Here is a 144179-nt window from a genome sequence, read left to right on the forward strand (position 1 = left end):
GACAGACAGTAGACTGGGTGCGTGGAGCTGGCACAGGATATACTGGGCCGTGGAGATGCACCGGAGGTCTGGAGCGCAGAGCTGGCACAAACCATCCTGGCTGGATGCTTACCCTAGCCCGGCAACTGTGGGGCGCTGGCACAGGACGCACTGGGCTGTGGATGCATACCGGGGACACAGTACGTGTAACCGCAAAGCATGGTGCCTGAAGGGTCACATGCTCCTCAAAGCGACTGTCTTGCTCCCCTCCGGACTTTTTCGTCCCTCTCCACTGGCAACCACTCCTCGCTCAAACGGTCCAAGAATTCCTCCTCGGTCTCGGACTCACGCCTCAGCACCGACGCCCACGTCATCTACCTCCCCCCCAAAATATTTTGCGGCTGCCTCTCAGGTTTCCGTCGTGTCCTCTCCTCCTGACCACGCTGCTTGGTCCTTTGGTGGTGGGAAGTTCTGTCACGGCCATTGAAAGAACTGGACCAAGGTGTAGAGTGGCGAGCGTACATATTATTTTTAATAGAAAAGACACTGAACAAAACAATAAACACTACAAAACAAACAGTGAAGCTATGTGCCATAAACAAACTTCCCACAAAGACAGGTGGAAAAATGGCTACCTAAGTATGGTTCTCAATCATAGACAACGATAGACAGCTGTCCGTGATTGAGAACCCTACCCTGCCAAAACATAGAAATACAAATAATAGAATATAGAATACCCACCCCAACTCACACCCTGACCAAACCAAAATAGAGACATAAACAGGATCTCTAAGGTCAGGGCGTGACACACTTCGTGAAGAGCAATTATTCATAATTTCCCTGTTCTTGAAGATCCATCCACAAGATGTAGGAGTTTCTTGCACTTTCAGATTAGTTTAGAGTTTGGGCTGGAAGGTGGGCAAGTAAAGGGGTGATCTTGTGGGCTTCACACCTTCATAGGGTATTCATTTTTAACCTTAATCATATCACAATCAACTTGAACCTGTTGAATGTAAACAAATATAAAATGTTTTGTATAAATATTTTCTAAGTAAGCACATCCCATTAAATATGCACACATTTGCATATCGTGCAAATGTGTTTTTCTGGACACTGGATAAAGTAAGCCTAAATATTTTAGTTTCATTATGCTAAGACACTCCAGGACTAGACTTGAACAGAGTAGATCTCTGATAAATACTTTTGTCATCTTTCTATCTGTAAAATACTAAAGAAATGCACGGAAAATGGATTTGTGGTGCATTTTTCTAGAATAAACATATCAACAATTCCCTCTGGGAAAGTCTGGAAAATATACTGTATCTAAGGATAAGCACACAGAATTCGGTGAATGAGTTGGCATGCTGTAAGAGTCTGACTGTCACGCCCTGGCCATAGAGAGGCTTATATTCTCTATTTTGGTTAGGCCAGGGTGTGACTAGGGTGGGCATTCTATGTTCCTTTTTCTATGTTTTTGTATTTGTTTGTTTTTGGCCGGGTATGGTTCTCAATCAGGGACTATCGTTGTCTCTGATTGAGAACCATACTTAGGTAGCTCTTGCCCACATGGGTTTTGTGGGTAGTTTTTTTCTGTTTGTATCTGCACCAGACAGAACTGTTTCGGTTTCGTTCGTTCACTTTGTTTTGTTTTTTTGTATTTTCAGTGTTCTATTCCTATTAAACAATATGAACACGTACCACGCTGCACCTTGGTCCTCACCTTCTTCCACCAACAGACATTACACTGACTTTCGGGAAATGGCAGTTAAAGACGAACACTGAATTTAGATGCCTAACACCTATTTAGACCCAATCACCATACATTAAAATAAGTTACTAGATATAGTCCAGTTTGTAAAATTCTCTATGAAATGGATTCTGAAATGAATGATGTCTATTTTAAAGTGGTTCATATTCAATTAAATGTTCATGACGGTAGTATGATACACTAAAGAAAATATACATTTTCATGTTTGCAAATCTCAAAATTGATACAGTGCCTTCAGAAAGTATTCATACCCCTTAACTTATTCCACATATTTTTGTGTTACAGCCTGATTTCAAAATGAATGAAATAGTTTGTTTTTCTCACACATCGAAACACAATATTCTAATTTAGTGTCACACCCTGATCTGTATCATCTGCTGTTTCTCACTGTTTATTATCTATGCCTAGTCAATTCATCCCTACCTACGTGTATAAATTAACCTGTTCCCCGTCACAATGACTTGGTACCTGTACCCCCTGTATGTATGTATGTATGTATGTATGTATTCACTGCTCAAAAAAATAAAGGGAACACTTAAACAACACAATGTAACGCCAAGTCAATCACACTTCTGTGAAATCAAACTGTCCACTTAGGAAGCAACACTGATTGACAATACATTTCACATGCTGTTGTGCTAATGGAATTGACAACAGGTGGAAATTATAGGCAATTAGCAAGACACCCCCAATAAAGGAGTGGTTCTGCAGGTGGGGACCACAGACCACTTCTCAGTTCCTATGCTTCTTGGCTGATGTTTTGGTCACTTTTGAATGCTGGCGGTGCTTTCACTCTAGTGGTAGCATGAGACGGAGTCTACAACCCAAGCTCAGGTAGTGCAGCTCATTCAGGATGGCACATCAATGCGAGATGTGGCAAGAAGGTTTGCTGTGTCTGTCAGCGTAGTGTCCAGAGCATGGAGGCTCTACCAGGAGACAGGCCAGTACATCAGGAGACGTGGAGGAGGCCGTAGGAGGGCAACAACCCAGCAGCAGGACCGCTACCTCCGCCTTTGTGCAAGGAGGAGCAGGAGGAGCACTGCCAGAGCCCTGCAAAATGACCTCCAGCAGGCCACAAATGTGCATGTGTCTGCTCAAATGGTCAGAAACAGACTCCATGAGGGTGGTATGAGGGCCCGACATCCACAGGTGGGGGTTGTGCTTACAGCCCAACACCGTGCAGGACGTTTTGGCATTTGCCAGAGAACACCAAGATTGGCAAATTCGCCACTGGCGCCCTGTGCTCTTCACAGATGAAAGCAGGTTCACACTGAGCACATGTGACAGACGTGTCAGTCTGGAGACGCCGTGGAGAACGTTCTGCTGCCTGCAACATCCTCCAGCATGACCGGTTTGGCGGTGGGTCAGTCATGGTGTGGGCTGGCATTTCTTTGGGGGGCCGCACAGCCCTCCATGTGCTCGCCAGAGGTAGCCTGACTGCCATTAGGTACCGAGATGAGATCCTCAGACCCCTTGTGAGACCATATGCTGGTGCGGGTGGCCCTGGGTTCCTCCTAATGCAAGACAATGCTAGACCTCATGTGGCTGGAGTGTGTCAGCAGTTCCTGCAAGAGGAAGGCATTGACACTATTTACTGGCCCGCCCGTTCCCCAGACCTGAATCCAATTGAGCACACCTGGGACATCATGTCTCGCTCCATCCACCAACGCCACATTGCACCACAGTCTGTCCAGGAGTTGGCGGTTGCTTTAATCCAGGTCTGGGAGGAGATCCCTCAGGAGACCAACCGCCACCTCATCAGGAGCATGCCCAGGCGTTGTAGGGAGGTCAAACAAGCACGTGGAGGCCACACACACTACTGAGGTTCATTTTGACTTGTTTTAAGGACATTACATCAAAGTTGGATCAGCCTGTAGTGTGGTTTTCCACTTTAATTTTGAGTGTGACTCCAAATCCAGACCTCCACGGGTTGATAAATTTGATATCCATTGATAATTTTTGTGATTTTGTTGTCAGCACATTCAACTATGTAAAGAAAAAAGTATTTAATAAGATTATTTCATTCATTCAGATCTTGGATGTGTTATTTTAGTGTTCCCTTTTATTTGTTTGAGCAGTATATATATATATTTGACTTTAGTTTATTTAGTAAATCTTCTTAACTCTATTTCTTGAACTGCATTGTTTGTTAATGGCTTGTACCTAAGCATTTGACAGTATGTTCTACACCTGTTGTATTCGGCGCATGTGATAAATGACATTTGATTTGATGCTGGAAGGGATATTCAGTGTCTGCTTAATTATTTGTTACCCATCTACCAATAGATGCCGTTATTTGAGAGACATTGGAAAACCTCCCTGGTCTTTGTGGTTGAATCTGTGTTTGAAATTCACTGCTCGACTGTTGGGTACAGAGATAAAGTAGTCATTCAAAAATCCTGTTAAACACTATTACTGCACACAGAGAGTCCATGCAACTTATGTGACTGGTTAAGCACATTTTTACTCCTGAACTTTTTTTGGGCTTGTCATAACAAAGGGGTTGAATACGTCAAGATATTTTAGCTTTTCATTTTTTATTAATTTGTTTTGTGTAGGCCAGTGATACAAAATCTAAATTTAGTACAATTTTAAATTCAGGGTGTACCACAGCAAAATGTGGAAAGCGTCAAGTGGTGTGAATACATTCTGAAGGCACTGTACGTACATTGAACAGTTTCAAAGATTTTACTGAGTTACATTTCATATAAGGAAATCAGTCCATTTAAATGGTCTTCGAAAGCCAAGTCAACAAACAGATTACCGACCATTTAGAATCCCACCGCACCTTCTCCGCTATGCAATCTGGTTTCAGAGCTGGTCTTGGGTGCACATCAGCCACGCTCAAGGTCCTAAACGATATCTTAGCCGACATCGATAAGAAACAATACTGTGCAGCCGTATTCATTGACCTGGCTGAGGATGTGGTGATCGACTCTGTCAATCACCACATCCTCATCGGCAGACTCGATAGCCTTGGTTTCTCAAATGATTGCCTCGCCTGCTTCACCAACTACTTCTCTGATAGAGTTCAGTGTGTCAAATCGGAGGGCCTGTTGTCTAGGCCTCTGGCAGTGCCACAGAGTTCAATTCTTGGGCCAACTCTCTTCTCTGTATACATCAATGATATCGCTCTTGCTGCTGGTGAGTCTCTGATCCACCTCTATGCAGACGACACCATTCTGTATACTTCTGGCCCTTCCTTGGACAGTGTTAACAACCCTCCAGACGAGCTTCAATGCCAAACAACTCTCCTTCCATGGCCTCCAACTGCTCTTAAATACAAGTAAAACCAAATGCATGCTCTTCCACCGATCGCTGCCTGCACCTGCCCACCCGTCCAGCATCACTACTCTGGACGGTTCTGACTTAGAATATGTGGACAGCTACAAATACCTAGGTGTCTGGTTAGACTAAATACTCCTTCCAGACTCACATCAAACATCTCCAATCCAAAGTTAAATCTAGAATTGGCTTCCTATTTCGCAACAAAGCATCCTTCACTCATACTGCCAAACATACCCTCGTAAAACTGACCATCCTACCGATCCTCGACTTCGGCGATGTCATTTACAAAGTAGCCTCCAATACCCTACTCAATAAATTGGATGCAGTCTATCACAGTGCCATCCGTTTTGTCACCAAAGCCCCATATACTTCCTCACCACTGCGACCTGTACGCGCTCGTTGGCTGGCCCTCGCTTCATACTCGTCGCCAAACCCACTGGCTCCAGGTCATCTACAAGACCCTGCTAGGTAAATTCCCCCCTTATCTCAACGCGCTGGTCACCATAGCAGCACCCACCTGTAGCACGCGCTCCAGCAGGTATATCTCTCTGGTCACCCCCAAAACCAATTCTTCCTTTGGCCGCCACTCCTTCCAGTTCTCTGCTGCCAATGACTGGAACGAACTACAAAAACCACTGAAACTGGAAACACTTATCTCCCTCATTAGCTTTAAGCATCAGCTATCAGAGCAGCTCACAGATTACTGCACCTGTACATAGCCCATCTGGGGCAGCAGGGTAGCCTAGTGGTTAGAGCGTTGCAAGTTCAAACCCCCAAGCTGAAAAGGTACAAATCTGTCATTCTGCCCCTGAACAGGCAGTTATAAGAATTTGTTCTTAAGTGACTTGCCTAGTTAAATAAAGGTAAAATAAATAAATATAATTTAGCCCAAACAACTACCTCTTCCCCCACTGTATTTATTTTGCTCCTTTGCACCTCATTATTTCTATTTCTACTTCGCACATTCTTCCACTGCAAATCTACCATTCCAGTGTTTTTCTTGCTATATTGTATTTACTTCACCACCATGGCCTTTTCTTTGCTTTTACCTCCCTTATCTCACCTCATTTGCTCACATCGTATATTGACTATGTTTTATTGTACTCCATGTGTAAATCTGTGTTGTTGTATGTGTAGAACTGCTTTGCTTTATCTTGGCCAGGTCGCAATTGTGAATGAGAACTTGTTCTCAACTTGCGTACCTAGTTAAATAAAGGTGTAATAAAATAAATAAATAAATTTAGGCCCTAATCTACGGATTTCACATGACTGGGCAAAGGCCCACCCACTTGGGAGCCAGGCCGATTCATTCAGAATGAGTTTTTCCACACAACAGAAATGCCCCCTCAGATGATCCCGCAGGTGAAGAAGTCGAATATGGAGATCCTGGGATGGCGTGGTTACACATGGTCTGCAATTGTTAGGCCGGTTGGACATACTGCCATTTTCTCTAAAACGATATTGGAGACGGCTTATAGTAGAGAAATTAACATTGCACTCTCTGGCAACAGCTCTGGTGAACATTCCTGCAGTAAGCATGGCACTTGCACGCTTCCACAAAACTTGAGACACCTGTGGTGTTGTGTGATAAAACGGCACATTTTAGAGTGGCCTTTTATTGTCCCCAGCAAAATGTAATGATCATGCTGCTTAATCAGCTTCTTGATATGCCACACCTGTCAGGTGGATGGATTATCTTGGCAAAGGAGAAATGCTCACTAACAAGGATGTGAACAAAGTTATGCTAAACATTTTAGAGAAATAAGCTTTATTTTGTGTATGGAACATTTGTGGGATCTTTTATTTCAGCTCATGGAACCAACACTTCACATGTTGCGTTTTCATTTTTTGTTCAGTTATAGATGCACAAATTTAATTTCAGCCTGTGATGTCTGACCTTAACAGGCAGGTTCTTCATTTGGCTTCTCAGAATATTGTAACTCTCACTGCTTTTTTTGATACAATACACTAAACATCGGCCTTCTCACCGTTGACAATTTCTCAACAATTGGTTCATTTCACAAAGAACCTCATTCTTCAACTCCGGAGTTACAGCATCTAACATCCTTGAACACTTAATAGACTTTTTCCATTAGAAATAAAATGAAACAATCTCTTAAAATGGGACACGAGAGAGGCTGATAGTGTTTCAGAGGTTTGCCAAGGTCCTTAACAAGGAGGTTTAACTGTGTGGAAATCACATGGCCCATTTTTATGCCAACCAATCCACTCTACCTTCAAGGCCCAGTTTAACTGAGAAGGAATCCAGGAAATAACTTGTTTTGAAAAAGCTTTGGGGGATGTTGTGTGAGCAGTGAATTTGGTGACAATGTGATAAAGGTTTAACTTGACGATAGCCATGAACCTTTTCACACTTGAGTTCCAAATATCTCTAACGGTCACCCCAGTGTGAGTTTTTTTATGTGCGTGATGTCAGAATGCTCTCACTGTTCCAAAATGTGATTGTTACGCAACAGGGCAGTTCACTCACACTGCCCTCAAACCATGGCACGCTGCCTACTAATTATCTACAGTACAGGCTATGTTTAAACTTTTCAAATTCATTTTATTTATTTTTTTACAATTTGAATTGAGATGTTGTTCCGCCTCCTTATTAATTCACAGAAGTATGCCATTTCACTGTTGCGGACAATTTATGTTTGATGCCTTACGAAGCAGGACAAACTTCTCTCTTCGATGAGAGCCCAAGCACAAACTTTTTCTTCTCTGGCACATTTTCCGGCGGGCTCCCACATTGCCTTCACTACTGATAATAACTTTGTACGTTCCTATTGATGTAAGTGCCTTTTTACAGTATCATGTTGTCATTTCTAGTGTAGCACACCATATGTATGTATGTACTGTATGTATGTGTGCATGTATGTACAGACCACTTGACTTTTTCCACATTGTCACGCCCTGACCTGAGTATTCTTAGTTTTCTTTATACATTTTGGTTAGGTCAGGGTGTGACGAGGTTGGTATGTGTGTTTTGTCTCTTCTAGGGTTTTTGTACTGTCTAGGGGTTTTATAGATTTATGAGGTTGTTTCCATCTAGGTGTTTATGTAGGTCTTTGGTTGCCTAGATTGGTTCTCAATTAGAGGCAGGTGTTTATCGTTGCCTCTGATTGGGAACCATATCTAGGCAGCCATCTTCTTTGGGTATTTTGTGGGTTATGGTCTATGTTATGTTGTTTGTTAGCACAGTGTTTATATAGCGGTCACGTTCGTCTTAATCGTTTTGTTGTTTTTAAGTGTTCTTCGTACAATAAAGACGAATGTATTCTAACCACGCTGAGCTTTGGTCTACTCCATACGACGATCGTGACACACATTTTGTTAGGTCACAGCCATATTCTAAAATGTATTAAATAAATAAAATCCTTAGCAATCTGTACACCATAACCCATAATGACCATAATGATATCTTTTTTGAAATGTTTGAAAATGTATTAAAAATATAAAACAGATACTTATTTACGTAAGTATTCAGACCCTTTGATATGAGAGTCGACATTGAGCTCAGGTGCATCGATAATCCGTGAGATGTTTCTACAACTTGGAGTCCACCTGCCATAAATTCCATTGATTGGAAAGACACACACCTGTCTATATAAGGTCCCACAGTTGTCCCACAGGATGTTTTTCAACGACAGGGACTGGGAGACTAGTCAGGATCAAGGCAAATATGAACAGAGTAAAGTACATAGAGATCCTTGATGAAAACCTGCTCAGGTGCGCTCAGGACCTCAGAATGGTGTGAAGGACAACAACCCTAAGCACACAGCTAAGACAACACAGGAATGGCTTCGGGACAAGTCTCTTAATGTCCTTGAGTGGCCCAGCCAGAGCCCGAACTTCAACAGGATCAAACATATCTGGAGAGACCTGAAAATAGCTGTGCAGCAACCTGACAGAGCTTGAGAGGATCTGCTGGGAAGAATTGGAGAAACTCCCCAAATACAGGTGAGCCAAGCTTGTTGTGTCATACCCAAGAAGACTTGAGGCTGTAATCGCTTCCAAAGGTGCTTCAACAAAGTACTGAGTAAAAGGTCTGAATACTTACACTACAGTTCAAAAGTTTGGGATCACCAAGAAATGTCCTTGTTTTTGAAAGAAAAGCAATTTTTTGTCCATTAAAATAACATCAAATTGGTCAGAAATACAGTGTAGACATTTTGAATGTTGTAAATGGCTTTTGAGCTAGTAATCGAACCCACAAATGCTGATGCTCCAGATACTCAACTAGTCTAAAGAAGGACAGTTTTATTGCTTCTTTAATCAGTACAACAGTTTTCAGCTGTGCTAACATAATTGCAAAAGGGTTTTCTAATGATCGGTTAGCCTTTTATAGACTTGGATTAGGTAACACAACATGCCATTGGAACACAGGAGGGATGGTTGCTGATAATGGGCCTCTGTACGCCTATGTAGATATTCCTTAAAAATCAGCTGTTTCCAACATTAACAAAAATGTGGAAAAAGTCAAGGGTTCTGAATACATTCCGCAGGCACTGTATGTATGGAGCATAATGTATTTGGGGCGGCAGGGTAGCCTGGTGGTTAGAGTGTTGGACTAGTAACCGAGAGGTTCATATCCCCGAGCTGACAAGGTACAAATCTGTCATTATGCCCCTGAACAGGCAGTTAACCCACTGTTCCTAGGCCGTCATTGAAAATAAGAATTTGTTCTTAACTGCCTTGCCTAGTTAAATAAAGGTAAAATAAAAAATAAATAAATGTACTGTTTTATTCACATTTCCAGTACTGGTGACAAATCATGCATTCCAATTCTTGCATAGATTGTAATGGACAGATGTGTGTAAAATACTTTTGTGAAAGTTGTACTGATTTATAATGAGCTAATGATAAGCTAATTGCCGACTATACTTGGTGCCATGTTTGTTGACATCATACAATGCATTCTGGTTGTTACGTAAATGTCTGTTAGACCAAAGATGTTATAACAAAATGAGCTGAAAGGATGGTTCACCTCATTGGTGAGGTCACCCGTGATGTGAGAAATTGTAGAAAGTAATTGCTATTACCTAATTCATATGGTTTCTGCCAGCCGAGAGTTAGATAAAAATGACCACTCTTTCCTCAGTTAGCGCTACAACTAATGTAGCCTACATTTTCCAGTTTGGATGAATATTGTGTTATGCTGTAGCTACTTCTGTGAATGACTGAACATTGCATCCAAACAAAAACTGCTCACATTGTGGACATAACGTTGTAAAAACTGTTTGTGTAAAATGAGAACTGTGTGGCCAGCTCAAACACTGACTCTTGCATCAATAGTAAATGGATGTTCTAAAGTGTTCTAATCACACTGGTTCGAGCGTACGCTGCAGGGACCACCATAGAATGAGCACACCTGCGTGTTCGTACGGTACCAGTCAAAAGTTTGGAAACACCTCTCATTCAAGGGTTTTTCTTTATTTTTTATATTTTCCACATTTTAGAATAATAGTGAAGACATCACGACTATGAAATAACACACATGGAATGATGTAGTAAGCAAAAAAGTGTTAAACAAAACAATATATTTTATATTTGATTTTTCAAAGTAGCCACCCTTTGCCTTGATGGCATTCTCTCAACCTGCTTCACCTGAAATGCTTTTCCAAAGTTCTTGAAGGAGTTTTTGGCTGCTTTCCCTTCACTCTGTTGTCCAACTCACACCAAACCATCTCAGTTGATGTTGGGTGATTGTGGAAGCCAGGTCATCTGAGGCAGCACTCCATCACTTTCCTTCCTTGTCAAATAACCCTTACACAGCCTGGATGTGTGTTTTGGGTCATTGTCCTGTTGAAAACAAATTATAGTCCCACTAAGCGCAAACCAGATGGGATGGAGTATCGCTGCAGAATGCTGTGGTAGCCATGCTGGTTAAGTGTGCTTTGAATTTTAAATAAATCACAGTGTCTCCAGCAAAGCACCCCCACACCATCACACCTCCTCCTCCATGATTCACAGTGGGAACTACACATGCAGAGATCATCCGTTCACCTACTCTGTCTCACAAAGACTCAGTGGTTGGAACCAAAAATCTCAATTTTGGACTCATCAGACCTAAGGACAGATTTCCACCGGTCCATTGCCCATGTTTCTTGGCCTAAGCAAGTCTCTTCTTCTTATTGGTGTCTTTTACTTGTGGTTTCTTTGCAGCAATTTGACCATGAAGTCCTGATTCACGCAGTCTCCTTTGAACAGTTGATGTTGAGACCGGTCTCTTACTTGAAGTCTGAAGCATTTATTTGGGCTGCAATTTCTGAGGCTTGTAACTCAAATGAACTTATGCTCTGCAGCATAGGTAACTCTGGGTCTTCCTTTCCTATGGTGGACCTCATGAGAGAGTTTCATCATAGTGCTTGATGATTTTTGCGACTGCTCTTGAAACTTTACATTTTATTTTCCGTATTGACTGACCTTCATGTTTTAATTAAACTAATGATAGACTGTCATTTCTCTTTGCTTATTTGAGCTGTTCCTGCAATAATATGGACTTGGTCTTTTAAGCAAATAGGGCCACCTTCTGTATTCCACCCCTACCTTGTCACAACACAACTGATTGTCTCCAACGCATTAAGAAGGAAAGAAATTAACAAGGCACACCTGTTAATTGAAATGCATTCCAGGTGACTCTCTCATGAAGCTGGTTGAGAGAATGCCAAGAGTGTGCAAATCTGTCATCAGGGCAAAGGGTGGCTACTTTAAAGATTCTCAAATATACAATATATTTTGATTTGTTTAACACTTTTTGGTAACTATATTTGACCATATGTGTTATTTCATAGATTTGATGTCTTCACTATTACTCATAGAATGTAGAAAATAGTAAAAAATAAATAAAAACCCTTGAATGAGTAGGTGTGTCCAAACTTTTGACTGGTAATATGTGTCAAGGGGTTTTAAGGAACCATTTGTTTTCCCAATCTGTATAAAGAATAACTTATAGTACAACATAAATATCTAGCTCACGCAGTCAGCACCAATGTTGAGTAGAGCCAGTCTATTACTTTCACCACAGTTGAAGTCGGATGTTTACATACATCTTAGCCAAATACATTTAAACTCAGTTTTTCACAATTCCTGACATTAAATCCTATAAATATTCACTGTCTTACATCAGTTAGGATCACCACTTTATTTTAAGAATATGAAATGTCAGAATAATAGTCATGATTTATTTCAGCTTTTATTTCTTTCATATTCCCAGTGGTTCAGCAGTTTACATACACTCAATTAGTATTTGGTAGCATTGCCCTTAAATAGTTTTACTTGGGTCAAACGTTTTTGGCCCATTCCTAATGACAGAGCTGGTGTAACTGAGTCAGGTTTGTAGGCCTCCTTGCTCGCACACACTTTTTCAGTTCTCTTTCGCACCAAAGTATGTTCATCTCTAGGAGATAGAACGCGTCTCCTTCTTTAGCTGTGTGATGGCTGAGTGGTCCCAAGGTGTTTGTACAGATGAATGTGGTACCTTCAGGCGTTTGGAAATTGCTCCTAAGGATGAACCAGACTTGTGGAGGTCTACAATTATTTTCAGAGGTATTGGCTGATTTCTTTTGATTTACCCATGATGTCAAGCAAAGAGGCACTGAGTTTGAAGGTAGGTCTTGAAATACATCCACAGGTACACCTCCAATTTACTCAAATTATGTCATTTGGCCTATCAGAAGCTTCTTAAGACATTACATAATTTTCTGCAATTTTCAAAGCTGTTTAAAGGCACAGTCATCTTAGTGTATGTAAACTGGAATTGTGATACAGTGAATTATAAGTGAAATAATCTGTCTGGAAGCAATTGTTGGAAAAATGACTTGTGTCATGCACAAAGTAGATATCTTAACAGACTGGTCAAAACTATAGTTTGTTAACATGACATTTGGTGAGTGTTTAAAAAACGAGTTTTAATGACTCCAACCTAAGTGTATGTAAACTTCCGACTTCGAGTGTAACATCACTTTCAAGAATGGGAATTTACCGTTTCACAGACAGACGTCTCCAGTTAGCTGATGAGTGCAGATTTCCTCTATGACCATTGGCCACACATTTGCAGAAGTGAACATTACAAAAGTACTGTTATCAAGCCACAAAATGAATTCCTCAAGAAATCCATTAGACATGGCCTTTTACCATCACTTCTGTCTCTCATTCCGTCGACTAGAAACCAGTACTGTCTGGTTTAGGGCATATAAAGGGGAGACATTTTCAAACTCACTTTAACTCCCAGAGTGACTGATATTAACATTTCATTTCTTCTGGGCAACCCCCTCTCTCTGCACCTCGATGTTCCCCTGTATTAATGACAGTGAAATCATTCGATCTCTTGCCATGAGGAAATAGTGATGATTACTCCATTTTGTGATGTATGTAATAACAGCAAAAATGATGATTTAGCACAATGGCAGACAGTCATTACTCTCATGGCACACATCACCCAGCAAGCCTTAAGGAGGACTTTAGGATAGCTATAAACAGCCACGAAAGGCAGGCTTTAGCACTTTCAATAAGATATCCAACTCACGCAAAGCATTCTGTTGGTTAAATGCCTGACCTGGATCAGATTCACTGCACCAGATGGTGAAAACCACCACAAGAGATTCTGTGCAAATTGCAGTGTTTAAATTCATGTCGGCTTTGAGGGTCAGGGGGAAAAACATAAAAAGAAGTCAGTGGAATTGAGTTGGCAGAATTTATAGCCTACTAGGTGGGGGAGAGAGGCTAACCCTGATGCTGAATGTGTCTATATGGAGAAGGCTGTAGAACTGGTGGGGTAATATATATAAAGGGCTGGATGCTATGGGATGATTCAAACCTAATTTATTTTTTTACCTCTGGGATCCCTTTCTCCCTCTAAAGTAATCTGGATTGATTGCCATTGTGCTACAACCATCAGGTAACACATGTTATTGGCTTTGCGGTGCCATGAAGCAGAGATAGGCAAGGCGGGGATAGGGTGTGGGTGTACAGTACTAGGTTTGTATAGGGGGAATACAAGAGGAGAGAAGCAGGTGTAACAGATGCTAAATCATCAGCCACAAACAGGCCTGTTAGTCTCTAGGGAATTAATCCACTTTTTTATTTTATTAGAAAAATTTCACACACCATAAAAATTACATGTACAAAACTATAAGATTTGGAATTGCGTTATGTACAGATACAAAAGATAAAGCCAACTAAAAAGTGACGGAGAACACAGAAGAAGGTGAGTCCCCAGCTCTAAGCTTTTTGTCTGAGTCTGCCTGTTTTGATTCCGTTCTCACTGGGTTCGGCTCAAAGGTGAGAAGAAAAAAAAAACGCAACACAGGGTGATGAAGACCATGGTGGCGAAGAGGTGGTGGTGATGCACAGACATGCGGTTCAGTTTGCTTAGTCCCTGTTAGTTCTTCCTCCTTTATATCCTTCTGTCCTCGGAGTCCAGATGGGGTAAACTCGGCCCATACCTGCAGAGAGAAGAGAGAGACAGCGAAATCAGTGAGGAATATGTACTATTTTGCCCTTTCATTAGTTTACGATTGACCACACATACAAGTCCACTTAATCCAGGTTGATCATTGAAAGGGCTTCATGAAGATCAGCCAACATTGTAGCCCCTGAAGTATGGTGATGACACTGTTTCTCCTTGACCAGTGTTCGAGTCATTGAATCCCTGCCATACTAAGGCTTTATTTAATGAAACCGAGAACATTCAAACATTTCCATGATGACAATAGACCAAAGAACATCAGTTGAATAACCTGTGTGTCTAATACAAACACAGGAAGCTTCACAAACACTGGCAGCCATACGACCACCGTGCTTGGACAATGCCCTCTGTTTGGATCCGTGTTGTGCTCTACTGCTGTTTGATACAAATGTAAATGACTGGCAGCTTCCCTAACAGCACTGGCCAAACCGTGGCGGGCCTGCCTACGTGGCCATGAAACGAAACAGGATTATAAAACAACAACCCAGTGCCATTGAAGTGAACAGATGCTTTTCCAGAATAGTGCAAGATTACATTTGGGACTCCTCGGCCTTAGACTCATCCTCAATGTCTCACGCACTGTCCACAGAAGAGTGATAGGAGCTAAGCCGGTCAGCTCAGACAAGCCCAGCCCTCACGGTAGTCTGACTAAGCCTCCCGCGGGTTGGGAATATCATGGCTCTGGATGCATGGCAGGTGGTGAGCTGAACACAAGCCTGGCAGACATTTTAAAATATAATACTTCGGCTTACATCTACATATGGAACTAGGCACTTTAAAAAATGGTGCTGGATATAGGCTCTCTGGTGGACACGTATGGCACCTGGATATAGCTGACTAGCTGGCACTGCAGGTGGTTTGTATTGGAGAGGAGAAGAGGCGGAAGAGGTGCAAGAGCAATAGCTACAATGATGGATGCCATTTTGGAAATGCTGATCCCTTGTGTCAGGCTAACATGTTTGACGCTGAAAGCCCTGGAGTGGACTGAGGCCTATAAAGTGAAGGAGTTGAGAGGGTATGTTTTTTTGCTTCTCAGTTGGCTGAATGTACTAGCATGATGTTTATGTCAAAAAAACACAACTGCATGAAAGTGTTTTCAGGCACTTTACGCTGACTTCACAAGGCAGAAATAGATTGTCCATTCAAAACATAGGGGCCATTACTCCTTCATCGCAAAGTGTACTGTAACACATGACTTGAACAAACTACATTCTACATTCACGTTCAGGACTAGTCTATAGCGGGTTTTATCCTGTGAAAAATGTATGGCTTTAAGTGTGATGTAATCCGCTCCAGGACCTTAGTGACCATGGGCGTTCTCTGCCTCTCCCTCCCAGCGTGGGAGCATTGATAAATTCAGCTAGCGTCTACACAAAGCAAAACCTGCCTATCTGTACTACTCTCTTGTTGGCACAGCAGGAGAGTCTCTCTTAAAGCACAACCACATAGTATGAAGCGCTTGGATTCAGCAAAAGTGCAGAAATATATTCCAGTAATTCCTTAACCACTTTTTAAGTCGACGTATCAAACTGAGCACAGGAGACCTATTTGTACCTTGAATTATAGCATCATACCGTAGCTTACTTGCTCCAAATCATTCATGGTGTTGCATGACACACTATCTCCAGAAACGCTATTGACAGCGATTGTATTTGAAATAGCTTCATATACAGCTATTTACAAACAAAGCATGGTTCATTGTGCTGAGCATGCACTATTGAGCTACAAATATGATCTTCTTCACCATCCAGGAGAAAGGATATTGGACCAGCATTGCTGTCCCGGGGTCATGGCATGGCGGCTCTCCTGTCCTGAGAACGTGTATTCCACGGAGGGGTCAGTGCGATACACATTGTCCGACTCTTATTTTGCAACCCTGATTATGATTCCCATCATCACACTTTGTTTCTCATCAGCACGTATTGATTATGCAATTAAATGTGGCCTGAGCAGCAGAAATCAATTGGGACCGGCTGAACTCTGGAGTGAATACCGCCCCCGGGGCAATCGCCCAATCATCGTCTGATATGAATCACCTCAGTGTGTCTGCCACACAAATCTCTCACCGAACGGCATCCACTGCGATTCTCTGCCGGCCAACCCATAAACTGTTCAGGGGGAGACCGTAATTTATTCTCCATACCAACTTTCATCATCTCACCTTTTTACATGGGATGTTGTTATTGCTGTTTCACATTGTCTGCGTAGAGGGCGAGTGATAACATCAACAGTATTTTGCCCTTGGTTTTTAGGTATGCCTTAGTCATCAGAACCGGCAAAGTCTGTTTAATAAAACCATAACTCTGGTATTGTGAATCTCAGTAGCCTCCTCTACATTTGCCCTGCTCAGAAGAACATGATAAAGTGACAAAATGAAAACAAATAGAGCCTACAACCTAATGTCCCCTGACGCCTCACTTCTGCCCCATGATATCTGAGTCGAACATCATTCTGTCTCCCAACAAACAACTTGTTTGCATAATGTCTGCATAGTGATGCCATGGTTGAGCTTTCAGACAGTTCAGCACAGACCATTTAGCCCGCTGTTCTTGACTTCCATTAGTGGGGAGACCTCTGTGATCTCACTCAAAACAACCTGTTTATTGATGCCAGGGACCTGTGATCATCAGGCGCCATGCCGCTGCTGATACATTGGGTAACATGCTCATCGCTGCGTCATCAGCATGGAGCAATGACTTGCCACATAGCTATACTCTAATTGCCAGAGAAACGAGGCTGGAAACTTGACAAAACATAATGCTAAGTGTGGGAGGATTGGAAGATGGGCGCCATCAAGCCATACAACATGTCATTGATTTCTCCAAGGCCTATTTTAGCAAAATGGTTGATAGCAATCTAGTTGTGATGTCAATCCGTGAGGAATTTTGATTGTTGTGATCATTTTTTGTTGTTGTCTCCAGAGCAATAAGGATCATAGAACACGTAGCTAGAAAATACAACTTTAAGGAGAGGCAGAAAAACCCCTAACTCAATTCTGTTCTCGCTCAATACAAACGCGAAGAGACAAGAATGGAATTGCCACTCGGTATACAAACATATTTTTCTGGCCGCAGACGGGCTGTGTGACAAAAAGAAACAGAATCAATGCCTTTGCCATTGTTTGGAATTAGTGCTGAGTTTAAATTGAGCTGCAGTGCGTCCCGAGGCCCAGTGCCTCACACACAAAGAAGGCAGAAACTACGGCCTCGATCAAAGCAAACACACAGCAATGGCAATAAAGAAAGCTGCAAAATTAGCAAAATAAATTCCTCTGCTGACATTTGCCGGCCTCTTGGTACAGCAGTAATTAATTACATTTGGCAGTGGTTGTGATATGTAGCGCATCATCTGCTTTTTGTTTGTGTGGTCTTTGTTTTGTAGGATGGTGTTCTCACAAAAAGCAAACACACAGGTATGCGCACACACACACACACACACGCGCACACACGTATGTTGGAAAACACACACAGCCCGCACACGTATCCTACAGATTGTCTCCACATCTCCCTTGCAAACACTCCCTTGCAAACACTAACTATGAAATTACACCAGCAGCACGGTTACGATCCTTTTACAGTGGTTCTGTTTTCCAATCCTCATGTTATTTTGTGAGACAGAATATTTACAATACCAGGCTCTTTGAACACACATCCATCTTCGGCCTCATCTCTTTCAAGTCTAACCTTAAACCAGTCCAATTTCTCAAACTCCTGCTTGATGGTGAGATATGGATTGATCAATAGTGATTTCATGGCCCAGGCCTTGGCGCTGACGGCCGGCTGAGCCTTTCCATTTGTCCCTGTCCACTCGGGGAACGGTGAGGGCTAAGAACAATGGGGTCCCCTGATATCACTACACCTCAACCCTCTCCACATTAATATCCAACAAAGAATAGAAAACAAAAGCACCTGTCCACCCGCCACTCGACATTTTATTAATCAGACAGGCACAACATTAGTTTGCTGATAAAATATAGTACGGGTGAGTTTACTCTCAACTATCAAAGGCTAAAGCCATCAGAGTGAGAGTATGATGAAACTATTTGTTAGGACATACAGCGATGCTCCAGAACTGTCCTGCTCATTTTCCCTCCCTTCTCGACACGCTTCTATGCTCTCAGATGTTAGCAGGTAAAAGAAAGACTTCACAGGGGAATTGATGGCAAGGTTAACATCTGTGGCAAGAACTAGCTGCTATTATCAATTATGCATACCTCCCTTGCTTTGTTTCAGAAAGCCGATATGTAATAGCAGAGGCCCTTTCACTGCAACATCCCTCCTCTCCATCACACGATAGGGCCAGATCACTGTGTAATCACCTTGTTGTACAAATTGTAGAAGTGCCATCACATAGACACAGGCCTGTCTGAACACATGGTGAGCGAGGGTAAGAAATCAACTTCAAATGAGTTGTGGGATCAAACGTTAATGGGATTCATCTGTGTTTGGCTGTACAATGGTATACTATGACCACTGTAGTGATCTAAGACAACATAGACCTAAGCTATGACAAGATGACTGGATAAATCTCTAGAAAGCACTGTCCTATCTTTGATGTGAGAATAATTAAGTATGACCTCGTAAGGCGTCCCGGAAATGACCAACCACATGCATGTCCTTCAAGAAACATATTTATTAACTTAAGTAAACAAAATGTTTCAAGTCAGCACAGCCAAACACAAAAAGCACAACATTTACCCTAATGAACACAGCCATAGCCGCGCTCAGCATGGAACTCTACTGGTTTGTTTACTAAACATGCTACGGAAAAGCCGGGCTTGTGGCTGTCTAGATCGCTGCTGTTAGTTGTTGTTTTCAATCTTACCTGCAACCTGCCCTTCTGGAACTGCGAGGAGCAACAGCATAACCTACGTTGCTACCATGACAAAGACCAAAGCTGGCAGGAGTGCTGTTGAGGACAGCGGTGTCTTTCTATCACAGGTGAAGGATCTTTTAACCTCTTGAAGCTAGGGGGCACTATTTTTATGTTTGGAAAAATAACGTTCCCAAAGTAAACGGCCTATTTCTCAGGATCAGATGTTAGAATATGCATATAATTGACAGATCAGGATAGAAAACACTCTAAAGTTTCCAAAATTGTAAAAATATTGTCTGAGTATAACAGAACTGATATTGCAGGTGAAAACATGAGGAAAATCCAATCAGGAAGTGCCTCTTTTTTTTTGGGGGGGGGGGGGGGCAGAAAGGCTAAAAACGTTAATTGAATCAGATGGCTTATTCATCACAAAACCATTTGATGTTGCCAATTATTTGAATGATTACTTTATTGTCAAAGTGGGCAAATTTAGACAGGAAATGCCAACAACTATCAGTGAGCCGTTGTACTAATAATGAAAGAAAATAATTACAAGTTTGAATTTTGTAACGTTATTGTGGGTTGTTGAGAAAAAATATGGTCATGGCCAAAAGTTTTGAGAATTACACAAACAGTTTGCTGCTTCAGTGTCTTTACATATTTTTGTCAGATGTTACTATGGAATACTGAAGTATAATTACAAACATTTCATACGTGTCAAAGGCTTTTCTTGACAATTACATGAAGTTGATGCAACGAGTCAATATTTGCAGTGTTGACCCTTATTTTTTTCAAGACCTCTGCAATCCGCCCTGGCATGCTGTCAATTAACTTATGGGCCACATCCTGACTGATGGCAGCCCATTCTTGCATAATCAATGCTTGGAATTTGTCAGCATTTGTGGGTTTTTGTTTGTCCACCCGCCTCTTGAGCATTGACGTTCTCAATGGGATTAAGGTCTGGGGAGTTTCCTGGCCATGGGCCCAAAATATCAATGTTTTGTTCCCCGAGTTCCCTTATGGCAAGGTGCTCCATCATGCTGGAAAAGGCATTGTTCATCCCCAAACTGTTCCTGGATGGTTGGGAGAAGTTGCTCTCGGAGGATGTGTTGGTACCATTCTTTATTCATGGCTGTGTTCTTAGGCAAAATTGTGAGTGAGCCCACTCCCTTGGCTGAGAAGCAACCCCACACATGAATGGTCTCAGGGTGCTTTACTGGTTGCATGACACAGGACTGATGGTAGCGCTCACCATGTCTTCTCCGGACAAGCTTTTTTCCGGATGCCCGAAACATTCGGAAAGGGGATTCATCAGAGAAAATGGCTTTACCCCAGTCCTCAGCAGTCCAATCCCTGTACCTTTTGCAGAATATCAGTCTGTCCCTGATGTTTTTCCTGGAGAGAAGTGGCTTCTTTGCTGCCCTTGACACCAGGCCATCCTCCAAAAGTCTTCGCCTCACTGTACGTGCAGATGCACTCACACCTGCCTGCTGCTATTCCTGAGCAAGCTCTGTACTGGTGGTGCCCCGATCCCGCAGCTGAATCAACTTTAGGAGACGGTACTGGCGCTTGATGGGCTTTCTTGGGTGCCCTGAAGCCTTCTTCACAACAATTGAACCGCTCTCCTTGAAGTTCTTGATGGTCCGATAAATGGTTGATTTAGGTGCAATCTTACTGGCAGCAATATCCTTGCCTGTGAAGCCCTTTTTGTGCAAAGCAATGATGACGGCACGTGTTTCCTTGCAGGTAACCATGGCTGACAGAGGAAGAACAATGATTCCAACGCCACCCTCCTTTTGAAGCGTCCAGTCTGTTATTCGAACTCAATCAGCATGACAGAGTGATCTTCAGCCTTGTCCTCGTCAACACTCACACCTGTGTTAACGAGAGAATCACTGACATGATGTCAGCTGGTCCTTTTGTGGCAGGGCTGAAATGCAGTGGAAATGTTTTTTGGGGATTCAGTTCATGTGCATGGCAAAGAGGGAATTTGCAATTAATTGCAATTCATCTGATCACTCTTCATAACATTCTGGAGCATATGCAAATTGCCATCATACAAACTGAGGCAGCAGACTTTGTTAAAATGAATATTTTGGCCATGACTGTATAGTACCAGTCAAAAGTTACCAGTTCCAAGTCGAAGTGCAGGGGTAAATGCAATTGAGGTAGATATGTATATACAGTTCCAGTCAAAATGTTGGACACACCTACTCATTCAAGGGTTTTTCCTTATTTTGACTATTTTCTACATTGAAGAATAATAGTGAAGACATCAAAACTATGAAATAACACATTAAATCATGTAGTAACCAAATAAGTGTTAAACAAATCAAAATATATTTGAGATTCTTCAAAGTAGCCACCCTTTGCCTTGATGACAGCTTTGCATTCTCTCCACCAGCTTCATGAGGTCGTCTCCTGGAATGCTTTTCCAACATTCTTGAAGGAGTTCACACATATGCTGAAAAACCCTTGAATGAGTAGGTGTGTCCAAACATGCCACCAGGGGCATTTTCACAAGCCCCAGGTTCAGAACAAATTCAAGGAAACGTACAGCATTATACAGAGCCATGAGTGCATAGAACTCTTTTACATCTTATATAGCGCAAGTGAACGGCAAACCTGGTTTCAAAAAACAAATGAAGCAACACCTCATGGCACTACGCCTCTTCCCCATGTAACCTACTTGTTGTATGTATGTACTGACATGTATGTGTAACTGATAGATGCACACGCACACGTACGTCAATTGTAAAGTATTTTGTCTGTTTAGTTATGTGTCGGACCCCAGTAAAACTAGCTGTCGCCAATGGCCAGCCTAATAAATGAATACATTTTTAAAAAGAGTTGAAAGAGAAAGTAGGATTAGCTCCAGACAGATGTAGTGATGCGTCTAGGATCCTCTCCCACTGTGTTCCTCCATCAGTGTGTTCAGGACCTAATTGCGCTGATCGCTTACAAAATTTGACTCCTTAATTGCCTGTCTACCCATAATTATCTCCCGTCCGTTTAGCCAGGTTCTTAGTTAAGCCAGAGGAACCAGTGGAAGGGGCAGGGAGGAGACGGGGGGAGATGGGAGGCAAACATGAGATGTCTCTGGGAGAAAGATTGGGTTGGAGTGGTTTTCCTCCTCCAGAATAACCACTTTATACTCAAACATACTCACTTTATACTCCTGTCTGTAACCACAAGTTAATCAGACTGGAACTGTCTGGATCTTCTAACATGGTTGGCTAAATACAACACAGAACACACTCTCACACACAACCCTAAATTAGCTTTCTGATTTGAGTTTCATTTTTCATCACTCTCCTTCATCTCAGAGCTACGGTGACTTACAAAAGTATTCATCCCCCTTGGCGTTTTTCCTATTTTGTTGCGTTACAACCTGTAATTTAAATGGATTTTTATTTGGATTTCACGTAATGGACATACACAAAATTAAAAAAATTACTTGTTTCAAAAAATTATAAAAAAAAAAAAGAATGGAAAAGTGGTGGTGCATATGTATTCACCCCCTTTGCTATGAAGCCCCTAAACAAGATCTGGTGCAACCAATTACCTTCAGGAGTCACATAATTAGTTTAAAAAAAGTCCACCTGTGTGCAATCTAAGTGTCACATGGTCTGTCACATGATCTCAAAGGCCCTGTTCTGAAAGGCCCTAGAGTCTGCAACACCACTAAGCTAGGGGCACCACCAAGCAAGCGGCACCATGAAGACCAAGGAGCTCTCCAAACAGTTGTGGAGAAGTACAGATCAGGGTTAGGTTATTAAAAAAATATCCAAAACTTTGAACATTCCACAGAGCACCATTAAATCCATTATCAAACAATGGAAAGAATATGGCACGACAACAAACCTGCCAAGAGAGGTCCACCCACCAAAACCCAGGGACCAGGCAAGAAGGGCATTAATCAGAGAGGCAACAAAGAGACCAAAGATAACCCTGAAGGAGCTGCAAAGCTCCACAGAAGAGATTTGAGTATCTGTCCAGAGGACCACTTTAAGCCATACACTCCACAGAGCTGGGCTTTACGGGAGAGTGGCCAGAAAAAAAGCAAACATATTTGGTGTTCACCAAAAGGCATGTGGGAAACTACCCCAAAATATGGAAGAAGGTACTCTGGTCAGATGAGACTAAAATTGTGCTTTTTGGCCATCAAGGAAAATGCTATGTCTGGCGCAAACCCACAACACCTCCCATCACCCCGAGAACACCATCCCCACAGTGAAGCATGGTGAGGGCAGCATCATGCTATGGGGATGTTGTTCATCGGCAGGCACTGGGAAACTGGTCAGAATTGAAGGAATGATGGATGTCACTAAATACACTAATATTCTTGAGGGAAACCTGTTTCAGTCTTCCAGAGATTTGAGACTGGGATGGAGGTTCACCTTCCAGCAGGACAATGGCCCTAAGTATACTGCTAAAGCAACACTTGAGTGGTTTAAGGGGAATATATTTAAACGTCTTGGAAGGGCCTAGTCAAAGCCCAGAACTCAATCCAATTGAGAATCTATGGTATGACTTAAAGATTGCTGTACACCAGCGGAACCCATCCAACTTGAAGGAGCTGGAGCAGTTCTGCCTTGAAGAAGGGGCAAAATCCCAGTGGCTAGATGGGGGGGGGGGGGGGGGTGAATAGTTATGCAAGTTATCATTTTTTTGTCTTATTTCTTGTTTGTTTCACATTAAAATATATTATGCATTTTCAAAGTGGTAGGCATGTTGTGTAATCAAATGATACAAACCTCCAAGAAAATCAATTTTAATTTCAGGTTGTAAGGCAACAAAATAGGAAAAATGCCAAAGGGGGTGAATACTTTCGCAAGCCACTGTATCGGTGGCTGGCTTGATTGAAATATATGGTCAACTTGGTTAAATCATGAGTAAGTCCTGGGGGGGTTTTCTGACCTATTGACCCGACCAGGGAGTGTTTCTTGGTCAACCCACATAGAGTACATGATCCTGTGTACACTCACCTTAGGCTGGGTCCCCATCCTGAGGCTGAAGACAGTCAGGTCAAGTAAGGTACAGTATGAGCAGGTCCAGGAATAGATCCAGGTACATGAACAGGTCCAGGTATTGGCAAGTCCTGGTCCAGGAACAGTAGTAGTGCTGTGGTAATGACAGCGGATACACAGACAGTCAGCCACAAAGGGATACAAGGCAATACGTTTCAAAAGCCACCGGCGAGGCCTTTGGCCCGTCTAGTTCCACTCCAATAGATTATGATGGTGAATTGAGTCCTTATTAAATCCATCTAGGTGTGTTTTCATGGAAGGGTCCATGGATACAGTGTGAACTCCGGGGTCGCAAGGAGGAAGTCCGACAGAAGTCCTAAAAATGTTCCTGATTTATCATCTAATCTCCTTGTTTCCTGGAACCCTGGAATATTCTGAAAAACATAAACATGAGCAATGGTTACTGATCGAGTTGAATGCACGACATTAATCACAACTGATCATGAAAACATGTGCAATTGTTTGAATGGTAATTTGACTTTATAATGATGATTTTAACTGGTTGGTGGATCAGATTGTGTGTTTGTTTGTAATTGCCACTGTGCTATGATCGGTTTTGTATTGCTGCTGCAGTGTATTGGTGTAGGATGAAAATGTAAGTAATTGTAATTCATGTTTTTGCATTATGTTGTTTGGATGTCTGCTGCTATCAAAGTGCAGCACTGAGTGCTAAGGGTGTGTCCTCTGCAATTAGTCTCGCTGAATATGGCATATGTGTGGGAACAGACTCCTGAGGGAGGTCTCTGGCAGTAACGTGGCTAGTAATATGTTAGCTCTGACTAAGTGATATTTTCTCTCTCACACAGCCATCTCTCTGTCTCAGTTTGTATCTATTCATCTGTCTTACACTAAAGACCCCCCCCCCTCTCTTATCTTCTTCTCTCAAGTAGATTAATGGAGAGGAACAGGGAAAGAAGGAACAGGGAAAGAAGGGCACCATTACTCTTGGAGGTTGATGGCTGCTTCTCACCGAGAAGCAGAAGGAGTCATCAAATTTTAAAGTCGCTCCAGTCTCTGTGAGCCCTCTTGTCGTCGTCGGCAGCCGCGGGCGCCGGCGTGTCTGGTGGAAGAGACAAATAGAGGTGAGAGATGAGGCGGGTAGAGTTAGTGACAGCCAGGCTGGACACGGCGCAGTGCATCCCTCAGCCTTCGTCTCAGGGACACAGCACTCGGGAGCCTGCGGACATGGCCGTGGGAATGTGATTCATGGCCCGGTGTCATCTGTACCAAATTGGCACCGTTTTGTCCCACACGGGAGCTACACAGGTTTTTGGCACAGATCTGATATGGGATCCGGGCAAAGTGACTCCGATCTCATGGTAGCCTTGCACTTACTGGTTGTGTGTCGCATATGATTCTACTGGTGAATGTAAATGTATAGAGTGATTGTTCACTGCAGCACCATTAGGGAATCCATTATCTGCATTGCAGTGCAAAGTGTGCATTACACAGCAATGACTGTGACAACGTGGTTGGCTGCAAATGGTTTTGGTAGGTTCAAGGGCAGCCAAACTCAACCGTTTTCATTGACAAATGATCCTCAGTCTAGATTGATCACTTTGGTTCATTATGTCCCTTAATTTCAACCAAAATGTATTTTGCAGCTGCACTGAGTGATTGACGCTATTGAAAGAGAGGGCCTGTCTCCCCCTGACCCTGATTTAATTCACCATATTGATTTAGTGATTTACAAGGCCAAGGCTCTGGAAATCCATGGTCACTCATTCAGAAAGTGCAATTATCCGATTGGAACAATGTATCCAAGTTTCTCACTCTGGATAGGCTGTTGAAAATATACTTGTCTGTGGCCCATTGTGTCAGTAGAATAGCACTGTTCTTGGCAATTACATGTCTCCGAATTGGCGTTTCATGTGCTGCAATGAGGTGTGCTGGGTTGGGCTAGGCAATGGACTCCTTTTCAGTGGCAGAGCTCTAGCTGCCGATACCTACTCTAGGTCACAGAAGGAATAAAAATGAATACCACATTGAAAACGTAAAAAAAAAAGGTCATTCACTACCATTCTCTCTCATTAACCCCATTCGCAACCATTTGTATCTGTCTCTATTGCTCAAGTACTTACTTCCCCCCGCATTCACATTGGTGGCCTCTTTGGGTGTGAGCGAAGCTCTCCTCTTCATCTCAATGGCAGTCCTGGAGTGACGCCTCTTACTAGGCGACAGCAGGTCCTCAGCAGTCATGTCTGAGATCTGCACCGCATTCTCACAGTCAACCACCAGCGCCATGGTGTTAGAGTCCTTTTGGGTGGCATTAGGTGATGCCGCTCCACTCACACCCCCTCCTCCCCCTGTCCCTGGCCCCCCTCCCACCCCAGCTAAGGCATGAGCCTGTTGCTCCTCCTGGCTCTCTGTAACTTTAGACCCAGAGTGGGACACCTGTCCCCCAGCCTGTCCTCCATTGGTCTGGGCACAGATGTTGTCCATGGTGCCCACCTTACCTGTGTCCATGCCCTGGTGGCTGTAGACCTTGTAGCGGATCATGAGGATGATGATGAAGACGAGCACGGAGGCCACGATGATGCCACCAATAATGATAATCATGGTGCCGCCCACGAACTGGCTGTGAAGGGCCTGGCACTGGCTGTACTCGGTCTCCGTGATGAACTGGACACAGCCCACCTGCCGCGTGGCCGTCAACGAGGTGATGCCGTCGTCGTAGACCGCCAGGACACACAGGTCGTACTCACGCCCTGACACCAGGTCACGAACCAGGAAATCCTGACTGGTGGACGGGATCATTCTATTGATTTAGAGAGAGGAACATGTTTTAGGATTGATGACTGGCACGGTATATGTACAGGAACAAATACTCTGTAGGTGGGACATATGTTCAAAATATGATTATTTCTGAGTAACAAAAGGTAGTGTAGATACTGTACTTGTCTATAGGGCTATGTGAATCAATATGGATAGTTACTTGCTAAGACATACTTTTTATCTTAAAAAATTGTTCCACAGTATTATAATAGAGTTATGGTACAACCCTTGGTTTGAGATGAGTGGTGCGATCAAACTGGAATAGCCCATTCGGGCTTACTAGTGGGACAATCATAATGACAAACCTCAAAATCTATATTCAAGGGCCATAAAATGGATTTACCAGAAATGTGTAACATGGAATATATTATGGATGAAAGTAATCAGTGTAAAGGTCCCTTGTGGATTCTCTGAAGCTTTGACTCACATCCACAGTCAATCATCTTAACCCTGGTCCAATGAGTTTGTAGAGAAAGAGCACGTTGAGGTCAATGTCCATCCAAGGAGTAAAGCATGTGCCCAATAGGTGCCAACACTAGCAGATAATAGGGTGCATGTAGGCTTCAGATGCACTGTAGAGCCTATCAACATCAGGAGGTACTGTATGTTGCTCCAACACAAATCTCATTTTCCTGTTGGTGCCATACCTTTTCATTCTGAAATCACCCCTTTCAGCACTAAACTGAAACTACTGTATACGATTGGACTCCATTTGTCAGGTAATTTTTCAGGATTGCTCCACTTCTCTAGATTATGCCAATGGTCTTGACCCATTCCTGCAGCTGTGCGGCACTATCATGGACAAGGTCAGGAAAGAAGACATGAACGAGGAGACAATAAAACTATGCAGTCGTTGGCAGACACCGTTCCCCGTGATAATATTCTGGTGAATCCGACCTTTGCAATGACAACAATATGCAGACTGTTGTGACAGAAAACAAAGTCGGGCAACACTGTAGTATAGACCACTGAAAGGCACTTTGATAGTGTGTGGTCATGCATGCGATTTCTGACAGTATAAGTGAGCAGTGGATTTTCCGCAATATGTCCGGAACTCTATCATTAGGGAAAAAGGAGAGGACGACGGTCATTAAATGTGATGCCAGCGACATCTTGAGCTGTGATTAAATGTCAGTCTCCATTCGCATAACTCCCAAAAGCTTCCAAATCTCCCATTTTCATTACGTGTGTATCGTTATCTGGCTAACAAGTCTTGACATTTAAATTCACTTCAACAGCTCTAAAAGCTGAGTTGGTAAACAATGCCCAGTGTCATCTCATTAAGCCGCCTTGCTTGAGGTAGAACACTTCATATAAGTTAAGAAAACTCCCCTGGACTTGTTCAAATAAATTATCATCATTTAATGTTAACCATTATTTTTGAAGACATGGAGAAGACATTGTTGACAGGGTTGAAAGAACGGGTGACTTAGGCTAGGACCTTGTTACTACAGTACTGAGCTGTCCATCCCAAAATGTCCTCCACCGAGACACAGTGACTGAGAATGTGCATTGCTCAGTACAGTGTAAATTCACAAGGTGCCTCCAGCTTGAGCCGGAGATCATTAGAACCCCTATTCAATATAAACCAAGAAATATTCTAACTTTTCTGGCTGGAGGTTTAACATTTTGTAAATATAATTTTCATTTGTCAAATACATGTTCTACTAGCAGAGGAAGCTGTTGCGCAAACCAGACATAATTCAATAGGACATATTCTCTGAGTTGTTTGCACTTCCAAAAAGATCTATTGCATACAAGAACATGAATTCACTTATGTGAATTGACAAAATGAAGTACATGGGAAAAGCAACAATAATCGTAACCCTGACATCCAGCCAGAAATGTTATTGCTGCCACTGCAACCTCTTCCTAATCTTTATTCACCCAGATTATTTTTGCATCTTCTTCTAGAGGCTTTTCCCAAACCAGCACCAGCTAGAGAAGTGACGTGTCAACTACAAGGTTATGAAAGTTTCAAATCCACATTCTCTATTCAGACAATCAACCAACCTTAGCCTTGGTCTTAACCCCAATTTTTTAAGAGTCATTGAAGCTAATGCTCTTACAGACAGTCTTGGCTACACTAATATCAGATGTCTGAGTCCAAGGGAATTCCTCTTTCACATGTAACACAAAAGGCCTTACCGGGGATTGGAGAATATAGGAATTTAAATAGGTTTTAGCTGATATAACGTTCTTCCATTTATCTTGGTCAATGTTCTAGTATCAATGGTCTTGTGTTTGAATCACTATCACACTTACATTGGCAGGAAATTGGTTGAGTGTATTCCTATTAAAAAGGTGAAAGACAGTGCTAGAAGACATTTGTTTATTAATTGCGGATCCCCCGAGGTGGCCGTTTGGCTCGGGAACTCCTCCAACCTATCGACTACAAAAACGAGAGCACCTGTTTGAGGAAGAATTATCCTAATCCAACTAGGATCACGGAAAAGTCTTCTAATTACTCCACGAGTCAGCAAAGACCATTTTTTTCTCTTTCTCCATCTCTCTCTGTGTGTCACTCTCTCTCTCTCTGTCTGTCCCCCCTTTCTCTTCCTCTCTCCTTTAATAGTTAATGTTATGGTCTGTAGGGGGAAAAAAGAAGATCTCAATCCTGGATCCTATTAAAGTGTGGCAGGGAGGAGGAGGTGCTCTATGACTAGCCGCTCTGAAGTCCTCTTATTTGCCTCACGTTTGCCTGTCATTTTGGCTGGAAGCCCAGAGTCTGCCTCATTCCGTCTCTCTCTCTCTCTCTCTCTGTATAGGGATGACATCCAGACTGCCTTTAGAATCCTCATGGCACAATGCTGAACAAAGTCGCCTTGATCTGGGCTGTGTAGAGGACCTTTATCTGGTGTTTTTGTGCTTTGGTTTTATTGCGGGATTTATCATGGACGTGGCAGCTCTGGAATAGGCTATTAAACATTAGACACTTTAGGTGTAAAACACATGAACATAGTTACAAAAAGGAGTAGACAAAAAAGGTATTGGAGAGATGCAGGGGGACGGATTCCTGATTCATGAAACATCATTGCGGCAGTTACCCCAAATTAAATTACTCCACAATGAAGCCGGGTGCCGATTGTGAATAGGGAAGCAAATTATTCTCTTTGTGGGAAATTTAGGGCGGAGAAATGAAACTGCTATTTTTTTTTTTCCGAGACTGATTGAAATCTCTAAGTGAAGAGCCTGATGAGACGAATGAAGCTTGAAATGGAATGCAAATGAAATGCTGCTTCTTGGTAAATAACTACGACAATCAGCTTGTTGATCCCAAAATGCATCGTTGGATCACTAATATTGATAAATCCTTATTTGGTAGGTGTTAAAAACCAATTTCCTAATATAATTATTTAAATGCACCACATATGCATACTCCAAACAACATACAGTATACAACATTGGCCTATAATAAGAGAGGTCTTGATCCCCTAAGACAGGAGATATGAAAGAGCAAAGAGTACCAGTCAAAAGTTTGGACACACCTACTCATTCAAGGGTTTTTCCTTATTTTTACTGTGTTATACATTGTAGAATATCAGTGAAGACATCACAACTATGAAATAACACATATAGAATCATGTAGTAACTTAAATGTATTTTATATTTGAGATTCTTCAAAGTTGCTACCCTTTTCCTTGATGACAGCTTTGCACACTCTTGGCATTCTCTCAACCAGCTTCATGACCAAGTCCATCTTATGGCAAGAACAGCTCAAATAAGCAAAGAGAAACGACAGGCCATCATTACTTTAAGACATGAAGGTCAATCAACCCGGAAAATTTCAAGGACTTTGAAAGTTTATTCAAGTGCAGTCGCAAACAACACCAATCGCTATGATGAAACTGCCTCTCATGACGACCGCCACAGGAAAGGAAAACCCAGAGTTACCTCTGCTGCAGAGGATAAGTTAATTTGAGTTACCAGCCTCAGAAATTGCAGCCCAAATAAATGCTTCACAGAGTTCAAGTAACAGACATATCTCAACATCAACTGTTCAGAGGAGACTGCGTGAATCAGGCCTTCAAGGTTGAAATTTTGCAAAGAAACCACTACTAAAGGACACCAATAATAAGAAGAGACTTGTTTGTGCAATGAAACACGAGCAACGGACATTAGACCGGTGGAAATCTGTCCTTAGGTCTGATGAGTCCAAATGTAAGATTTTTGTTTCCAACCGCCGTGTCTTTGTGAGACGCAGAGTAAGTGAACGAATGATCTCCACATTTGTAGTTCCCACCGTGAAGCATGGAGGAGGACGTGTGATGGTGTGGGGGGACTTTGCTGGTGACACTGTCTGTGATTTACTTAGAATTCAAGGCACTCAACCAGCATGGCTATCACAGCGATAAGCCATCTCATCTGGTTTGGACTTAGTGGGACTATTTCTACAGGACAATGACCCAACAGACTTTCAGGCAGTGTAAAGGCTAATCTCAATTGAGATTTGGGATGAGTTGGGCTGCAGAGTGAAGGAAAAGCAGCCAACAAGTGCTCGGCATATGTGAAAGCATTCCAGGTGAAGCTGGTTGAGAGAATGCCAAGAGCAATGCTGTCATCAAGGCAAAGGGTGGCTACTTTGAAGAATCTAAATCACTTTTTTTGGTTACTACATGATTCCATATGTGTTATTTCATAGTTTTGATGTTTTCACTATTATTCTTCAATGTAGAAAACAGCAAAAATAAAGAAAAACCCTTGAATGAGTTGGAAGTGTTCAAACCTTTGACTGGTATTGTATGTATATATTGTACTTTGTCTGGAATCTTTAGAGGGGTGATAATTAATTTGTGCTACAGGTGCAGTCTTTCTTCCTGTGACATACACTTATTTAATATTGGTGGTAGCTCTTACTAAAATCAGCCTCCATGTTTTCTCAAGAGGAATAAGTATGAACACAAAAATATGACAAAACGACATTTCCTTCCCACATAATCCCATCTGTAGGGATGCACTGTATAATTTCCTGAATGATTGGCATGCAGTCAGGCGGAGAAACACTGACCTAAAAAAATGCATCGTGGATGATGGCGTATCGGGGAAGCAGTGGGAATTAAAGGCGTATCGCTAGTGAGGTATGTATGCTTACACACCATGCTCATTTATTTATACAATTATCAGAGCTAGCTGTCGTCTCAGACACACCTGAATAGGTTACTAACCAGCCCCCATTGTCTGAGGGGGTAGGGAGAGTGGTAGTGCATGCAACTTTGAATCATTGCACGCACACACACATCATTGCACGTGCACACACACTATATATATATATATATATATACACACACACACACACACACACACACACACACACACACACACACACACACACACACACACACACTCTCCCAAGGCTGTGCTACCAGTTTCCCCAAATGGGCTTTTACAAAAGGAAGGTTAAGGATAAGTGACAGTCAATTCCTCTGACTCTCTTGTGTTGTCCCATTCATATCAGGTACGCGTCAGGCGGCCCCAGAATGGAATTCAGATGGGAAATATGTAATGCTCTTTGTAAAATAAATGTGCTTGACAGGATTCATTATACCAGGTTGGGAGGATAGACAAGCCAGAGGTGAACTCAATTAGAGAAAGACAAGATTCTTCATAAAAAGTTTCAGTTTGAGGATTTACATTTTGATTCATGGGGCTGAAGCTATTTTCCCCTGGTATTTCCTTAGCCAGTTCGGGGTCATTGAGAAGCTCTGTTTGGGGACAGATTAGGACCAACACACAAACACTAATCCCTTCTTAAATCTCCACGCATCAGGCTGCATTTCCACTGCATTTTAAATTAGTTACAAACATCCATTTAATACTGATGAGTCAATAATTCAAATAGAAGTTGATTGATAAAATAGTAAAAATTGAAATACTGTTAGTGACGCTGCTCTCAAGGTTACGCAGATATCTCTACACAAGCACATAAAGATGCACGTGCGGATGAACGCACATGCATATACACACAAACACACACACACACACACAACTGCCTGTCAGCTTCTCTAAGTGTGTGAAAGTGGCTGTATTGTGCCGACAGGCCTGGTTACCACAGAGACTCCGTGCCACGCCCCATTATTCATTCCCCTCAGAACATCAGGGAAGCGCTGCCACCGGAGCACAGGCAGGGACAATCAGTCTGTGTGTCGCAGAGCCTATACCTTCTCTCCGTTTCCCTTCTGAACTAGGCCTCTACCCTCCTGATCCTTAGCACAGCCAGAATTCTGTCCATAATGTTGTGTGTTTGACTAAAAGTGCCTGTCTGTGGTAAGGAATCTGGTCATGGATAAAATATCTGCAGAAAGGGAAGTGCCCACTCCTGCCTGCCAAGCTCTCCCTTCACCTGTAAGCAGGGGTCTGATGCATTATTGATGTTGGTTGGCCCCCACTGCGGTGAGGAGCAGGCAGAAGAGACAGTTAGCCAGCACATAATCTTGGTTACCCAGAAATAAAAGTCATCACTTCCTGTTAAACCTCTGGGGGGAATGTGCTATAAAATTGTAATTTCCGTTGTGTGAAGGAAAGAAGCGAAGTCTCTTCCCTCGCAAAAGGAAACTCTCGGCCAAGCCCCTCCCTTATGCTAATTTTACCTGTATTTATGATCCAGGTAGACAGGCTACTACTGAATGTTTTCAACACATATATTTTGAATGTTAGCAGTGTCCACTCCATCCCATCGTTTAAAACTCTTTTGGGATAGGGGGCAGCATTTTCACTTTTGGATGAATAGCGTGCTCAGAGTGAACTGCCTCCTACTCTGTCCCAGATGCTAATATATGCATATTATTATTAGTATTGGATAGGAAACACTCTGAAGTTTCTAAAACTGTTTGTATGATGTATAACAGAACTCATATGGCAGGCAAAACCCTGAGAAGAAATCCAAACAGGAAGTGAGAAGTCGATTTTCAAAACAATGCCTATTTAAATCCCTGAAATTTATGAATGTGCTTGCACTTCCTAGGGCTTCCACTGGATGTCCCCGTCTTTAGATCCTAGTTTTAGGATTCTACTATAAAGGAGGGGCTCATGAGACCTCTTTTAGTGAGTGGTCTGGCAGAGAGCCTCGGTCTCATGACGCGTGGTCACGAGAGCATACTCTCTTGTTCCAATGCTTTTCTTCAGACAATGAAATTCTCCGGTTGGAACCTTAGTGATGATTAAAGATGGATTGCATACATCATTTGACTTGTTTCTACGACCTGTAACATAACTTTTTGAGTTTTTGTCATGGAGAAAATGCTCGCGCCTCATGAAGATGGATTACTGGGCTGAACACACTAACTACAAGCGGCTAAATTATGGGCTTTATGGAACAAATCAGTAATTTATTGTCGAACTGCGATTCCTGGGAGTTCCTTCTGATGAAGATCATCAAAGGTAAGTGAATATTTATGGTGTTTTTTCTAACTAATGTTGACTCCAAGATGGCACCGTTCTCAGATTATGCTTTTTTCGTAAAGTTTTTTAAAAATCTGACACATTGGTTGCATAGAGGATAAGTCCATCTTTAATTCTGTAAATAACACTTGCACTCTTTTATCAATGTTTATTATGAGTATTTCTGCAAAATCAATGGATGTTTTGGAATCAAAAAATTACTGCACGTAACACGCCAATGTAAACTGGGATTTTTGGATATAAATATACACATGATGTCTTATGAGTGTCATCTGATGAAGATCATCAAAGGTTAGTGATTAATTGTATCTACATTTCTGCTTTTTGTGATGGCTATCTTTGGCTGGAAAAATGGCTGTGTTTTTTTGACTTGGCTATGAACTAACATAATTATATGTTGTGCTTTCGCTGTAAATCATTTTTGAAATGGAACTCCATGGGTAGAATAACACGATGTGTATCTTTCATTTGCTGTATTGGACTTGTAAAAGTTACATATTTCCCCAAAATATTTTTGAATTTCGCGCGCTGCCTTTTCAGCGGAATGTTGTCGTGGGGTTCCGCTAGCAGAACACCTTACCCATCAGGTTAAGCCACTGCAACAGTTGTGCATAAAATGTTTGACTGGCAAAGAGGACGATTTCGCATGCTCACAAACTAGCAACATACACGAAGCGATGTATGGCGAAAATGTCTTCAAACAACCATGTTCAGCAAGCGGTTGATAGGACTGGCAGTGGACGAAGTGTGCACTGTTGTTCACCGGTAAGTATACATTTCAGATGAACTCTGGCTAGCCATTGGCATGGCATTTAGCTAGCTGTATCATTCATTCTACATTACTATAAACTGGCCCACTGTATCAGGCAGCTTTACTGTAGATGCAAGGAAAAACAAATATATTTGCTAGCTATCCATCTGATTGATGAAGTTGAGAAAAATGCCATTAAAACATCTTAGGGCTAGGCCCCTTTTTTCTCAATTTCCGCCTGAATGACTTGCCCAAAGTAAACTGCCTGAGGCCAGGATATGCATATAATTGGTACCATTGGAAAGAAAACACTTTGAAGTTTGTAGAAATGTTAAAATAATAAAAAACTTTTTTTTGAGAGACCATCCTCTTAGAAATACAAGTGAAAGGTCATATTGTAAATTATCCCTGGATGCAATTCCCATGGCTTCTACGGGGTGTCAGCAGTCTATGTTCAAGGTTTCAGGCTTGTAACTTCAAATACAAATAAGAAATAACAGTTTTAGAAATCCGTGTTTGGGCGCGCGATGAAGAAATTACGTTTCCTATTGAACACACTTCTTTCCGAAATAAATATTATAGTTTGATTAAATTTGATGGTATCTGAGGAGTAAATCTGTAAACACGTTATAGCTTGGACCCTTTGGATGGCAAATCAGAGGAAGATTTTCAAAAAGTAAGTGAATATTTAATCTTTATATGTGAATGTATGAAACCTGTGCCGGTGGAAAAATATTTTGATGTGGGGCGTCGTACTCAAACAATCGCATGGCATGTTTTTCGCTGTAAATCTGACAGTGCAGTTCGATTAGCAAGAATTTAAGCTTTCAGCCGACATAAGACACTTATATGTACCTAAATATTTCTTAGAATTTATTTAAAGTGCGCGCCCTCCAGTTTCACCGGAAGTTGTCCCGCTAGCGGGACCCCGATCCTTAAGAGATTTTTAACTAGTTCGCTAGATTGAAACTTCTGGGCGGAAAACTAGTTAAGTTAATTCCCACCATCACTTTGCGTTTGGTTCACCTTAGCCTAGCTAACTAGGCTTCTAGAAAATAACTAGCTAGCTATATAATTGCTAGCTATATTTTAAATTGACTAGTTACTGACTATGAAACACTTTTTGTCAAACGACTTCATTCCCCTGCCTGTTGATGCAACTGAAAAAGTTGGCAATACTGCTAAATGCCTCTCCAGATTTTACTGACAATAGGCTTGTTGTTTGGCTGACTAGGCATGTGCACATTTACCTTAATGTTTCGTTAATTAGCTAGGTTACTGACTGACTAGGCTAATTCTTATTAATGTTGTTGTTGCATTTCAGGTGGCGAGGGAGTTGGGCCACAGAAAGCAGGATGCTACAGACAGACCAGGGCCCATATTCACAAAGCATCTTAGAATAGCAGAACTGACTTAGGATCAGTTTTGGCTTCTACAGTGGGGCAAAAAAGTATTTAGTCAGCCACAAATTGTGCAAGTTCTCCCACTTAAAAAGATGAGGCCTGCAATTTTCATCATAGGTACACTTCAACTATGACAGACAAAATTAGAAAAAAAAAATCCAGAAAATCCCATTGTAGGATTTTTTATAAATTTATTTGCAAATTATGGTGGAAAATAAGTATTTGGTCAATAACAAATGTTTCTCAATACTTTGTTATATACCCTTTGTTGGCAATGACAGAGGTCAAACGTTTTCTGTAAGTCTTCACAAGGTTTTCACACACTGTTGCTGGTATTTTGGCCCATTCCTCCATGCAGATCTCCTCTAGAGCAGTGATGTTTTGGGGCTGTTGCTGGGCAACATGGATTTTCAACTCTATCCAAAGATTTTCTATGGGGTTGAGATCTGGAGACTGGCTAGGTCACTCCAGGACCTTGAAATGCTTCTTACGAAGCCACTCCTTCGTTGCCCGGGCGGTGTGTTTGGGATCATTGTCATGCAGAAAGACTCAGCCACGTTTCATCTTCAATGCCCTTGCTGATGGTAGGCTTTGTTACTTTGGTCCCAGCTCTCTGCAGGTCATTCACTAGGTCCCCCTGTGTGGTTCTGGGATTTTTGCTCACCGTTCTTGTGATAATTTTGACCCCACGGGGTGAGATCTTGCGTGGATGCCCAGATCGGGGGAGATTATCAGTGGTCTTGTATGTCTTCCATTTCCTAATAATTACTCCCACAGTTGATTTATTCAAACCAAGCTGCTTACCTATTGCAGATTCAGTCTTTCCAGCCTGGTGCAGGTCTACAATTTTGTTTCTGGTGTCCTTTGACAGCTCTTTGGTCTTGGCCATAGTGGAGTTTCGAGTGTGACTGAGGTTGTGGACAGGTGTCTTTTATACTGATAACAAGTTCCAACAGGTGCCATTAATACAGGTAACGAGTGGAGGACAGAGGAGCCTCTTAAATAAGAAGTTACAGGTCTGTGAGAGACAGAAATCTTGCTTGTTTGTAGGTGACCAAATACTTATTTTCCACCATAATTTGCAAATAAATTCATAAATAATCCTACAATGTGATTTTCTTTTTCTTATTTTGTCTGTCATAGTTGAAGTGTACCTATGAAGAAAATTACAGGCCTCTCTCGTCTTTTTAAGTGGGAGAACTTGCACAATTGGTGGCTGACTAAGTACTTTTTGCCCCACTGTATACCACAATGAATATGATTACATTGACAAGGGGGAGCTGGTCCTCGATCACCCATTCATACTCTTTAGACACTAAATACGGGCCCTGGAATAAAGCAACGGCTTTATTCCAGGGCCCGTATATAATTTAATCAAACTATAACATTTATTTCTGAAAGAAGTATGTTCAATAGGAACTGAATATAAGGGAATTTTCATATGCAGTGGATCAGTGACACTAACAAATGGGTTGAATTGTTCAGCAACATGTGCTTTATGCTAAAATGGCTTTGAGATTGAAAGGTACACATCAATTCATTTTCATGCCGTCTCATGGGCCTGGATGGTGACACACATCTTCCAGCTGCCTGACTGAATACTGGGGCCTTCAGTGCTACCGGAAGCCAGGGCCTTACCTCGGAGCACAGCAACAGGCTCTCTCTCACAGCCATTCTGTCAACGTGTATTGTATGTCTCCTCTCAAATTCATACAAAGAACTATGGGGAAAAGCATAGACTTATATTCACTTAGTCCATTTGACCCATTCTTCAATCTTGACTGGGATATACAGTATATTTTAGTTGACACGCGTGTGTGACGTGTCTGAGACACACAAATTAAAAGGTATTTGACCTTTTGAATCAGAAACTCTAAGTGCTACCTTGATGTTGAAGTTAACACAGGAGTTAAAAAAAAGAAAGACCAATGTAACAAACATGCTACGAACAAGTTATTGTTTTTAATCTAACAATTCGAAAAGTGAAAATGAATTGCTTATACAAAACTTTATCACATTTGGTCAATCCCTTCTTAAAGGAAGCATCTGTGGATAGCTGACAACAGGGTGGCAGTTTTTTGTGATCTGCTGTTCTAGAGTTCCATAGCCCAGAAGACTCACCTGGGGACAGAGGGATGGACACACAAGTTAGTTTTTACACAAATCTGTGAGACTTTTACAGGGGAGGCGAGAAAATGAGTTTGAGTGAGTACATTAAATCCAATCCAACCAGTGGCCCTGGCCCTGATCACATAGGCAGACTGACATAGTAAAGGAGCTGAACAGAGTGCATCAAGTATACTATTACGAGTCGAGCTTACTTCTCTGCGCTCTGGAGAGATTGCAGGTCCTTTGTCGGGAAGGCTCTAGAGGTCCTTGGACTATTCTGTCTCTGTATCACCTGGAGAGAAACACAGTTGAAATTACAATCCTCACACCTGACCTCCCACTGGCACAGGTCCTCCTGCATAATCCTCTAATCACAGCCTCTCTGACAGAGAATTACTCCAGGATTATACAGGACTATAAAATTACTATTACAAGAGTACAATCATGCAATGTAAAGGAAAACAATATGACTAACTAACACATAGTACTCCATGTTCCTGCTGGTAGCAAGCCTCAACCTGGATGCATATACATATGTGCCTTGTAGAATGGTGGCAGCTATCTCCACCAGGCTCCGCGACATCAGGTGACAAACGTGCAGAGATAAAAAAAATATTAAAAAATAAACTGCAATTAGGATTCATGTATCAGTTTGCCTATTTCCTGATTCATGTCTGTAAATAACAACAATAGAGCTAATAAAAATTTTTAAAAAATACACCATCCAAGTGAAATATATTATGTCACCACGTCTCATATCACTAACAATTGCTACCTTGACTCATTCCATCACAGCATCATGTTCCTCCTTATTTTACTGTAGCTAGCTGTTAACTTAAATAACTGATTTTTGAGACCCAATTTTGTAGCCAAACTGACTCAAATATGGCCTAGGTAGCTAGCTAAGTGACAACCCTATTAACTCTATAAGTATCTACTCTATTGCTTAAGTAGGCTAACGTAAACTCACCCCATTCCGTACAAATATGCATAACCGCGACATTCAAACGAGGCTGCAATGAAAACGAATGGGACTGTAGTGACTGTGTTGGCATCAAAATCCGGGGTGTGAACTACGTTTCGATTCAGAGTTGATTGACATGGTAATGGACAAACAGTATTGGAGAAAAGATGAAAAAACTGACCCCTCTGACGCTGTACGTTACATCGTGACGTGTCACTACGCATTTGCAACTCATTTTGTGCCGTACAGCCTCTATCCACCAGGGGTAGCCGTTCTCTCGCAGATTAAAATCATACTTAACCATATACACTTGTAAGAAAGCTTAATTATTCATGATTTGTCTAAATTAATATAATTATTGCTGATATTAAACTAATATTTCATGACTAGGGTGCCAATTGTATTTTTTTGCACGACATTACTGCGAGCCATCATGACACTCAAAAGCCGGAACAGCTGCAGTTCACTTGAGGCTAACGTTAGCGCAGCCCTAAATCCCTCTTCAAATTCGACACAAACCTTCAAACAGGTATGTGATGAGACATTACATAAACTATGTTTAATTTACATTTTAAAGTTGATTAGTTGAAAAAACCTGTTTCTTCACACAACATATTTCCCCCTTTCAAAATCACTTTGTAGCCTTCTCTCCCCTCCCAACATTTTTAAAAAGACCCGACGAAGCTCATTGCCTTCTTGAATTATGCAGAGATGGGCATCATGAAGGTCTCGTCATTAATTTTGCTGGAAAGGGGAGAAATTGTGCTTTACATTGGTATTGATATTACAGTTGATCTGGAAGTGTTACGTTTTTTGGGCACAAAAATAAGGTCAATTGTACGGACCAAGGCGATGTACAAAAGTGAGTGAGTTTACGTTACATTTCTGAGTTACATCTGTAGGATATAGATGGCTAACAGGATCTAGCTAGCGTGAGGTAGCTGGTCCACATTAATTGCTTCTGACACATGCCACAATCCTTCTAGCTATACATCTTACAGATATATCTACCGTAGTAATCAAGATAATGGTTTACAATAATTGCAGTTTAGTTCATTATCTAGCTAGTTATGTGTTAAACTGACAGTCTGCCTGTAAAATGCAACACGTTAGCTAGCTAGCTTTCTAACCAATAAGATAGCTACTGTAGCTAGCCTCACACTTACTCCTTAACGTTGGCTTACCATGCTTTCAGGACAACGCCACATTCTTCTTGCCAATCCTGTTCGACTCCTTCATGCCTACTCTTGTCACGTGGGTCTTCTTCTAGGTTAAAAAACATTATGTCTGTAGACAGTCTGGTACCTTGTGGTCAAAAAGCAACCCACTCGGGAGACAGCCACCTGGTGCAGTGCTCCAGAGCTGTTCATCGGCACAGCCGCGTCGTTTTTATCTCAACATTTCCAATCTTGAATAAAACAAAAACCAAAGTGAAAATTAATATTGATACATATATGCACTACACATGATTGTTTTGGGGGTGTTAATGTGAGACATGGCATTTAATGAAAATATAAATGTAGAACGAACGGTCCGTCGTCAGTGTTCCCACACAGGTACAACAACTACTGCGAACAGAGCTTGTAATTATCTCCCTAGTTTAAGCACGGCCTTTGCCTAATCCATATCCATCCCCCAAAAAATCTATGAATAAAATACAAAACCAGGAAGTAGGTTTTAGGTTTTATTTATTCACACCAAAGAAAAGAAGTGACAGACAAAACAGTACAGATAAAAAATGGTGTGCAGGTGAGGTTGGAAGCCAAAAAAGGGCTTATATGAAAACCACACCACAAATATAGGTACAGCTGCTCATAATCACATAATTCTACATGGGTCTTGACAGATTCTAGCCTTTTAAACGTCCACGAGAAATCTGTCCACGAGAAATTAACCAGCACAGAACACGCCCAAGGCCTCTCTGCCTGAGCCGGCGCCTCAGCCAAGCAGAGAGAACTGTGGCAAGGGGAGAGTAGGACAGGCATGACCAGCCTCTCAAACAGACAGCAATTATTTCATCATTTATTCATGAGCTAACCTCGGTGCCCTCTACCTGGTGGAGAGGAAGCACTGTAAACCATGCTAGGTTTCCCCACCATGCTAATCAGAGTGAGCGCTTCAGAGCTGCATCATATGATGAGCGATACTAAATAGGGGTCGACAACAGGGCGCTTCAAGCTCAACAATATGCGCTTTAGGTAAATAGGAATAAATAGGACTGGTTAGAAAATGAATCCATGTGAATATTTCATTTTCGCAGCCCTCAACACAAAATGGTTGCACGATGACCTTTGCCCTGCAACCTGGTTCTGTCAGAGTGGTGTGTCAGAGTCCTCTGGCCATGCAGACGGTAAGTGTGAGAATGTTATTGTATATGAGCCTAAACAGCTATGTTGTAATTCTCCCTACAGGCTATGGCAGGATGCTGCCATTTCTCTCCACACCACCCCTTCCTCTCCCTGACTACCCCGCAGTGCATCTTAAAGACAGAGCCCTTGTCTGTCTTATTTTTCTGTGTACTGGAGCCATCTCGCACCGAGTGGATAAAAGACTTCAGATGAATACCCAGAGGTCTCTCCTTTTACTATCCCTGTGACGTCGGCAATAAAACATTCACCTCATCTGTAAAACACACAGATACTGCTTATGTCTTAAAACACACACGGTCAAACCGGGAAACACTGCAGTAAATATCTATCCAAGGTATAACCGGATTTTAATGTGGCATCTGTACTACCCTCATAATCGCTGTGTGTCCCATTCCCAGTGCAGATGAAGTACCTACTATGCATTCCTTTAGTATGCACCAGAGATATATATATATATAGGGATCCATTGGAAGGCCCATTCTAATGTAGTTTAGCCTTTGAATCAGTGGTGGAGTTTGTTTTGCATGGCTTGGTGCTCCAGGTGGGTGAAGATTTCATTTTAGGACCAATAGTACCTGGGGCACCGGGCCATGCAAAACGAACTTGAACTTGGCCATTTTCATGCTGTTGCAAAGCAACCAACCAGCAAGTGATAAACATCAGAGACCAGTGAAACATATGCAACAGCCTTGAGTTCCCAGAGTCTACCACCATTAACAGCAAAACATTTCCATTTACCCAGCAGCCTCTCTGTCATTCAGCGTTTTATCCCCAGATGAGACACTGTCAGTCTCTCTCTCTCACAAAAAACAAACCCAACCGTCGGGGATCTCGCTAAAACGAATTGGGTACGAATCAAAAGGTAGGATGAATGGAATTTTGATATCAGTGCTCAGCATTAGGAGCTATTTATATTCCCGCACTGCTGCGTTCCCTCACCCCAGTGTTGGGGGCGGGCTAATTCCTTGTCTTTATGGAAGAGGAAGGGATAATAAGACCCCCTGTGGAGGATGCGAGATCCTTTTAGCTGCAGAGAGTGTGGCGTCAACTCCACAAGCCTCGTATCTTCACAGAGGCAGCCAGACTCATTTGAGGGAATTAAAGAAGCCCCCTCAGTGACAAACACGTGGAACACCCGGGCATGGAGCACACTGGCACAGTAGACCGGGAGACAGGGCTACACGGATTGGATTGCGATGACAACGGCACACAAAGTTAAAGACAAAAGCACACATTGGTTACAGTAGGGGACTCTGGCAAAGGCAAGGATTTACATTGCGCTCGTGCTAATCTTAAAATTTGGGTAATCTGGGTGAGATGGGCAGCAACACACATCCAACCGCACATCTGCCAGTGTCAGTCCTGCCCACCCTCCGTGTGAAAAATCTATGGACTGAGATTGCGGTGGTACTGCGGGCTCGCGCCACGCTGATAAGGGTCGACTTTACTCCCTCGCTCTTCCGAGCATGTTGCAGAGGGCGGAGAGACGCGTCACCGGCCAACGGACAGACAGGTTATCGACACAGAGGGGAGAATCACAGAATGGTTTGCCAGACTGAGCAAGTCGGAGAGAGTTGGCTGGTAACCCCTTTGGGATAAATTGTCGCGGCCGTCGTCAACATCCTAATTATAGAGGCCAATAATGTAATTACTGATACCAGTCACTACCGTCAAGCCTGTCATCTATGTCATATGCTTCTGCTCGTCACCGTCAACAGCCAAATAATTACCATCATCACAGTCGTCATGACCGCCACCGCCATATGAAAACTCCATTAATAGAGTTGTTTTCGTCAGAGCCGTCGTCATCACTGCACCCTCTATTGTCTAATGCATATTCACCCGCCGCGAGAGTAAAAGCAAAATAACATGATCTCTCGTTTTTCATTAAAATGAACAACTAATTATACCTTTTGTAAAAAAAACGTTATTGTAGCGCTCCTTGTCTCTAATGGATTGTACGCCACCACAGCGTGACATATTAGTAATGGCTAGTGATGAATGCAGTAGCTCTCGACAGTGTTCTCTCCTGCTTTTATTCCACTGGAAGAGGAGGACATTTGTGTAAGTGCTAATTGTGTGGTGGCTGATAAAAATGGAGAATACAGTACATACCGGCGGGATGAGAGATTAAGAATAACAGAGGGTATAAAAGTAATGTATCTTTCCTCTCTGCAATCGCTGTAGGCGGTCATGGTAAGAGGGCACATTTTATGCAATTAGAGTCTGCATGTACCGTACTGCATGCAAGAGACCCTGCTGACAATGCATTTAGCGATCCTCGCCTCACGATACAGGGAGGACACTTTGTTTGCATGCCATTAAGCTGTGTAAACACATCAGACCCCGAATTAGGTGATGCACAGCGCCATTAAAGCATCGCAAATATTCTCTTAATATATAACTAACATCCCTTTACGGCTAATCTCCGTGTACTCATTTTCTGCTTGCTATGCAGTTAACATTGCATACACCACTCATGTGTCTGTTCTTTTTGTGATCAAATGTTTGTATTGTTTTTAGTAAGGTACACAAAACAGGTACACATGGACAGAGGTGACAAGATGGAACAACACAGTTACCACCCCCCCCCCCCCCCCCATCCACAGGACTAGTAGTTCACAATAGCTATCTTTTTACAGTCATACGCTGATGAAAGAGCAGTAATGTTTCTTTCACTCGGCCCATGCGTACGTGCTACAGACATTTCCGTGTTTACAATGTCCAGGAATGATAGCAGCCACTGCTGTCTGTTTTAAAGACTGAGGAGCCTGCCAACGGGAGGCTATCCTCTTCTTGGCCGCTGTTAATCCCGCCAGCCAAATACGTCGCCGTCTGACAGATAGGTCTAAAGTGATATCGTCAATTAACAGTGACATAGATGGTGAACATGGTACATGTCTACACATTATGCCAGAGAGACAGGATGAAACACAACTCCAGAAACGTAAAACCTCCAGACATTACCAAACCATATGAAAAATAAAATGTACCAGGAGCCCCCTGAGGGCACAGTGAGCAGGCTGGGGGAATGTCTAGCTTTAACCTTGAATAGTTGGCATGGTGTACAGTAATTGCTATGGGCAGAACTTGTGTCTGTTCTGTCCTCTTCACGTTACAGTATGGTATGACTGAAATGCCTTATCGTAATACTGGAGTCAAGATTATCGCAGTCCACTTTAATGATTCAGGAGGAAACTAAAAATACTCCATCAAATATGAGTGAGAATTAAGAACTGCATGTGTAAATACAGAGCAATACATAATTCAAACTCCAAAGTCAAGATGCAAAAGAAAGAGCCATCATACAATGCAGTATGTGGAGTCTAACAGCCCAAGATGTACTCTTTAAGTACCTTTACTCCAAGGATCTTATGTTATTTTCAGAGATAGACTGGCTCTGGCAGCTAAAACTCCATCTAAACGCGAATCGATTCTCAATTGCGATGCGGTTCTAGAAACATAAAGCTCTTTACTTTCATGTCACATCAAAATCATTTCACAAATGCAAAATATGCGCATGCTCAACACTGTTTTAAACGGCTTCTCATCACAGTTGAAACCAGCAGAATTTTTCAGTGACAACACGTTTCTGACGGACTTCTTCCATTGCACACAAGTGTTCGGAGCCCGCTAGACAGCTAATTAGCACAGGTGGTCCCTGTCTGTCTGTCTTCCGCAAACAAGCGCTGTAACATGGAGACATGGCCGTGTGAGAACATTAACTAACCCTATAAAGTTGTGTATTCATTTAACCTTTTTTCTTTTCTTTTTAAATTATTTCTCGCTGATATGAAAGAGAAGGTCCTTATACTTCCAAAACCGTACCGCAAGTGACGCATGTTAACATTCTGACCGAGATTTAAACTCCCCCCGCCCACAGAAAACGCCTTCGTCCAATGACTTAGTGAGAACTAGCAAACTTACACACATCGCAGTGTTCTATACATATGACCTTATTTTAGCGCCCCAAACATGTAATACTTCCAGGTTAACTGTAAATATGAATACCATTGTAAAGCACAATCAAGCAAAATCAATGACGAGACCTTCATTGCTGCCCTTCTCTACATGACTGAAGAAGGTAATGGAGCTCCATTGCCTTCTGAGCTACTGAGTGATAGCGAAAGGGGGAGGAGATATGTTGTGTGGGGAAACTTTTTCACCTGACCTGTCAAACGTATCACCTCTAAAATGTTTTTAAAACACCATAAAGAGCTTATATACTGTGTCATTACATACCAATTTGAAGGTTTGTGTCAAATTTGAATAGAGTCTTTAGGGTGGCGCTAAAGTTATCTTCACAAGTAAACTGCGGCTGTCGCGGCTTTTGAGAGTCATGATGACTCGCAGTGATGACGCAAAATATTTACTATCGATTGAATGAACTATTGATGAACTAACGAGTAATTAACTTTACACTAACCATTGATCATTTCTTGTTTTTAAACTCTGAGAGAAGTGCTACCCCTGGTGGAAAGAGGCTGTACGGCACACAATGAGTTACATTATGCTGTAAATTACATCGTGAGACGTCACGAAGTACCGTACCGTGTCAGAGGGGTACGTTTTTTCACCTTTTCTCTAATACTATTGGTTCATTACCATGTCAATCAACACATGTAATGTGCATATTCTTGCACCATCTTGTACTTGAATGACCTCTAACCTTTTACTTCTTCTTCCTTTGGCTTTCTGGCAGAATAAACGCTGTGTTGCGTATTGCTTCCTTCCACAGGTTGGAGTGCAGATTGCACATTTTGTTCTCCCCCACAGTTGGCAGTGGCACACAGTAGTTTCTCCATCCCAAACCTCTGACTATGCCTTCTTGCCATTGGGTCTACGTCTCACCAAACGGCGGGCTCACAAACACTAGGAATAATCCATTTAATTTGATCCACCTCAACGCTCAACGCTACCCCACGGATTACTTCTTTGAGCTGTGCTTTGCCCTGGAGAGCAAAACACGCCACAGGTTGAGCCCCGAGCAGCGTGACTCAAAACGCCCGCTTCCTCTAAGCGGTAGATACTCAAAAAAAAAATAGAAACAATTCCTGACACTTTCACAGATGTAACCATTCCCAGTTTGTCCTTTACCCAGCTTGACACAACATATGGGTCGGCTTAAAAGCAGGAATGCACTCGTTCCAAAACTCTCACTCCAACCGGTCCAAAATAATTTCTGGTAGGATTCTCAGGGCAAACATTAGAAGTCTCCACTACGACTGTCACCGCAGGTAGGCCCAATTCTTCCTCAAAGCGCTCACCACTGCCGACCAACTCCATTTCAAGAGCCTCCAGCCTCAAGATTCTCAGGAGAGCAAGAAGACCTAAAGGTATGAATTGCATACAGGAGACGAAGGTATGTAGTCAAGTGACAAACCTCTGAATTTAGTAGCACCATTATGCCATCATGTCATCACACCACCTCCAAAAGGCCTCTAACCTTGTCACATGACATGAGTCAATTATAGGAAGGAAAATATCTGACCACTAGGGGGCAAGAAGCCACAGAAACATCTAACTGGAAACATGACAGGGGCCATGTGACCACCCTTGGTTGAAGTCAGGACCTGGTCTTTGCAGCACCTGAGTCACACTGGGTCTAGTAGTTCTGGCAGTTAATACAGTTCTACTCTTCCCCAATGTTTGGTGTGTGTGTGTGTGAGAGAGAGTCACAGAAGGTCTTTGTTGTGTGCCACACATACACACTCTCACAGGAACACACGCACACCCATCCCCTCACACACAATTGTCCAGAGCACCTGCTTCCCTCTGCCGGGTCCTCAGGTGGCAGACAGGGCTAGTTCAGCCCACTTACACTGATGGCCATCTGGCTTAGGCTATATAAGTGGCCCATCAGTTAACACATAGCAGAGAGACTCCCTGCTAGGCTGCCCTCAACCCATGGTACACACTCCTGCCACCACTCAGTCTTATGATTTGCATGATTTCCAGCCATCTCAAACTGCCTATACATTTTTAGCAGAGCCCCAAGATGGAGATCATTTCTCTCTCAATGTTTCCAAACATAAAATACGTTGAGATATAACTGTAAAATGTCAGATTCAACCCGCAATGAAAAGCAAACCTACAGTAGGAGCCGCTCGGACACATAGAACACAATGATAGTATACGTCTCTCTGTGGACGTGTTGCGGATCGATAGATTTGATAAATGGAGGATGAATATGGCACTTGCCACGCTTCCTCAAATCTACCCGATGACTTGAAATGGCTTTGAGTTGAAGAAGGAGGGGGGGGGGGGGGGGTGTCAGAACACCTTAATGCATTTCAGATAAATCCCAGTTACCCACTATCACTAAGGGGCTTAGCTACAGGCTTTGAGAAGAGGCACCCCAAAGCACCCGGAAATATCCCAAGAGCCTATAGGAATTGATCTACTATCAGCGGTCATTGGCTTACATTGCCTTACTATAATTGAGTACTTCAGGAATTAAATCTGCTTGGAAAACTTCCTAAAATCTTTGGGAGAAAACAAGTAGACAAAGTCAGTCAAAGTTTTTTCGGGGGGGTTTGTTTTACTTCACAGTGCAGGCTTGAGTGTTTCCAAAGAAATTAGTATTTCAATCAAACTGTTTCTGTGATGGATTTGCACTTAAAAGAGCAGGAGCATACTTTACTACTGCTTCTCATAACATTCCTGCTAACCAAATTAATGTCATGCTTAGTTTGATGTAAATAGCCAAATGAGTTGCAGTTCTTCCAAGCAAATTAGAATCTCTATTGGATGCTGTTGTTCATGGTGCATCAAATAGAGAATCTAATTTGTTAATAGTATTAATCTATGATACAAAGTACATTGTTTGAAAATCCCATGGAGGATAATTGGATGGGTTCTGCGTGTGTGTGTGTGTGGTTGTGAGAGAGAGCAAGAAAGCATGTGACTGGGTGTGTGCATGCGTGCGTTTGTGCATGTGTGTGAATTTGATATTTGTGTTCAGATGATGGACTGTTCATGAAGACACGGAACAGTGTTCCTATTACCACACAGTAATGACAAACGCATTGGCCTTTGCCCATCATTTCCGGTGCATCGACTCGATCCATCCTCCTCATTCAATGACGTAGTCACCTCCGTTATGATATCCATCAATAGGTAACTCAACAGCATCTCTGTCACATTCTGCTGCCTTCACTCCTTTATAAAAAGAGTGACCTGTTGTCGGTGATTAAAATCACTAACTGGGCCAGCGCCTCCCTCCCTCCCTTGTTATCGCTACGGCTGTTGCATGTCTGTCTGCTTAATTAATCTAAACACACTCGGGGATGGAGGACATGGGGGAGGTGGGGGGGGGGCGTGTCGACGCCCATAATAAAAAAAATGACCTGGGGCTTGGGGAGGGTGATGAAAACTCTGAGCAAGATGCCAAGGACCAGCACATCAGTATGGGTCTGGGGAGGTGACCGGGCCTTTCGCTGAGCACAGCTAGATTTGGACCAGAGGAGGAGAGAATGGAAAAAGTACTGTGGTGACTGTGCAGTACAAAAGGGCCTCACTCACGCCCATGTAACTAGCTAGAGCGAAGTGACTCTTTTGAACTGTAGAGCTTGATAACATCCATTATTTTTCATGGGTTGAGTATAATTGGCAGTCATTGAAGCAGGTATTTGGTACTTGCGTGAATGCCCAGTTGATGTTAGGGGGTGTAATCCAATTAGTTAATACTAAGTGAATCATTGAATTAGAGGACAATGGCCTAATGATTAGCTAAGTGCATAATGCCATTTGTGTGTACACACATATTAGTAGAGAATTACAAGGTAAATAAGGAAGGCAAGAGCTGTAAGTGAACTAACAACTGGCAAGACTCAGTAGAAGGGTTAGGGAGAAACACACTGCTTACACATTGTCCCATTGATCGATAAAACATACCATGACTAGGGTTACAAAGCTACCAGTAATTTTGGCAATTTGTAGTTCTATAACTTTGTGTCCATAATTGTCCGTGAGTTTCTAGTAGATAGACCATATGGTTCAAAAGGAAATAGCCTAATTTATTTAACCCTCCTGTTGTGTTCCGGTCGAATTGGACCGAAGTTTGCTCTCTGTAATCTGATTGTCATAAGGTTCCATGACTTTGTCCACACAGGGCATCTGAACACATAAAAAACATTTAGATGATTTTCATTACATTGTGGGTGTTTTATTTAGCTTTTGTACACCTGTGGTGTTCCTGGTCAAAAATGACCGGTCATTAGAAATGAATGGGTGAGACTACAATTAGTGTATAAAATTGAGTTCAGGCACATGCCCATTAATCAGATGGACACTTCCTCTCCCAGACCCCCACATGCATGTGTGTTTGAGCGCACACACACACACCCCCCTTCTTGGCTTCCATGGCAACCTTTCCCCAATAGAATCATTCCCCCACGGGAACCACACCTGTTGGCATTCTCATAAACAATCGCAACATTGTTTCAATAATATATATATAAAACTTTTCTCACAGCCCTGGTTTATAAAGCTTTTTTGAGGCCTTGCTCAAAATTCATTCTGTGGCAGCACAATGACAAAACAATATAATATATGTGAGGCTCTTGATCATATCACCGGTGAGGAGGAGAGAGGCCAGGAAACTGACAGTTTCATCTGAGTATTTGTTATAGTCAAAATATTCCATACATTATGCTTTTTTTACTCAAAAACGAGTTGTATGACCTCAGGTCAATGAGGCCTACAGGCCATAAATAGCAAATAGAAGTTCAAAACGTGTAATGTTCACAAGAACTTAAGTTGATAAAAAGAGCTAACGCAACATTAGGTGATAATATATATACTATTATGGATTTATAAATCAGCTATAATGGGGAGGTCAATTTGGACCGGAAACACAGAATTAATTAACATGAAACAAACACAACAGGAGGGTTTAAAAAAGCATCTAATCAACAATGGCGTTATTTTTAATTCCCCTGCATGCCAAAACATTGACAACAGATACATATTGACATAGTGTAATAAATAATATTTTATGCTGAAACCCTCATATTAAACCCCAACGGTATTTGCAAAGTTCATGGTTTATATTTTTTTATAATATTTTAGAGCGTTTTTATTTCATGATTTTACATATTTTACATGTGAAAAAGCACAGATGTCCAGAGATGTAATAATCTTACGTACCCAAAAAGGCCCGCTAGATGTCTTGTGATATATTACATAAAATCTTTGAAAGATACAAAATTGCTGGTAGTTTACTGGTAAACCTCAAATGTATCCATAAATATATCCTCCCTTTGCCGCCCTAAGAATGACACAACATTCCTTCTATAAACTTAAGTTCAGGATCATACCAGAGCTGAAACAAGAATACCAGTGTGTGGTTTTAGGGTTATGGGTCATCCGGCCACATAGTACATACCCTGCAGCCTTCCAGCAAGGAGACGTCCTCTCATCCCATCAATCATTCACGATGGGAGTCACTAGCCTGGAGGGGAAGACTATCTATCTAGGCTAGTCTCTTCTCCATGCTATGTCCCCGGGTTCACACATTAACCATCTGCCAATCACCTCTGATGGAGTGCAGCTTCCAGAACGACTACATGGAGCCTAATGACATGCTGTACCTCCTCGTCTTCATGCATGGTCTTGGCCAAGTTCATATTATCACATGAGATAAAGGTCTGGCTTCAAATTGAAAATAACCCCCTATCACCCACATCAGAATTTAAGGGAATCGGTCCATATTTCCAGCTCATTTCCTGTTGATTTTAAACACTTGATCCTCAGCAGTCTAGTCATCTAACTTGCTATAATATCTTTTCAGAGAGGTGTCTACTATTTATTTTCCAGCATAATGATAGTCAAGTAAGTAAGTTGATTTGATTGATATGCATGCCGGAGTAGCATGCATGAATACATTTAGGGAACTGAGATTTTTTTGGGGCGGAGATGAGACAACCAGATGGGTTCATGTCTGGTGCTTCTGGTAGGGGATAAAGCCAATCGGCCCCTTGCTGCCCTTTCCAACAGAGGCATACGTGAGGAGAATACACTAAGATGGATAAACCTGGAAAAAGGGGAACATCACCGGATTCTAAGAGGCCAGTCATTGAAAATGGGAGCAACGAAGAAGAAGGAACACTTAAAAGAAAAAGGCTAAGCTTAGAGATTTAGAGTCAGACGTTGCATGGTAGTTAGTAGAGCTGTGAGTGAGTGAGTGAGTGAGAGAGTCTGCACACTTGTACGCCTGTGTCTCTGAGTATAAGTGTAGTGCACATGGTAATGTGCAGCTGAGCATATCATGCGCGATATCACAAACACCAGTTGAAAGCTTCAGCACTCTGTATGCATACAAATGAGATATCACACGTGATGGCAGCCTATCAGACTCCCCACCTTTTTCCTGCTGTACATAACTTACGTGCCATCATGGCATATAACTTTGAAGTGGGCAGGTAGATGAGGAAGAACAGGTTGGGATAACCATCTGTCCCACACACCAACCTTCTCAACTCAACGCCTGGTTCCATTTGTATTGGCAAGCCTTAAAACCAACCATTTTAGAGATTAATAATAGAGATTTTTGTGTTTTTGACTCAATCTTCGACAGTCGATTTATACAAGGCGCGTTTGCCTTATCGCTTATGTTACAGTTGTGGGCATCTGATAACAACAAAACATTATGTTGCCATTCTTTGTTGAAATAGGCCATCAAAAGACTAGGCAACAACATTGTCTTTCTTGGATCCCTATTCGAGATCTCCATGCGAGATCCGATCTTACATACTATGTGGACTGGATGAGTCATCCTTTAGGCCTTACAGTTTGGTGGTTAGTTCCAACACAGAGGACCGCATAGTAACGAGAGGTTAGCAAAATAACAAGGTAGACTGGCTTGTTCCCTCAGCCAAAACCTACATATTTAGCCTTTTGTCTATCTAGCCATCTCTGTACAGGCGATATGCTGCACCATCATGCACAGCGAGACAACTACGTTGATGGTATAACCCATTGCTCAGGAGAAGCGGTGTACAGCAATGTCATGCCCTCCTGTTTGATTTCTCACAAGGCAATGCTGTGAACATGTCATTGTGCCCTCTTTGCAGGGGGCCTTCAAGTACAGCACCAAAAGGAAATGACCTGTCACGTTTGAAAATAGGATGAACTTGTTGACAACCGAGTGTTGTCAAAACCATAATTTGGGGAATTCACTTACGCAATGCTCTGTTTTGCTCCACGCATCATATTTGCCAAGCCTTTGTTCAGAAGAATCCCTAATGTTCAGTGTTTTCATTTGTTTCGGACTATATATAGTCCTTATAAGGACTGTCTGAGAGATATCGCAGGTACACTTCAAGTGGGAAAATAGTTGCAAACCAATGATCCCGCTGGGCAAAGACGTCAATTCAACATCTATTCCATGTTGGCCATTTCATTGAAATGACGTGGAAACAACAATGATTGAACCAGTGTGTGCCCAATGGGATGGCTTTGTCTCTCCCAAAAAAAAACATCCCAGCTCAGAAGAGCCAACAAAGGCTCCAAATAAATAGGTGAATGAATGTGGCATGTATACTAATAATCACTCAAGAGTAAACAGACCCAAGTCTGTCAAGCGAGTAGATCGGTGAGCTCATTGGTCATCACAAAGTATTAAAATAACCAATGGTATGAGTGAGCAAACAGTAAATGCCTTCCTTCCTTCCTTCCATCCTTCCTTCCTTCCTCCCTCTCACATGAGTCCACTTGCACACAAGTGGATTAGCAGTCTATTCAACTGTGAATACTATATAGCTGTAGAAGATGTAGTAGAAGCACTTACACATTCTGAGCCTGCTCCTCGATTTAAAACGACCGAACAAACGTCCATCCCTTAGTAATATGGTTCAGCTGATAGTCGTGATATCACAGTGACAAAATCTCTGTTCCCTCATTCTTTCTCTCCTCAATTCTTCCTTTCTCCCCCCTCCAGTGCTCTTCCGCCCATCCCTAATAGAACCTCATGCCAAGGTGATTTAGAAAGCAGGGCATGAAAGGAGTGTGCGTGTGTGCGACGGTGCCATTCTATTGTGGCGGGGCCTCTATTCACCGGGGCCCCACCCCAGAGAGGGACTGAGGCGTTAAGGGGAGTTGAGGAAGAGTGACTACCGCATAAGTCCAGCTGGGTCCCATTGTTCCCTGGTGACACCTCGCATGGATACACTATCAATGCCATCGATGGGTACCGCCCAAGTGACTGTGCCAGCAAATCTACAGTGGAACCCAATGGTCCTCACAGCCAGCCCCGGGTGCTTCTGATATAAACTATCAATCACTTCCTACATCAGAGGAATGGTAGGGGCCATGTCCCAATACTGTCAGATGGCTTCCTTTTAATAGTAAAAAAAAATTCTGGCTGTTGATGTGATAAAGAGAGCATTGATTTACACTGTATGAAATGCATTTGTCAAGTCATTTCAGATCCACGGACATGAAGGGAAGGACTATCAAGCTGAAATGACGTGTTTTTTTTTTTTTTTTTTACAGAAATGGCTAAAATGATCAAGGACACATTTTGAGTAGGAGCTGGAACAGAGCAAAGTGAACATAGCAGCTAATTTGCAAAGGGCCAAATCAGCAGAAGGGTACCGGCAGACATTTCCATAGCACTAATGCGTAGCGAGCTGGCAGGCTGGACCATTCGTTTGGTCGACCTAGTTCCTGTGGGCATTATACTGATTCGCTCGTAATAATTTTTGGGCTGCGGCGTGTTGTGTACTGGGACCTGGCAGTGGCTGTTACGCCATTCCTCTGCACAGCTTTTGAAAAATGTCTATAAATTACAGCTTCGGGGTGTTGTTGCTAGCTTGAGCTCCTCGCCCCTGAAACATGTCCCTTATGCACATTCCTCTCTTCTTCCAAATCAATATGGAAGACAGAGGCTGAATTTAAGCAAGCTTTGCTGCCCTAGAGTCGAACAAAACCTCTGATTCATCTAAATGTGTTTTTTTTTATGATGAGTTGTTTAAGAAATGTACTGTACTTGCTTTGTTTGTGTGGGTGTGTGTTTGTATTAGTGTATTGAATGCCTTTGAGTGTACTATGTGCTCATACCCTTCAGTGGGTGTGTAGACAAGTGAAAGATACATACTGTAATATGCTAGGTTTACATAACTGTGTGTGTGTGTGTGTGTGTGTGCATCTGTGTGTGTGGGCTCACTGCTTGCCCACCCCAAATAAACAAATCAGTCAACTAGTCAATGAGGAACAAGAATCAGGGAGCCAGGTTTAATTCCTTAGTACTAGATACATTCACCTACAGTAACATCTCTCCTGTCCACTCAGTTAATTAGCTGCCGTGTTCATTCGTTTAGGCACCCCACACTATCCGCTGAGACAGAGTGCATCAGAGCACAGAAGCGTCCGTCTATAAACTGTGTCCCTGCTCTAAAACTGTCCACAATCCAAACTGTGCCTCTCTGTGCACAATGCTCCTCTACGTGTCCAGCATTCAAAATCATCCCTCCAACTCCCCGTGGTAACAGACACCGCTTGGGGAATACGTTTCCCTTGAAACAAAGATGGAAAAGTTCTCTCTTTCTCTTACTGTCGCTGTGCATTTTCCACAGTGGGACAGGACTGCCTATCTCCGGTCACTAAGAGTTGCCACCAAGAATCTTGGCGTGGACGCCCCTAAATGACATCCTAAATCAATGTTCTCCCTTGGTGACTGCTGTCATTGATCAGAGAAGAAAAAAAGAAAGTTGCCTGCATACAGCCCTGGGCCAGGCCCTGTAAGAAGACGTGAGAAGACTTGAATGAAAACCAATACTTTTTGAGGACCAAAATAATTAATGAGCGGAACAGAACGAGCCATCAGCATCTATCAGAGCGATACAAACTCTACAAATTTATATAAATTGATGTTGGACCTGAAGTATGCAATGACGGAAGCATCAAAACAAAAAAAGTATTACCTTGGAACAAGAACAAAGGAAACATTTTCTCAGAGCAAATGAAAGTGTCCTTGTTTATCTCTTGCAAATAACGATGAGTAATTACCACCTAATTATCATCTCATTATAATGACATACATTTGTACAAGATGAAATGTTTCTGGTGTTCTTATGATTGCTACTGATAGACATTTTGTAATTGAACATCTGCGAGTCAAAATGGTATTTAATCATAAAACCGTGAGTAGGTCATTAATACAAAAAAAAAAACAGTTCAAAGTTATTAACTCAATCTAACCAAGAGACTATTTCCCCATCACCCATGTTTAGATCCCTATCCCTCCTCACCTGTAGATGAGCGTGTCATCCAGGGAACTGTTGTACTGGACCTGGTACATCCTGATCCCAGGAACGTGGTTCTGATATGGCCATTTGATCAGCACTGAGCTAGCTGTCAGCTCTGCCATCAGCACCCTTCCCTCCTGGTTCCTCCGTGTGTCGTTGCCCGTGGTTGAGGTGGACTTGGCCGATGTGAGGATGTCTGAAGGACCAGGGTCGGGCTCCCGTAGCCGGTTGGTGCTGTTGGCCAGGTGGGGGAGGAGGTTGACCACCAGCTCCACCTGGCCCGTGGACTCCCCCGCCGCGTTGGAGGCAATGCAGGTGAAGGTTCCAGAGTCCTTCAGGGAGGTGATGTTGATGTCCAGGCTGCCGTTGCTGAAGGTGACAGTCCGTGACGTGTTGGAGATCAGACGGCCCTCTGGGGAAATCCAGTGAATCTCTGGGTCCGGGTCTCCGTTGGCCTTGCACTTCAGACTGGTAGGCTGGCCCTCCATGGTGAAGGTCTTGGCAGACTTCCTGGTCATGACCGGAGGTTCACAGATGAACTCCTCCTCGGGGATGGTCCAGAAGTACTTGGCTGTGAGGTCTGGAGGAGAGGCGCAGGTCTCCAGGTCGTCTTCTCTGGTCAGCCTCCTCAGCCACAGCAGCTCACAGTTACAGTGGAGCGGGTTTCCACCAAAGCTCATCACCAATGACGACTGAGGAGATCCTTTGGCTTTCGCGTAGACAGGGATGCGCAGAAAAAGTGGATCCGGTGGGATCTTCTTAAGCTTATTGGACGTCATGTCCAGACGCGCCAGCTTGTGCAGGTTGGTGAAGATCCCTTGGGGCACGTGCTCTATAAGGTTATGGTCCATGTTAAGGGTGTTGACGTTGGTTAGACGGCCTATCGTCTCCCAGGGGATGTCTACCAGGTTGTTGTAGGACAGGTCCAGGTCTTCCAGGGTTCCTGTGAAGTCGTCAAAGGCGTGTGGAGAGATATTGTGCAGCTGGTTGTTGGCCAAGATCAGGTGCCTAAGGTTGGTGAGCCCCCGAAAGTGGTCATCTCTGATCACACTCAGCCGGTTGCTGTCCAGGTGCAGCGCTCGCAGCCGCTTGAGGTCCTCGAAGGTGTAAGGCATGATCTGGCTTATGGTGTTGCGGGACAACGTCAGATGGATCAAACTAGTCATGTTGGCAAAGTCCCGCCTCCTTATGGCTGTGATATAGTTCTCAGTGAGCCGCAGCTCCACGGTGCGCCGGTCGATGACTGTGGGCACGAAGAGTAGGCCCGTCTTAGCGCAGAGGATGGCCAGTGAGGGGGACAGGTTCTGGCACATGCAGCGCTTGGGGCACAGCTGTCCCCTGGTGGAGACGGCCAGCATCAACAAGGAGAAGATCAGCCGGTCCATCCTCCCTCCGGCTTTCTGGGAAACTGCAAGGCAAAGGAGAGGGGCACTGGTCAGGATGTGAGACACCAGGTGAGGAATTCACTAGGTGAATCAAGATGTATATCTATGTGTTTAGCTATCACAGTGGTCAAACTGAGACTAAATATCTCTATCAGCCATGATCAGGATGCAAAACAGCAGTGTTCAAAGTACATTCAGGTGATTAAAGCCAGTAAATGTATGTGAATGCATTTTAATGAATGCGCAATACCTCGGATTAAATGTTTAGCACAGAGGCATAAGGTTGAGGTGATGTTTCAAGAGAGCCAATTTTCTTAACAGCTTGTATCTTATTTTCCTCCTCATCGGAACTTCTTTAAGATGTTAGGGAATTATACACGTGTCGAGATAAGGACAAATAGTAGGTTTGTGTAATTATAGCTTAGCAAATCATTTAACTCAACATGCAATCCTTGGACCAAGTTAGTTGGCTGCACAGTTTAATAAGGGGTTTATCACAGTGGCTCTACCTTCTGTGGATTCTCTAAAAGCCAGTCTTTTAAATAGCTACATACATCTCCAATATGAGTGAAAACAGAAATGTATCCATATAGAAGACGCCAACTGGCAATGCATATACAATTGTAGCAAAAGCACGCAGTCATCCACCCACACACTTACCAACACTTTTTTATATGCTCTATAAAAAAAACACACACACACAGTGTCTCATATCTACCCTGCTTCCAGAAATGGCAGATACTGTTTTTTCTTTAAATATAGATTGCTAGTCTTATTACAGATCATTTTCTATCTGAGGTAGCGGGACAGATTTGAAGTGCTATGAACTGACTATGTCCGAGATATATAGATATCCTCTCTCTCTCTCTTTCTCGTATGAAGCATATCCGTGAAACGGTGCTTTAATATTTTTATCGTGGTGATTCCTTGTTCATGCCGACGTACCTTAAACACACACGCTCCATCTGTAATGATGATAGCATTTCCGCGGTAACAGTTTTCAGCTTTACAACTTAATACACCAGGATCTGCATGGGATTTGTCATAGGCCATTAAATAGGCCTTTTGTTTCCTCTCTGTGCTGTGAATTTAATAAAACCAGGGAATGGTATTGGAATGGAGAAGTATGAGGTTATTGTATGGCTTCTCTGGTGAGACGAAGTGGCCATCAGCCATGCAGCGTCAACAGACACAGAGCAGCTGCCCATATGCATCTCATTTCACCAACCCATTTCCCAGCTGTACCTTGGATTACGGGGCTAACGCTATGATGAATACTGAACGAAAGTAACGCCACGGAGGCCACGTGGGAAGACTTTTTTGTTGTTGTTGTTTTGTTTTCTGCAACACATTTGATCTTTTGAATAGAAGTGCAGTATGCACTGGTGCACTGGTGCGGTTACTCTCAAGGTTAAATCACTGTGTGAGACATTTAGGCCACCATACCGTACATACCGTAATGGATGAAAAAGGGCAGCATGATGGATGCTCTGAAAAACGCTTACCTGCTGGCTCCTCATAATTAAAAAGGAATTAACTGTACTGCCAGACAACAGAAAAAAACTGTCCTTTTAAAGACATGTCAACAGCCATTAGCAACTGTAAATTGCCGTTTCGCTGGGAATACAGTACATACAAATAAAGACTAACAAGGAACATGCTGCTCCGTTGTTGAATTAATGGCGGTCAGGCCACTTTCAACTTGATACGAGGAAATGCAGGTAAATGACTAAATAACACGGATGCTGTGAAATTTCTCTCTCACACTCACACTCTCCTCATCTCACTCAGGCTAAGTTGTTGTGAGACAACACCATCTGCCATCATCTAAAAGGTAAACAGTTTGCCCAAAGAATGAGGGCCTGATCTCCAGCTCCTCTTATATCATGTTTACTAAAACCACAGCCCTGTCGGCTGTAGCGGGAAACATCGTTACAGTATATGGGCAGAATTCTCCAAGGTAGAGAGCTGGAAATGCCAAGCAGCTAGCCATCAGCTCTCTGGGGAATCTTGGTGTGGACACTGGAAACAGTCCACATCCCAGAGCTTATTTACAGGATGAGTGTCCACTCTGCTCTGCTCAGACAGAATTCTCTGACTCCTATGCCTCCCCACAATGGAGATGGATTAGGCTGTCGGCTGTGGAGGGGAACGGCCTGCAATGCCCCAGGGGCCCAGGGAGGTCCCAGTCAATGAGATCTGATGCCCCGCCGCCTAAGGGATTGGGCTGAGGGAGAAGAGAATAGGAGCAAGACCCAGGGCGGTTCACTACGCATGGAGTAAAGACAGTCTGGGCGACACTTGATGGCTGCCGTTTCCTCCACTCTGGGATAAACAGAAAATGGGATCGCTTGTCCTTCTGTTATTCAGTGAATCGGGCTTCTGCTTACTGTCAGTATGTTTTCACTTTAATGCTGAAGAGTTGTACAAGAGCACTAATGTATGCTGGTCTTGATAGTACAAGACAGGCTACAGGCGTGTGTAAATACTAAGTAGTTAAAACATGAGCATCATTCGTTTTTAATCATATAAATTACCAAGCTTCTACAGTATAATGTGAAACGAGGCAAGATGAAAGGAGCCTGGTAGAACATAGTACAGTAGTACACCAATAACCTTACAAAGAGGACCGATACAGGAATATATCAGCGTGATTCTTTCTCCTTCTCAGAAGGGCCCATCACACAAACGGACTGAGAAGATCTGGCACATGCAGATGTTTGTCGTCTCAACTTGCCAATAACTTAATTGCCATGACAATCGTATCGCTGCGTGATATTAATCATGTCGCGTGAAACGTTCATTTATCATGGCAACGTGGCACCACATCCTGCGTGTCTGGCTGACACGCTTTGACGGATGTGCACTCGTGTTATCGTTTTATGTGGCAAGTAATGAGTTAAATATCACCGCAGTATTTTTTTTCCCTACCTGACGGTATGACGCTGATATTCTCTAAATTGTTTTGGGGTAAATAGCCGATTCCGGTTTGTGCGCTTGTTCCAAAGGCAGCTCTGGTCTGGAGCTTATCCATTAGGGCCATGGACCAAAGGCCTGTCTTACACACCCCATTACGCACCACCACTCTCTTCCTCGGATAAAGGGATGGACAGGAAAGAGAGAAAACATAGTGCTTCAGCAAGACGCTGAGCCATGCATCTCTATTATTGGTCAGGGTGACCCTCAAGGCATGCTCCAAGGTGTTTGTCTCATAGCAACCGCAGATGAACAGGCAGACCAGGGTTCTAGGAGAAGGAGATTGGGTTTCAAAAGCCAGTATATTGTACATTTTGGAGACTTGTGTTGTTTGTGCTTGGGTCTGCGAGGATTGAGATGGACTGCGGCGGTGCTCAGAAGGTGGGAGACCGCAGAGAATCAATCATTTGACACACTGCCTCAGTTACTGAGTTATATCATGAGACACACAAACACGGAGGGGCAACATACCAATCTATCCTATATAGTACATTTACAGCATGCGAGTAGATATCCCATAGACTTCCAGTAATTGTGCTAATGCTAGTAGACGAAGAGCATCACTGCTAAAATCCCAAAAGTATCCCTTTAATCATGAACTTTGCTCTTTGACATCAATTATGCAGTTTTAATGGGAAAACAGGGCAAAAAAGTTTCCCGCCATCTGTGCTCGTCAAATAAAAGGAATAACCACACCCACTTCACATTAACTGGGTGTTGTATGATGCTAGACACTGAAGACTTTCCCAGAGGGCATTTTGGAGCCATTTTCAGTGTGTTCCAGTGGTTAAGTTAGAGTACAACATTATTTGATTATTGCAAGGCAAACATCCTCCGGGTTCAGTAGACGTACCGTCCCATAAACCCAGTAAGCCTTCAAAAGAACGAGCTTTGACCGGAGCCTTTAGAGATCAAATGTTTTGCGGTGAAACCCTAAAATCAGCATTGTAGCTCAAAGACGACGGACCCCTCGCCACACATCCCCACATTGGCCGGGATCACTACCGAGATCTAAGCCACACAGGGGATTCAGAGCGTCTAATGGGGCTACAGCCTCGAACACATAGCACTGCGATTGAATGATTCTCTCACATTACCTCTAAAGCATCCAACAACCGTAACGCAGACGACAACCGCAACCTAACATAACTGATCATCATTTATGGGTGTGTATATTTCCTGCAGAGTCATCACAGCAAGCCTTAAATTAATGTGAAATCAAAATACCAAGAAAACATTCTGTTGGCTGTGGACTTTACCGCGGTGACACTGGGAAGCCGGGTTCCCTTTGAAAGCCCCTTTTAGCTGGAAGAGGCGAGGCGGGGGCCCTACTTGGTAGTCAGCAGTGCTAACTGAGCTCCATTCATGATCACTGCATGCAGCTGTCCCTCTAGGGCTCCTCTATTTGAAGAGATAAGATTAACTGTTTAAAGATATATGCTGCTTTATTTTGTTTTGATTGTTCCGTTAATTTATCCCCTCTTGGCGAATTACGTTGCGGTTATCAACTCCATCTCAATGTGCCAGCATCACACATAGCTGACGAACTAGAGGAAAGTGGTAGAATTGTCAAATGTGAAGTAGAACAAAAATATTGTTTTTATTTTACATTGAATCAGACATGGTTAAATTTGCACATTTCAATCATACCGATTTTTGCATAGCTGAAATACTTTTCAGACTGCTGATTAGGTTATAATTTTAAATCTGTGTGCTGTTTCATCTGTTACACTATTACTGTTATTACGTTGGATGAAAGATAGTGAGCGATATTCAATGGTTTTGAATGGTCAGATCCTTCCTCAAATCTCACAGTTCCTTTAAAGACACAAGTCTTTGAAGTTTTTATCTGACTCTCACAGCACTGCATTACTGTATGGTTCTCTCAGATAAAATACTGTAGCTTGCATAAAGTGAGGATCAAAAAAATAACAGTGAATATGGTGGTATGTGGCATATGGTGTATAGCCTATGATGCTATGCTATTCCAAAAAATCTGGTCATTTAGCAGACACTTCACAAAGCTGTCAAAGAGTAAGACACAGTATTAGGCCATGTGGGAATCAAACACACAACCCTGTTGTTGCCAAAACCATGCTCTAAACCATCGAGGTATTACAACTACCGTACATGGAAATCAAGCAAACATTTCAAATTGCTCTGCGGCTGAACAACTGGGAATTTTATCCATGTGACGCTGGAATAAAAAATAGGCATTTTCCTGTCAGTTTGCCTACTTCCTATCCCTCCATCATGTGAAAAATATCTAGTCCTTCAGCCTCAGAGCGTTATAAAATCCACTTGATTATGCTTCATCAAACTTTCCTATGCAAATCGAGCTGAAATCAGGGATTCCATGGCTCTACCGTAAGTAAATCGATGCTATTTGACTAGTATTTCTAAACCTACAAAACGCATAGAGAATGTATGACTTCTCCCCTGTCCCACAGTTGCAAATATCCTTTGGTTTTTGCCTATGTTTTCTTTGATTATATTTGTGCTGCATGGGTGCCCAAGGGAAAACTCTGCAGTCTGTGATGGGACCAAGTACATTATGGATTGAGTCTGATTTCAAAACCACTCTCTTCTGTCACAACTCCCCGGAAAATGTTTGAATAATCTCTGTCAGCTTCAGCAGACTTGCTCCATTTCACAGCAACTCCCAGTGAATTACCCTGGGCGAAGGCACACTCCCGCTCTGGATATATCTGCCTAGACTGGTCCATGTCTCCAAGACCCTCCTCCCACTGCCCCACTGAACCCATCTATGCATGTCCCTCATCTACAGTACATTCCTTCATATCTCTCATCCTCTATCACCTTTGCGCTCAACTCCCATATCTGTCCATCATAATCTCCAACATAAGATCCCATATGAAAAAGAATCATAAAAATCAAATAAGATTTTTATATGGCAGAAGAAGATTTGTAAAACATCTAATAATAATCTGGTAAAAATGTGTATGTTGCCTTATATCAGTGGTGTATTTGTATATGTGTGGACTTACAATGCCTTCGGAAAGACACCTAGACTTTTTCCACATTTTGTTAGGTTACAGCCTTATTCTCATTTTTGTTTAAAAAAATGTATGTCCTCATCAATCAGAAATATCACATTTACATATGTTTTCAGACCCTTTACTCAGTACGTTGCTGAAACACCTTTGGCAGCAATTACAGCTGAGTGTTCTTGGGTATGACGCTACAAGCTTGGAACACCTGAATTTGGAGAGTTTCTCCCATTCTTCTGTGCAGATCCTCTCAAGCTCTGTCAGGTTGGATAGGGAGCGTTGCTGCACAGCTATTTTCAGGTCTCGCCAGAGATGTTCGATAGGGTTCAAGTCCGGGTTCTGTCTTTGCCACTCAAAGATATTCAGAGACTTGTCCCAAAGCCACTCATGCGAAGGTCTTGGCTGTGTGCTTAGGGTCATGTTGAAAGGTGAACCTTCACCCCCAGTCTGAGGTCCTGAGCGCTCTGGAGCAGGTTTTCATCATGGATCTCTCTGTCGTTGCTACGTTCATCTTTCCCTCAATCTTGACTAATCTCCCAGTCCCTACCGCTGAAAAACATCCCCACAGAATGATGCTAGCACCAACATGTTTCACCGTAGGAATGGTGCCAGGTTTCCTCCAGACGTGACGCTTGGCATTGAGGCCAAAGAGTTCAATCTTGGATCAATCAGACCAGAGAATCTTGTTTCTCATGGTGTGAGAGTCTTTAGGTGCCTTTTGGCAAACTCCAAGTGGGCTGTCCTGTGACTTTTACTGAGGAGTGGCTTCTCTCTGGCTACTCTACCATAAAGGCTTAGAGTGGTGAAGTGCCGCAAAGATGGTTGTCCTTCTGGAAGGTTCTCCCATCTCCACAGAGCAACTCTAGAGCTCGGCCATCGGGTTCTTGGTCACCTCCCTTTAGCCAGGCGGCCAGCTCTTGGAAGAGTCTTGGTGGTTCCAAACTTCTTACAGTTAAGAATGATAGAGGCCACTGTGTTCTTGGGGTATAGTTATTGTGCGTTCTCAGTGGACATTTGGGTGTTTTCTTAAATTCGCTCTGGCTATCTACAGTACTCCGATTTCAGAGCACTCTCGTCTGAGTGTACCAGAATGCAGAATAATTCATTTACGAGCACTCAACACCCGTTGAATATGGCCGGTGTCAGTAACCGTCGGGCAAAAAAGCGCAATTAAATTGTTTCCAGCAGCACAGTTACAGTCACCAACCCTTTGGTAAACACAAAAACATTCTAACCAGCTCTGCTAGGGCGAGTACAATGGTCAGAGGGGTCTCATTTGTGTCTGGACGTAGCTAGCAAGCTAGTCAACATTAACTTGGGTGCTTGACTGGCGTTGTAAGGCCAGAACACTCAAATCAACCCTACTCCTCAGCCTAAACGTCCAGTGTATGCTCCGAGAGCAAAACACTCTTAATTTATGAGCGCAGGCACTCCAGATTCAATTTAACTAGGCAAGTCAGTTAAGAACAAATTATTATTTACAAGGACAGCCTACTTATTCCTCCCCATCAGGGAATTGAACCCCGGTCTCCTGTGTGCCCTGCCCGATGTATGTGAGACCTTAGAAGGTAGCACGTTGGTAGTAGCCAGTGACAAATATAAAACCTAAGTAGGGATGGGCTTGGTTAAAACCCTGGTTGGGAGACCAAAGGCATAGCTGTAAATAAATCAACTGTCCAGTAGGAGGTGCTGCTTAACCTTAACCATGGACACTCCAAACATGAAAATGTACATACAGTGGTTGCTCCTTTAAAACATGCACGAGACATTACGTTTTTTTTTTAAATAATACATGCAACATTTTTGTTATGTCTACATTTTAACCACCCGTATAAATCAGATATTACAAGAATCTTCTTTGAATCTTTTAAGTGTACTTGCTGTCATATGTTTTACTTAAAAGTTCCAGGTAGAACATAAAGCAATCTTGTTAAATTATTCTATATCTTTTCCATATGGGATCCTACTCGCTCTGATCTTCATCATCTGCCCTACGTGTACTACACATCAAACAATCCACCATTCCACCAATTCACCTATGCATCCACCCATGCACCCATCCAACCACCCACCCACCCATCCATCCATGAATCCATCCTAAACACCACCCAGCTACCCAACCAGCCACCCCCTCTGTAATGTCAATATCAAAATCAATATTCAAATCATTCCAAGGGAATCTGTTTTTTTTCTCCATTAACTCAAAGAAGCATAAATATCAATTCATGCACATTTAACACCACCACCTTCCCCCAAATGACCTGTTGGCATTTCTACCGCAGTGTTTTCCTTAAATTAAAAACCGTAACAACATGCAAATACAAAAAGGGCACTTTGAGGTCCGTTACTTCTTTGAGGTCCATTACAGAAATGTCAAGGTCTCAGAATAGCTGAGAAATTCTGCAAGACCTATCCAGGCAAATTACAAAATGACTCACTCAGACTGCATACTGTGTTATCTTCATGCATTATCCCTATTTCTCTTCTTTGTTACAGCTAGTTCAGTGATCGATTCCCCGCTAAATGTAGGGTGAGCGACAATGTTTCTGGCTTTTAAAGCAACATTGAAAGTGCCTGAATGAATTAAGACTGCATGGGCTGGCACAAAATAAATCACTGGCTGCACATAGGCACAGCTACAGTATTCTTTCCAATGTTACAAGTAGTAGTTTAGTTTGTGCTAATGGACTAGCAGATTTTACTTATGTATGGTGTTGTGGTAGGTTTAACTTCCTGTTAAAATGCCTGTCACTTTGTGTTAGGGTGACTTTTGACCCCAGGCCAGACAGGGGCAGCTGGCTCAGGGGACAGGCTACAGCAGGTCCCTGTACTTGATAGAGGCTACGACACTGACCTTTGACCTTAAACCTCTAAACACTAAGGACAGCTGTCCCAGAGGGAAGGTGTAGCAGGTGCTGCCATGGCAACCGGTTGTGAAAAGTAAATATCAGCCCTTAAACCTCAGATGAACAGGAATGGGAAAGGCTTTCTTTAAATTCAATCAATTCAGTTATTGGGGAAATTAGACCCCGAAAAACCAACTGGTGGTTTAGGGTTAGGTCCGTGGATTTGGATTGTGACTTAAATCATCAAAATCATCACTATTGATGGGCCAGATGGCCAGCAGATTGACAGTGTGAGGGAGCTGTCTCTTGTCTTGGATATGTCAACGTTCCCCCTTCATGCCTCTTCACACCATTGAAATCAAGACCAAGACCAAGACAGCTGTCCACCATCAAGCCACTGCTGCCTCATTACAATATTCAAAAGAAAGTCTGTCCATTATGCACACTGCGTAACATCCCAGGATGGGCAGTGCTGTTCAAGACGAGCTGTATCGAGGTACACTGCACTGATATACATACCTCTATCTGGTGTGGTCTGGCAGGGTCGTGATCCTCATGAAGACTGTGTGGGCTGTGTTGGCCTAGCAGAGAAGGGCAGACATGTGCAGCTACATGTGGTCAGGGTGCCGCTGAGCAGGGGGTAAGGGGGACTACCTAAGTAGCATCTGGAGGTCGGCACTGGGGACTAAAGGAAACAACTGGGTCCCTTGTGGAGGATGTCCATTGACCTGGGGGTGATAGAGAGAAAGACAGCATTATATACACTGAGTGTACAAAAGATTAAGAACTCCTTCCCAATATTGAGAACAGCCTCAATTACTAAGGTGTCGAAAGCATTCCACAGGGATGCTGGCCCACAGTTGTGTCAAGCTGGCTGGATGTCCTTTGGGTAGTGGACCATTCTTGATACACACAGGAAACTGGTGACAAGAGAAACTCAGCAGTGTTGCAGTTCTTGACACAAACCGGTGCATCTGGCACCTACTACCATACCCCGTTCAAAGGCACTTAAAACTTTTGTCTCGCCCATTTACCCTGAGAAAGGCACACATACACAACCCATGTCCCAAAGCTTTAAAATCCTTCTTTAACCTGTCTCCTCCCCTTCATCTTTAACCTGTCTCCTCCCCTTCATCTTTAACCTGTCTCCTCCCCTTCATCTTTAACCTGTCTCCTCCCCTTCATCTTTAACCTGTCTCCTCCCCTTCATCTTTAACCTGTCTCCTCCCCTTCATCTTTAACCTGTCTCCTCCCCTTCATCTTTAACCTGTCTCCTCCCCTTCATCTACACACATTGAAGTGTATTCAGTAAGGGATCGTAGCTTTCACATGGACTTAGTCCACGTCATGGAAAGAGCAGGGGTTCATAATGTTTTGTACACTAACCCTTGATATGTTTTCAGAAAAAAAAACACGCCAACATAGCGTAGGTTACAGACAACAATGAAAACAAAATCAGAGAACAGCTATGTGGGTGTGACGAAACACATTCCACAAGGGAGTAGCAAACTGATTCCACTCTACACCAGACTGTACGCAATCCTGTTTTATTTGATCAATTTATAGGATATGCTCGACTTAAACTATAACATTCTCAACTTTATTCTATTCTATTTACAGTATAATCTTAGAGTACATGACAGATACGTCTCCCTCTAAACTGTTCCTCCACGGCTGACCTCAGCGGGAGAGCCGAGTTAAACTCTGCAGCGACTCCAAAATCAGCCCAGCTAAAGAACTTTTTTGCACATGTGGTCGGGAATATATGCCCCTAGGGTATCAGACCTCATTTGCATATGCAGAGCAGAAAAGCAGTGCGTAATAATACACTGATGCACTGTCAAGTCCTTACTTTACAAAAGGGAGAAGAAAATAACACACTCACTCGCACAGAACCCAAACAAAAAGAGACTGATGGTTAACTCTGGGGTTATTCACATCACTGGCCTGCTTTCAAACTAGACAGGAAGGAATTGTGTTTTTATTCAATCAGAGTATTTATCTACAAATATCTTTCCCACCTTCCCTCTATATTTATTCTCTCCTCTCTCCCTCTCTGATCAATATGAACATAATTAAACAACCACGCATTAGCATCTGCAATAAAAAAATACAAATAAACTTTTTCATTAAAACCCCATATGCTCTCATTGGTTTCATGATCTAACAAGAGGCTAGTGGGGGTGGGTGGGTGGGTTTTAGGACACCTCAATGCCCATTGTAAATCTTAAGGGAGCAGACAATATATAATAGACCTTGCCTCGCAACGAGTTACGCCCAGAGAATTTACCCTAAAGGCGCAAACGGCCATTTCTGACCCGAGGGTGTAAAACATGCGAGTTAAGAATTAACATTATGACTAGGGCCCACGAGCTGCAGCCAAGGTGTGATTAGTTGTAACCCCAAAACGCAACACCAGGCTGAAGAAGACAAAGGAACCTTTTAACAATCTACGCTACGGATGAGTGGCTGTGTCTAAGAAGGTGAATTCAAACAGGACCACCCGGTTATTCTCTCCAAGGAATCGTGCGTCTACACTGCTTTCATTGCCACGCTGGAACCACCTATATGGCTGATTAGCCGCCCTCAGAAGACCCCTCTTTCAGAACAAGGGCGAGGAAACAGACCACTAAGAGAAAGGACACTGACATCGCGTGGACAATCAGAGAGTTACACCCGGTAACAACAGAAGTGTCGCCATCAGAGGAGAGGTCGGAACTTGGTCCACGAGGAGAGACCCCATCGGAGACTGTCAAAATGTAATTACATCATTATATTCTGACCCATAAGAGTGGCAGTTCGGGGCAAGGTCAGGGTTAAACTAAGCGTAGTTTTCAAATGTCCCAAAGTGTGCTTTTCTCTCGTGCACTCTCGCTCTTTACTTTTGAAATCCTTATTTTGTGTAACACGTGTCATATTGTGTTGGCCCGCTAGGGACCTGTTTCATTGGACTAAGTTCGAATCAATATCCTAGACTGTGTGTTTGCGTAATCTATCGTTCAAAAGTTTGGGGTCACTTAGAAATGTCCTTGTTTTTGAAAGACAAGACAATTTCTTGTCTTTTAAAATAACATCAATTTGATCAGAAATACAGTGTAGACATTGTTAATGTTGTAAATTACTATTGTAGCTGGAAACGGCTGATTTTTTTTATGGAATATCTATATAGGCGTACAGAGGCCCATTATCAGCAACCATCACTCCTGTGTTCCAATGACACGTTGTGTTAGCTAATCCAAGTTTATCATCTGGGCTCAGTGACCGGTCATGGTGGAGCTGTGAGTGATTTATCACCCGCTCATCAGATGTAACCGTCAGCTCAAGAGCCCTGTCAACCAGCGGAATAACAATGCCGGTGGGTTACTTTGATCAGACAATAAAGATGTTCATTTTCCAAACAACAACACAAACATCAGACAGGAAATACTGGCAGTTACTGTACGTGGATGAGGAGCGTGGGTGGAGAGTGTTGGGTAAACGTGCCTGTCATGGGTCTGTGAGACAGTGTGAAAATATCCACTTAGGCACGAGTATCCTGAGTAAATAGAGACCACATTAAGCTGGGTTAAAAAGCCGTGATGGATTTCTGGCCACCCATGCCTAAGCGTAAGCTTCTAGAAGCACCTCTGGGTTTGGGCTGGTTCTCCTAAGCCAATCGAGACCATCTCTCTTCTCCAAATTCTCCATTACGAACTTGCAGCCTTTCAGCATGGGTCGATACTGCACAGTAGGGAAGGGAGACTGTGTGTGTGTGTGTGTGTGTGTGTGTGTGTGTGTGTGTGTGTGTGTGTGTGTGTGTGTGTGGACTGTGTTGACCACTCTGTCTCTCATTCCATGTACTAGAATGCTGCCATTGGCAAGGACATTCTCACCTTTACTCTTAAAGCGAGGCTGCAAATTCTACCAACAAAATATAATCTAGCACTCTGGTACCCTGCAAACCATGACCCATTTTGTATTCTACATGAGTGAAAAGTAATGGAGTCCATTGCCCATGTTGTGAATGGCTGCTGTTCATACAAGGATTTTTACATTGCTAAACATGACCGTCTTGTTGACCTGATAGCCAGCAATGTGGGAAAAGTGGTCTACCAACCGCACATATGCATAAGGGGAAGCTGGTTCGATGTTGATGATGATGTGTTTTCCTGTGTGCCAAATACGTCAGATATTGTTGTTGAGGAGGCCAGGAGGTGCTCCTTTTGGAAGTGGGCTGTTCATTTGACGGCTATATAGAGCAGGCCTTTGCCAATAAGCTGCTTTCTGTTTTCTTGGACAGCCTCTGGTGTAGGTGCAAGCTGGTGGCGCTGATATTCGGCAGTCTCAGACACATACACAGGCTTGCAGTGTGTGGCCTCCACATTGCAGGCCTGACAAAAACTAGGGCAAAGTAATTGGCTAGGTACTGCTCTGTTTTAGCTGTGGTGGGCAGCCTAGCTCTTTGGCGAAGGAGGTGCTTTCTGTACCCTTGAGTGCCATGCATACAGGGACCTTTGAAATGTTTGGATCCTTTTTTTGTAAATTTGATTGGTGGATTCAAATAAAGTATTTAAAATGTGTGTGCGTGCAAGTGTGAAAACTAATGTGTGAGTGCATGACTGGGTATGTCTATAAAGCACATACAGTACCAGTCAAAATTTGGACACATACTCATTCAGGGGTTTTTCTTTATTTTACTATTTTCTACATTGTAGAATAATAGTGAAGACATCAAAACTACGTAAAAACACATATGGTATCATGTAGTAACCAAAAAGTGTTAAACAAATATTGTTTATACTTGAAAATCTTCAAAGTAGCCACCCTTTGCCATGATGACAGCTTTGCAATCTCTTTGCATTCATCATCTTTGAAATGCAAGAGAATGACCATAATGTATTAGTCCAGTTAGGTGCAATTTAGATTTTGGCCACTAGATGGTAGCAGTGTAGGTGCAACGTTTTAGACTGATCCAAAGAACCATTGCATTTCTGTTCAAATGTTGTATCAAGTCTGCCCAAATGTGCCTAATTCGTTTATTGATACATGTTCAAGTTGATAACGGTGCACTCTCCTCAAACAATAGCATGGTATTCTTACACTGTAATAGCTACTGTAAATTGGACAGTGTAGTTAGATTCACAATAATTTAAGCTTTCTGCCCATATCAGATATGTCAATGTCCTGGGAAATGTTCTTGTTACTTACAATCTCATGCTAATAACATTAGACTATGTTAGCTCAACCATCCCACGGGGGGGGGGGTACACCGATCCTGGTTAATCAAGGTTAATATATCAGCACTCTCAGAGGTTAATCTATCTGTCCATAGGGACATGCAACGCTGTGCAAGAATCGAACCCTCTGAGAGTGCTGATATTAACTGAATATTTGACCTCACGCAGCTGATCACGAGGAGAGGATTATAGATTTAGATTTTAACATACAAAGGAATCAGTCAGTCACATAAATATACTGAAAAGCTCATTCTGGAGTCCATGCATAGTACACACTTAAATACATCAAAGATAAACCATGTTGGTTCTAATATGGCAGTCAGTGAGACAATTGTGATTCTGAGTGCATCGAGGCTCCCTATACAGGTCTGCAGATTGGAGAGGGCTCTAGCCAGTCTTATGGTTTATTCCAGAACAGTGGGTGAAGCATTGTGGGGAGATAGATGCAGAGATGTTACTTTGTGTTGAGCAAAACGAAGGCTTTGTAATTGGAGCTCACGCTTGTGATCGGTGGGATGGAGAGCAATGGCCTCAGCGTGATACGAATCCAGTCACTCGTATTACAGCAGCGTTCCAAGTCACACAACCCTGACCAACCTGAGGAGTGAGGCACTCGGTGTGAAACTGATGGGTTAGTGCTCCCTATAATACCTTCAAATAAGTCACGCTAAAAAGCCTGTGAACACATGCGATGCAAATGGTTCACTCTTATCTTTTCTCTAAGTTTTTTCCCCAGCTTTGGTACCAGATGCAAGACAGCTGATAACTGACCGGCAGATGTGGGCCTAGCTAAATCCCAAGGGAACATTTCCCGGCATTACTGCCAACAGATAATAATCTACTGTGCAAGCAGGGGGACAATTTAGCTATGTTTTAGCAAAGACATCACATTTGCTCCTCATTACAAGTATGCAAAATGGTCTTGACACACCTTCAAACCCAAGCGTCCAGCGGCATAACTTTAGGCTGATTGGAGTCTATTTTAGGTCTGATTATTTCAAGTTAATGTCCTCCCTCCTTGTGGCTGTCATTTGCCAGATGTGTGTGTGTGTGGATGGTTTCTGACACCACTATGGAGGTACAGGACTGTTTCCAGACAATGCAGTGGACCGTCTCTCTCCTCAGCTTATTCCCGGTCTGTCTCGGCAGTGGCTGTAGCAAGGCCCAGATCGCCTCTCCTCTCACTCTGACTGCACCACTAATGATTTAGTCTATATATAACCCCTCTCTCTGTCTGCCTGCCTGCTTTTCTCATCTCCTGCTCTAGCCTCACACCAGACCCATGTATCTAAACCCCATTTCATTAAAACTCCACAGCAGGCAGAATAATAAGACATTTTGGCGTGGATAAAGAATGATGCTGTTTGAGTGAAAGGCTCAGTCTTTGCTGGTTGCTAGTTTGACGATTGTGTCAAAGATCACAGGGGAAACGGAAAATGTGAGCACAGGAGGTGCAGTAAAAGAGAAAATAAAAGAGAGTTGAAAAAGAAAGAGACGTTTGCCTGTTCTTCTGCTAGATAGTACAGAGGTCTCTGGGTCTTAGTGCAGTCAATCCAGAACGTCTGGCGGAGACAGTTCTGTTCCTGTTACACCATTCCCATCTCTGCTGTATACAGTTGTCGCAGTGACATCATGAACATTCTATTGCCACCCAACATCAAACTTGTCATTGTCGCTATGTAAAAGTATAAACACAAATATGACCGGCTGTATGACATCAACAGCATGGTGGTCCAAATGACATAATTGCTGGATTTTACTTCAGTATATGTCAATGTAGCAAGCCAGGCAACTAAAAGCAACGTTCTAAACAATGTTTCGGTTAGTTTCTAGCGTGTTAGCTAGCTAGCTGGCACTCCCTAAAAACACGCCACTTTGATACAGCTACGACCGAAAGTGACTTTTCGCTAACCCCTTTCCTAACCTTAACCTAATCATCCTAACCTGTTACAAAAAAAGTAACTTCCAGTCACAGCTGTAGCAAAGTGGCGTGTTTTTAGGGAATCTCCTAACATTAGCTAGTTCAAATAATGACCAGAGCATAGCTGACATCTTAACTTCAGCTAATTTGTCTTCATTATTACAGGAAGATAAAATCACAACAAGGTAATAATTTACAAGGTAATGATAATTACCTGATAATGATAAGATAATGAAAAACAAATGTTGTTGGTCGTATACACATATTTAGTCGAATGGTAATGATAGATAATGAACGGAAATGGTCTCTTCACACAGACAATGTGGTGAAGAAGGAGCAACAGCACCTCTTCAACCTCAGGAGGCTGAAGAAATTTGGCTTGGCCCCTAGGCCCTGACAAACGTATATTGTTGCACCATTGAAAGCATCCTGCCAGACTGTATCACCGCCTCGTACAGCAATTGCACCTTCCACAACCGCAGGGCTCTCCAAAGGGTGGTGCAGACCAACACAACACCAGTAGCACACCACCTGCCCTCCAGGACATCTACAGGACCCGGTGTCACAGATCATCAAGGACCTTGACCACTGAGTCAGGGCCTGTTCACCGCGCTACCATCTAGCATATGGAGACAGTAGAGGTGCATCAAAGCTGGGAGCAAGAGACAGAGAAACAGCTATCTCCAGGCCATCAATCAGACTGTTAAACAGTCACCAAGGGCCAGCCTTCCGCCCAGTACCCTGCCTCTGAACCTTAGTCACTGCTCCAGCCAGCTACCACCTGGGACACTACCCTGCACCTTAGAGACTACTGCCCTATGTTCATAGAGTCATTGAACACTGGTCACTTTAATAATGTTTGCATACTGTTTCACCAACTTTACATGTACAGTATATAGTGTTTTTTAGTCATGGCTAATCCTATTTAACTTGTTATGGGTTATGGGTATATTATTATTGGTAGGTATTCCTGCACTGTTGGAGTTAACACAAGTATTTTACTGCACCTGCGTCTGTGACAGCATGGGCAGCACCATTAAGGCTACAATGCTTAGATATCCCCACTAAGTTGACTACTTTAAAATGGAGGAAGCATGGTGGAAGCCCTCAATGGCGCTGCCCATGCTAAAACAACCTTCTGGTCATTAGAGGCCTCCCTCACCCGCTCTATCATTCTCTATGGGTGTGCACTGACTCGCTGCTGGTAACCATGACAACAGACGCTGAGACAAGGTCAAACTTTATTTTTTTGAATGCATCTGAGACATGGAAAACCATCAGTCGCAGGACAGTCTACAGTCATTCCACCGGATTATAAATTACATTTTGTATTGACCAGCGACGACACTTGTCGCATTCTAATGGTCTACAGACATGTTGTTAGACCATGTATAAAAGAGCCACTGAGTACCGCTATTGGCACGTGTTTTTCTGTTGCTCATTAGAAGAAAAAAAAGATTTGTAGTGGAGGTGTGTTTCCTGACCGATTCTGCATTTGGTTAATGATGTTTGTCCTCCATGAGACACTGTAGTTGCGGCAGCCTATTTATTAATTTCCTCAAATGATAAGATAACTCAAGAAATACGTCTTTCATTCAGTTTTAGTTGCACAATTTTACATTTAACTAAGGTGTTTGGTGCAAAAGTTCTCAAGTAAAAAAATGTGTGAAGTGTTGTCTTATGTAAACAGTCAGAGCTGCTGGGCAGGTCTGTCTCCCTGTCTATGATATTGGATAGAGAGCAATCTCCGCAGCTGTTCACTCCACGTCAGCGGGCAAATGGACATCGTCAAATCACGGATGTTCAAAACTCTGGTTTAGACCAGACTGAGTTTATGGCAAAAATTATAATATTTACACTTTGTGGTCAATTGTGACGATAGAATAACTGCTTGACTCATATTGATGCCACATAGGCAGTTTTAAAGGGATTTGTTGCTCTTTAACCAGATGATTATAGGTCGTTTTTTTCTTTATTCGTTTTTGGGGAACTCAGTCGGTCTTTCAACTTGCTGTTGAGACAAGCCTAAGTTGTAATAGCAGATTGAACTAGATGCAATTTCAAAATCAATTAAGGTTATACTTTTACCAGACACAGAGAACTCAGTCGATCTGTACAATACAGACCAGAGATTGGGAACAATTCTAGCTTTCTTTAACTTCTTGAAACCATTTATCTTTTCAGGCACTTGGAAGTAGGACTATATTTCTTCATTGACTTTCTCTGCCATGAAATTGTTGGGGAGGTGCTTTGCCATCTTGTTGTGATATTTTGTTCACTAAATTAACTTAATTCGATCAGACGGGGCATAAGGTCCTCCAGCCTGGACTATATTTAATAGCAAATCCTCCTGACCTTTCGGGAGCTCTGTGGCTGCTGGATGCCAGAAACTTGGCCTCACTCTCTCCAAACCGAGACAGCCCGAGTGCACCAGGGTGGAAGACTTAAGCTAGCCTGCATCCTCAGGCTGATTAGGACTGAACCCCCTTCATCTCAACGTTGGAACAACAACACAATGTTCCTCTTTTAGAAAGCTCCCCCCCCCCTAAGTCTCTCATTCCAGCAAACAGCATGACCTTGAGACATCCTGGCCCTCCCTCACCCGCTCCATCCCTCGCATCAGCCTCCCCTCCGGCTGCACCTGTCCTCATTTATCCATTTATTTATTTTGTGACGAGCCGCTATCCTCTCCACCTGGTAGGGCATCGTGGTGTTCATTTTTATTTCACCTTTATTTAACCAGGTAGGCTAGTTGAGAACAAGTTCTCATTTACAACTGTGACCTGGACAAGATAAAGCAAAGCAGTGCGACACAAACAACGACAGAGTTACACATGGAATAAACAAACATACAGTCAATAACAGAATGTACATTTTTAAGATAAAGGGAGGTAAGGCAATAAATAGACCATAGTGGTGAAATAATTACAATTGAAACACTGGAGTGATGGATGTGCAAGTAGAGATACTGGGGTGCCATGGAGCAAATAATAAAACATAACAGTATGGGGATGAGGTTGGATGGGCAATTTACAGATGGGCTACGTACAGGTGCAGTGTGAGCTCTGTGAGCTGCTCTGACAACTGTTGCTTAAAGTTAGTAAGGGAGATATGAAGTTCCAGTCATTGGCAGCAGAGAACTGGAAATAAAGGTGGCTAAAGGAGGAATTGGCTTTGGGGGTGTCCAGTGAAATATACCTGCTGGAAAGCGAGCTACGGGTGGGTGCTGCTATGGTGACCAGTGAGCTGAGATAGGCGGGGCTTTACCAAGCAAAGACTTATGAAGCGAGGGCCAGCCAACGAGAGCATACAGGACGCAGTGGTGGGTAGTATATGGGGCTTTGGTGACAAAACAGATGGCACTGTGATAGACTGCATCCAATTTGTTGAGTAGAGAGTTGGAGGCTATTTTGTAAATGACATCGCCGAAGTCAAGGATCACCAGGATAGTCAGTTTTAAGAGGGTATGTTTGGCAGCATGAGTGAAGGATGCTTTGTTGCGAAAAAGGAAGCCGATTCTAGATTTCATTTTGGAATGGAGATGCTTAAAACTTCTTATGGCTTGGGGATAGTATTTCGATGTCTGGATGAGAAGCGTGCCCAAAGTAAACTGCCTGGTCCTCAGGCACAGAAGCTAGGATGTGCATATAATTTGGATAGAAATAGTCATAATAAACATTCATAAAAAATACAAGTGTTATACATCGGCTTAAAGATTAACTTCTTGTTAATCCAGTCGCTTTGTCAGATTTCAAAAAGGCTTTACGGTGAAAGAATACCATGCTATTATCTGAGGGCAGTGCCCCGCTTACAAAAGCATACAAACATTTTACAAACAAGTAAAGGAATTACAAAAGTCATAAATAGCGATAATTACCTACCTTTGATGATCGTCATATGGTTGCACTCACAAGACTCCCATTTACTCAATAAATGTTCGATAAAGTTCCTCTTTATATCCAAAAACCTCTGTTTTGTTCAGTAATCCACAGGCTCAAATGCAGTTACAACAGGCAGATGAAAAATCCAAATAGTATCCATAAAGTTCATAGAAACATGTCAAACAATGTTTATAATCAATCCTCAGGTTGTTTTTAGCCTAAACAATCGCTAATATTTCAACCGGACAATAACGTCGTCAATATAAAAGGTAAACAAGATAGGCGCGCTCTCGGACGAGCGCATGAAAAACCTCTGGGACACTGTAGGGTCCACTCATTCAGAGTGGTCTTACTCTCTCATTTTTCAGAATACAAGCCAGCCAAATCAATTCTGTTATACTCACAGACATTATTTTAACAGTTTTGGAAACTTTAGTGTTTTCTATCCAAATCAAATTATATGCATATCCTAGCTTCTGGGCCTGAGTAGCAGGCAGTTTACTTTGGAAATGCTTTTCATCCGGAGGTGCAAGCAATGAGGCAGTGATCGCTGAAATCCTGGTTGAAGACAGCAGAGGTGTATTTGGAGGGCAGGTTGGTTAGGATTATACCTATGAGGATGCCTTTGTTTACGGATTTGGGATTGTACCTGGTAGGTTCATTGATAATTTGTGTGAGATTGAGGGCATCAAGTTTAGATTGTAGGATGGCCGGGGTGTTAAGCATGTCCCAGTTTAGGTCACCCAACAGCACGAGCTCTGAAGATAGATGGGGGGCAATCAATTCACATATGGTGTCCAGGGCACAGCTGGGGGCAGAAGGTGGCCTATAGCAAGCGGCAATGGTGAGAGACTTGTTTCTGGAAAGGTGGATTTTTAAAAGTAGAAGCTCAAATTGTTTGGGCACAGATCTGGATAGTAAGACAGAACTCTGCAGTAGATTGCAACTCCGCCCCCTTTGGCAGTTCTATCTTGTCGGATAATGTTATAGTTAGGGATGGAAATTACAGGGTTTTTGGTGGCCTTCCTGAGCCAGGATTCAAACATGGCTAGGACATCCGGGTTGGCAGAGTGTGCTAAATTAGTGAATAAAACAAACTTAGGGAGGAGGCTTCTAATGTTAACATGCATGAAACCAAGACTTTTACGGTTACAGAAGTCAACAAATGAGATCGCCTGGGGAATGGGAGTGGAGCTAGACGCTGCAGGGCCTGGATTAACCTTTACATCACCAGAGGAGGAGTAGGATAAGGGTACGGCTAAGGGCTATAAGAACTGGTAGTCTAGTATGTTGGGTACAGAGAGTAAAAGGAGCAGGTTTCTAGGCGCGGTAGAATAGATTCAATGCATAATGCACAGACAAAAGTATGGTAGGATGTGAATACAGTGGAGGTAAACCTAGGCATTGAGTGACGATGAGAGAGGTGTTGTCTCTAGAGACATCAATTAAACCAGGTGAGGTCACTGCATGTGTGGGAGGTGGGAGAAGAGGGTTAGCTGAGGCATATTGAGCAGGGCTGGAGTCTACAGTGAAATAAGACAATAATCACTAACCAAAACAGCAATGTACAAGGCATATTGACATTAGGGAGATCATGCGTAGCCGAGCGATCATAGGGTCCAATGAGTAGCTGGACGGGCTGGAGACACGGCGATTCAGACAGCTAGCGGGCCGGTGCTAGCGGGCTAGCAGAAGGGCCTTAGAGGGATGTTGCGACGGAAGAAGTCGGTTGTAGCCCCTTCGTGCGGTTACGTTGGTAGACCAGTCGTGATGGATCAGCAGGGGTCCGTGTAGGAAAAGGGTCCAGGCCAATTGGCAAAATAGGTATAGTAGCCCAAGAAATTGACTGATGGACCACTTCAGCTAACAGTCCGGTATGCTCTAGACAGTGTAACGAGGTGGTTGCTTAATGAACACCCCTGTGTCTCCCTGCCTCTGTGCCCTCTGCCACACGTACAGCAGAATCAGCTCCACTAATAGGGACTTTGACGGGCAGAAGAGTGGGCACCCTGGTGAGGCACCCCATCATTACAGACCGGCAACGTGAGCAGACACGATAATGGGCTGCGGTGTTGGAACATACATAAAACAGCCATTAGAGCCACATACAATGTACATTCACTAAACCTCTATTACAGAATATGCCGTTTGAAATTGCACAGTCTTTCAAAACCCTCCAACCTTGTCACATCTTAAAAGCTCTTTATCAACATACATTCCGCTAAAAGTGTCTACATCCAGTATCCCTGTGAGATGGCCAATTACCTTGCACACACATAGCTATAGTCCATCTCCTTGGGGATGACATTGTTACATAAAGAGGGAGGCGGGAAAGGACTGAGAGTGGATGTCAAAATCTATTATTTCGGCACTTGAATTTGAATCATAGGCCCATTGAACACATACGGTGGACTGTACTTATTTTCTTAAAGCACATGCCATTCAACAAACGAACATAACTTGTAGTGATGCCTCAGCAGCTTTGCGGTGGAGTTCTGCTACCTTGCCTGAGGCCATAATTGTTAGCCAGTTCAGGAAAAGGAATGACATGAGCAGGCGGGATCACACACAATTTAGACAATATTTAAGCGGTCAATAACTGATGAAACCTTCGGAATCTCATCCAACAGCAGAGTAATGGGAAGCAGTTACAGGGGTCTTCACCCCCCCCATCTACCTGCAATCAACAAAAAAATCATAATTTTCTTACGATCCCCACATATAACCACTGCTTCAATAGATCACAACAATATGCTCAATGGCAATTTTGAGCCCAGCTAAATTTTACTGACTATCCAATGATTTGTTTAAGAGATGGAAGATTTAGCAACATGTGTATGGGTCTATGTAATAAGAGCATGTTGTCTGCTCTTGTTGCTCACAAGTGACAGTGGCAATAGACTGATGTCTAGAAAACAACAAGGTTAGCTAATATCACAGAATTGCTTGCAGTCAGTGGCAAAAGGGGCAGAAGATTCTAGATTGTTTGTGAAAATGACTGGGGTGACAGACTATTTCTCTCAGCGGGATTAGTGACGCAGACAGAGAGAAAACCACCTGTTTTTCCAAGGGACCCCGACGGGGATGGAAACAATCCACAACCAGAAATCTCCCCCCACCCCCTGGAGTTCGATTATGACTGCAGGCTGCATTTACTTTGAAAGGACTGAACCATTCTTCTATTCTGGAGGGATGTATTCACATTTCAGGGGGGGGGGGGGGAGTCTTATGCTAGTTCTTAGCTGGTGTGTTCAACCTTCAACCCATGGTCAAGCTTGCTCGAGGGACATCAGATGTGGCAACGCTAAAACCTCTGAGCATAGACATGATCCTCATTTTGTTTCTCAAACCTTTCACCGTGAAGAGATAAGTATTCCTTGCACCTTTTATAATGGTCAGAAGCTTATCTCTTGACCCCCCCCCCCCCCCCCCCCCCAATAAAAGCCACAGTGCTGCCCATTGTGTGGGCTGAGACTGAGCCCCATCTCTAACAGTAGGTGATCTGAGGCTCATGCAGAACATCTGATGGGCCGGCATTAAGGTTTCATCTGTCAGCAGCCAGGCTCTCACTCTTTCAGCAGCCAGCTAGTTTTAAATATCACTAGTCTGACTGCAGCCCCGCATCGTTAGACTCCCCGGCAAACTCCAGGCTTCCTGCATTATGTATCTGTCCCGTTACCTTCCTGCCACAAGACTAATAATGTTTTTTTGCTCCACTTTTCTTCTTGGAGGTGAAGAAGTATGAGGAGAGGGCGGTGGGGGGGGAAGAGAAAGTGTTCCAGTCAAGTGATCGCTCTCATTGGTGGATCCCCATCCCTGTGACACTCCGCTACTCACTTCCAAACGAGCTACAGTGAGAGCAGAGACGGAAGGAGGGAATGCTTTGGCAAAGGAACACATGCTTCCAGGATGAGTGGTGCCTCTATGGGACCGGCCTCTGCTGATATAATATTTATCCACCTTTTTACCACTTCATTTGCATGATAGTAGATATCTTCAGCGAGGAAAGATACGTTGGCATGAATTTCCTCTAAATGACATATTGAGATGAGACCTGCATTGCTTATACATTTTTCTAGATGTAGTCCCATAACATAAAAATAGCCCCATGACATCAAGGATCTACCATCATATTTTACAGTAGGTATGGGGTTCTTTTCTGCTCATGCATCCTTATTTAGATGCCAATCCCACCACTGGTGTGCATAGCCAAAGAGCTCTACTTTCATGTCATCCAACAAATGTAAACATCTGGAGTTTGCTAAAAAGGCATTGGACCTTGGATTGGCACCGGTGCTTTTGGTTAGATGAAAATAGAGCTCTTTGGCCACACACACACACCAATGAAAAGAAAATAACCCGTACCTACTGTAAAATATGGGGATGGATCTTTGATGTTATGGGTCTCTTTTGCTTTTTCCTGATCATTCCCTGGGGCCTTTGTTAAGGTCAACATCATTGTGAACTTTACCCAGTATTTAGCTAAAAAAAAAAACTGGTTGCCTCTGCCAGGAGGCTGAAATTTCCAGCAAGACAAGTTCACTGATGCCACTGCCTTGATCAGCCTGTTGCAGGATGACGAGGAACACCATGGCACGGGCCTAAATGACATTTTAGAGTGGTGTGATGAATCACACTTGGTCCTCAATACCAATAAGACCAAAGAGATTTGCATAGACTTCAGGAAGGATAAACCACCTACCTCTGAAACATCTATCAGAGGTCAGAACATGGAGATTGTAGACGAATACAAATATCTGGGTGTCCTCTTGGACAATAAGCCTCAGTGGAGTAAATGTACAGACTTGATCTACAAAAGAGTCAGAGACTATACTTCTTAAAAAGCTGGGATATTTTAACGTTAATTGTACTATACTCACTCTGTTTTACAAATCTTTCATTGAGAGTATTTTAACTTTTTGTATTGGTTGTTGGTTTGGCAATTCCACTGTCAACCAGAGAAATATGCCTAGAAGGATTATCACCACAGCAAGCAAGGTGCCTGGATGAGATCTTTATGGTCAAGGTCCTCTGCAAGGCTCACAAAATCATTTTAGATCCAAGCCACCCCCTGTACCCGGACTTTGAACTACTCCCCTCTGGGCGGAGGTATAGGGCACCCCTTGGCAGGAAAAACAGAACAAGAAATAATTTGTGCCAGGTGTGATAATCCTCCTAAATAGCTTGGGCTAATGTTCCTATCGACCCAGTAAGGCCAGCAGGGTAGTCTCTTTTTATTGGCATGTAACTGTTACAAAACAAATTGACAATACAACTTTTTTATTTACATTTTTTTTTTTGTATTTAATATTTATTTTTTACCAGGTAAGTTGACTGAGAACACATTGTCATTTACAGCAACAACCTGGGGAATAGTTACAGGGGAGAGGAGGGGGATGAATGAGCCAGCTGGGGATGATTAGGTGGCCATGATGGTTTGAAGGCCAGATTGGGACTTTAGCCAGGAAACCAGGGTTAACACCCCTACTCTTACAATAAGTGCCATGGGATCTTTAATGATCTCAGAGAGTCAGGACGCCCGTTTAACATCTCATCCGAAAGACAGCACCCAACACAGAGCAGTGTCCCCAATCACTGCCCTGGGGCATTGTAATATTTTTTAGACCAGAGGAAAGAGTGCCTCCTACTGGCCCTCCAACACCACTGCCACCAGCATCTGGTCTCCCACTGCAAGCCAGCAGTGAGATGCAGGGTGGTATGCTGCTGGCAATGACATGACACTGCAACAAAATTTCCCCATGGGGACAATAAAGTCAGTAAAGTAAGACAATAATCACAAGCACACATCAAAATCCACAAAGAAATGGTTTATTGGCAAAAAACAAAATTGTGTCCGGACTTCAACCCCTTTAAAAACCTGTGGTTTGAATTAGAGACAAAGGATATCAAGGATCTGTAAGGATTTTGTATGGAGGAATGGCTAAGATCCCTCCTAAATGGGTTCCTCAACTCATAAAACATTAAAGAAAAAGGTTCCGTGCCATTTTCCTCGCAATGTGAGATATTGATATGCATTGTAGACAGGGGTGTGAATTTTGACCCCTACATTTTTGAGCAATTGTATTAGTATACAATAATACAATTTCCCAATTTTGGGGGGAGCACACAACATAGCTCAGTATTTGAATTATTTATTTTCTACATTAATTACTGCTCATCTTTATCAAGGGTGTCAATAATTTCAGACCCCACTGTGCACATGCAACAGATACAGTACTGAAATTCACACAGCATTATAAATGGTGCCAAGTAAATACTGGTCTACTGTGATAGATGATTAGCACAATAATTAACATAATTAAAGAAAATAATTACAGTTCATGTGTCGTGCACTCAAGCTCGCAACACTGCATATTGAAGACATCATCTTTTACTCATGACCATATTTCCACCTCATAGAGTTTATTGGAAGAAAAAAAAAAACAGACAACGAGCAGACAATGACTCTTCAAGTTACTGTATAATGACTCCTCCGTGTTCTGTTATTCAAGCCTGAAACCAGGGCGGCAGCACATCATCCTCAATGGACTGTTTCATCCATAATTATTTTATTTTTTTTAATATTTGTAAAATTAATAACATCAGTATTTTTTTCCTTCATACCAGCTTCCTTAATGCAGATCCTCGGGGCCTTGCTGCACCACAGAAATACACCCTGCTGGGAGTCCCTCCATCGCTGCACAACCTGGATACAGCATTATACTACAGAAATCAATAGACATCCATGACGGAGCAATTCCAATGGGAATACAGGAGTTCATATTGCACGCCGCATCCCTCATTGGCCGACCATTCACCTTTTGACCCATTTGACTCACCACCCCATTCCCATACCATCCATATGTGAATGTACTGTACATCATTTGTTTCACCCTGTCCACCATTTTGAAAGAGTTGCTGTGTGATCCTCCTGAGCTATTAGGTTTACCGTTTTCCCTTTACGGATACAGGTGGCTGCAGGCACAGATGTTTTAATATAGGTCATTAATTAGAAATGCTCCCCTGCCTGACTCACTAGCTAGCATCAGGTGCCTGCTATGATTCAACAACAAAACATGCACAATGGGTCTGCCTGGGCCAATCAATCCACGGCATGTAATGACGCAATCAATCACTAAGGCACATGTATCTGACACCTGCGGTAATGTTGTGGATCTATGGCATGGCTCACACCTGCGTGGATTAGATGAACAGCCAAGGGCCAACTGTGCCTTTGTGATGAAAAAAAAGTTGAGTTTGATTATTTTGACTGATATGAAGTAAAAATAGATGTGGTACTCTTTATTTCGACTCTCTGTGATCAATTGTAGCAATGGCCTACAGTTTGTCTTCCCCCTGAAAAGAGGAAAAATGGGTCAAAAGGTTTGTTTCCGTTTTCTCCTCTAATCGATTTTCTGCTCTGGGACTTGAGCTTGTTGAGCTAATTCTTGGACCACTTGTCAACAGTTTGTCAGACATGACATCTGTGGCAGGTGAGAAAGATTTGGGTCCATCTACTGACTGAAGTCCAACTGGAACTTTCAATACGCTTACCTAATCCATTGCTTCACATGTCTTCCAAGCACTTTCATTTGTATATTGTCATTTGGCCCCTTCAGTACCATGAGGGCTGGAGAGTAAATTATTGATCGGTAATCTGTTAGTGGATATGTTAATAGTTAATCAGTTTGATCTTATCCTCTTGTACTCTGGACCCATCTATTGATACCGATCAATATCACCGATATGTGATTATGGTAATCAATTATTCACAATGACTAAAGTGGCAATGTCTTTTGGGAGATTTCATAAATGCTCATCTAAACCGGTTTGAACAGCATGCCTCTATCGCACAATGATAGAGGAGCAGAGCGTGAGAGTGAGTGAGGGATGGGGGGGATGGGAGAGGAGATTGGAGCTCTTTTCAAAAGGGTCTGGATTCACATGTGATCTGAGAATCATTAGTCAGAGTGAGCCTCTCCTCTGCCTGCGTGTGTGTGTTTGCCTCCCTTCAAGTCAAAATGTATTTGTCACAAGTGCCGAATAAAACAGAATACAACAACCTTACAGTGAAATGTTCACTCACAAGCCCTTAAACAACAATGCCGTTTTAAGAAAATCACAAAAAAAAGTAAGAGATAAGAATAACAAATAATTAAAGCGCAGCAGTAAATAACAATAGTGGGGCTATATACAGAGGGTACCGGTACAGAGTCAATGTGCGGGGAAGAGTAGCAGCAGCAAAGGAGTAGCAGCCTCCTGTTCAGTCTCACCTTCACACACCATGCACTGCTGAGCCTTGAACTCACACTACGATAACCTCTTCTCTCTCACCATTGCACCCTACACTACTCGCCCCTACCAAGCATCCCCTCCATAACAGTACAATACACATCTTGATCCCCTAGCTTGAAGACCTGACGTTGAATTGCACAGAATTCTACGTCAGGCAGAAATGAGCATTTGGATCAGGAAGGTTTGCTCTCACAAGCTCTACAAGGCAGAATGATGAATAAGAATTATACTTTACTGGTTGTCCATATTGTTGGTTCTTTCACAGGTAGGAATGTGAGACATGTATTTCCGTTTTTTAGCTTTAATACTGATGCAATGCGCACGTGACAAACACTTGCACATTCTGGCCGAGCCTAACCTGACGGCAAACACTGCCAGCTGATTGCGAGGAAACGTGCTTCAGTTGGTTATAGTTGACATATTACGTGCAATGCTTCACAGATTTAAAATAAAAGCAACAGAACCTACCGACGCCACAAAAAGTTGGGTAAATAACATTTTCCTGCGGATACCCGTGCTAGGGAGCTCTTACCTACTCTCCCCCTCTCATCCATCAGCCACAGGAGCCTCGTGGAAATGCGAGCTCTCACCTGATCTTCCTCCAGTGAGGTGACAGGCAATCTAGGAGGAACTGCAACGGGATAACCGCAGCCATCTTTTACAGCTCTGGTAGATAAGTCTTCTTATTTAAATCTAGCGGCTTCACTACAAACCTATTAATGTACTGTACCTTTTAAAGGAGAAATCCACAAACAACCACTCAATCATTTAATTGACCATGTTAAATAACACAAATGTGATAGCAATATTTTCTGTGAACAAAGGTTGGTAGCAACATGGAAAATCATTTTGGAAATATGTTCCAGCTCAAGTCAAAAACCCACAATGCAATGCTCTCTGTCTATGGGCTGGCTAGCTGGCTAATGTAGCTACACACAATAATACCAAAGACAATATCAGCATGTAAAGTAGCTAGTTAGCTGTAGCATCGCCTAAACAAACTGAACTATCAATTTAGGAGTCTGCAATCTGTAGTGGCTTTGCTAGCACGCCTCCCCATTTTTGGGGTGTTTGTTTGCCCCACCAAGATTTACATGCTAAAATCGCCACTAGGAATGACCTAGGGAATCGATAGAACATCACACAGAGATGCACAAAAACAATATAACAGTGAAAATGGGTGAACCTTTCATTTAAGCATTAAAAACCGACCATGGTGACATAAAACTCTCGCATGTCCCTAGGTGGGTATAATAAGCCGATAGTCAACATTATAAAGGGAGTTGGAAAACTGAGTGCTGGTTAAGCCAAAATAAATATCTCCCTTCGAATTTTCATTTCCTAACATTTACTTTCTAACGGAAAGACCTTTTAATTCTCCCAAAATAAGTGTTGCATATTAATCACCTTTGTTTTTGCTCGAAAATTACACCAGATACGTTCACATCTATTCAAATAAATGTCATTGGTCACATACACATGTTTAGCAGATGTTATTGCGAGTGTAGCGAAATGCTTGTGCTTCTAGTTCTGACTAAAACTACATGTCCAACAGATGCCCTTGAACAAAGAAGGGAGACCTCTTTCTCTTTGATATTTCTGGCTCCAGCTCTGGGCTTGTGGGAAAAGGTGTGATCAATCACATTTGAAGTGTTTGATTGCTGCTAAAGGTGTGGTGATGCAGACAGCAACCACGGCAAGACCACGGCAAAACAACAATACTAGCAATCTCCCTGAGCTGTCCTTGTCCTTGTTCCTCTATGATTTATTAATTGGATCCATGGCTTTTGTTTCTTTGTGTCTGACTCAGAAAAAGGGGGAAAGGTAGGGCACGGCAACTCCCAGAAAATAAATGTTGCAGCAGCCTACACCTAAACATTATCGATCTGACATGCTGTATGGGATGAAAACAAGATGATTTTTTTCAGTCCGATCAACTGTAGAATACCGATTACCACCGCAGCTGCTATGCTACAGCCAATGTGCCTTGTCCCATTTGGCCAGGCTAAGGTGGTAATGTTATATACATATATTCATACCTGGTTAGGAACACAAATAAATAGGCTATAAATACATCAATCAACTTCTGAAAATGTAAATGTGATCAAATTTGGTTTATATTTAATTGGGTTGGCTAAGCTACCTTGACCTTTTCAATCCAAAATTATTGACTTACCTGAAAGGAATCAATTAGTTACTTTTTTAATTACGTAAAATGCTCTGTGTCCACACATGCATGTTCCACACGCCAAATTTGTCATGGCAGAAGCATTGGAGAAACAGTGTGCTACAACTTCAGAGGCTTGTGCGATGCACTGAATAGTTAAGCAACTACAGAGTGTTGTGGAAATGTATTTCAGACACAATAACTGTGGATTGACAATGTGTTCCAGGTTCTGGAGGAGCACTATTAGTGAAAGGCTAATGGTATTCTGGGTCTGAGACACAGTGCGAAGACAGGGGGATAAAGAGGGGAGAGGGGGAGGAGATGCAAGGATGAAAGGAACGTATGACAGACAGATGTACACAAAGTGCCGGTTGGCGACAAGGGCCTTGAACATTATGCAATGTTCCCGAGACAATAGCAGTGTTCCTGCTCCATCTCTGTCCCTCCTCGTCCCCCCTTACCTCCTAACACCTCTCCCCTCCCGTCCAAGGGCTGCTCTGATATAGGGGTGTGAATGGTTGGAAGAGAGAGAAAAGGGTAATAGAAAGATAGGGTAGATAGCGAAAAGAAGACCATACTGGGCTATGTATTCTACCTGTTGGGTTTGATGTTGTATCCAACAGGAACACTTCAACATTCAAGCATGTGAAACCTAAGGGAAACCTTGAACATACTTCAAGCCTTCAACAACAGGTTATAGCCTGTATGTAGCTATTTTTGCTTGTCTCTGTGGTACTGAGGGAGTAACAACCACCTTGATGTGACTGGGGTGTTACCATGAGCTGTTAACAATTCACGTGTTGTGTTGATGGCAGGTCCTCTCTACAAGTCTGTTTGCATAAATACACAGTGTACAAAACATCAAGAACATCAATCAATCAAATGTATTTATAAAGCCCTTCTTACATCAGCTGATGTCAAAGTACAGAAACCCAGCCTAAAGCCCCAAACAGCAAGCAATGCAGGTGTAGAAGCACATCTTCCTAATATTAAGTTGCACCCCCTTTTGCCCTCAGAACAGCCTCAATTCGTCGGGGCATGGACTCTACAAGGTGTCGAAATAGTTCCACAGGGAAGCTGTGGGATTGGAGTCATGTTGACTCCAATCCCACATTTGTGTCTAGCTAGCTGGGTGACCTTTGGGTGATGGACCATTCTTGAGACACACGGGAAACTGTTGAGCGTAAAAACCCCAGCAGGGTTTGTCTTTCCCATTCACCCTCTGAACGACACACATACGCAATCCTCAATGTCTCAAGGCTTAACAATCCTTCTTTAACCTGTCTCCATTCCTTCATTTACAGAGACTGAAGTGGATTTAACAGGTGACATCAATAAGGGATGATAGATTTCACCTGGATTCACCTGGTCAGTCTATGTCATGGAAAGAGCAATGTTTTGAACACTCAGTGTATGTGTGTCAGTGTGCATACATGTGTGTGTATAATAGCATGTGTACTGTATGTGTGTAAATGTATACAGGCAGGCATGTGTGTTTAGTGTTGGCAGCATGTACAGAGATGATGTTAACATGGATTAATGTATTGCCAAGAAGGGACAGCTACAGTTGAAGTCGGAGGTTTACATACACCTTAGCCAAATACATTTAAACTCAGTTTTTCACAATTCCTGACATTTAATCCTAGTAAAAATGACCTGTTTTAGGTCAGTTAGGGTCACCACATTATTTTAAGAATGTGAAATGTCGGAATAATAGTAGAGATTTATTACAGCTTTTATTTATTTCATCACATTCCTAATGGGTCAGACAATTACATATACTCAATTAGTATTTGGTAGCGTTGCCTTTAAATTGTTTAACTTGGGTCAAACGTTTCCGGTAGCCTTCCACAAGCTTCCCACAATAAGTTGGGTGAATTTTGGCCCATTCCTGTTGACAGAGCTGGTATAACTGAGTCAGGTTTGTTAGCCTCCTTGCTCGCAAAAGCTTTTTCAGTTCTGCCCACAAATTTTCAATAGGTTTCAGGTCAGGGCTTTGTGATGGCCACTCCAATACCTGGACTTTGTTTTCCATAAGCCATTTTGCCACAACTTTGGAAGTATGCTTGGGGTCATTGTCCATTAGGAAGACCCATTTGCAACCAAGCTTTGACTTCCTGACTGATGTCGTGAGATGTCGCTTAAATAAATCCACATATATTTTCCTCCTCATGATGCCATCTACTTTGTGAAGTCTACCAGTCCCTCCAGCAGCAAAGCACCCCCACAGCATGATGCTGCCACCCCTGTGCTTCACAAATGGGATGGTGCAAGCCTCCCTCTTTTTTATCCAAACATAACGATGGTCATTATGGCCAAACAGTTCTATTTTTGTTTCATTAAGCAGACACTCTTATCCAGAGTGAATTACAGGAGCAATTAGGGTTAAATGCCTAGCTAACGGATACATTAACAGATGATTGTTCACCTAGTTCACTTGTTCACCTAGTTCACACCTTTCGGTTACTGGCCCAATACTCTTGAATGCTAGGCGGCCTGCAGTCCCACCCTGTTCAAATTATTACACACATATCAGAAATAACTTCCTTCGTTAGCCGTTCATCTGTCTGTCTGCTCTGTGTGTGAGCAGCCATAGCAACTGCTCTGTTTGTCTGCTGCTCAGCGATGATGAGATGGTTGCCTGCACACACAGCTGATAACAAATTAGGAGAGTTTGGCAATGAAGGCAGTCCTTCTACTGGAAACCGGAGACAAAGGGCTGAATCCTAGACACATGAAAAGTGGGATGAATACGGAGGGTACGGGGCAAGAAAAGACACATGATTTTGGAAATAAGGAAAGGGCTGATAAAGCGAGGGGAAAGTTTGCGGGACTCCACTTGGAGGTGCAGGTCACGAGTGGACAACCGTACCCTATGCCCGAGACAATACCAGGGTCCATTGGCGGTCCACTTGTCGTTGATACCCGGAGGTGGTCTTGAGAAGAGCCGACAGTGGCGGACAAACATCTGGGCCGAGGGGATATGCCAACCTCTTCCTCCAGGAAGAGCATGGGCTGACACCCCATGGAACACTCAGAAGGAGAGAGCCCAGTGGCAAAGCAGGGGAGGGTGTTGCGGGAGTTTTTAACCCACCTGAGTTGCTGGCTCCAGGTGGTGGGGTTGTCGGAGACAAGGCATCGAAGAGTCGTTTCCAGGTCTTGATTGGCTCGCTCCGACTGACCGTTGGACTGCCGGTGGAACCCGGAGGACAGGCTGGCCGATGACCCAATGAGCATGCAGAACGCATTCCAGAACCAGGACGAGAAGTGAGGTTCCCGGTCGGAGACCATGTCCATCGGGAGTCCATGGATCCGGAAGATCTGCACCATGAGCTGGTCCATCTCTTTGGCAGAGGTTAGCTTGGGGAGAAGAATGAAGTGGGCGGCTCTGGAAAACCGGGTAAGACCCGTGACAAAGTCCAGTGTTAAGTTAGACCAGGGATGGTGAGGGACAGGCAGTGTTTAAAGAAGACCAGCCGGAGCTTGCAGAGGAGTCTTGTTCTGCACACAGACTGTGAAGGCGGCTACGAGCGCGGAAACATCCGAGACCATGGTAGGTCACCTAAAGCGTTGTCGCACAAAGGCCAGGATCCGATGGGAGCCGAGGAGCGGACAGCGTCAGGCACAAACATCTGGTTATCTGGGCCCACCCCCCGGGGTCCGGCTGGGAACGCTCCACCTCACTGACCTGCTTCCACATTCCCCAGCTAATTGCCATTGCCAAACACGAGGTGGGAAGGTTGGTCTCTGGGTCTGAGGGTGTAGCCGCGGGACTATAGTGGCGTGACAGCGCATCTGGCTTGATGCTCTTGGATCCTGGTCAGTAGGAGAGGCCAGTATGACCCAATATGGAACGGTTCAACATGTTGCGGATAATGTCTTTAACCCGGGCCTGGAACACAGCAGGGGCGTTGGTAAGTCCAAATGGCATGACCAGGTGTTCGTAGTGGCCACTGGCTGTGTTGAAGGCAGTCTTCCAATCGTCCCCTTCCTGTATCCGCACCAGATGGTAGGCGTTCCCAGGTCCAACTTGGAGAAAACGGTGGCCCCCTGGAGTGGCTTGAAGGCCGAGGCAATGAGTGGTAGCGGGTAGCGGTTCTTCACAGTGATGTCATTGAGGCCCCGGTAGTTGATGCACGGGCAGGGGAGGCAGAAGGATGGATACATCCTGCAGCTAGGGAGTCCTCGATGTAGGTCTCCGTAGCCTTGGTCTCTGGACACGGCAGAGGGTACAGTCGTCCACAGGGCTGTGTGATGCCTGGGAGAAGGTGGATCCCGCAGTCATAGGGTCGGTGCGGAGGAAGTGAAGTGACCCGGGCCTTCCTAAAAACCTCCCAGAGGTCCTGGTAATCCGCTGGAATGGCGGAGAGGTCTGGGGCAACTTCCGAGCCCACAGGAAGACGTCCCGGGACAGGCTGCACTGACTTCAGACAATGGGTGGCAGAACAGGCTACAGCCCATAATGACACTAGCAGTCGTCTATGATGGGATTGTGTCACTGGAGCCAAGAGAATCCCAATACCACAACCTTATCCCAGGCAGACTTAATCAGCATGAATTGGATTTCCTCGCTGTGGTTCCCTGACACTTGTAGGTTGATGGCAGTGGTATTGTGAGTGACCCGGCCTATAGAGTGCCCATCCAGCACTCTGAAGTCCATGGGAATTCAGAGGGGCTTAGTGAGAATGCCCAGCTCGGACGCCAGGGTAGCGTCCAAAAAAACTTGCCCCCAGAGTCAATGAGTACCCGGAGAGATTGACTGGTTCCCCCACAGCAGGATGGCATGGAAAGGGGAGAGGAAAAGTTCTCCGTATGGCCCACCAGAGTACTCGCCCCTTCTTGATGAGCCTGGGTTTTTAATGGGCAGGAAGCTACGAAATGGCCTGTAGCTCCAAAATATACACTGCCTGGTTATGACGTTCTGCCAGGGTATGGAGTCCCTCCATAAGACATTGTAGTAACTCCTCGTGTCTTCCAAGAGGTGGATCCTTGCAGGGAGACAGCATTGTGGAGCTTGTCTGTGTCTGCTGGGTCAGTCATGGCCAGTTTGTACTATCAGAACTCAGGATAAGACCCAGATGCAGACAGCTAGAGTCACAGATTATTATTGCCCCAAACAGGGGGCAGGCAAAAGACAGGTCAAAGGCAGGCTAGAGGTCCGTAATCCAGGGCAGAGTCAATAAGGTACAGAACAGCAGGCAGACTCGTGGTCAGGACATGCAGATGTTTGTAAACAGGTCAGAGTGAGGAAGGTACAGAATGGCAGGCAGGCTCAGGGTCAGGGCAGGCAGAATGGTCAGAATCGGGGAAACTAGGAAACAAAACTTTAGATTGCAGGTAGACGGGAAAACACGCAGATTAGACCTGACAAGACAAACTGGCAACAGACAAACAGAGAATACAGGTATAAATACACTGGGGATAATGAGGAAGACGGGCGACATCTGTAGTGGGGTAGAGACAAGCACAAAGACAAGTGAAACAGATCAGGGTGTGGCAGAAATGCTCCATGCATTACATATTTCTACCTATCCCCCCCCTGAAAAAAAAATAACTATACCTGTACTGCCCATTCCTGTAAACCGTCGATCCTGTCCCAAACTTGACTCTAGAGCTTAACTCCCATTCCTGATGGAATCCCGAAAAATCCTGTTCCCATGTCAACCTCTAGTCCACACATCACATCAGACTACGTATGCACAGCCTCCATCAGACCACACAGACATACGCATGACAGCACAAAGAGTCAGAACTGTTAGATACAGCCTTTGAGTTCCTTTGAATTGGAGAATGTGCCTGGCATACCATCTCAGCCATTTTGAGCAATCTTTTCCACCCACTGAGTGCTACTACCCTCCCAGTGGTTCAACAAGCATATGGGAAACTAAAACATTGGTTTCTCATTGCATTCATGTTCAAGCTCTTATAGGTTCTCCTCATGGCGATAATGATTTGTTTTTTGCTATTTTATTATGAATTCCATTAGCTGTTGCTAAACCAGCAGCTACTCTTCCTGGGGTCCACATGAAACATGACATAATATTGAACATTAATAGACAAGAACAGCTCAAGGACAGAACTACATTAATTTAAAAAAGGCACACGTAGCCTACATATCAATACATACACAAACTATCTAGGTCAAATAGGGGAGAGGCGTTGTGCCGTGAGATGTTGCTTTATCTATTTTTTTAAACCAGGTATGCTTTTCATTTGAGCAATATGAGACGGAACAGAGTTCCATGCAATAATGGTTCTATATAATACTGTAGGCTTTCTTGAATTTGTTCTGGATTTGGGGACTGTGAAAAGACCCCTGGTGGCATAAGTGTGTGTGTCAGAGCTGTGTGTAAATTGACTATGCAAACAATTTGGGATTTTCAATGCAGTCAGTCTCTCCTCAAATCTTAGCCAAGAGAGACTGGCATGCATAGTATTTACTTCAGCCCTCTGATAACAATTAACAGCAAGCTGTGCCACTCTGTTCTGGGCCAGCTGCAGCTTAACTAGGTCTTTCCTTCCAGCACTCGACCACACAACTGGACAATAATCAAGATAAGACAAAACTAGAACCTACAAGACTTTCTTTTGGGAGTGTGGTGTCAAAGAAGACACCAGAATGCACTTCCTCCACTTTCTGCTTCATAGGCCCACTAGGGCAGGGGTGGGCAAACTTATTGGCTCGAGGGCCACATCGGGATTAAAAAATTAAATGGAGGGCCAATTGTTTGATTTTAACAATTTGCAAGGGCCTCCCGAGAGGTGCAGCAATCTAAGGTACTGCATTGCAGTGCTTGAGGCGTCACTACAGACCCGGATTCGATCCAAGGCTCTGTCACAGCTGGCAGTGACTGGGAGACCCATGAGGCAGTGCACAATTGGCCCAGCGTCGTCCGGGTTAGGAGAGGGTTTGTCAGGCCGAGATTTCCTTGTCCCATCGCGCTCTAGTGACTCCGGGCGGGCCAGGCACATGCATGCTGACACGGTCGCCAGGTGTACTGTGTTTCTTCCGACAACATTGGTGCGGCTGGCTTCTGAGTTAAGTGGGTATTGTGTCAAGAAGCAGTGCAGCTTGACTGGGTCGTTTTGGAGGATGCATGATTCTTGAACTTTGCCTCTCCCGAGTCTGTACCGGAGTTGCAGCGATGGGAAAAGACTATAACTACCAATTGGATACCATGAAATTGGGGAGAAAAAGGGTATAAAAACATCCAGACAGGGGATTCTGTATGTTTGTGCCGTGATGCTCAGGTCACACATTTCCAAGGCCCCTCATTTGTTATCGCAGTGTAGTTGTGTTCCGTCCCGCCTGTATTGGTGAAAAATCTAACCGGGCATCTCGTCTCGACGTCTCCTCAACGTTTTCACACAGCTGGGCCGTCTTGATACAAGCTTTAGCAATAAAGCAACATTTAAAGCCTCATAATGGTAATATTACCGGAAAACAGGTTGTCAATCTACTGCTATTGTAGGCTCTCCTCCAACCGTGCTACTTTAAAAAGGGGCCAATGACCTTGAGTGGTTTAGGCTGCAAGTAGTAATAGAGGAACTGGACAGATAAAAAGCATCTGAATCGCAAAATCGAATTTGACTTGGCTGGACACGGGGAGAGGGAAGGAAGGGGACAGTCCACAGTTTATTTTTCTTGGTTGGGCAAGATGAAAGGATTAGATAGGTTAATAAAAAGGTACAGCCACGTACAATATTAACGCATTGCTCTGTTAACACGTTATCTGCACCAAGGCGTGTGCCCACGATGCTTTGCAAAGCAGCATGAAAACGAGTGAAAGTTATCCACTTTCCCAGGAAGCGTACCAGTAAAATGGAGAGATTGTCAGCCTGCCGAGGGGGTATGAGAAAAAAAAACATACACAGCAGTGTGTCTACACAGACCCCCTTCCCTGGGAGCCTCACTGCAATGGAAGCTGCTAGCCCCAAATCACATATGTGGCTCCTGGGGAAGCAGAGCCCATTCCTAGCCCTGTGATCCAGGAACAGATCAGGTTCCTAACAGAGGCCCTGTCACCGCACACCTCCCCTTTGATCAGCCAATGGAAGCATTCCCCCCTGTCCCCCACCCAACCACCAACACCCGGGACCTTTTTAAATCACACGGTGACTACGACAGTTGGCACGCTGTGACAGCGAGAAATGTAAGAACTCTGCAAAGTTTGCCATGTCAAAAGGACCTAGAAAAGATACGTCAAACACTTTGTTTGCAGTGTGTAGACTTTGTAGAGCAACAAATCTCATTTGAAGTTTTTCTTAGCCTCTTTCAACTGTCACTCGGTGATGCCCATTAACAGAAATAAAAGAAAAGAGCTGTTTCAGGATAAGTTAAGTTGTTTCACTACAGTACATAAGCATGAAGAAGTGTCAATGTGCAGAGCTAGGCTCCTGTCACTAATAGAAAGAGACTGCTTGGCTAAGCTGGGGCCCAGGCTGAATGTTAGTCCTCATCACAGAACCAACTGTTGATCTCTGATAGTACGGACAGAGAACACAGGTATAAATACACAGGGGATAATAGGGGAGATGGGTGACACCTGGAGGAGGGTAGAGACAAGCATAAGGACAGATGAAACGGATCAGGGCGTGACAGTACTATCAGAGATAAGGTAAGGTAAGACTCAGATGCAGACTAATGTTTATTGTGGCAACAGGGGCAGGCAAATACAGGTCAAGGCAGGCAGGGGTCAAAAATCCAGGGTAAGGCAAAGGCACAGGATGGCAGGCGGACTTGGGGTCAGGGACAGGCAGAGTTCAGTAATCCAGAGTTGGAGCAAAGGTACAAGGCGACAGTCAGGCGGGCAGGAACAGGGTCAGGACAGGCAAAGGTCAATACCAGGAAGACGAGGAAAGAGAGGCTGGGAAACAATAGGAGCTGAAAGAAACAACGTTGGTAAGCTTGAACGAACAAGACATACTGGCAACAAACTGACAGAGAACACAGGTATAAATACACAGGGGATAATAAGGAGATGGGCAACACCTGGAGGAGGGTGGAGACGAGCACAAGGACAGGTGAAACCAATCAGGGCGTGACAAAGCCTAATTTTCCCTTGACAAGTTTTTATTTGATTTGAGTTTGACTCGACTTCCACGTTACGTTTGCTAGCTTTCTCTCTGAAGTTGTTTCCACCTGGAATATTAACAAGGCCACTATTACTGGATTGGTTGAACAGTGCAGAAGAAACCCTCCAACAGTTTATTTTTCTCATCAAGACCAAAAAAAGTGTTTATTGTACCCCTGCTACATTAGGTTAGCCTCTTACTAGTCTCGCAGATCCATACCTGAGATTCAAGAGCTTATGAAATTAGCTAATTTGATGTGCAACTCATAAATGAAAAGACACAAAAATGAAATCAAAGTAATTAATTTATTTCAAAAACTCCACCAAGCTGTCTGGGCAAAAGGGTAGGTGCTCAGGCACTGGTTGAGCCCGATCTCTGCTTGTGCCTGCTTACAATAAGAAAGAACACTGTCGTGATCAACAGATCAATAAAGAGGATGCATTGAGGAGAGAGTCGAAGTCGGAAGTTTACATACACTTAGGATGTAGTCATTACAACTCATTTTTCAACCACTCCACAAATTTCTTGTTAACAAACTATAGTTTTTGCAAGTCGGTTAGGACATCTACTTTGTGCTTGACACAATAACGTTTACATACACTAAGTTGACTGTGCCTTTAAACAGCTTGAAAAATTCTAGAAAATGTCATGGCTTTAGAAACTTCTGATAGGCTAATTGACATCATTTGGGTCAAATGGAGGTGTACCTGTGGATGTATTTCAAGGCCTAGCTTCAAACTCAGTGCATCTTTGCTTCACATCATGGGAAAATCAGCCAAGACCTCAGAAAAAAACATTGTAGAAGTCTGGTTCATCCTTGGGAACAATTTACAAACACCTGAAGGTACCACGTTCATTTGTACAAACAATAGTACGCAAGTAGAAACACTATGGGACCACATGGCCATCATACCGCTCAGGAAGGAGACATGTTCTGTCTCCTAGAGATGAACGTACTTTGGTGCGAAAAGTACAAATCAATCCCCGAACAACAGCAAAGGACCTTGTGAAGATGCTGGTGGAAACAGGTACAAAGGTATCTATATCCACAGTAAAACGAGTCCTATATCGACATAGCATGAAAGGCCGCTCAGCAAGGAAGAAGCCACTGCTCCAAAACCACCATAAAAAAGCTAGACTACGGTTTGCAACTGCACATGCGGACAAAGAATGTACTTTTTGGAGAAATGTCCTCTGGTCTGATGAAACAGAAATAGAACTGTTTGGCCATAATTGCCATTGTTATGTTTGGAGGAAAAGGGGGGAGGCTTGCAAGCTGAAGAACACCATCCCAACCGTGAAGCACGGGGGTGGCAGCATCATGTTGTGGGGGTGCTTTGCTGCAGGAGGGAATGGTGCACTTCACAAAATAGATGGCATCATGAGTGGGGGAAATTATGTAGATATATTGAAGCAACATCAAGACATCAGTTAGTTAGATAGTTAGTTAAAGCTTGGTCGCAAATGGGTCTTCCAAATGGACAATGACCCCAAGCATACTTCCAAAGTTGTGTCAAATTAGCAAATGACAACAAAGTCAAGGTATTGGAGTGGCCATTACAAAGCCCTGACCTAAATGCCATATAAAATTTATAGGCAGAACTACTAACCTGACTCAGTTACACCAGCTCTGTCAGGAGGAATGGGCCAAAAGTCACCCAAACATCTGACCCACTGGGAATGTGATGAAATAAATAAAAACTGAAATAAATCACTCTTCTATTATTCTGACATTTCACATTCTTAAAGTGGTGATCCTAACTGACCTAAGACAGGGAATTTTTACTATGATTAAATGTCCGAAATTGTGGAAAACAGAGTTTAAATGTATTTGGCTAAGGCGTGTGTATGCAGTGGAGCTGTGCTCATGTGTCTTATGTAATTCCTGATGTGTCATGAACGTTCATATTTGGTGTGGATCTGTGTGGCTGAAATATAACTCAAACGGGGAAGAAAAAAAAACACACAGTAAAAAAAAAAAAAAAACATCTTACACCATATCACGGGAACATTGGACCTGCCTGTCAATCTCAGCATCTAGACGATAGCAGAGTTTTCCTTTTCGTGTGAATGTGTCATACCATCACAGAACTAGATACAGCCAGAGCTTATCTAGTTCTCAGAATCATAAGTACAGCCTAAACCCTAAAATCACATCAAGTGCATCAATAAAAAAAAGGACACGTAGATTGGCACATCAAACTTTAATGTCAGCGTCCATTACTAGACACGCATGCGGTGTTAATTAGTAGAGGTTACAGAAGTTAGAGTGCCCCTTTTACAGAGTCTCCATATAAAATGGTTGAATCAGACAGATTAACCTTTATATGTGAGTGATTCATCACGAAACCAGGACAAAAAAAAGACCAGGATTTGGGGGATTTTCACTAAATATAATCCATAGAATAGTTCTTTGGAGGAAGAATTATTGACATATGTTTGACATTTGCATCTAAAAGCATAAGTAAGAAATAAGTAAGAGTTTCATCTGTAGATGCAAAGCAAATATGCGTGGTGTGCTGCTTGCTCTGTAACTCGAGTAGTATTTTGATTTTTAAAAAGCACTTTAATTTAAGACTATTGAAAAATATAAACATTAATATTGAAAAACACCATTTTGGATTAACAATATATTGAAAGAAATAGCCTAAACATAATATACTCTATGGGCTTATTGACAATGACAGCCTAGGTACATCCCAAGAAAATATACTTTCCCGAAAAAATATTTAACTTAAAATGTCCACAAAATATATTTAAAAGCTACTTGCATGTGCACAAACATTTGCATATTACCCAGCATCATTTTCTGCAGCTGAAGTTGATTTATAATATTATATTCTTCCTCATATTTACCTTATTCAAATGTTTTGATGTTCAATTACAATTTACACATTTTATTGAAACGTTAATGTATTACCATAATGTGAACAACTGAAGTATGAAATACTAATAGTACACAGTTCTTAGGAGTGCTCCGTATAAGTTGCTGAACCATCTACAGCTGCTTTGTAAATAACATGTTAACATTGGCTGAGAAGATCCTCGTCAATCAAGGTGGAAGTGTATTTGTAAAAGGAAATTTGAAACAAACAGTTTTTTTGTAAAGAAAATACAGGAATTCTAATTCAAATACCATTTCAGTATATTTGTAATTTAGAATAAATATACATAAAATGTACTTACGGTGTATTCAAAGTATATTTGTGTTGACTTTTGTCTAATATACTATGCAACAAAATGTAATCAGACACCTTCCCTTTTATCACATTTTGTTACGTTACAGTCTTATTCTAAAATGAAATCATTCTACACACAATACCACATAATGACAAAGCCAAACACAGGTTTTTAGATTTTTTTGCGAATTTCTTAAAAATAAAAAACCTTATTTACATAAGTATTCAGACCCTTTGCTACGAGACTCAAAATTGAGCTCCGGTGCATCCTGTTTCCATTGATCATCCTTGAGATGTATATACAACTTGATTGAAGTCTACCAATGGTAAATTCAATTGATTGGTCATGATTTGGAAAGGCACACACCTGTCTATAGAAAAGGTCCCACAGTTGACAGTGCATGTCAGAGCAAAAGCCAAGACATGAGGTGAAACCAATTGTCCATAGAGCTCCGAGACAGGATTGTGTCGAGGCACAGATCTGGGGAAGGGTACCAAAAAATGTCTTCAGCATTGAAGGTCCCCAAGAACACACTGGTCTCCACCATTCTTAAATGGAAGAAGTTTGGAACCACTAAGACTCTTCCTAGAGCTGTCCGTCTGGCCAAACTGAGCAATCGGGGGAGAAGGGCCTTGGTCAGGGAGGTGACCAAGAACCTGATGGTCACTCTGACAGAGCTCCAGAGTTCCTCTGTTGAGATGGGAGAACATTCCAGAAGGACAACCATCTCTGCAGCACACCACCAATCAGGCCTTTTTGGTAGAGTGGCCAGATGGAAGCCACTCCTCATTAAAAACCTAACCCACTTAGATTTAGCAAAAAGGCACCTAAAGGACTCTCAGACCATGAGAAATAATATTCTCTGGTCTTATAACTGGAGCAAAGGTTCACCTTCCAACAGGACAATGACCCTAAGCACACAACCAAGACGTCACAGGAGTGGCGTCTGGAAAAGTCTCTGAATATCCGTGAGTGGCCCAGCTAGAGCACGGACTTAAACCCGATTGAACATCGCTGGAGAGACTTGAAAATAGCTGTGCAGCGACGCTCCCCATCCAACTTGACAGAGCTTGAGAGGATTTACAGAGAAGAGTGGGAGAAATTCCCCAAATATAGGTGTGCCGATCGTGCTGCAAGTCCTGCCTCTCCCATCTCCTCATCGGTTTATAGAAACAAGTACAAGTGATTGAAAGACGAACTGTTTTGCCGGTCGACGTGGTAATACTATGAAGGTGTAGATAACAATCACTATATAAGTTCAAAGATGAAAAGCCTGGAAGGAGGAGAGATGAGTAGAAACGATTCAGTTGACCGTTTTATGTGTGGATTAATTGTCGGCTTAGAGGACCTTGTGCATTTAAGGTAAAATAACAACTCAGTGTTTCTATCCCAGGACAAATTAGCTAGCAACAGCAAGCTAGCTAAATAGTGCACGCTAACTAGATCAATTGCCATACATGTTTAATGCTTTTCGACCTGTCCCCAAATGAATGTAATTGGTTCAGAGTTTGTTTTGATATTTTAACCTGTCGTGATCGCGTTTGGTGTAGGGGGAAAAAAATACATTTGCGCACGATGGCACACACGCGCAGCTGGTTTTGGTTCCGTGTAATACATTTGTAAAAACATCTATAAACCTGTTTTTGTTTGGTCATTATATGGTATAGTGTGTAGATTGATTTAATCCGTTTTAAAATAGGACTAACGTAACAAAATGTGGAAAAAGTCAAGAGGTCTGAATACTTTCCGAATGCACTGTATCTACATACATTAGAAATAATTGTATTTTAGGTATGGGAATTACAACCACTAATGATTAACTTTGTGTTCTTCAAACTCGTTAAATTATACATTTAATGGTAGTTAAGCATTTCTAGGTCGCTACATTAGAGGGAATGATCAACCAGTCATCTGACAACACCACTTAATCATCTACTCATTAACACATCAACTGACTGTATAAATCATTAGGAACACCTGCTCTTTCCATAACATACAGTAGACTGACCAGGTGAATCCAGGTGAAAGCTATGATCCCTTATTGAAGTCACTTGTTAAATCCACTTCAGTGTAGATGAAGGGGAGGAGACAAGTTAAAGGATTTAAGCATTGAGACATGGATCATGTATCTGTGCCATTCAGCAGGTTAATGGGCACGACAAAATATTTAAGTACCTTTGAACAGGGTATGGTACTAGGTGCCAGGCGCCCCGGTTTGTGTCAAAAACTGCAACGCTGCCGGGTTTTTCACATTCAACAGTTTCCTGTGTGTATCAAGAATGGCCCACCACCCAAAGGCCATCCAGCCAATTTGACAACTGTGGGACACATTGGAATCAACATGGACCAGCATCCCTGTGTGTGGAACACTTGTCCATGCCCTGACGAATTGAGGCTGCTCTAAGGGCAAAAGGGCGGCTACAACTCAATATTATGAATGTGCTCTTCATGTTTTGTACACTCAGTGTACATTCCAACATCCATTTCTCAAGCTTCTTCTCATTTCTGTGAAAAGGGCAGGGCATTAAACAGAATAATAAAATCTGTGAGATATCCCCAAATAGAAATAAATCACTGTGTAATTTCCCCTCTCTCACCACGGCCTCTCCCGCTCTCTCACTGGGGAGCAGAGTAGACAGATGTCACCCTTTGAACGAATCACATCTCTGCTAGTCTAGCAGCACAACTAGGACTGTCATGTGACTGCTACACACACTCAGGTCAGTTGAGTTGGTGCCAAGCCCATCTGAGAGAAGGGACTTGAAGCCAGGCAACAGAATACATCATGGGGAGAGCCTGTCATGTCCACACACACATACTCTTACATAACAGCAGTTAGGACACACTGATCACACTCAGGAAGGCATATTATAGACCATATGTTACCATGCACTTAGAGTAGAGTTCAAGAGGTGAAAATGGCAGACAGATTCAGCTCTAACTCAGCCACTTATGGCCATGAAAAACGAGAAGTAAGAAGAGAGGTCAAAACAAGTATGGTTAACAGCATGAGACCTATATCTAAGTCGAGTTAAGCCAGCGAGAGTGGAGCGGATGTCGTTGGTTCAACTACTTTAGGCCTAATAAACAAACTATACACTCTTAGAAAAAAAAAAGGTTCTATAGGGGTTCTTCGGCTGTCCCCATAGGAGAACCCTTTTTGGTCCAGGTAGAACCCTTTTGGGTTCCATGTATAACTATGTTGAACTATGTATGTTGAAAGGGTTCTAGATGGAACACAAAAGGGTTATACCTGGAACCATAAAGGGTTCTTCAAAAGGTTATCCTATGGGGACAGCTGAAGAACCATTTAGGTTCTAGATAGCACATATTTATTTAAAAAAAATTGTGATCGAGTTTTTATATTTTTTTGTTGTCAAGACAAACAAAAAAAACACAAACCAACAGAAAGAAATTGCGACTTTTTTCCTAAGAGTGTACGTATGGGTTAGGAAGAACGAGTAGAAAAGAGCACTCCTATTGCTCAGGAACAACACATATCTAAGGGCTCTATGAATAAAACAAGGCCCTTATTAAATATGTAACAATGTCCCCATTAACATATATTACCCTTGGCAGACAGCCACCCAGAGGCAGCGGGAACCTTTTACAGTTGAGATGTGAAGGTTTGAGATTCAAATGGTATTCTTCTGATAGAGTGCACTTGGTGTACCTATTTAAATTAACCATCAACATTATCATAGCTAATTTGAGCCGAGGGAACAAAAATGAAAAGTGAAACGTGTGAAATACGTGATAGGAACTTTCCATTTTGCCTTACAAAAATATGGCTTATAAGTCAGAGTTAAAATATTTATTTGCTTTCAGTTTGTTAAATGCTATGTTATTTTAAATGCATCTCACACTGCAATAACAATAACACTAGCTTTCATGGGGCACATAAATAAACTAGTGGGATTCATAACTAGTATAAAATATTACATACTGTCACATATCAAGAGGAGACGGAATGTGGCTTCTCCATTCAGGCTGGCCATGAAAGTCACGTGAAAATGAGCCTGTTGAAGCATGCACCCCCACTACCCATATCGATGTGTGGAGCGATATCTGCCAACAGATCTTTGTCACTTTGACAGTACCCTAACTCACTGCGAGCTGTACATACCCATGCCTGTGATGTGTCCTGGAGTTGGTGTCTCTTCAAACCTAAGCTCGCAGGGGGAAACCTGGAGTTGTGCTTGGTTAGCAGACACTGTCTGTGATTGACTTTAATGTATTCTGTATGCAGTAAAACACATGGATAAAAATGCACTAATATATATATACACATACACACACACACACACACACACACACACAGTACTATATAGTAAAACTTAGGCTAATACTCTGGATCAGCCTGATGGCTCTCATGACTTCCTGAGGCCTCCAACAACATTACTACTGATCTCCTAACCTCTGTTGCCTTGGCCTAACCTAACTCAATTCAGGGCTCTGGACTGGATCTTCTCTCCAATTACCGAATTGTAAGAAAAAACAAGAAAGTGCTATTGATTTCAGCTGACTTGAACTACAAAAAGATGCTGACAAAGTATTTCTCAAACCAGCTAGACAAGTAATCTGCTGCCTGATAGCCAAGGCCCATGAGGGACCTAATTACAGACATGCAATTTATGTCACCCAGTAGAATCACCACACTCCACGTAAACTAGTGTACAATAGTTTAGCATGGAATAATTCACCACAGTTGTCCTCAATATGTGCCGCACAGCACTCAGGTTCAAGTATGTCTAGTGTCTACCCACCCTGTGCCCACACACACATGCCAAGCCACACAGCTGTTACGGGGATCATATGCAGGGCGCTGGAGCAATGTGAGGATGTGGCAGAGATACTATGGAGAACATTGACCCCCTGACTCAGGGAAATGTGCCAGCGCAGCATCCACCTCCTCACATAGATCGGCATAAACAGACGTAAACAGGCAACTTGGACAATGCCGCTCCACCGCTCTGATGCATTCCGCCACTGCTTGAGGAGCGGGTTGTGTAGTTGTTTAGCCTGCTGTTAAAGTGTACAGCGTGTGTGCTAACACAGCATGTGTAATTTCTCACCGGGGCCTGGGTCAAAATACTGTCGTGATAAGAACCTCTCAGTAACCAGATCGTGTTCCATAAAGGCTCTGTCAATCATAGGTGCTTTGTTTATGTTTGCAGCTGTTTGGATGCAAAGCCGGAGGGAGAACAAAGAGAGAGGCGAGCGTCCTGGAGCGTTGCACTGTGGGGGAAGGGGTTAAGCGGGATACAGACAGTACTGTACGGAACGCAGCCTCAAGTACTGCTCTTTGTTGGGACATTTCCACAGCAGCAGCTCTCCTACTTAGTCGTGCATGTCCATCCCTCATCCTCTGCTCATGAATAGATCCTCTGCTTTTTGTTTTATATTTAGATCAGGACCAATCTGCTCGAGGCTCTTTGTCGCGATTCAGTTGGGGCATGTGATCCTGCCTGTATAATCCTGATCATGAACCTGGCACAACCACGTCTGCCTCCATCTGCCTCCTTTTCCGGCCCTTATCCCAACCTGATGTGTGTCACTAAAGTCTCAGCTCAGGAATCCTCTCGACTGGCACACTAACCTTGGCAGCACTAATGCTAATGCGGCTGGTTGGATGTACACAGGCCCAGATGTGGCAGCATTGCCTGGTGACACTGACCCGGATAGGTCTGTATAGATCCCACCGTCTGATCCCTCCGTCTGATTGGAAAGGACGCGGATGGTTATAGAGAACATTGTTATTTACAGTATATAATCCACCCAACAGGCTGCACTAGGCTGCGGGAGGGGGAGGGGGGGGGGGAATGGGAGGACACTGATATTCACAGGTTTTGCTGTGTGTCATGGTTGATTTGCTGGCCAAGTGCTGTGCCCACTAGGATTAATATATAAGGTCCAGGCAGAGATATGTGACTTTGGACGTGCACGGCACAGAAGCAGACCTGGCCGTGAGGTCTGTCCCAGCCCAGCCCGGCACAGCACAGTAGCAATCCATTAATACCCCATCTCACTAGGCAGTGAGTGGCACCGGTCCAGATGCCTGACAGCAGAGGTCAGAAGCAGGCTGATTGAGATTCTGGCCGCTCGATAGGCAGGATGCAGCAGGATTGAGTCACCTCGGAATGCGGCAGCCGGGAGGAGGAGTAGCCCCACAGAGCCAGATCTGTTCCCCAGAGGGGATTCGGCAAGTGATTAGTTCTGTCTGTGCCAGTGGTTACAGCAGAGCGGGAGAGCGAGAGAGCGAGCGAGGTGGTCGGGCAAGAATAGAGCACAGAATACAGGCCAGGATATAAAGTCAAAGGAAAGAACTGTTGAGATAAAATAAATGAAGTGCAGGAAATTAACGTTGACTTGTGTAATAACAGGGGATGGGACTTTCTGAATCCCAATATTCCATCAGTGAATGATATTTAATATTCTATAGCCAACCTAATGAGATAAGGTAAGCATATATTTATAAGTAGCACAAAGTCATTACTCCCATACTTAACCTCTACCTCAGTGTAAAATGGCAAACCCAATGGAACTGAAAGACCCTCGTTTGCTTAGCTAGTAATTAGGAATCAAACGAGAGCCTTCCTAAAAGGTTGCAAGCAAATGATTGCAATTACAATGTTACATTTTAATGGTGAGGTGCCATAGACGCGTAATCCTCTCGCTTTGATGTCATCCAAACTAATAAGAAAGGTCAAATAGACAAGTGGCATAATTAAAAAGAATGTGTCTTAGCGAGATAGTAATAGTTGTACAATATATGGAATAAGAATTTGCGAATGGAAAAGTTTTGGGGAAATTAGAAAATTATACACTATGGGATGCCACAGTCTCTTTCCTTTCTTGCATAGCCACGGTAACAGCCAACATGAGATGCAGAAGGCTACAGTCCCAAGCTCCAGGTCCAACAATAACCAGAGCCCAAGAAATTGACACTGCAATTGCTGCCCGCCTTTTCAGACTCAGAGGTGTAAAAAGGTTTCAAGCACAGTATCAATCTGCTTCCATCGTAAAAGGCTGATTTCTCGAGTGAGATAGGAGAGCGACACTTCAGTCATAAGCCTGGTCTTCACATCTGTTCCATCACAGTGGGGGGTAATAGAGAGATGGGGGAGCTTAGTCAAATATACTTCCACAGCAGTATATTTGGGCTTGATAAGGATCAATTGGTAAATTACATGCTGGGCTGATTGTGGATTCACAGCGGAAAAGGTCCATTGTGATGCAGTATAGTGGAAATGCTTAGTGTGCTTGTGGAGAGCTAACCTTAGTGGTGTTAAGTACTGGATGGAGTGGAGGGGGTTGAGGGGTTAAGGGGTGGTACTGGTGATGGGAGGGGTGCTATGAGCACTGGGGTGCTGACATACGTGACGAACAGGGAAAGCAGTGTCATTAAGTAAGGGATCTGGTTGCTGGCTGGGATGTTAGTCTTTGTAGAACATAATTATAAATGCATAAAACACATTTCCTGTAAATCACGCTCCCTGTGCTCATCGGGGAGGAAGACTTTCTGTCGTTATCATAAAGCACCATGCTGATTACCAGCCTACTGTAGTGTAGACATTTCAGTCTCAATCCCAGGGAGAAATGCATAAAAAATGTCCTCAAAGAAACTCATTTGGTGCGGTGCCTTCTTTTGGGGAAAACCCAACCATAACACACATTTGGAAAAGCCTTGTCCGAAAGGAATGTAATTAGATTAATTTTAACTGATGCACGGATTGAATCAATAACACATGCTAGTAAGAGCATAGTCATTGTGAAACAATCAGCACGGGAGCAGATAATGAAGGCCAGGTTTCATGGCGTAGCTGACATGAAGCGTTGTCAAAGATGCCAGCTACATCAAGGTACTGTATATGATAAGACTTCATTCAGTCTGCTGCTGAGACACGGGAAACTCTAGCACTTCCCTAGCTCTCTTCACAAAAACAGGAAAAGTATTAATAAGTGTCTGACACATCCATCTCAACATACTTGTACGTGTGATGAAAACCCCTTGCACATTTTTAGGATAACATCACTTTACCAAATTTTACATTAGCATACAGCTACTCCTGAAGTTCTGTCTTTTTGCCTCTATCTTGGGGCATGATTTGGTTTTCCCCCGGCACCGGGGGGGTCCTTAGGGCGAAGACAGGTGGGGTTTCCCACCGGTCGAAACTTAAATTACCCCTCTGAAGTGCTCCCTAAACATGCCACCCGGACTGATAAGCCCATGACTTGAGTTTGACTTTAAATTATTTGTGGCCTTACGGACTGGATGGAAGAACACCCGTTTAAGAAGCGCTTGCTAAGCAGGAACCAACACCTGCATTATGAACAGATCAGGTGATTTGTCCAAAACTGCCGAAATCTAGCACCTCGGTGGACATGGTAACTGTAGCCTATAGGCTCTGCTCAACATAGAACTAAACATTTTTTTCCCCCAAAACGTTAATGAGACCCTCTGGCAGGCAATCACAAATGACTGAGCTAATTCTCCACACAGAAGCGATAGAACACTACACATGAATTTCAAAATGCATCATGAAATATGCATGCACCTTTCATCTGGATGTAGGTCTGAGATTCTAGTTAAATAATGTTAAACTGTCTTCATTTTAGAGACATACATTTTGTGACATTTCAGGGAAAAAACTCAACCGTTCCTTTTTGTCTCGACATGATTTTGTATTCCATGAAAGCACACATGTTAAGGTCTTCAAGTAAAACAATTATAGCTGTAAATCTTATTTCTGGAAAATCCAACTGATTTCAGGACAATCCTTACAAACCCTTCCAAGGCCAGGATGCTCCACCAGGCCTATTCTCACATTTAAATAGCGAAACCAGGAGCAGATGGTGCAGCCATGTGCCTTATTATAGAGCCATGCTGGCACTGACAGCCACAGACTGGCGGCATGATGTCCTACATGGGCGGAGGGCACTGTCATTTTATTTGTCCCTGCCTGTCACCTGTCTTAGAGAGAGAGGGTTAGACGGTGGGAGAGAGAGAGAATCTTGCAGAAAGTCAGATATCCATCCATCATTGCGGGACAAAGAACGCCAGACAGCACTAATATATCTCGAGAGATGCCTCTGGAGCGCATACACTCTTTGTCAATTTGAGGTCAGTGTATCTCAATATTCCGATGTCAAGTCTTATTTGTCACCTCAAGGGCACAGCAGAATGATAAAAGGAGGGAGATAACAGTCCACACAGATCCTTGGCAGCTGTTAAACAACCCAGAGCCAATATCAGCCTACCCATTAACACACACAGGGAGGGGATCAATACAAGAATGCAGAAGGCAACATTTAACTTCCAAAATAGAGGAAACACCAACATAAAGTGTCTTAAAAGGGTTTTGATCCACCATGAGCCAGAAAAGCTTCAATGCACCTTGGTATATATTCTACAAGTGTCTGGAACTCTATTGGAGGGATGAGACACCCTTCTTCCATGAACAATTCCATAATTTGGGGTTTTGTTGATGTTTGTGGAAAACCCTGTCTCAGGCGCCGCTCCAGAATCATCACTGGGACCGTGCTCCCACCCATCTTCACGAAGGGCCCCACACACCACAGCCATGAGCTATTAATTCCCTTACCATCGGTCAGACGATATCAGAGCATGAGGTCTGATAGAAACTCAGTCTCTGAGACTGTTGGTATCTACAATCCATCAGCCTGTTGAACACTTGAACTGACCACCTGCACTGATTCTCCACACCTTAGTACACATACATACATACATGTATATATATACACACACACATACATACATACATACATACCTACATAGGGCTGGGAATTGCCAGGGACCTCACAATACGATATTATCACGATACTTAGGTGCCGATGCAATATGCATTGCGATTCTCATGATTCGATACTGTACTTTTATTGTGATTCCATGTTAAAAACATATTTCTCACCATATGTCTGCTGCAGAGAGACAACAAGTTAGGATCAGTGCTGGAAATAAATGCGCGGAAAACAAATTGGCTCCTTATTTTAAAAAGAAGATGGAGCACAATTATGTTTTGGTGAAGGTACAGCCAACTAGCACAAAGATATTGCAAAATTGTCCAAACGATACGATATATCATCCAAAACACACACATCACAACTGCTGCTCTCCCATCACCAATTTACACCAGACTCTTTTTATGATTGCTAAATACTGCATAATTTAACCACTTTCGCCCCAATCGCCACTTCCCCAAAACAGGTGTAAATTGTGCCTTCCTGTATTATACTTACGTCAAAATGTTGTCTTAACTTTTATTATTTCTTATTGTTGTTGCATTGTCAAGAAGTAACCTGCAAGTAAGTTTATACCATAGGACTAATAAAACTTGATAACTCCAATAAGTGTTCAATCGGGTTGAGATCTGGTGAATGAGATGGCCATGGTATGGTTTACATCGCTTTAATGGTCATCACACCATTCAGTGACCACTCATGCCCTGTGGATGGGGGAATTGTCATCCTATAGCCATGGTAGCTAAATGAATGGCCTGCCCAGCATTTTTATACATGACCATAACACTTCAGCAACACTATAAGCATTCCGTTGCTTTAACATCAGCTGGCGCGTCAATGCGACGATCTACCTGCTACACAGAGTGAGAGCTGAGAGGGGCAGAAGCCAAGAGTGACTTTATTCTATTTTACCCTACTGTTCTGTACCATATTAATCCATTATGTGTAAGTACAATAGCTTTGGTCCAACTTTTCGCAAGTACTCATTAAAGGGTTGCTAGTGGTTGTACTAAATTATCTTCTAATTACACAAGTTGCTTTTGTTTACATTGTGAACATAGTCAATGTAGCTAGAGTTCCTGCTAGCTAGTAGCTTCTTGACTGAATATTAGTAAAATAACCAGTGGTTTATAGTCGAGGCCATAACGCAACCAAAATCAACTTTAGTTATCCTTATTTCAATTCACGAGGCAGAATGAACTGCTGCGTCAGCCGTGGAGAAAGGAACCTCGGACAAGTCTTGAGCCTGGACGCTGCGTTGGACGCGACGCAACGCGAGCACAACACGGTCAGTAGCGCAGCTTTCATTAAATTCAAAGAAAGCATGGCTGTAGTGTAGCAGGACCATTAGCCTGTTGGGATGCTAATTGATTCATTAACTCAGAAACCACACCTCCGTGGAACCATCTGCTTTCAACATACTTTGTATCCTTCATTTACTCAAGTGTTTCCATTTTTGTGGCAGTTACCTGTAGCTAGCCAGACAAACATGCATGTAATAGCTGACCTGGGTTGTTTAGTAGCACGTTGACAATGTTCTTATATCTGTGGGAACAAAGTAATGTGAAGCATAACGGACTATAGCTCATGTGAGGAGGGACCTGCAAGCTGTGGCTGGTGCTCCGTGGCCCCCTACCTGCGGTACAAAATAAGACATTCTCAGGCACTGCAGCTTGACATTCAGAATTCTCCTTGCTGGATTTACGGTACAAGGGATACAGAGCTAGGTGCTGCATCAGTGGAAAAATACACTGCCATGATTGGGCAATGAGGAGGAGAGACCTCGGCCGTGGCCAAAAGCCGAATTGCACAGGCTCACCTACATTCATTAGCCGAACAGCCAACTAGCTCAGGTGGAACGGATTCATTAAAAGTGGTCTTGCGTTATGCAATGCCAATGGAAGCGAATGATTAAAAGTAATTTAGAATTATTAAAGAAACACAGGCACACCAGTGTACAATACAAAATAAAATAAAAAAGGCTAGACCAGACGTTAAATTGTTCCAATACTTATCACATTACTCATATGCACAGGCATTTCCTGAACTTCCTCCTCCCAGGGTGTCTATTGATTGTGTGAGGCACATAAGTGTCCCAACATAAACCCTGTATAGTCTTGTGGAATTGCAACGTGATTGAAGATCGATTTCACAGACACGGTCTCGCCCTTTTTCTTTCTTTTCGAAAAGGATCAACATAAATAAACACGTAGGCTAGGATCTGTTCGGCCAACATGGTTGAACATAATTCCCAAATGCAGTCTTCATCTTTAATACTCTCGTCACATTTTTGGTTATCATCTCCAATAGGCCATGGTGCACTTGACACACGATCGAATCGATTTAGAAAAGGACATGGACTTAAGAAGCATATTTCACAAAGTCTCAAAGCAGTTTGATGTGCTGTAAGAGTGCATGCAGTATTTGTCACAAATCAAGACTGACCGAGTAAAAGAATGTTACGAGTAAATATCTGGATCGGGGAACAAACTTGCTAATAACCACATCTACATTTCCCGTGGTTGTTTGTGGTGAGACAATCAAACGAGACTAGAGTAGTCATCTATCTGCGAACGAGTTTTTACTTTTGAATGGTGCAATAGCCTATCCATAGACCATTACACAGCATTCTGTTGTAGACCCCCACAACGTCAAACAAACCACACCTGATCCACACCTCGTATTAGCCTTCCATGAAATGCATTTACACATGGAACTCCACTGTCACATAACAGCTCAATGTGACAATACTTGCACATCTGTAGAAACAATTAACAATTTTCTCTTACTCGGTTATGACCGAATTTCTAAATCTTTCATATGAGAAAACAATGAAATCATGATGATATATGGTTACCTCTATTCCTGAGCCCGATGTTACCACTCCGTTGTCTGTCAATCTCCAGTAGGCTATGCAACGAGGTCAATTGCCCGAGTAGATTTGAGCAAGAAATGCATCGATTTGCCGCCGGTCTGCTTCCCCAGTAGCAGAGTGAAGAAGCACAACAACCACCCAATATTTCTGGACTTGGTGCTCAAAGAACACTCACTTGCACCGAGGAGGGCAGTTGCGTTGCAATTAGTTCCCACGTATATTATCACACAAATGAGTAGCATCTATGCGTGGGATATCCAAGTATGACATTTCTTCCGTTTTAGCGTCAAATGACTCGACCCAGACAGAAAATACTTGTTTCCAAATGTTTTCTCCAGAACACAATCGTCCTTCCATATAGTGGCAGTGATTGTAAATTAATCTGCTGAGTCCAGCATATCCGCGGCCAAATTTCGATCGTTAGTAGCCTTGTTGAGGCAGTAATATCCGTATCAAATATACATCCTTGGAGCGAAGACCTAGAAGTTTCAGTCGGTGGTGTCCAGTGCTAAACTGACGACTCACACTACATTATTCCGCTGCTCTGTAGTTCGCGGAGAAGAAACTAACGTCCGTGGGCGTGGCGTACCGTTTGGCCAGAGCAAGGAGTCTGGATAGCCAGGCAAGTCCGGTGCAGCACTGACAGGCAGTGAGCGGCCGGCAGCGGTCCACGGTGCGAAGTGAGGGGCGTTTTGGGGAGAGGTTTGAGCCAGTTTACGCATGCATCGCGCCCCTCTGTGCACTAAGTACTAACATAGCCTCTCCACAGCTACAATCCGCAGCCACAAGCTCTTTCCACCTCCGATTTCTATTGGCAAAATGGTACTGCCTTTATGGGATTACAAATCAGAAATAAGGGTAACGATGACTGTCAAATCATGCCATCGAGCGCGGTGTTCTGCTTTAGGAGACAGTGTATTGACTGCTATCAAAGAATACGTCGTATTGACATTAAAGCCTTCATCACAAAACGGAGGACTCCTTATCAAATAGAAAAAAAGCCCACCATTTAGGATGATGATGCGTGCGCGTTGATGAAGCGTCTACATTAACCAACCCACAGCAGGGAGTGGATTACTGTGCTCAATTTACATGTTTGAGATTTTATAGGATTATTTTAACGTGCGCAATTATAGGATTAATTTGAGGAAATGTTGTACACGCAAACCACTTTTTTCAGAGCCATATGATGGGGATCGTGCAGAGAGGGGCTGTGTGTGTCCTTTCTGACACATGTAGATTGAAAATGTAATATAGGCTATTATATTTAAATTTAAATATTGATTAAGACTAGATACCACAGTGACTCAATCGCACCAGTGAAAACTGTGATTTCAGGGCCCGAACTCGCCATATCGCTAGTCAGTTCATCACCACGGACTGGCCGAGGACGCATAGAAATTCAGCACCGTTTCCTCACGTAGTAACATGGACAGCAGCCAGCTTGTGGTCTGAAAATCCTGTCTGATCAGATCACAGCTCTCACTCCCTCAGAGACGTTTCTCTTTGCTACCTCTGTGGCAGAGCGGATCCTGACAATGTTGATGTCATTTTAGGGATGACTGTTTTTAGGGACTGATCGACAGACGATGATGATTCAGAAATGGAACCACAGTCAGTAGCGAGTTAGTGAGTGAAGTTAATCGACTTGAGTCCGAGCAAGGGCAAAAGTTCAAAAGGACAGTAGAATGAATCAGATTACTTGGTTTAGGGAATTTGACCAAATTGTTGGTCAGGACACATCCATTTGTTAATGTATAGTGTCGTTGAAGCATACAAGCACTCCATCATAGGTGTGTTCCAAAATCCTCCAATGGAATTGACTTTCTTGAGGTTTTGATTTGTGTCCTTTCCTTAGATTTGCTACATTGGTGTTAAACGTGGGATGAGGCTGCCAGGACATCTGACATGCGGGCAGAAATTAATGAGCTTCAGAAAGAGGGATTAGTAGTGTAGCCATCCTAGATAAGCTCCCCCAAGGGAGTTAACTCTTATGGAGAACATGTCTGCTTGGGAGAAACCAGAGGGACATGGGTTCAAGTCCCAGTTGGATTTATGGAAAAAGTACTTCACTCTTAACCATCTGTCTCTAGTAGAAGGCATACTGTCTCTAGCATACTCCTTCAGGTTCTATGCCAATCAATCAATCAATCCCTTCTTAATCACTCAATTTAGAATTAGCCTAGGTTAGGTTTGACCATATTGATTTACACAGTAGCCTGCATGAGTTTTGGGAGTTTCTGCATAGTCAGTGGATGGGATGGGATGAAAGTAGCATACTCAAGGAGATTCCAACAAAACATTGTAGTGTAAACATAGTTGTTGAGGCAGACATCCTTATGGATGCAAATTTCCTGAATTACTAGGTTTTTTGATTATACAAACATTTTAAGGAATTGTCTGTAGTGAATAAAATATCTTGTCTATAATTTTGGCTCATTCATTGTATTGTGATTTGTTATCACACCTATTTGTTTAGCAAGTGTACCTGCATACATCACAAGACCACCATGTTCAACTTTGTTCTTTGGGAATGTTGAGAATATCAGACAACTTTGAAAAGCCAATAGTTGTTTTAAAAAGGTGTCCTTCAGTGACACAGAGGTTGAACTCAGTAGACCTTTAGATAACTCACCAGGCAGGTCATTCATTCTACCACTGGGGAACTGGGAAGGTGTCCGTTGGAGAGAAAAAGAGACAGAGGGAAAGATTGAGATCCGCAAATGGAAGAACGAAGAGATGGAAGAGATATTCCGCCAGTGGATGTCTATCTCAGAGAGGGCAATGAAAGAATGATTGATTGAAGATAAAAAAGGTGTGGAAAAGTCAATACTGGACTTGGGATCAGGACGTGGGAACAAGGTTTCCTGGTGAATAACCAGACCGACTCAAGACAGTGGTAAAAAGAAACGGCACTATTGTTTCTGTACCAGAGTAAGATAAAGGAAGAGTATCCCAACTGAATTATGTATTATCCCAGGAGAACATGGAAGATAAGGTGAAACCTGGAATAACAGAATTACAAGATAAAGGTAAAACATTCCCAAGAAGCAGACAATGGTGTGTGTAGAAGGGTACTGTAATTGATAAGGTAAAGCACAGCAAAAAATTAAGTGCAGATGCTGTAGGAGTGAGAACAGTTCTCTCAAGGTTACCTGAGTTTATGAAATTGAAGCTACCAAATCAGCATTGCCAACGTCTCCTTCAGATATGCCCGGTTCATGCCATTGTTACTATTAACATTGTGAAGGTAAACTAACACTGACTCACAGAATCCCCGTGAGATGTCCTAGTTCAGAGCTACAGAACAGGCTGTGGAACATTTTCTAACCTTGTCTCGAAGCATTTTCTCAACCTGGTCCCCATCTCCCAAAGACGCAAAGGACTTTTCACTCCAATGAATGTCACAGACAGAAGGAAGGCACAGACTTTAAACAAAGTGGGATGATTGACAATGCATTTCATAAGAGGGAAAAAGAAGATAAGTGTATTATTTTCCAATACAGAATAAAAACATTACATAATTCCTAGTATATACATAGTTGTATGTTTGCATTTCTAATGTGATATATAACTGTATGATACAATATGTTTGTGTAAGTGCAGCTGCTGTTTGATCAAGGTTATGATTGTAAATGTTGTTCAATGTAATGGTTGTGTTGCGTCTATATAACTGAAAATAGAATTGTGTCAATCAGTTGTGTCAGATATAATAGCTAATCTATAGTGCAACCTCCCGGCTAAATGATCATTGAAATCCTCACAGGGTTTGTTAGGAGGATGTGGTCATTCCATGGTTCATGGGCTTCCACAGGTGCTTTTTCATATATCCATTTATTTGTCAATTCATGCCTGTTATTGGTGAATTTTGTACACTTTTGACACATAATCCACTGCGATACCCTGCATGCTCTGAGCTCGAGGGTGTGTATCTGCCAGGAAAGCTAAACCAAGCTAATAGCATTGGTACGCTTCAGTGATGAACAGTTACTGTATATTACAGTGCTGTTATTCAAATATTACTTGCAGCGACATGAATATTACTATGTTTATTTTGATCATGCAGCAGATTCCTGGGACCGGAAATGTATTTAGATTCATTAATATATGCATGCAGAGTGCAAGACAAGGTGCGCGCTGCAACACATCATGACATTAACAACTGCCTTGATGCACACAGTACCAGTCAAATGTTTGGACACACCAGGGTTTTCTTTTATTTACACTATTTTCGACATTGTATAATAGTAGTGAAGACATCAAAACTATGGAATCATGTAGTATCCAAAAACGTGTTAAACAAATCAAAAAAATATTTTATATTTGAGATTCTACAAAGCAGCCACCCTTTGCCTTGATGACAGCTTTGCACACTCTTGGCATTTTCTCAACCAGTTTCATGAGGTAGTCACCTGGAATGTATTTAAATTAACAGGTGTGCCTTGTTAAAAGTTAATTTGTGGAATTTCTTAATGTGGGGTGGCAGGGTAGCCTAGTGGTTAGTGTTGGACTACTAACCGGAAGGCTGCAAGTTCAAATCCCCAAGCTGACAAGGTACAAATCTGTCGTTCTGCCCCTGAACAGGCAGTCAACCCACTGTTCCTTGCCCGTCATTGAAAATAAGAATTTGTTCTTAACTGACTTGCCTAGTTAAATAAAAGTTAAAAAGAAAAAGTTTGTGCCAATCAGTAGTGTTGTGACAAGGTATTTACATTTTTAAAATTGATCCTTTATTTAAGTAGGCAAGTCAGTTACGAACAAATTCTTATTTACAATGACCGCCTACCCTGGCTAAACCCGGATGGCACTGGGACAATTGTGCACCGCCCTATGGGACTCCCAATCACGGCCGGATGTGACGCAGCCTGGATTCAAACCTATGGTACTGAGATGCAGTGCCTTAGACCGCTGCGCCACTCGGGAGCCCATGGAAGCTACCAAATCAGCATTGCCAAGGTAGGGGTGGTATACAGAAGATATCCCTATTTGGTAAAAAAAACAGGTCCATATTATGGCAAGAACAGCTCAAAGAAGCAAAGAGAAACAACAGTCCATCATTACTTTAAGACATGAAGGTAAGTCAAAACGGAACAGTTAAAGAACTTTGAAAGTGCAGTTGTGAAAACCATCAAGCACTATGATGAAACTGGTTGCTTCGCATCTCAACATCCACTGTTCAGAGGAGACTGTGTGAATCAGGCCTTCATGGTCAAATTGCTGCAATGAAACCACTACTAAAGGACACAAAAAATAAGAAGAGGCTTGCTTGGGCCAAGAAACACAAGCAATGAATATTAGACCGGTGAAAATCTGTCCTTTGGTCTTCTGAATCCAAATTTGCGATTTTTGGATCCAACTGCCATGTCTTTGTGAGATGCAGAGTAGGTGAATGGATGATCTCCGCAAGTATGCTTCCCACCGTGAAGCATGGAGGAGAAGGTGTGACAGTGTTGGGGTGCTTTGCTGGTTACACTGTCAGTGATGTATTTAGAATTCAAGGCACACTTAACCAGCATGGCTACAACAGCATTCTGCAGCAATACGCCATCCCATCTGGTTTGCGCATAGTGGGACTACTGTTTGTTTTTCAACAGGACAATGACCCAACACACCTCCAGGCTGTGTAAGTCCTATTTGACCAAGAAGAAGATTGATGCAGTGCTGCATCAGATGATCTGGCCTCCACAATTACCCGACCTAAACCCAATTGAGATGGTTTGGGATAAGTTTGACTGCAGAATGAAGGAAAAGCAGCCAACAAGTGCTCAGCATGTGTTGGAAAAGCATTCCAGGTGAAGCTGGTTGAGAAAATGCCAAGAGTGTGCAAAACTGTCATCAAGGCAAAGGGTGGCTACTTTGAAGAATCTAAGATCTAAAATATATTTTGACTTGTTTAACACTTTTTTGGTTCCTTCATAATTCCATATGTGTCATTTCGTAGTTTGAAGTCTTTGCTATTATTCTACAATGTGGAAAATACAAAAAAATAAAGAAAAACCTTTGAATGAGTAGGTGTGTCCAAACCTTTGACTGGTACTTTATTATGCCATGAAGTACCAGGGAAAATCCACATACACATTTACATAGACACACACAAATCTAGATGCATCTTTTGTGTCACAGCTAAGGCCTGTGTTTGCCATGCTGCAGATGAGATGAGGAATGGATCACGGTTAATGATGAACTTGCAGCAGTAAAATACTAATCATCCACAGTATGCTGAAATTGGCTTTCCAGAAGGACATCATGCTGAAGTTTGCACCAGTTGTAATCAAACCAGTTTCACAGCCTACAGTCCATCAATAACAACGCTGAGCGTTTACACGGAGCAAGACAAACAGGGCTGCTAATGTCGCACATGAATGGTGCCTTTACAGATCTCAGGTGATATTGCTAAAGGGAAAGACAGTCAAACCTAAGTCCATTGTATACATAATACAAATGTGAAGCTTATAAATTACAGCAATTTTTTTTTATGCCTACAACATTACAGTGCACAATATCAATTTTAGTGGTGCTCTTGGTAAACATATATTTTTTTGTACAGAAAGACTTTCATAAAGAACAATATGCTAATGCCTTCCCGAGCTTCTTACAAGCTTCTTTCTGAGAGTTTGCCACATTTAGCTTGCATAATATTCAGACAACGTTTACAAGACCAGCAATTGTTTTTTTTCTGGGTTATTCAAGATTGATTTCTTGAATAAGAGAATAACGAGAAATAGTCCGTTATATGTCGATCATCAGTCATGAGAGGAGCCTTAGGGCAGAGACAGACTAGATTACTATTGAGTCAGCAGCCAGGCAGGGAGGGGCAGGTGTGTGGGAGATGCTCCAACACACCTGTGTTATTAATCAGTTGTAACACCATCAGCCCTTGGGCCTGTTTTCTGTTTCTTTTGGTTTACTCATGATACCAACAGACCGCAGTCTTCAAATCATCAGCTGATTTTTAATTGAATGCCTGGAAGGATCGGCGTTCAGATATTCTTAGAGGGCACTGGCTGAATCTCTGGTTTGGGGCTAGATGACAACATATATTTAGGAACCTGTTCCAAGGCAGATTACCCACATAAATACATGGCAAGCAAGCTCTAGCTATTGCGAATGGGGCGTCACACCACAACAAGAACTATGAGTGTAGTAGCGCGAAAGGGCTGGGTTTTGATGAATTAACAAGTTGTGGGTGTGTCAAGGCTTGGCCCCTCACTGGCCAATCAGAACGTGCTCCATGGCTAAACATGTGCTTGCTTCAAGATGTGTATTTATGGTCTTTTATACATTGCATTGTCATCAACTCCAATTTCAATGTTAGTCCATTATAGCCTAGTACATTAAATTGCCTGCTGTTTGCAGTTTACATTGTTTTAATTGCGTTGCTTCAATATGGAAAGTCCTACTCTAAATTGCAGACTGGACATGTACATACCAAACAGTCAATAAGCAATATTACATTCACTCGGTTATTGATAAGGACTAAAAACACCATGTATAATTCTAATCAAATTCTAATAAAACGAAACAACAACTTAGGCTCTGTTTAAATACAGTTGCAATTTTGATAATTATTCCCTGTGGTCGTATAATACAGACGAGCCAACTTAGACTCTGGAGGGTTTTTTGCACATCCAAACTGGATAAAGATCCAATATAATGAGAAAGTGGATGTGCTGTGTGCTCCCACTGCAGCCTCTAGGTCACCATTCTGCTTGTTATGGCGCACACTTGTCACCATCGTTACGTGCACCTGCGCATCCTCAGACTCACCTGGACTCCATCACCTCCCTGATTACCTTCCCTATATCTGTCACTCCCCTTGGTTCGTTCCTTGGGTGTTTCTGTTTCATGTCTGTGCGTTGTTCGAGGTTCTTGTTTTTTTTTAATGATGTTCCGTTTATTTTATTAAAACACTCACTCCCTGAACTTGCTTCCCGACTCTCAGCACACACCGTTACAGTGGGAATGTCCCCTCACCGTTATACTGCTCACAAATGTAATGTTTTATAAACATCATGAAACGTTACAAATCATATTTGCAAATTTCCAGAAATAGCAGACAAAATTGCAATGCGTTTGAACCATGTACGGTGAGTCAGTGTAATCATTTAGTTTCTTAACCAAATTGAACAGAAAACAATCTGTCTATTTTTTTAAACAATATAGTTTATCAAATAGAACACTAACCCGACAATAGGCCTAGTTATTACAAACCTGTAGCCAATCTAGTTTTTCATTATTGACTTCAAAATGGAAATATTAGTCTACAAACATTGCACTCCCATTTCTAAAATGCACTGCATGTTCGAGCCATGGACAATTGGACATTGCCCAAACATTATAAGGATTAGCCTAACATCGCTGTTGATATGCCCTGTTAGTGACTTTGCCACATAGAAGGTAAACAAAAACAGGCAAATGGCCTAGGCTACAAGTTGATTCAGCACCAAGGACAGCGATTGGAATTCCTGCAATTTGACAGTTAGGTCCAACAAGAAATTGGAAAATTACAAAATGAAAAAGGAAAAACAATAAGCAGTCTATTGTAATAACTTGATGTTCCTAAACATACTTCCTACAGTCACTGACACCTTTCATTCATAGGGCATCGCACATAGGCCTAATGAGTCCAAACTTTTCACAGAAGCTGCACAGACAAAACTTATGTCCATTATAAAGAAAAAATAAGAATGTCTGTTGACTGTTTTGCTGCTCGTGATATATTAAGAAAACATTGGTTATAGGCTACTTATTAATAAGCTACTGTGTGCCTCAACTGGCAAAATCGATGCCTTAACCAATTGCATTACTGCTAAGACCAGTCTTAATCATTATCAGCAGCGCTGTCTGAAATTGGAACATTGGCACACGTTTTTAGGGGTCACACCTCAAATATTTCCACCCCTCCCATCCAAGAGCAAGTGAGCTGATATAAGGCAGGTAAATGACCAAACCCGGCGCCAGGGTTGGAAAATAGTAGAGCACTTGCTTTTACAAGTAAAAATTGTCGAAGACCGTGCGTTTGACGCTAGTCAAAAATAGAGCCCAGTTTGTCTCTGCTGGTCTATCAGGGCGACTACTTAGTAGACTCGTGATTGTCAATAATGACAAGGAAATATCTGAATGGGTGGTCTCTTGAAGAAAATGTTATACAGGGCACAGGTGAAGCCTTGATTGAGTACTGTCATACTCAATCAAAACAAACTAATTAATAATCACATTTTCCAACATTATCTGAAATAGCAATGCATATCTCAGTTCTAAAGAGCATGCTAGATGATACTATACTGTATAATGGTAACCAAATGTAATTGAGTATAAGTGTAATGTCTTCACAGCATTAGCCTTTCAGTTTCATCCGGTATTACACTTTAGATTCAAAGTAGAGTTTCCTTGTTGTTTTTCAGCTCAAGGCTCTTGATTTCTCAACTGAGCGATTTAAAGTTATTGTTGATCTTACCTCCCAGCTTTGCTAATTTACTACATTTTTAGAGAGGCACTTTCACAGCTATTGAGGCATTCAGAGAACATGTCCTGAAGGCAGAGCTTTGGGGAAGGGTACCAAGGCTCCAAATAATTGTTTCGAGATACAGGGGATGAGTGTTGGATTTGAGCCAGTAAGGCAGATTCATTAAAGGGGACACGTTTGTGGAGGCTGTTAGCTTGCTTTCTCTCGATGCCAATGTTCTCAAGTCCTGTCACACCTGTCCAACTCCAACAGCATCTTCACTGATAATTAGCATGCTTGCCTTTTTGCATCCTGCACAAGGTCTGTCGTCTGATTACAGCAATGTCCATAACACTTGTCAGGCCCCCTGAAAACGTTACACTATCCCTATCAAGTACCATCTGTGTTGTCTTTTACTGAAAATACAGTCTATATTCACTGGTTAGCTGTAAATGCTGCAGTGCTTCTAGTCATGTACAATGACAGAAATAAACTGGCATAATTAAACAAACTATGATCTGAAAGTATAAGGCCACATCGACCGAGGTACAGTAAGACTTTCCAGGATTTACTAGAGAATAAAACTAGTATAATGTCTTGGTTTGCCAACAAGTACTGTATATTTAACGAAACAAGAAACTGGCAACAGGCAAGCAACATATGTTCTGCTTGAGAGCTAAGATAAAACAATTCTGAAACAATTAAATGTACAGGTTAAATGAGAATGTCCTAATGCCTTTAAAAGATCATGTTTGTGTATTTGGTAATGTATAATAGCCTGAGGTGCAAAACTTTTCCCTTTCCCAAGCTCGTATCACAGCAACAGGGTGAGGAAAAAAACTCAAGGACAAAGCAAAGAGCAGAAATACCTTTATGGTTCAGCACCACAACGCTAACCAGTGAGCTTGAAGGTTTGAAAACCAACGTGTAATCTAGAAGTCAAGTCATTCACCATGCACACATGGAAAACTATAATGTGTTGTCGCCAAACATCTACTTGAACATTATGGACATATGGGCGATTTCATCCCAAAGTGGCCCGAAAATATTTTTGGTATCTCAGATCGTTCTGGCAATTCTCACAAAGTAACTTCATTGGGATGAAGGATGTTTGACATTCTTTTAATTTTTTTATCACAATTATTTTGCAGACCTACAGAGCATTTGGAAAGATGGTTGTCCTTCTGGATGGTTTTCCCATCTACACAGAGGAACTCTGGAGCCCTGGCAGTGAGACCATTGCGTACTTGGTCACCTCCCTGACCAAGTCCTTTCTCCACCAATTGCTCAGCTTGGACGGGTGGCCAGCTCTATGAAGAGTCTTGGTGGTTCCAAACTTCTTCCATTTAAGAATGATGGAGGCCACTGGGCCTTATTATTATTTTTTTTACATTTTTTGATAAACTTGTTTTCTCTTTGTCATTATGGGGTATTGTGTGTAGATTAATGATAATTGTTTTTATTTAAATGCATTTTAGAACAAGGCTGTAAAGTAACAAAATGTGAAACAAGGGAAGGGTCTGAATCCTATCCGACTGCACTGTATACCTCTTGTAAGAACCTATATTTCGTGAACCGTTCATGATACAGACAACATCTTGGTGTCATACTCCTTAAAGTGTGTTCTAAATAATGGAGTATATCTAGATTCAGAAGAATAAAAAGATACATACATTTATTAAACATTAAACATATGAATATGCATATCTCAAAAGTATCCTTTTTGATTTAGCTTATTTTTAAACATAGTGTTTGGAACAATTTTATAGATAGAAATTTACATTATAGGTAATTAACCAATCAAAGCCCTACTTTAGGATTGCACATTTAGCAAATCCATTTTCCCATTCACTGTGTTGATGGTGCTAAAATAATAGATCATTACGTCAAAAGTAGGGGAGCGCCCACTCTGGAAATGTGATGTACTTGTAAAGTATTTTGTTTAAAACAATATGTCTAAAAATAAAATAAAAATATTGAAAAGGGTACTTTAGAGTTCATATTCGTAATGTTGAATAAATCCATATGAATAATTGTATTTCAGACTCTAGTCTAGACACTACTTACTTCAGAATCTACTCGATATTTTAGAGCAGACTATAAGGAGTATAATGATACCAAGATGTCCGCATCATCTTGATTTACAGATCATAGCATACAGGAGGCATGTATAAGTTAAAAAAAAACACACATTCATTATGTTTTTTGTTTTTGTTTTTTTCCCCCACACAAATGGTTTGGGATACAAATGTAAAAAGCACATCAAACATCCTTCCCGCCTGATGAAGTTTCTATTGTAGAATTGTCAAAAATATTTGCGGGCCAAGCTGGCGTGGAATCATCCATATTGTTCAATGTAGGAATCTCAAGGGTTCAGACTACAGGTTGAAACAAGAGACTGGAAGGGGTAGCACTGACTAAATGTACCTTTTCTTCCAGTAGGTATCATTACATGAGGTTGCATCACCACAGTCATTGGTTACAGGGATTAGCAAGAATGGAATAACAAATCTAGTTATCATATCCATTTCCAGACATAGCATCATACTAATACATCATTGTTAAATCAGTATTTTGTTCACAGACTATGCACAACTGACAAGATCTCAGGTAATTTAAGCAGGAAAATTGTACCAGATAAATCCCAAGGGGCTTCACAGTAATGTGATCGTGGAAATGATTATTTAAGGTTGTCAACCTCCCTTGTGATTTATTGCTCATGAGCACAAGATGCAAAAAACGCTGCGTGGCCATGTTGAGGAATAACCACAGGCTGGTTAGCAAAGTTAACGTAGGTAAATATAGGTTGGGCTGGGGTGGGCAAGTCAGGCTAAATCATTTCTCTAAGAGCTTGAGAACACCAGAGGGAGTTCTGTCACTGGGAGGGTTCAAGGTATGCTCAAAGGGTTCATGCGTATGTATTATGGCTTTAACAATGTTAATTAGTCAAATTTGAGTACCTTCGTTGACAACAGGTCACACATTTCCATAAAAACAGTTAATATACGTATAAAATATGTACATATAAAATGTTTATGTTATGCTAAGACCAAATAAGGAATCTTTCTCGTGTACACCTTTGACTGCTTTGGGAGCCTGTTAATTTATGCATTATGCTCCAGTTGGACTTTTAAAGGCCTTCGTCTTGTTTACTCTGCTGTGAGAGGAAAACAAACACACTTCACTTTATTTGGAGTTAGGTTCTGAAAATTGGTTAAAATAGGTTCTGAATATTGTGATGGTGGACTTCATCAAAGAAGCCTATTCTCGTCTTACTCCAATGCAATCTTTAGTAGTGTCAGATATAAAACGTTCTGTTACCTTTAATCACAATTCCCATCCAGTCAATGATATGTGATGCCGTGGTTCACACTCTCTGCGTTGTTCTCGAATAACCCTGGGGGGGGGAGTGAAGAGACTGAGGCAGACGTGGGATGGGCACAGCCACAGCTGATTACAGTTTGTCTAAGCTTCTCCTTCACCTCCATCTCAGCCAATTGAGAACGCCCTGCTCAAACACCTAATCCGATAACAAACAGCTTTCTGTAATTACCGAGTCACGATTTTACATCTTAATTTAATACACAATTTGGTGTCTGTTGGGGTATGTCAGTGCTGTCACCTAAAACAAAAGAATGGATCCCAAATAGGAGGTAAGAGCAGAGAAAATGAACACAGGACTAGCAGTGCAACTTTGACCACACATCGGAAATGATCTCTTGTCCCACATAATATTTTGAATTTCAGTAATGCCATGGACGCTAAAAACCAGTCACGCAGGGAATGATAATGAGGAAAATTTGAATCTGTCACAGGGGTTTACTGAATCATGACCCGAGTTGTTTTTATTTACATTTATAAATGGGATTCCCTGAGTCGGCTCTTTCGGGGCCTGCGGGGCAATGTTGTGATGCTGTCAGCAGCCTAGGTGGCAGAAAAAGGCAGTCTCAGTGTAACTCCCAGGCTTCCCGGGGTATTGTTGGCAGTTTTTTCTGTTTCGGGGAAAGTCAGCGGCACTTACTGCTGCGCCCAGGGAGATTCCCTACGCTGACCTTTTGGTGATGTATCAGCTCTGACAGAGTGTGGGTTAGTGCCGGGGACATGCAAATTCAGCCAAGACAGAGACGGGGGAGAAAAGGCATCAGCATCACTAAGCAGCATAGGAGGCGGGCCATCTAATTATACTGTAGAAAATGATTTAATGTTTACTCAATAAAAAAAAAAAAAAGATTATCCATTTGGCAAAACAAATAAAACCGAACACAATCGATCATCGCGTCAATGCCAGATTACTCCTTAACCATGTTTCTGACTGAGACTTTACCGGCTGAGGAGATTGGTGGTGTCAACCGAGCTCTGTATTTGTCACGTCCCTATAAGCATTCTGAAATTCCTTTTTTTGTGTTAATTCAAAGCCATAAACATCATTTAAAGAACCATTAGAAGAGAGCAGACACAAATGAATGCTATGAATGATCCCACACTCATCTCTCTTAGACAGGGAACCTTTCAGCTACATTATTGTGACTCTTAATTTCACAGCCCGTCACTCTCGGATCAAACACTATGGCAAAAGGATGTCGAGCAGGCCAGGGGGGACACAGGTCAATGAGGGAGGGGGGTCAGGGGAGGGTAAGAAAGAGAAGAAGAAAGCTTCTCCCAATGACGCATTAAAACTCTCGTTTTAAATCCCACACATTTCCAAATCCATCATAACACTGATGACAAGCCATTAACTAAATCCTCCTCTCCAGTAAATAAAAATGCTGACCCCAAACCATTGTGATTTATGGATGTTTAACTTTGCCTTCACCACCTGGGAGGGATTGACTGTGCCTCTTGAAATGAAAATCACCCGTGTGGATCTCATTTGAATATGCTTTTATATAAATAGAATAATAATACATGTTACTTGCTTCTTTCAAGACACACAAGGACAATTACAAAGTAAAACATATAATATCTAATATAAAGTGCATTACAAAAAAAGGAACATGGCACCACAATAATAGCAGGATCAAAAATACTTGGGGTAAAACAACAGCGGAAAGGTTATCAAGGCAGTTAAAATTGAGGCTACTTTGAAGTACCAAAAGAGCAAAAATGAACTTTTTCTCAGGTGAAATACGATGCCCAGAGTTTACCCATGATGTTGCATGACGATTGAAGTCAATATCGTTTTAGTCAAAGTCACAGATATATTTGTGCTTGAAGTGGAAAATCCGAAGTGGGGACTTAACATTTGTTTGGTATCAATGATCTGATATACTGTAACATGCTAATTATTTTCAATGTTGGGTGTTATTTGAATGATACCACCCACCAACCAGCATGGCGTTTTTTATTAATTAATCAGAAACATCTGCAAGTTCTTCCCCTTCGCGAGTTGCGACTGAGCTGAACCAAATAGCTTTTCGCTGTAGCCTAGACTTGGCCACATGAGCCATCGAGCAAATTAAAATAGAGGTTGTAAACTTTTTCCATCTCCACTTTTGTTTCTCAAGCTAATCCATTGGATAATTTGTAAATGTTCACTTATTTTGAGCTAGTCTGTATTAAAACATATATACTGTATGGTATAATTGAGTGTTATGATTGCATTTTGCAACTCTGCTCCCCCATCACCCCAAGGTGAATGGTTTTGACCATTTAAGTCGTCACTGCTTTGATTGGTGCAGCTAAACTTCCCCTGTGAGAACCATGAGCAGGGGCTGACTTGGCTTTGCTGTACCACAGACAAAGCCTGTCAGCAGCCTACATACCAAAGGTAGCAACGTGTCCATTACAATGTACAAAAATGTCTCTAATGAAAGATGCCAAAACTTTGGACATTAACAATATATGGCAAATTCAAAGATACTGGTTTCTATCTGTGGTCATGTTTTCCCTAAAAGCTTATGGCTAATCCAGCTCCAGAACTAGTCTGGCCAGCATTGAATAGACTGATGAGTTTCAGAAGAAAGGTCTTTGTTTCTGGCCATTTTGAGCTTGTAATCAAAGCCACAAATGCTGATGCTCCAGATACTCAACTAGTCCAAAGAAGGCCAGTTGTATTGCTTCTTTAATCAGTACAACAGTTTTCAGCTGTGCTAACACAATTACGAAAGGGTTTTCTAATGATGAATTAGCCTTTTAAATAATAAACTTGGATTAGCTAACACAACATGCCATTGGAACACAGGAGTGATGGTTGCTGATAATGGGCCTCTGTACGCCTATGTAGATATTCATTAAAATCAGCCTTTTCCAGCTCCAATACTCATTTACAATATTACCAATGTCTACACTGTATTTCTGATAAATGTTATTTTCAGGGACAATTGTTTTTTGCTTTTCTTTCAAAAACAAGGACATTTCTAACTGACCCCAAACTTTTGAACGGTAGAGCATATGATTGAGGCATCAGCATACATAGACACACAGGCTTTGTTTAATGCCAGTGGCAGGTCATTGGTAAAAATAGAAAACAGTAGAGGGCCTAGAGAGCTGCGGTACAACAAATATCCAACCACAACTTTATCCTCCTGATTCCTGCTTCCGAGCAAAAATTAAATCAGGAAGCACCAGTGACTCGGCCTATGAAAAAGTGGTCAGATAAAGCAGATGCTAAACTACAGGACTGTTTTGCTATCACATACTGGAACATGTTCCAGGATTCTTCCGATGGCATTGAGGAGTACACCACATCAGTCACTGGTCTTATCAATAAGTGCATCGAGGACGTCGTCCCCACAGTGACTATACGTACATACCCCAACCAGAAATCATGGATTACAGGCAACATTCGCACTGAGCTAAAGGCTAGAGCTGCCGCTTTCAAGGTGCGGAACTCTAACCCGGAAGCTTACAAGAAATCCTGCTATGCCCTGCGACGAACCATCAATCAGGCAAAGCATCAATACAGGACTAAGATTGAATCATACTACACCGGCTCTGACACTCGTCTTATGTGGCAGGGCTTGCAAAGTATTACAGGCTACAAAGGAAAGCACAGCCACGAGCTGCCCAGTGACACGAGCCTACCAGACGAGCTAAATCACTTCTATGCTCGCTTCAAGGCAAGCAACACTGAGGCATGCATGAGAGCATCAGCTGTTCTGGATGACTGTGTGATCATGCTCTCCGTACTCGACGTGAGTAAGACCTTTAAACAGGTCAACATATGCAAGGCTGCGAGGCCAGACGGATTACCAGGACGTGTGCTGACCAACTGGCAGGTGTCTTCACTGACATTTTCAACATGTCCCTGATTGAGTCTGTGCCCAAGAACACAATGGCAACCTGCCTAAATGACTACAGACCCATAGCACTCACGTCCATAGCCATGAAGTGCTTTGAAAGTTTGGTAATGGCTTACATCAACACCATTATCCCAGAAACCCTAGACCCACTCCAATTTGCATACCGCTCAAACAGATGATGCAATCTCTATTGCACTCCACACTGCCCTTCCCCACCTGGACAAAAGGAACACTTATGTGAGAATGCTATTCATTAACTACAGCTCGCGTTCAACACCATAGCAAAGCTCATCACTAAGCTAAGGATCCTGGGACTAAACACCTCCCTCTGCAACTGGATCCTGGACTTCCTGAAGGGCCGCCCCCAGGTGGTGAGGGTAGGTGGCAACACATCTGCCACGCTGATCCTCAACACTGGAGCTCCCCAGGGGTGCGTGCTCAGTCCCCTCCTGTACTCCCTGTTCACCTGCGACTGCATGGTACGACTCCAACACCATCATTAAGTTTGCAGACGATGCAACAGCCTGATCACCGACAATGACGAGACAGCCTATAGGGAGTAGGTCAGAGACCTGGCCATGTGGTGGCAAAATAACAACCTATCCCTCAACATAACCAAGACTAAGGAGATGATTGTGGGCTACAGGAAAAGGAGGACCGAGCACACCCCCATTGATATTGATGGGGCAGTAGTGGAGCAGATTGAGAGCTTCAAGTTTCTTGGTGTCCACATCACCAACAAACTAGAATGGTCCAAACACTCCAAGACAGTCGTGAAGAGGGCACGACAAAGCCTATTCCCCCTCGGGAAACTAAAAAGATTTGGCATAGGTCCTGAGATTCTCAAAAGGTTCTGCAGCTGCAACATCGAGAGCATGACTGGTTGCATCACTGCCATCAATTGCTCAGCCTCTGACCGCAAGGCACTACAAAGGGTAGTGCCTACGGCCCAGTACATCACTGGGGCTAAGCTGCCTGCCATTCAGGACCTCTACACCAGGCAGTGTCAAAGGAAGGCCCTAAAAATTGTCAAAGACCCCAGCCACCCCAGTCAAAGATTGTTCTCTCTACTACCGCATGGCAAGCGGTACCGGAGTGCCAAGTCTAGGACAAAAAGGCTTCTCAACAGGTTTTACCCCCAAGCCATAAGACTCCTGAACAGGTAATCAAATGGCTACTCGGACTATTTGCATTATGAGCCCCCTCCCAACCCCCCGCAATCCCTCTTTTTACGCTGCTGCTACTCTGTTTCTTATATATGCATAGTCACTATAACTATACACTCATGTACATACTACCTCAATTGGGCTGACCAACCAGCGCTCCTGCACATTGGCTAACCGGACTATTTTCATTGTGTCCCACCCACCACCCACCAACCCCTCTTTTACGCTACTGCTACTCTCTGTTCATCATATACAGTACATAGTACTTTTCAGTAGAGCTCAAAGCATGCCATTCCATGAGCGCAACATTTACAATAAACAGCAGAGTAGGGCTGGCTAATAAGTCCTTAGTTTTGGGGTTATGCTCAAGTAAAACAATTTGGCCTCTCTCTACTTCCATATTTCTAAGTCCTATTCTTGAAGATCAAGGCGTATTACATTTATTGGAATGACTGGAATTCTCATAAACTTTGGTTTTTAATGTAAAGATATAATTTATTTGTATTATTATATGTAGTAGTAAGCGATGGGTTAAAAAGAAGCCTACATAACCAAACCATAAAGTCAAATTTTACATCTATATACGGCCAGGAATGTAAACTTTAACATAGTGCCTCTTAAGGGGAACGTAATCTAAAAGTAACTGAATTTAATCAGATTGTTACTGAGTTTGGGTAATCCAAAAGATACGTCACTGACTACAATTTTGGATTGGTAACTAATAACTGTAACAGATTACATTTAGAAAGTAACCTACCCAACCCTGCTTACCACATATAAGGCGTGGCATAAATCATTAAACAAAACTGATTTAAGATGTTTCCGGTACATAATTGGTCTAGTCTATACTCCAAAATTAAACACATTTGAGTAATCACCTTTGAGTGTGGTCTGTATTATTATGTATACTGGATGGACTGGTTAACTTATGCTATGCTCCAACATGTATATCCATGAGTCTGGGAGAGAATGTATAGCCCTAGGCGATGCTGTTGGTTCATTGATTGTGCAGGGTGGCTTACCTTGGTGAATTTGGATTTGAATAGCCTACACATTACCTTAACCATTACCTATACAGAATACTGTATCTCACCACCTTGCTTTTCCATCTCCTCTCTCTCTTTTATTCCATTCTTGAGCACACAGACAGGCTTTCAACAGTTTAGTGAAATATGTTTGTTGCGATGTTCCCGAACAGATTTCACTTGGTTTCCCAAATTAAGCACTGGGTAGCAGCAAGGTTGGAGAGTTCATGGCTTAGGCGGAATATCACCTGTCGGGGCAGTGAGAGCACGCTCCTCAAACAGCGGTTGATGAGCGGAATGAAATAAGTGTTCTTATATTTATTTCTCAGCAGCCCATATTAAGCACATGATCCTCCGCTATCAATCTGAAAGTAGCCTACAAAACAGACCGGTGGGAAAGTACGTGGCTTCCATTCGCTATTCGAGTGCATACCTATGAAATGTCCTTTTCCGCTTGCCCCTGATACTGCCCATTTGATAAATCGACCATTCTAAATCAAAACTAATTTTACGTATTAGTAAAGCTGAGGTTATATTGAGAAGAGTCTGATGGGTGAAAATATGATCTCTTGATGAGAGCACAAACTTTTTTTTGCTACTTTCTCAATCATCAATAGTCATACCTTACAGCCCTTATGCGTTTTGATTTCTATGACATTATACTGGTTGAATCATTCACAACTAAAGTTGCCAAATAACTAAACCTAATAAAGGACCTTTTTCAAATGAGCACTTTTAAAGCTAAACATAGCTACTTCTTATGGTATTGGGCAGTATTTTCACATCCGGATGAAAAGCATGCCCAAAGTAAACTGCCTGCTATTCAGGCCCGGAAGCTAGGATATGCATAGTATTAATAGATTTGGATGGAAAACACTCTGAAGTTTCTAAAACGGTTTGAATGATGTCTGTGAGTATAACAGAACGTATTTGGCAGGCGAAACCCCGTGGACAAACCATCCAGAAAAAACATTTGAGGTCACTCTCTTTTTCAATGGGTTTTCATTGGGAATTTAGAATTAAGGCAGTTCCTTGCAGTTCCTATCACTTCCACTGGATGTCAACAGTCTTTAGAAATCAGTTGATGTTTTTCTTTTGAGTAATGAAGAAGTACGGCTGTCCATAACAAGGGTCAAGTGAAGTGTACTGTTTGATAGAAGCGCGCACGACCTGAAAGCTCGCTACACTTTGTTTTCTTCTGGTATTGAACACAGTTATCCCGTCTTAAATTCTATTGATTATTTACGTTAAAAAATACCTAAAGTTGTATTAGGAAAGTTGTTTGAACAAAGATTACAGGTAATTTCTGAGATATTTTGTAGTCATGTGGCGCGAGTTGGAACCAGTGTTTTTCTGGATCAAACGCGCCAAATAAATGGACATTTTGAATACATAACGACGGAATTAATCGAACAAAAGGACCATTTGTGATGTTTATGGGACGTCAAAGGTAGGTAAGGCATGAATTATGTCTTTATTTCTGAGTTTCGTGTCGTGCCTGGCGGGTTGAATTATGATTGTCTGTCTTTGTTTGATGGGGTGCTATTCTCAGGTAATAGCATGGTTTGCTTTCGCCGTAAAGCCTTTTTGAAATCTGACACAGTGGCTGGATTAACAAGAAGTGTATATTTAATCCTATGTATAACACTTGTATCTTTCATCAATGTTTATGATGAGTATCTCTGCAATTTCAACTGATGTTATTTTAGACAATGCATTACTGAACAAAACACACCAAGTTAAACTGAGGTTTTTTATTGAACAAAACAAATTGTGTAACATGGAGTCCTGGGAGTGCCACCAGATGAAGATCATCAAAGGTTAGTGATTAATTTAATCTCTATTTCGGACTTTTGTGAGCCCTCTCCTTGGCTGGAAAATGGCTGTATGGTTTTGTGGCTAGGCACTGTCCTAACATAATCACATGGTGTGCTTTCACCGTCAAGCCTTTTTGAAATCGGACATGTTAGCTGGATTAACAACAAGTGTAGCTTTAATTTGGTGTATTGCATGTGTGATTTCACGAAAGTTTAATATTTATAGTAAAAATAATAATAATTTGAAGCTCTGCCATTTCACCGGATGTTGGGATTTGAGCCCTAATAATTAAGGTGAAAAATATCCTTTCAATTTTATTCAGCTAAGTTCAACTATATTCTTCTTACTATACAATCATATACAATAAAATCATGTTCCAAAGGCGTGCACATCAGCGGCTTGTATACAGGGAGGCCTGGAGATGCTAAACGTGTTTATGTAAATTAACGGTCAAATACAGTGAGAATGGCACTCTTTTGCATGACTGACACAGCCCTAGTTATGGTCAATAATATCAAAGGCTGTACTGAAGTCTCAGCTCCCACAATCTTCTTATTATCTATTTATTTCAACCAATCATCAGTCATTTGTGTCCGTGCATTACAAGTTGAGTGCCCTTCTCTATAAGCATTCTGAAAGTCTGTTGTCAATTTGTTTACAGAGAAATAGTATTGTATTTGGTCAAGCACCATTTTCCCCAACAGTTTGCTAAGAGCCGGCAGCAACTTTCCATCTAAGTTGTCAGTGCCAGGAGGTTTGTCATTAATTGAGCATAACAATAATTCGTACTTGCAATGCATTTCTTTCATTATGCATGAATATAATGACTCACTGTTCGTTGTTGGCATTTCCTGCCTAAGTTTGCCCACTTTGCCAATGAAGTAATCATTAAACTAATTGGCAACATCAAATGGTTTTGTGATGAATAAGCCATCTGATTCAATGAAAGATAGAGCTGAATTCGCCTTTCTGTACTTAAGTTGTTTTCCTTTATTCTTCAGGTTATTCTTGTTGTTGTTGAATCTAGTCACATAATTAATTCATTCACAGTAAGTTAGCCTGTCAGACGTGCAGCTGACTTAGTAGCCATCTCTTTCAACCATGCATTTTTTCAATTCCATGGAGCCTTAACAGTCAGTTTCTTAACAGGTGCATGTTTATCAATTATTGTAAGAAGCAATTTCAGTGAGGCATCTGGATGCACCTTATTAATCGTATCAGACCCCCCAAAAATGTATCATTTGTACGATCTCTTATACACAATTTTAGGTCCAGTTTTGAAAATGTGGCTTTCCCAGATATAGCCACTATATTGTGATCATTGCATCCAATGGCTACGGTTACAGCTTTAGAACAAAACTTCTTATGGCTTTGGGCAGTATTGAGTAGCTTGGATGAATAAGGTGCCCAGAGTAAACTGCCTGCTACTCAGGCCCAGTTGCTAATATATGCATATTATTAGTAGATTTGGATAGAAAACACTCTGAAGTTTCTAAAACTGTTTGATTGATGTCTGTGAGTGAGTATAACATAAATCATATGGCAGGCGATTACAGGCAATAGTTACAGTGAGAAGGTTTGATGAAAACCAGTCAATTTTCAGGTCCCCAAGAAAGTAGATATCTGTTTACATCACACTATCAAGCATTTTACAGACAATCTTTTGATGCTGACTGTTAGCACTTTGTGGCCTACAGCAACACCCCAAAATAAAAGGCTTTAGATGAGGCCGGTGAACCTGCAACCACAACACTTCAAAACACTTCACATGAGATCTTCTCTAAGCATTACAGGGATATGGCTCTGAATATATACAGCAACTCCTCCCCCGTAAGCATTTCCGTCTCTTTTGTAGGTGTTATATCCTTGTATTGCTACTGCTGTATCCAACTAATGACTAATATATGAATGTTAGCAAGCTATTGATTTCAAAAACCTTATTTCTAAGCCTACATATATTAATATGGGCTATGTTCAGCCCTTTCCTGGGTAGCGTCTCAGAGAGATAGACATAATATGCAAAAGAACAAATAAAGCAAGAGAGAAAAAAAATAGGCTTGGCTCTCTCTCATCCCTCCCAGGCTTTTGGGAGGTTGGGTGGACAATGAGCCTGTCATAACGGTTGTAAGCAATGTCACCATGCGGTCTGGCAGCTTTTATGACCGGAACAAGTTATTTTCTCTTCTGGCGCACAGCTTCAGGATTTGAAGGGCCCCAGGGTCACAAAGTGCTGCCTGTCTGACAGGTTGTATCATTATCGTAGAGATGGTCATTTGAAAGGTATATGTTTCATAAAAATGTATATCATACAGGCACTGCAAACTAATCATACTGTTTCTACCAGTGGAAATTCATCATCACCCTCCCTGAACAATGATGTTATTCTTTGCCTTTTTCCATGGCCATGGATGACAAAATGGACTTGTTACCTCATTTTTATACCCCACTGACATACAAAGCAATTGAAGGCGACAACACAGTTCCTTAAAATGTAGAATTTTAAGGCAGATTATATTTTTTTTTGGGGGGGGGGGTTTGTTTATGTAAGAATCTTTACGGGTGCCAATAACTTTGTCACTTATCGTTGAGGAAAAAATTTAAAAAAAAATATATATATAAATAAAATAAAAAATATCAAATTTTCTCTGAGAAATTGTATTAGCATACAATAATGCTGTAGCTCAGTATTTGTATTTGACATTTTTTGCTCCTTCATCAAGGGGCAGATAGCCCGGTTAGCCAATGTGCGGGAGCACTGGTTGGTCGGCCCAATTGAGGTAGTATGTACATCACATATGTCAGAGTCAAGGCCCGCGGGCCACATCCGGCCCGCAAGAAGGTTTTTTACGGCCCCTGGGATGATCTTGATTTATTATTAGAACCGGCCCGCAGCAAGCCGGCAGCCCGCAGATCTTTTACACGCACCAATACTACATTTCCCACAATGCAAAGGTGACGCACCGAGCAGTAGGCTGCTTCATTTCAATATTTATTGGCACAGCAGTCGTCAGCATCACAGTAAAATTAACTTTCAGATACCCATCAAAAATGGCAAAACGGAAGGTGGATACTGAGAACCGGGGGTTTCAAACAAGGTGGGAGTCGGAGTATATGTTCACGAAGGTAGCTGGAAAACCTGTGTGTCTTCTGTGTGGAGAAAGTGTGGCGGTACTGAAAGAGTATAATCTGAGACGACATTATGAAACGAAACACGCGGACAAAAACAAGAATATGGACATGGAACAAAGGCTACAAAAGGCAGAGGAATTAAAACGAGGCCTCAAATCTCGACAGGCTCTGTTCAAAAAAGCCAAATCACAAGGCCAGGCTGCTGTCAAGGCCAGTTTTATTTTGGCAGAAGAGATCGCTAAATCAGCCCGGCCATTTACGGAGGGGGATTTCATCAAAAACTGCATGATTAAAGTTTGTGACGAAGTTTGCCCAGAAAAAAGGCAACTCTTTTTAAATGTGAGTCTGAGCAGAAACACCATTGCCGAGAGAGTAGACCAGTTGTCCATCAATCTAAAAGAGCAGCTTGTGAAAAAGGGAAAAGATTTTATTGCATATTCCTTGGCTGTGGATGAGAGCACCGACATTTCTGACATTGCCCAGTTGTCAATTTTCATCCGCGGAGTGGACTCCAGCCTAAGCGTGACAGAGGAGTTTTTGGCTTTACGTCCTATGCATGGCACAACTACGGGGCATGATTTGTATGAAGAGGTGTCACGATGTGTAAATGAGATGGAGCTGCCTTGGGAAAAACTCGTGGGTTTGACAACCGACGGAGCACCTGCGATGTGTGGACACAGGAGCGGACTGGTGGCGAAGATACGGGAAAAGATGCAAGAGGAAAACGCGACAGGTGAGCTGACAGCTTATCATTGTATCATACACCAGGAAGCGTTGTGCGGTAAAGCCTTGAAAATGGAGCATGTAATGAGCATCATCACGCGCACAGTTAACTTTATCAGAGCCAAAGGTTTGAATCACCGCCAGTTCAAGGCATTTCTGACGGAGTTAGAAACGGAGCATGGTGATTTGCCTTATCACACAGAGGTGCGATGGCTAAGCCAGGGAAAGGTGCTTCAAAGATGTTTCGAGCTTCGTGAGGAGATTTGTCTATTCTTGGACAGCAAAGGGAAAGACACAACACAACTCCGAGATGAAATGTTTCTGTGTGAAATGGCTTTTCTGTGTGACATTACGAGTCATCTGAATGCAATAAACTTGCAGCTGCAGGGTCGGGATCGTGTCATCTCTGATATGTACAGTACAGTGAAGGCATTTAAAACCAAACTGACTCTGTGGGAGACGCAGATGCGGAAAGAAAATTTGAGCCACTTTCCCAGCTGCCAGACCATGAAAGAGAAGCTCTCTACCAGTGCGTTCCCGAGCACACAGTTGGCTGATAAAATAGGTATGCTTACCACTGACTTTCGACGCCGATTTGCTGACTTTGAAGCACAAAAAAGCAGGTTGGAACTGCTCGGTAACCCATTTGCTGTTGACGTGGAAAGCTCACCACCAAACCTCCAAATGGAGTTGATTGACCTCCAATGCAATGATGCACTGAGGGAAAAATATGCGGCAGTGGGTGCTGCGGAGTTTGCCCGTTTCCTCCCCGGCACAATGCCCCAGCTGCGCATCCAGGCTGCTCAAACGTTGTCTATGTTTGGCAGCACATACCTGTGTGAACAACTGTTTTCTTTGATGAACCTGAACAAAACATCACACAGAAGTCGACTTACTGCTGAACACCTCCACTCAATTCTGAGGATTTCTTCAGCTCAGAGCCTTACCCCGAACATTGATGAACTTGTGGAAAAGATGGGACACCACCAAGTATCACCCTCAACCTCAAACAAGTGAACATTACTGTGCAATCACATATTTAGAGTTTTTACTCAGTTCAAGTTTAAAAGTTAAAATTTAATATTTGTTTTCACTGCATGTTACTTCTCCTTAAACAAAGTGTTGTTTTTGATTAATAGATTTTTGCACTTTATTTTTTTGTATTTCAATCCAATTATATTTTAAAAATATTTCAGTTGAGTGGATGATAGAAAATTGCTATTATTGTTTTTTCTTTGAAGTAAATTTAGCCCACTTTTGCTAAAATAGAAAATATAGTCTACTGATGGTGCCTTGAATACCGGTTTCTTTCATTTAATGTTCATGTTATGGGGATATTTATATAAAGGAAATTTGTCTTTTGTGTCTGTTGAAAATTAAAGATTACTGACAGAGCCATAAGAAAATATTGCTTTATTTATCTGATCATATTGTAATATATTTGTTAGGTTTTCAGTAGGTTCAATTAGGTTCACTAGACTATATGCGTCATTTAAAAAATTTTCAATGAACATTCGAACAGTCCGGCCCTCGTCTTGTAGCTGATTTTTTTATTTGGCCCTCCGTCCATTTGACTTTGACACCCCTGATGTACATGAATGTATAGTTAAAGTGACTATGCATATATGATAAACAGAGAGTAGCAGCAGCTTAAAAAGAGGGGTTAGAGGGGCACATAATGCAAATATTCCGGGTAGCCATTTGATTACCTGTTCAGGAGTCTTATGGCTTGGGGGTAAAAACTGTTGAGAAGCCTTTTTGTCCTGGACTTGGCACTACGATACCGCTTGCAATGCGGTAGTAGAGAGAACAGTCTATGACTGGGGTGGCTGGGGTCTTTCCATGACATAGGCTGACCAGGTGTATCCTGATGAAAGCTATGGTCCCTTATTGATGTCATCTCCTAAATCCACTTCAATCAGTGTAGATGAAGGGGAGAAGACATGTTTAAAAATACATTTGAGACATGGATGTTTTCCATTCAGAGGGTGAATGGGCAAGACAAGCTATTTAAGCGCCTTTGAACAGGGTATGGTAGTAGAAACCAGGCGTACAGGTGTGACAGGTGTGACCCTTCAGTCCCCAGACACTAAGATGAGGATAACAGTTACTGACACAGAGCTGCTCATGTCGACCACACCAGAGGTGCGTTCAACAAAGGAAATAGTTTGCGATTGCTGGCTAACGTTTGCTAATATATTAGACATGGGGATTCTCTGCCTCTAACCCTATTACAGGGGCTGAGTCCCTGGCTTACTGGTGCTCTTTCATGCCGTCCCTAGGAGGGGTGCGTCACTTGAGTGGGTAGAGTCACTGATGTGATCTTCCTGTCTGGGTTGGCGCCCCCCCCTTGGGTTGTGCCGTGGCGGAGATCTTTGTGGGCTATACTCTGCCTTATCTCAGGATGGTAAGTTGGTGGTTGAAGATATCCCTCTAGTGGTGTGGGGGCTGTGCTTTGGCAAAGTGGTTGGGGTTATATCCTTCCTGTTTGGCCCTGTCCGGGGGTATCATCGGATAGGGCCACAGTGTCTACTGACCCCTCCTGTCTCAGCCTCCAGTATTTATGCTGCAGTAGTTTGTGTCGGGTGGCTAGGGTCAGTTTGTTATATCTGGAGTACTTCTCCTGTCTTATCCGGTGTCCTGTGTGAATTTAAGTATGCTCTCTCTAATTCTCTCTTTCTTTCTCTCTCTCGGAGGATGCTGGTCATTTGAACATCTTGGCCATGTTCTGTTATAATTTCCACCCGGCACAGCCAGAAGAGGACTGGCCACCCCTCATAGCCTGGTTCCTGTCTAGGTTTCTTCCTAGGTTTTTGCCTTTCTAGGGAGATTTTCCTAGCCAACATGCTTCAACACCTGCATTGCTTGCTGTTTGGGGTTTTAGGCTGGGTTTTCTGTTCAGCAATTTGAGATATCAGCTGATGTACGAAGGGCTATAATAAATAAATTTGATTTGATTTGATTTATTCCATTTGTTTTGTGTGAGCCGCGACTGCTCGCTAACAGTGTGAGAAGGTAGTGTGTGGCAAACATAAGTGTCTGTTTTGGGTCTAAAGCACCTCTAAAAAAGCGGCCATGTAGACTTTCTACTATATGTAGTAGGAATAGCTAAGTCATTTTCCATTTAAATACACTAAAAATACAGTAATTCATACAAAAAGTAGCTGTTTGATGTTTCATCATAATATTTTGGAACATTCATTAAAACCTTTCAACTGAAATTGTTACCCTGGAAACATGTCGCCGCAAACAGAAGCCTTGTTGAATTCACCTCAGGTACCAGACCTTGGTGTTGTGGGTTAAAGAGAAACATAATGAGAGACATGTCAAACTGTTGATTTTCTGAAAGTTTCTATGTGGTCTATATTAAAGGGAACCGTATTTATATGACTGGCTAGAGAGCGTCAATTTACATACACTGAGTAGCGTATGCCAACTTAATTGTCACAATAATCCATAATATAGTTGTATTTGTTATGTTCACTATGTAGCCCTTGTGAATTATTGTTGTGTGTTCCTTTTGACTCACCTTATACTGTTTGTCCTACGGGAGCCACCGTCCCTCTGCTCTAAACAGTTGTTACGTTAGTTCACAAACGTGAGGACAGTTGTAGCTAATACACCCGAGCAGTTTATAAAAAATTTAGCAAGGATTTCCTCGATTTTGCCAGCCGTAGCCTGTCTAGACTGAAATAAACACATAACTTCATATGGCTGCAGGGGCAGTATTGAGTAGCTTGGATGAAAAGGTGCCCATTGTAAACGGCCAGCTCCTCAGTCGCTAATATATGCATATTATTATTAGTATTGGATAGAAAACTCTAAAGTTTCCAAAACTGTCAAAATATTGTTTATGAGTATAACAGAACTGATATTGCAGGCGAAACCCTGAGGAAAATCAAAACAGGAGCTTCTATTTTGAAAACTCCATGTTCCATAGCCTCCCTTTGGTGGATTTAAAGGGATATGAACCAGATTCCTTTTCCTCTTGCTTCCTCAAGGTGTCAACAGTCTTCAGACATAGTTTCAGGCTTTTATTTTGAAAAATTAGCCAGAGCGATAACATCACATCAAGTGGTCACATGAGTTTTGCTCGCGCAACAGAGTTTGGATAGGTATTGCTTTTCCCTTTCCTACTGTGAAAGACATTTGTGGTTGAAATATTATCGATTATATATTTTAAAAACAACCTGAGGATTGATTATAAAAAAACGTTTGACATGTTTCTGTGGACATTATGGAAACTATTTGGAATTTGTCTGCGTTGTCGTGACCGCTCTTTCCTGTGGATTTCTGAACATAACGCGGCAAACAAACAGAGGTATTTTGGATATAAAAATAATCTTTATGGAACAAAAGGAACATTTGTTGTGTAACTGGGAGTCTCGTGAGTGAAAACATCTGAAGATCATCAAAAGGTAAACGATTCATTTGATTGCTTTTCTGATTTTCTTGACCAAGCTTCCTGATGCTAAGTGTACTTAATGTTTTATCATGCGATCGATAAATTTACACAAACGCTTGGATTGCTTTCGCTGTAAAGCATAATTTCAAAATCTGACACGACAGGTGGATTAAAAAAAGCCTAAGCTGTGTTTTCCTATATTGCACTTGTGATTTCATGAATATAAATATTTGTAGTAATATTTATTGAATGTAGCGCTATGCTATTCAGCGGTTGTTGATGACACTTATCCCGATAGTGGCATTGCAGCCATAACAAGATAACTTTGTTTTCAAATATGTATTATTGGCACTGGCAGGCAGTATTATTATTATCAACACTAAATACATAGTCTAATTTGACCTATGACACCCCATCTGTTTTCTCTCATTCACTACCTTGCATTCGATATTCGGCGTGTACCCACTCGTTCACGAGGATAAAATGATGCTTTCCGTTTGATTTGTGCATAAGAATGAATATTATCTGTCGACATTTTGATTAGTGTCTCAGAGCCAGCCTAGCACCACTTGGAAGTGTGAAGTGATTTGTTTGTTAAAAAGGTCCGCTGAAACTGTCACTGTCGAAAGCACTTGTGGAAATTATCAATTTCATTCCTGTGTGTTTACAGCTTGACCTCTGGACGCTGGCCTTGGTGTCTGTGGAGACATTTGCCTCACAGTTAAAACCAACATTTCTTCATGTGAATTTCTGTGAAATGTGAAAACAATTAGGTAAATCTTTACACATTCTAAAGGAATGCCTTTCAATGCTATTGTTACAAGTGTTGTGTGGTGCACATGCGCTATGTAGAGACTTCAGCTTTCTCCTCAAATGCATATCATTCCCGTAAGATGAAACATCGAGAGCTTGGAACTATAAGTTTCTATCTGTGTTTTGGTCCAAATGTTGTTATTGACATAGCCTTGTTCTGTTCAATGTTTTTTACCAATAGATTAATCGAAATACCCCAATTCATGTTGCTAAATTCAAAAAATCACTGGCACCATTCAAACCAATGAGGGTTTGGAACTTTAAAGGCAATTACCTCAGATGTATCTTTTTGCAAATAGAAAATTAAAGTCCCAAGCTTCCAAAATGACTTTGCACAAGCCCTGCCTGCACTTTTACAATGTCTGTGTTCCTATTGGAATTTTCCCGTTAAAAGCGAGCCATTAGGTAAATTATCAGATTTTGACACTGTCCCCCCACAAAATTAAAATAAATAAATAAATGTACGTTTTTGGGGCCAGATGTATCTCGGCCTCTGTAATAGTCAGGTTGTTTAAGTCCCACAGGTCTAACTTTTCTAACATTACTAAGCATATGTTTGTAGGATTGTCTGTTTTGAAATGTCCTTTATGTGGGTAGTATACAATATTATGCATTGTTTTGATTCCACCAGAGGGCGTCAGAGTTGAACAGGTTAAAACGTTCTGATCTCACAGCGGCTGTCAAGCACCCGAGCTAAATGGCTAACATTGGCTAGCTTGCTAGCTACTTACATGCACATAATGAGAGAACACCCCACTCTGACCATTTTACTCACCCTAGCAGAGCTGGTTAGGCTGTTTTCATGTTTTCCAGAGTGTTTGTGACTGTTCTGCTGGCAACAATTTAATTGTACTTTTTTGCAGACGTTTACTGACACCGGCCATATTCAACGGGTGTTGAGCGTTCATAAATTCTTAATTTATTCTGCGCTCTCTGGCACACTCAGACGAGAGTGCTCCTAAATTGGAGTAGATGGACAGACTTTTTTATGAACACACCCGAAATGGTTACTTGCATAGTGGAATATTTTGTTAAGACATGTAGCTAGCTAGCTAGCTCTGCAGGTAGCTAACCAACCAGGTTCAATGTTAGCTAGCTAACATTAGGCTATAGCTAGCTAAGCAAATGGCTCTGAGATACAAATAATAAGGTCATATATGTAATGCTAGCTAGCGAGCCAGCCAGCTAACGTTAGCCAGCTAGGTAAACAATTAACCATAATCACAACTCATGCCGTTAATACTCAGCATGAATCTGCAGGTAACTTAGCTAACCAACCAGGTTCAATGTTAGCTAGCTAAGCATATGGCTCTTTCTGTTAAAATTAGAAATGTGTCATATCTGAAAATATAGCTAGCTAGCAAAACTCAGTCCTCCAGAAAGTGGAGAGCAACTCTTACGCAGTTTTAATACACAATACATTTTTTTTTAAAGCTGCGCTAGACAGGATT

At 42.5% G+C, this 144179-nt stretch overlaps 1 protein-coding gene across 6 annotated transcripts; it reads right to left on the reverse strand.

Moving 5' to 3' along the window:
- Positions 1–14094: 14094 nt before the first annotated feature.
- On the reverse strand, positions 14095–113916 carry LOC110507449 (leucine-rich repeat and fibronectin type III domain-containing protein 1-like protein). 6 transcript variants are annotated; one of them, XM_021587451.3, is made up of 7 exons: positions 112946–113916; positions 67111–67319; positions 56377–57781; positions 26437–27113; positions 25299–25415; positions 24314–24729; positions 14095–14487 (listed from the first exon to the last, which is right to left on the reverse strand). In XM_021587451.3, exons 3-5 carry the CDS (start codon positions 57756–57758, stop codon positions 25345–25347), a joined length of 2130 nt encoding a protein of 709 aa, XP_021443126.2. In that variant the 5' UTR covers positions 57759–57781; positions 67111–67319; positions 112946–113916; the 3' UTR covers positions 14095–14487; positions 24314–24729; positions 25299–25344. The 6 variants fall into 6 exon arrangements, with proteins under 6 accessions (XP_021443126.2, XP_021443127.2, XP_036820953.2 ...); XM_021587452.3 differs by having other exon boundaries at positions 25326–25415; positions 112946–113890; XM_036965058.2 differs by having other exon boundaries at positions 25326–25415; positions 26812–27113; positions 112946–113883.
- Positions 113917–144179: the final 30263 nt, after the last annotated feature.

This window comes from Oncorhynchus mykiss, chromosome 27 (assembly GCF_057628025.1).
Source record: "Oncorhynchus mykiss isolate SJ-2025 chromosome 27, ASM5762802v1, whole genome shotgun sequence".
Lineage (NCBI taxonomy): Eukaryota > Metazoa > Chordata > Actinopteri > Salmoniformes > Salmonidae > Oncorhynchus > Oncorhynchus mykiss.

Coding starts and splice junctions, on each gene's coding strand:
- LOC110507449 (XM_090224326.1), bottom strand. CDS start 57,758: ATGGACCGGCTGATCTTCTCCTTGTTGATGCTGGCCGTCTCCACCAGG. Junction 27,114..56,376: donor GATGACACGCTCATCTACAG/GTGAGGAGGGAT, acceptor CTAAATCAATAG/AATGATCCCGTCCACCAGTC.